The sequence below is a fragment of the Heterodontus francisci genome, chromosome 38, assembly GCF_036365525.1.
Source record: "Heterodontus francisci isolate sHetFra1 chromosome 38, sHetFra1.hap1, whole genome shotgun sequence".
In the NCBI taxonomy this organism is placed as follows: Eukaryota; Metazoa; Chordata; class Chondrichthyes; order Heterodontiformes; family Heterodontidae; genus Heterodontus; species Heterodontus francisci.
The window spans coordinates 4,796,577-4,918,502 of NC_090408.1; the positions used below are offsets into that span (position 1 = coordinate 4,796,577).

A 121,926-nucleotide genomic window follows, 5' to 3' on the forward strand; every position below is an offset into this window, starting at 1 on the left:
TTAATGCCAGGGTTGGGGCCGACCATGACTCATGGCCCTCCTGCCTTGGGTGCTATGGCATTGGAAGGATGAATGAGAATGGACAGAGACCGCTGGAGTTGTGTACCTATCATAACCTCGTTCTTTCATACTAAACCCTGTCACCAGGTTTCTTGGAAGCACCCAAGATCACGTCATTGGCACCAGCTGGACCTCATCGTCACAAGGCGAGTCTCTTTAAACAGCGTTCAAATCACACACAGCTTCCACAGTGCCAACTGCAACACTGACCACTCCCTGGTGTGCAGCAAGGTTAGACTCAAACCAAAGAAGCTGCAGCACTCCAAGCGCCCACGAATCAACATTAGCAGAATTTCTCATCAACAGCTGTTACATAAGTTTCTAAATTCACTTGAAAAAGTCCTTCAAAACACTCCTACATGGGATGCAGAGACCAAGCGGGCCCACATCAGAGATGCCATCTATGACTCAGTTATGACCACCTATGGCAAACGTGTGAAGCGGAACGCAGACTGGTTTCAATCTCACTTTGAAGAGCTGGAACCTGTCCCAGCTGCTAAGCGCATTGCACTGCTGAACTACAAGAAAGCCCCCAGTGAGTTAACATCCGTAGCAGCCAGAAGCGCTGCACAAAGAACAGCCAGGCGCTGCGCAAATGACTACTGGCAACACCTATTCAGTCATATTCAGCTGGCCTTGAGCAGCATTCTAGAAAGCACAATATTATGATAATAGTAATTTTATGAAGTATTTTTGAAAACATTCTGTAGAACCAAACATTGTGATTCTACTGAATATTGCATGAAATGTTCAGTAGAATATATGGAACACATTACCAAATGTTCTGTAGAATTTTCCATGGAATTGTATCTCATTTGGAACCCATTATATGGAACGTTGAATCGAGGGTTCCATGGAGTGCCCCTTGGTCCATTCTACAGAATATGCATGTTATGGATCATTATTCAGACAATTCTTTGGAACAGTATTTGCAATGTTCTATATATTCCGAAGGAAATTTTCCAGAACCTTCTGGAGTGCAGTCTATAGGGAACCATTCCATGGAACCTTCTCTGGAAATGTACTTGAACATACTATTGAGCATTCTTTGGGCCGTTGTATCATATATTACAGAAAGCTTTCTGTAGAATCTTGCAACAATTTCTGCAGATATGTCTATGAACCAACTCATATAGCGTAACATTTGTTGGAATCGGCTGCGGAATATTCAACAGAATATCCTGTGAATCATAGATTTTTGGAATATTTTATGATACATTGTGGAACTTTGAAAAGTTCCACAGGACAATTTGTAGAATATTCTATTGAATATTCTATGTGACTGTATACCACATTCTATAGGCCTTTCTATGAAATATTTCAGACAACATTCCATCACTAAACCACATAGGTCATTTTAACATGGCTGTTTTTGGAGTTTACTGCTGCATTTCCTACATAGCAACATTGACTACACTTAAAATATTTAATTGGCTTCAAAGCACTTTTGACATCTTGAGGTGAATGACATTACAGAAATGACAAGTTTTTCTTTAACAAATATTCCATAGTACTTTAAATGGAACATCCTGTGTAGCATTCTATATAACATTTCACCAAACACTTCTCTTGAACTCAGCTTGAAACATACCGTGGAGCATTTTATAGAATAATCTATGGGACAGTCTGTAGCATTCTATTTAATGTTCCACCACATATTCTGTAGAACATTCAAAGAAACATCTGATTACCCATGCAGTCAAACATTTTATAGCAGTTTATGGAACAATTTGAAGCATTAGCAACAATCTTCAGCCAGAAATGGCAAGTGGATGATCCATCTCAGCCTTGTCCTGAAGTCCCCAGCAACACAGAGGCAAGTCTTCAACAATTTAGATTCACGTGATATCAAGAAACGACTGAAGGCACTGGATACTGCAAAGGCTATGGGCCCTGACAATATTCCAGCAATAGTATGGAAGACCTGTGCTCCAGAACTTGCCGCACCCCTAGCCAAGCTGTTCCAGTATGGAAAATTGCCCAAGTATGCCCTATCCACAAAAGCCAGGGCAAATCCAACCCGGCTAATTACCGCCCCATCAGTCTAAACTTGATAGTACTGTCGATGACACCTTCCATCAAGCGGCACATGCTTAGGAATAACCTGCTCAGTGACGCTCAGTTTGGTGCCGCCAGGGCCACTCAGCTCCTGAGCTTTGGTTCAAACATGGACAAAAGAGCTGCACTCAAGAGGTGAGGTGAGAGTGACTGCCCGTGGCATCAAGGAGCCCGAGCAAAACTGAAGTCAATGGGAATCGGGGAAACTTTCCACTGGTTGGAGTCATACCTAGCACAAAGGAAGATGATTGTGGTTCTTGCTCCAGGACATCACTGCAGGAGTTCCTCAGGGCCAACAATCTTCAGCTGCTTCCTTCATTCCTTCAATCATAAGGTCAGAAGTGGGGATGTTTGGTGATGATTGCACAATGTTCAGCACCATGTTCAGCACCATTCGCGACTCCTCCGATACTGAAGTAGAAATACACAAATGCCAGGCAATGACCATCACCAACAAGAGAGAATCAAACCATTTCCCCATGACATTCAACGGCATTATGATTGCTGAATCCCCCACTATCAACATCCTGACTGTTACCATTGATCAGAAACTGAACTGGCGTAACCATAGAAATACCGTGGCTACAAGAGCAGGTCACAGAGTCATCGAATCGTACACCATAGAAACAGGCCTTTCGGCCCACCGCGTCCATGCCGACCAAAATGCCTATCTATACTAATCCCACCTGCCTGCATTAATTCCATATCCCTCTATGCCTTGCTCATTCAAGTACCTGTCCAGATGCCTCTTAAATGTCGCTACTGTTCCTGCCTCCACCACCTCCTCAGGCAGCTCATTCCAGATACCCACTATTCTTTGTGTGAAAAATTTACCCCTTTGATCCCCTTTAAACCTCCTCCTTCTCACCTTAAATCTATGCCCTCTACATACCTTTTATATATCTCTATCATGTCCCCTCTCAGCCTCCTTCGCTCCAGGGAAAACAGACCCAGCCTATCCAATCTCTCTTTATAACTCAAGCCCGCCAAACCAGGCAGCATCCTTGTGAATCTTTTCTGCACCCTCTCGAGCTTAATCACATCTTTGCTGTAGTGCGGCGACCAGAACTGCACACAGTACTCCAAATGCGGACGAACCAACGTTATGTACAACTGTAACATGACGTCCCAACTCTTGTACTCAATGTCTCGGCCGATGAAGGCAAGCATGCCATACGCCTTCATCACCACCCTGTCTACCTGTGCTGCTGCTTTCAGGGAACTATGTACTTGCAACCCAAGGTCTCTCTGCTCAAGAACACTCCCCAGGGCCCTGCCATTCACTGTATATATCCTGCCCTGGTTTAACTTCCCAAAATGCATCACTTCACATTTGTCTGCATTAAATTCCATTTGCCACTCCCTTGCCCACTTTCCCAGTTGATTTATATCCTGTTGTAACCTTAGACAACCTTCTTCACTGTCCACGATACCACCAATTTTGGTGTCATATTCAAACCTACTAATCATGCCCCTGACATTCACATCCAAGTCATTAATATATATGACAAACAACAGAGGGCCCAGCACCGATCCCTGCGGCACACCACTGGTCACCGGCCTCCAATCTGAAAAACAACCCTCCACTACCAACCTCTGCCTCCTATCGCCAAGCCAATTTTGCATCCAATTTGCTAGCTCACCCTGGATCCCATGTGTTCGAACCTTCTGGACCAGCCTACCATGCGGGACCTTGTCAAAGGCCTTGCTAAAGTCCATGTAGACAACGTCCACCGCCCTGCCCTCATCAATCCTCTTGGTCACCTCCTCAAAAAATTCAGTCCAATTCGTGAGACATGATTTCCCATGCACAAAGCCATGCTGACTATCCCTAATCAGACCTTGCCTTTCCAGATGCATATAAATCCTGTCTCTCAGAATCCCTTCCAGTAACTTTCCCACCACTGATGTAAGGCTCACCGGCCTGTAGTTCCCTGGCTTATCCCTGCTGCCCTTCGTAAATAAAGGCACAACATTAGCTATCCTCCAGTCTTCCAGTACCTCACCCGTGGCTAATGATGATACAAAAATCTCTGCCAGGGCCCCAGCAATCTCCTCCCTTGCTTCCCATAGTATCCTAGGAGACACCTGGTCAGGCCCTGGGGATTTATCCACCTTAAGCTGCTACAATACCTCCAACTCCTCGTCCTTTGTAATGTTGATATGCTCCAGGATATCGGTGTTCACTCCCTCGAACTCACTAGCTTCAATGACCTTCTCCACGGTAAATACGGACAAGAAGTATTCATTTAAAACCTCGCCCATTTCCCGTGGCTCCACACACAGATTGCCACACTGATCCTTAAGGGGGCCTACTCTCTCCCGAGCAACCCTTTTACTCTTAATATACTTATAGAATCTTTTAGGATTCTCCTTTATCTTATCTGCCAGGGAAATCTCATGGCCCCTTTTCGCCCTCCTAATTTCCTCAAGTGTACTCCTACATCCCCTATACTCCTCGAGGGACTCGCACGATCCTAGCTGCCTATACCTGACATATGCCTCCTTCTTTGTCCTGACCAGACCCTCAATCTCCCTCATCAACCAAGGTTCCCTAATCTTGCCAGCCTTGCCCTTCCATCTAACAGGAGCGTGCCGGCCCTGAACTCTTCCTATCTCACTTTTAAAAGCCTCCCTCTTATCAGACGTCCCTTTACCTGTAAACAGCCTCTCCCATTCAACATTTGAGAGTTCCTGTCTGATGCCATCGAAATTAGCCTTCCCCCAATTTAGGACTTCAAACTGAGGACCAGTCCTATCCTTTTCCATAACTATCTTGAAGCTAATAGAATTATGGTCACTGGTCCCAAAGTGCTCCCGCACTGACACATCAACCAGCTGCCCAGCCTCATTTCCTAAGAGGAGGTCGAGTGTATCCCTTTCTCTAGTAGGGCCATCCACATACTGCTTCAGAAAACTATCCTGGACACACTTAACAAATTCTTCCCCATCTGATCCCTTAGCACTAAGGCAGTCCCAGTCAATATTAGGGAAGTTAAAATCACCTACTATTACAATCCTATAATTCCTACACCGATCTGTGATTTCCCTACATATATGCTCCTCCACTTCCCTCTGACTATTGGGGGGCCTATAGTATAATCCCATCAAAGTGATCACCCCTTTCTTATTTCTAAGTTCTATCCATATGGCCTCGCTGGACATTTCCCCCGGGATATCCTCTCTAAGTACTGCCGTGATATTCTCCCTAATCAATAGTGCAACTCCCTCTCCTCTCTTACCTCTGCCTCTGTCACGCCGGAAAGATCGGTATCCCGGAACATTGAACTGCCAGTCCTGCCCATCCCTCAACCACGTTTCCGCAATAGCTATAATATCACAATCCCATGTACTGATCCATGCTCTGGGTTTATCTGTAAGGCTTCTTGCATTAAAGTAGATGCAGTTTAGCCTCCCAGACCTTCCATGCTCCCTGTCCTGCCCCTGCCCGGGCTGCCTAATGGACTTGCTCGCTTTAACCTCTACATTTGCCTCAACTATCTCATCTGAGAGACTACTACTTTGGGTCCCACCCCACTGCAAGACTAGTTTAAACCCTCCCAAGTAGTACTAGCAAGCCTCCCCGCAAGGATATTGATCCCCCTCAAGTTTAGATGCAACCCGTCCTTCTTGTACAGGTCACCTCTGCACCAGAAGAGATCCCAATGATCCAAGTAGCTGAAGCCCTCCCGCCTACACCAGCTCTTCAGCCACGCATTAGAACATAGAACATCGAACAGTACAGCACAGTACAGGCCCTTCGGCCCACGATGTTGTGCTGACCCCTTAACCTACTCTGAGATCAAACTACCTACATACCCTTCATACTACTGTCATCCATGTACCTATCCAAGAGTCGCTTAAATGTCCCTAATGTATCTGCTTCTACTACCACCGCTGGCAGTGCATTCCACGCACCCACCAATCTCTGTGTAAAGAACCTACCTCTGACATCTCCCCGAAACCTTCCTTCAATCACCTTAAAATTATGCCCCTTGGTGATAGCCCTTTCCACCCTGGGAAAAAGTCTCTGGCTATCCACTCTATCTATGCCTCTCATCATCTTGTACCCCTCTATCAAGTCACCTCTCATCCTTATTCGCTCCAATGAGAAAAGCCCTAGCTCCCTCAATCTTTCTTCGTAGGACATGCCCTCCAGTCCAGGCAGCATCCTGGTAAATCTCCTCTGCACCCTCTCTAAAGCTTCCACATCCTTCCTATAATGAGGCGACCAGAACTGAACACAATATTCCAAGTGTGGTCTAACCAGGGCTTTATAGAGATGCAGCAAAACCTCGCGGCTCTTAAACTCAATCCCCCTGTTAAGGAAAGCCAACACACCATACGCCTTCTTAACAACCCTATCAACTTGGGTGGCAACTTTGAGCGATCTATGGACATGGACCCCAAGATCCCTCTGTTCCTCCACACTACCAAGAATCCTGTCTTTAAGCCTGTATTCTACATTCAAATTCGACCTTCCAAAATGAATCACTTCACACTTTTCCAGGTTGAACTCCACCTGCCACTTCTCAGCCCAGCTCTGCATCCTGTCAATGTCCCGTTGCAACCGCCTTCCACACTATCCACAACTCCAGCAACCTTCGTGTCATCGGCAAACTTGCTAACCCAGCCTTCCACTTCCTCATCCAAGTCATTTATAAAAATCACAAAGAGCAGAGGTCCCAGAACAGATCCCTGCGGAACACCACTGGTCACCGAGCTCCATGCTGAATACTTTCCATCTACTACCACCCTCTGTCTTCTATGGGCCCGCTAATTCTGTATCCAGACAGCCAACTTTCCCTGAATCCCATGCCTCCTTACTTTCTGAATGAGCCTACCATGGGGAACCTTATCAAACGCCTTGCTAAAATCCATATACACCACATCCACTGCTCTTCCTTCATCAATGTGTTTTGTCACATCTTCAAAGAATTCAATAAGGCTTGTGAGGCATGATCTGCCCCTCACAAAGCCATGCTGACTGTCTCTAATCAAACTATGTTTTTCCAAATAATCATAAATCCTGTCTCTCAGAATCCTCTCCAATAATTTGCCCACGACCGACGCAAGAGTGACTGGTCTATAATTCCCAGGATTATCCCTATTCCCCTTCTTGAACAAGGGAATAACATTTGCCACCCTCCAATCATCTGGTACTACTCCAGTGGACAGTGAGGACGCAAATATCATCGCCAAAGGCGCGGCAATCTTTTCCCTCACTTCCCGTAATATCCTTGGGTATATCCCGTCTGGCCCCGGGGACTTATCTGTCCTCATATCATTCAAAATTTCCAGCACATCCTCCCTCTTAACATCAACCTGTTCGAGCATATCAGCCTGTTTCACGCTGTCCTCACAAACGACCAGGTCCCTCTCACTAGTGAATACTGAAGCAAAGTATTCATTTAGGACCTCCCCTACCTCCTCCGACTCCAGGCACAAGTTCCCTCCACTATCCCTGATCGGCCCCACCCTCAATCTGGCCATCCTCTTGTTCCTCTCGCCTTGGGATTTTCCTTAATCCTACCCGCCAAGACTTTTTCATGTCTCCTTCTAGCTCTCCTAAGTCCATTCTTCAGTTCCTTCCTGGCTATCTTGTAATCCTCTAGCGCCCTGTCTGATCCTTGCTTCCTCAACCTTAAGTAAGCTTCCTTCTTCCTCTTGACTAGCTGTTCCACATCTCTTGTCATCCAAGCTTCCTCATCGGGACATACCTATCCAGCAGTCGCAGCAAGTGCTCCCTAAACAACCTCCACATTTCTGTCGTGCATTTCCCTGAGAACATCTGTTCCCAATTTATGCTCCCCAGTTCCTGCCTAATAGCATTGTAATTCCCCCTCCCCCAATTAAATATTTTCCCATCCCGTCTGGTCCTGTCCCTCTCCATGACTATCGTAAAGGTCAGGGAGTTGTGATCACTATCACCGAAATGCGCTCCCACCGAGAGACCTGCCACCTGGCCTGGTTCGTTGCCAAGCACCAAATCCAACATAGCCTCCCCTCTAGTCGGCCTATCTACATATTGAGTCAGGAAACCTTCCTGGACACACCTGACAAAAACTGCTCCATCCAATCTCGGAGGGCTGAGTTCCGGAGCGGTGAGTATATAAAAAAAAACTTACCTCGGGGATTCTCGGAGCAGACTCGGAGGGCGGAGTTCCGGAGCGGTGAGTATATAAAAAAAACTTACCTCGGGGATTCTTGGAGCAGACTCGGAGGGCGGAGTTCCAGAGCGGTGAGTATATTAAAAAAAAACTTACCTCGGGGATTCTCGGAGGAGACTCGGAGGGCGAAGTTCCGGAGCGGTGAGTATATAAAAAAAAAACTTACCTCGGGGATTCTCGGAGCAGATGCGGAGGGCGGAGTTCCAGAGCGGTGAGTGTACGGAGTAAGTTACCTCGGGTGGGGAAAAAAAACTGAAAAAGTGATGTCATAGGAAAGCTGTGACCTGATTGGCTGGTAGGGAATCTGTACCGAATTTGAAAATAAAACTGATAAAAATTGATTAAAACACTAATTAACTAATTAATAAGTAGAGTAAGTAAACCAGAGGGAGGAGATTACTGTATTTAGACAGCATTTAATATTTATTGTAGAAATCTAGCACTAGGGACCACATCGTGAAGTGTATCATAATTTAGTAAGGATTTAATAAGTATTTATTTATTTTAGATCAATTAACTAATTAGTGATAGAAATGTTAGTTAGAGGGGTGAAGTGCTTCACCTGTGAGATGTGGGAAGTCCGTGACGCCTCCAGCGTTCCAGGCGACTACATCTGCAGGAAGTGTACCCAGTTGCAGCTCCTCACAGACCGCATGGATCAGTTGGAGCAGCAATTGGATGCACTTAGGAGCATGCAGGTGGCGGAAAGCGTCATAGACAGGAGTTTTAGAGAAGTGGTTACACCCAAGGTGCAGGCAGATAGATGGATGACCGCTAGAAGGGGCAGGCAGTCAGTGCAGGAATCCCCTGTGGCTATCCCCCTCTCTAACAAGTATACCGTTTTGGATACTGTTGGGGGGGATGGCCTATCAGGGGAAAACAGCAGCAGCCAGAGCAGTGGCACCACGGCTGGCACTGTTGTTCAGCAGGGAGGGACAAAGCGCAGAAGAGCAATAGTTATAGGGGGCTCTATAGTCAGGGGCACAGATGGGCGCTTCTGTGGACGTGAAAGAGACTCCAGGTAGGTATGTTGCCTCCCTGGTGCCAGGGTCAAGGATGTCTCTGAACAGAGGGCATTCTGAAGGGGGAGGGTGAACAGCCAGAGGTTGTGGTACACATCAGTACCAACGACATAGGCAGGAAGAGTGATGAGGTCCTGCAGAGGGAGTTTAGGGAGTTAGGTAGTAAGTTAAAAAACAGGACCTCTAGGGTTATAATCTCAGGATTACTCCCTGTGCCACGTGCCAGTGAGGCTAGAAATAGGAAGATAGTGCAGCTAAACATGGCTGAGCAGCTGGTATAGAAGGGAGAGTTTCAGATATCTGCACCATTGGGCTCTCTTCAGGGACAGATGGGAGCTGTACAAGAAGGACGGGTTGCATCTAAACTGGAGGGGCACTAATATCCTGGCTGCAAGGTTTGCGAGCGTCACTCGGGAGGGTTTAAACTAGTGTGGCAGGGGGGTGGGAACCAGAGCAGTAGGACAGCTAGTGAAGTAAATGAGGAGGACACCGTAAATAAGGCCAGTAGGACTAACAGGAAGAGCAGGCAGGGAGATGTTGCTGAGCACAGCGAGACTGGTGGTCTGAAGTGCATTTGTTTCAATGCGAGAAGAAAAACAGATGAACTTAGAGCTTGGATTAGTACTTGGAAATATGATGTTGCTATTACAGAGACTTGGTTGAGGGAAGGACAGGATTGGCAGCTAAATGTTCCAGGTTTTAGAAGCTTCAGGCGGGATAGAGGGGGATGTAAAAGAGGTGGGGGAGTTGCATTACTTGTTAAGGAGAATATCACAGCTGTCCTGCGGGAGGACACCTCAGAGAGGTCATGCAGCGAGGCAATATGGGTGGAGCTCAGGAATAGGAAGGGTGCAGTCACGATGTTGGGTGTTGACTACAGGCCTCCCAACAGCCAGCGGGAGGTAGAGGAGCAGATATGTAGACAGATTTTGGAAAGATGTAAAGGTAACAGGATTGTAGTGGTGGGTGATTTTAACTTCCCCAATATTGACTGGGACTCACTTAGTGCTGGGGGCTTGGATGGGGCAGAATTTGTGAGGAGCATCCAGGAGGGCTTTTTGAAACAGTATGTAGATAGTCCAACTAGGGATGGGGCCATTCTGGACCTGGTATTGGGGAATGAGCCCAGCCAGGTGGTCGAAGTTTCAGTGGGGGAGCATTTCGGGAGCAGTGACCATAATTCCATAAGTTTTAAGGTACTTGTGGATAAGGATAAGAGTAGTCCTCGGGTGAAGGTGCTAAATTGGGGGAAGGCTAATTAGAACAATATTAGGCAGGAACTGAAGAATTTAGATTGGGGGTGGCTGTTTGAGGGTAAATCAACATCTGACATGTGGGAGTCTTTCAAACGTCAGCTGATTAGAATCCAGGACCAGCATGTTCCTGTGAGGAAGAAAGACAAGTTTGGCAAGTTTCGGGAAGCTTGGCTAACATGGGATATTGTGAGCCTAGTCAAAAAGAAAAAGGAAGCATTTGTAAGGGCTGGAAGGCGAGGAACAGATGAAGCACTTGAGGAATATAAAGACAGTAGGAAGGAACTTAAGCAAAGAGTTAGGAGGGCTAAAAGGGGTCATGAAAAGTCATTGGCAAACAGGATTAAGGAAAATCCCAAGGCTTTTTATACATAAATAAAGAGCAAGAGGGTAACCAGGGAAAGGGTTGGCCCACTCAAGGACAGAGATGGGAATCTATGTGTGGAGCCAGAGGAAATGGGCGAGGTGCTAAATGAGTACTTTGCATCCGTATTCACCAAGGAGAAGGACTTGGTGGATGATGAGCCTAGGGAAGGGAGTGCAGATAGTCTCAGTTATCTCATTATCAAAAAGGAGGTGGTGTTGGGTGTCTTGCAAAGCATCAAGTCCCCAGGGCCTGATGGGACCTAGACCCTAGAATACTGAGGGAGGCAGGGGAAGAAATTGCTGGGGCCTTGACAGAAATCTTTGCATCCTCATTGGCTACAGGTGAGGTCCCAGAGGACTGGAGAATAGCCAATGTTGTTCCTTTGTTTAAGAAGGGTGGTAAGGATAATCCAGGAAATTATAGGCCGGTGAGCCTTACGTCAGTGGTAGGGAAATTATTAGAGAGGATTCTTCGGGACAGGATTTACTCCCATTTGGAAACAAACAAACTTATTAGTGAGAGGCAGCATGGTTTTGTGAAGGGGAGGTCATGTCTCACTAATTTGATTGAGTTTTTTGAGGAAGTGACAAAGATGATTGATGAAGGAAGGGCAGTGGATGTTATCTATATGGACTTCAGTAAAGCCTTTGGACAAGGTCCCTCATGGCAGACTGGTACAAAAGGTGAAGTCACATGGGATCAGAGGTGAGCTGGCAAGATGGATACAGAACTGGCTCAGTCACAGAAGACAGAGGGTAACAGTGGATGGGTGTTTTTCTGAATGGAGGGCTGTGACTAGTGGTGTTCCGCAGGGATCAGTGCTGGGACCTTTGCTGTTTGTAGTATATATAAATGATTTGGAGTAAAATGTAGCTGGTCTGATTAGTAAGTTTGCGGACGACACAAAGGTTGGTGGAATTGCGGATAATGATGAGGATTGTCAGAGGATACAGCAGGATATCGATCGGTTGGAGACTTGGGCGGAGAAATGGCAGATGGAGTTTAATCCGGACAAATGTGAGGTAATGCATTTTGGAAGGTCTAATACAGGTGGGAGGTATACAGTAAATGGCAGAACCCTTAGGAGTATTGACAGGCAAAGAGATCTGGGCGTACAGGTCCACAGGTCACTGAAAGTGGCAACGCAGGTAGTCAAGAAGGCATATGGCATGCTTGCCTTCATCGGTCAGGGCATAGAGTATAAAAATTGGCAAGTCATGTTGCAGCTGTACAGAACCTTAGTTAGGCCACACTTAGAATATTGCGTGCAATTCTGGTCGCCACACTACCAGAAGGACGTGGAGGCTTTGGAGAGGGTACAGAGGAGGTTTACCAGGATGTCAATAATGCCAATTTTGTATCGAGACAGCCAACTTTCCCTGAATCCCATGCCTCCTTACTTTCTGAATGAGCCTACCATGGGGAACCTTATCAAACGCCTTGCTAAAATCCATATACACCACATCCACTGCTCTTCCTTCATCAATGTGTTTTGTCACATCTTCCAAGAATTCAATAAGGCTTGCGAGGCATGACCTGCCCCTCTCAAAGCCATGCTGACTGTCTCTAATCAAACTATGCTTTTCCAAATAATTATAAATCCTGTTCCTCAGAATCCTCTCCAATAATTTGCCCACTACCGACGCAAGACTTCCCAGGGTTATCCCTATTCCCTTTCTTGAACAAGGGAACAACATTTGCCACCTCTGCACCTTTCCAATATCTGCCTCCCAATCTGTTCCTCCGTGTCTCTGTTGCTATTGGGGGGTCTATAGAAAACTCCCAATAAAGTGACTGCTCCTTTCCTGTTTCTGACTTCCACCCATAATGACTCAGTAGACAAACCCTCCTCGACGACCTCCCTTTCTGCAGCTGTGAAACTATCCCTGATTAACAATGCCACTCCCCCACCTCTTTTACCTCCCTCCCTATTCCTTTTGAAACATCTAAACCCCGGAACATCCAATATCCATTCCTGCCCCTGTGATATCCAAGTCTCCGTAATGGCCACAGCATCGTAGCTCCAAGTACTGATCCATGCTCTAAGTTCAGCACCCTTATTCCTTCCTGACACTTCTTGCATTAAAATAGACACACTTCAACCAATCATACTGGCTGCAACTTTGCCCTGTCAACTGTCTAACCTTCCTCACAGACTCTCTGCACTCTGTATCTGCCTGTTCAACAGCTACCCCATCCACTGATCCGTAGCTCCGGTTCCCATCCCCCGCCAAACTAGTTTAAACCCTCCCGAAGAGCTCTAGCAAACCTCCCGCCTAGGATATTGGTGCCCCTCCAGTTCAGATGCAACCCGTCCTTCTTGTACAGGTCCCACCTTCCCCAGAAGGTATCCCAATGATCCACATATCTGAATCCCTCCCTCCTACACCAGTTCTGTAGCCACTTGTTCAGCTGCACTCGCTCTCTGTTTCCAGCCTCACTAGCACGTGGCACCGGTAACAATCCTGAGATTACTGTCCTGCTCGTCCTGCCTTTTAGCTTCCAACCTAACTCCCTATATTCGCTTTTCAGGTCCTCATCCCTTTTCCTAGCTATGTCATTGGTACCACGACTTCTGGCTGCTCCCCCTCCCCCTTAAGAATCCTGTGGACTCGATCCGAGACATGCCTGACCCTGGCACCCGGGAGGCAACATACCATCCGGGAGTCTCGTTCGCAACCACAGAATCTCCTGTCTGTTCCTCTAACTATTAAATCTCCTATCACTATCGCTCTCCTATTCTCCCCCCTTCCCTTCTGAACCACAGAGCCAGGCTCAGTGCCAGAGACCTATCATTTGCCTTATCCTCCTATTCCGACCCTCACGAGCACGTGGCACAGGGAGTAATCCTGAGATTGCAACCCCAGAGGTCCTGCTTTTGAACCTTTTTCCGAACTCCCTATATTCACTTTGCAGGACCTCATCTCTCTTCCTGCCTATGTCGTTAGTACCAATATGGGCCACGACCTCTGGCTGCTCACCCTCCCCTTTCAGAATATCCTGCAGCCGCTCCGAGACATCCTTAACCCTAGCACCAGGGAGGCAACATACCATCCTGGAGTCTCGTTTGTGGCCACAGAAATGCCTATCTGCACCCCTTATGATAGGGGATTCTATCACTATAGCTCTTCCAACCCTTTTCCTCCCCTGCTGTGCAGCAGAGCTCTCCGTGGTGCTACGAACTTGGCTGTTGCTGCTTTCCCCTGGGAGGTCATCCCCCCCAACAGTATCCAAAGCGGTATATCTGTTTGAGAGGGGGATGGCCACAGGGGACTCCTGCAATACCTGCCTGCGCCTATTACTCCTTCTGGTGGTCACCCATCTCTTTTCTGCCTGTGCAGCCATTACCTGAGGTGTGACCACCTCACTAAACGTGCTATCCACAACTTCCTCAGCATCGCGGATGCTCCACAGTGAATCCACCCACAGCTCCAGCTCATTTGAACTGGAGTGCTGACTTGGGGCTGCATTAGAGTGCTGAAGTGGGAGTTTTGTGACTGAGGATAATTAAGTTTTATCTAAAGTCTAGTCTTGCTGTTATTTAGCAAATTAGCTTAACAGTTGCTGTTTGGGTTGGAGGTGGTGAGTTTTAGACCAGTTTTAAACAGAGTTCACTCAGGCTCTGATTGCAGCTGCACCTTGTGAATTAGAACAAAGAACAAAGAAAATTACAGCACAGGAACAGGCCCTTCGGCCCTCCAAGCCTGCGCCGATCCAGATCCTCTATCTAAACATGACGCCTATTTTCTAAGGGTCTGTATCTCTTTACTTCCTGCCCATTCATGTATCTGTCTAGATACATCTTAAAAGACGCTATCGTGCCCGCGTCTACCACCTCCGCTGGCAATGCGTTCTATGCACCCACCACCCTCTGCGTAAAGAACTTTCCACGCATATCCCCCCTAAACTTTTCCCCTTTCACTTTGAACTCGTGTCCCCTTGTAATTGAATCCCCCACTCTGGGAAAAAGCTTCTTGCTATCCACCCTGTCTATACCTCTCATGGTTTTGTACACCTCAATCAGGTCCCCCCTCAACCTCCGTCTTTCTAATGAAAATAATCCTAATCTACTCAACCTCTCTTCATAGCTAGCGTCCTCCATACCAGGCAACATCCTGGTGAACCTCCTCTGCACCCTCTCCAAAGCATCCACATCCTTTTGGTAATGTGGCGACCAGAACTGCACGCAGTATTCCAAATGTAGCCTAACCAAAGTCCTATACAACTGTAACATGACCTGCCAACTCTTGTACTCAATACCCCGTCCGATGAAGGAAAGCATGCCATATGCCTTCTTGACCACTCTATTGACCTGCGTTGCCACCTTCAGGGAACAATGGACCTGAACACCCAAATCTCTGTACATCAATTTTCCCCAGGACTTTTCCATTTACTGCATAGTTCATTCTTGAATTGGATCTTCCAAAATGCATCACCTCGCATTTGCCCTGATTGAACTCCATCTGCCATTTCTCTGCCCAATTCTCCAGTCTATATATATTCTGCTGTATTCTCTGACAGTCCCCTTCACTATCTGCTACTCCACCAATCTTAGTGTCGTCTGCAAACTTGCTAATCAGACCACCTATACTTTCCTCCAAATCATTTATGCATATCACAAACAACAGTGGTCCCAGCACGGATCCCTGTGGAACACCACTGGTCACACATCTCCATTTTGAGAAACTCCCTTCCACTGCTACTCTCCGTCTCCTGTTGCCCAGCCAGTTCTTTATCCATCTAGCTAGTACACCTTGGACCCCATGCGCCTTCACTTTCTCCATCAGCCTACCATGGGGAACCTTATCAAACGCCTTACTGAAGTCCATGTATATGACATCTACGGCCCTTGCCTCATCAATCAACTTTGTCACTTCCTCAAAGAATTCTATTAAGTTGGTAAGACATGACCTTCCCTGCACAAAACCATGTTGCCCATCACTGATAAGCCCATTTTCTTCCAGATGGGAATAGATCCTATCCCTCAGTATCTTCTCCAGCAGCTTCCCTACCACTGACGTCAGGCTCACTGGTCTATAATTACCTGGATTATCCCTGTTACCCTTCTTAAACAACGGGACAACATGAGCAATTCTCCAGTCCTCCGGGACCTCACCTGTGTTTAAGGATGTTGCAAAGATATCTGTTAAGGCCCCAACTATTTCCTCTCCCGCTTCCCACAGTAACCTGGGATAGATCCCATCCGGACCTGGGGACTTATCCACCTTAATGCCTTTTAGAATACCCAACACTTCCTCCCTCCTTATGCCGACTTGACCTAGAGTAATCAAACATCTGTCCCTAACCTCAACATCCGTCATGTCCCTCTCCTCGGTGAATACCGATGCAAAGTACTCGTTTGGAATCTCACCCATTTTCTCTGTTTGCTAAAGATATTTCATGACCCCTTTTAGCCCTCTTAATTCCTCGTTTCAGATTGCGCCTACAATCCCGATATTCTTTCAAAGCTTCATCTTTCTTCAGCCGCCTAGACCTTATGTATGCTTCCTTTTTCCTCTTGGCTCGTCTCACAATTTCACCTGTCATCCATGGTTCCCTAATCTTGCCATTTCTACCCCTCATTTTCACAGGAACATGTCTCTCCTGCACGCTAATCAACCTCTCTTTAAAAGCCTCCCACATATCACATGTGGATTTACCTTCAAACAGCTGCTCCCAATCTACATTCCCCAGCTCCTGCCGAATTTTGGTATAGTTGGCCTTCCCCCAATTTAGCACTCTTCCTTTAGGACCACTCTCGTCTTTGTCCATGAGTATTCTAAAACTTACGGAATTGTGATCACTATTCCCAAAGTAGTCTCCTACTGAAACGTCAACCACCTGGCCCGGCTCATTCCCGAACACCAGGTCCATTATGGCCCCTTCCCGAGTTGGACTATTTACATACTGCTCTAGAAAACCCTCCTGGATGCTCCTTACAAATTCTGCTCCATCTAGACCTCTAACACTAAGTGAATCCCAGTCAATGTTGGGAAAATTAAAATCTCCTATCACCACCACCCTGTTGCTCCTACAGCTTTCCATAATCTGTTTACATATTTGTACCTCTATCTCACGCTCGCTGTTGGGAGGCCTGTAGTACAGCCCCAACATTGTTACCGCACCCTTCCTATTTCGGAGTTCTGCCCATATTGCCACACTGCTCGAGTCCTCCATAGTGCCTTCCTTCAGCACAGCTGTGATATCCTCTTTGACCAGTAATGCAACTCCTCCACACCTTTTACCTCCCTCTCAATCCCACCTGAAGCATCGGTATCCTGGGATATTTAGTTGCCAATCATGCCCTTCCCTTAACCAAGTCTCAGTAATAGCAATAACATCACACTCCCAGGTACTAATCCAAGCCCTAAGTTCATCTGCCTTACCTACTACACTTCTTGCATTAAAACAAATACACCTCAGACCACCAGTCCCTTTGCTTTCATCATCTGCTCCCTGCCTACTCTTTCCCTTAGTCACGCTGACTTCATTATCTAGTTCCTTACAGGCTTTAGTTACTACCTCCTTACTGTCAACTGACCTCCTCATTTGGTTCTCATCCCCCTGCCACATTAGTTTAAACCCTCCCCAACAGTGTTAGCAAAAGCACCCCCAAGGACATTGGTTCCAGTCCGGCCCAGGTGTAGACCGTCCAATTTGTAATAGTCCCACCTCCCCCAGAACCGGTCCCAATGTCCCAAAAATCTGAACCCCTCCCTCCTGCACCATCTCTCAAGCCACGCATTCATCCTGACTATTCTTTCATTTCTACTCTGACTATCACGTGGCACTGGTAGCAATCCTGAGATTACTACCTCTGAGGTCCTACTTTTTAACTTGGCTCCTAACTCCCTAAATTCTGCTTGTAGGACCTCATCCCGTTTTTTACCTATATCATTGGTGCCTATGTGCACAATGACAACTGGCTGTTCACCCTCCCCCTTCAGAATGTTCTGCAGCCGATCTGAGACATCCCTGACCCGTGCATCTGGGAGGCAACATACCATTCGGGAGTCTCGTTTTCGACCACAGAACCGCCTATCTACTCCCCTTACAATCGAATCCCCTATGACTATAGCCCTTCCACTCTTTCTCCCGCCCTTCTGAACAGCAGAGCCAGCCACGGTGCCATGAACCTAGCTACTGCTGCCTTCCCCTGGTGAGCCATCTCCCTCAACAGTATCCAAAACGGTATACCTGTTGTGGGGGGAGATGACCGCAGGGGACACCTGCGCTGCCTTCCTGCTCTTTCTCTGCCTTTTGGTCACCCATTCCCTTTCTCCCTCAGCAATCCTAATCTGCGGTGTGACCAATTCACTAAACGTGCTATCCACAACCTCCTCAGCATCGCGGATGCTCCAAAGTGAGTCCATCCGCAGCTCCAGAGCCGTCATGCGGTCTAACAAGAGCTGTAGCTGGACACACTTCCTGCACGACATCAACCGTGTCCCTGAGCTCCCACATTGAGCAAGAGGAGCATGTCACGGGTCTGAGATCTCCTGCCATTTTTAATCTTAAGCTTAAACTTAGTTAAATGAAAAAGGAACGAAAAGTTTTTAAACAATCACACGATAAAATTTAAAAAAAAGAGAAACAGAAAAAGCCTTACCTTATCTACACACCACCGAGTCCTTTTTTTTTGGTTCGAGGAGGAGGGCGGGTGGGAGACACTACAGGTGTAGTGTCTCGGGTTCAGAAACGGCCCAAATATATAGGGTTTTACTTACCCAGCAGCCCCCTGGTCTCCGCCGAAAACAAAAGGAAATTAAGTTTACTTTAAACTGACCTTCCCAGCTGCTCACTCGCTCGCCCTCTCTGCTCCCGAAAAAGCTGCTGCAATGAAAAAAGGACAACTAGGTTAAACCAGTTTTCAGGGGCTGGAGTCAAACAGTATAAAAGTAAGCCATCTTACAGTGCTGACTTCATTTGCACTGGACTGCTGACTTGGGGCTGCGTTAGAGTGCTAAAGTGGGAGTTTTGTGACTGAGGGCGTTCGGTGAGGAGGGAGCGAGGAGCTCCTTTCATTTCCTACCTATCCTTAAAGAGTGTGAGGGGAGCCGAGAGTTTCCAAAGAGCACAGCTGACTGGTGAGCAAGTCCTGGTGAGTATTTTTCAAACTGGATTGAATTGTAAGTCACTGTTTTAGCAAGACTTAGTTGATTTATTTTTTTATTATAATAGTCTTCTCAAGTTTTAAATTTAAAAGGTTTAGTTAAGCAGGAGAGCTTAAAGCTGTGGTTTGCTCCTCTTGCTGCATGTGGGAATACGGGAACATTTCCAGTCCTCAGGACCAGAATGTGTGCAGGAAGTGTGTCAGCTGCAGCTCCTGGAAGCTCGGGTTTCAGAGCTGGAACGGCGGCTGGAAACACTGGAGCATCCGTGAGTCTGAGAGCATCGTGGATAGCACGTATAGAGAGGTGGTCACACCGCAGCTGAAGGGACTTGAGGAAGGAAGGGAATGGGTGACCACCAGGCAGTCCAAGAGAAACAGGGAGGTAGTTCAGCAGTCCCCTCAGGTCCCGTTTGCAAATCGGTATTCCATTTTGGAGGCTGATGAGGCTGGTTCCTCCAGGGAGTGCGGACAGAGCCAAGCTTCTGGCACCACAAACAGCCTGTCTGCACAGGAAGGGGGAAAGAGAGGAACAGAAATAGTAATTGGGGATTCTATAGTCAGGGGAACAGATAGGAGCTACTGTGGCCGTCAATGTGACTCCAAGATGGTGTGTTGCCTCCATGGTGCCAGGGTCCGGGATGTCACTGAACGGTTGCAGGGCATCCTGAAGGGGGAGGGTGATCAGGCAGAGGTCATGGTACATGTTGGTACCAATGACATAGGAAGAAAGAGGGATGAGGTCGTGCATCAAGAATTCAGGGACTTAGGCAGCAGCTAAAAAGCAGGACCTCTCGGGTTGTAATCTCTGGATTAGTCCCAGTGCCACATGCTAGCGAGTATAGAAATAGGAGAATAGCACAGATGAATGCGTGGCTTAAGAGTTGGTGCAGGAGGGAGGGTTTTAGATTCCTGGACCACTGAGACCGTTTCTGGGGAAGGTGGGACCTGGACAAGCGGGACTGTCTACATCTGAACCAGAGAGGGACTAACATCCTTGCTGGCGGGTTTGCTAGTGCTGTTGGGAGGAGTTTAAACTAATTTGGCAGGGGGAGGGGATGCAGACTCCTAGCAGAATAGGGACACAGCTAAGCACAGGAAAGCGAACAAGTCAGAGGGAATACAGCGGAAGTAAGTTTCAAGGGAGTAAGACCAGGATGGAAGGCCTCTACTTTAATGCCAGGAGTATTACAGGTAAAATGGATGAGTTAAGGGCAAGGATTGACACGTGGAATTGTGATATAGTAGCCATCATGGAGACATGGTTGAGGGAGAGGCAGGATTGGCAGCTCAATATCCCGGGATATAGAATCTTCAGGCGAGACAGAGGAGGGGGTAAAAGAGGAGGGGGCATTGCAATATTAGTTAAGGAGTCAGTTACTGCAGTGAGGAGAGATGATATCTTGGAGGGAGCATCAAATGAAGCTTTACAGGTAGAGTTTAGGAATAAAAAAGGGACAGCCACATTGCTAGGTGTTTATTATAGACCCCCAGATAGTCAGCGGGAAATTGAGGAGCAAATATGTGCGCAATTCACAGAGGTGTGTAAAAATAATAATAGGGTAATTATATTAGGTGATTTCAACTTTCCCAACATTAATTGGGATAGTCATCGTGTTCAGGACTTAGATGGAGTGGAGTTCTTAAAATGTATACAGGAGAGGATTTTTTTTTTCCAAAATATACTTTATTCATAAAAATCTGTAAAAATTACATTGCCAAACAGTTTCAAACAGCACCAAAAAAATACAAACATTGCAAGGGAGATCAGTTTCCTTCAATACTGTCATGAGTTTCTTCCCAACCCTTCCGTTTCACAATTGTCATGTCAATTACAGTTTTACATTTACAGCAATTGAGAATATTAACGATACAGTTCGAGGGGTTTCCCATGGATCCAGCCCCTCAGTTCAGCTTGGTGGGGGAACCTTACACTGTGGTCTTTCCCCATTGAGCCTTTGCTGCGGCTGCCCCAAGCTTTAGTGCGTCCCTCAGCACGTAGTCCTGGACCTTGGAATGTGCCAGTCTGCAACATTCGGTGGTGGACAACTCTTTGCGCTGGAAGACCAGCAGGTTTCGGGCAGACCAAAGAGCGTCTTTCACCGAATTGATAGTCCTCCAGCAGCAGTTGATGTTTGTCTCGGTGTGCGTCCCTGGGAACAGCCCATAGAGCACAGACTCCTGTGTTACAGAGCTGCTTGGGATGAACCTCGACAAAAACCACTGCATCCCTTTCCACACCTACTTTGCAAAGACACATTCCAGGAGGTGGGCAACCGTCTCTTCCCCACCACAGCCACCGCGGGGGCATTGCGCGGAGGGGGCGAGACTTTGGGCGTGCAGGAAGGATCTGACGGGGAGGGCCCTTCTCACCACCAGCCAAGTTACATCTTGGTGCTTGTTTGAAAGTTTTGGTGATGAGGCATTCCGCCAAATGACTTTGGCGGTCTGCTCAGAGAACCATCCGACAGAATCCACCGTCTCCTTTTCCCGTAGGGCCTTGAGGACATTCCGTGCAGACCACTGCCTGATGGATCGGTGGTCAAAGGTGTTTTCCCGCAGAAACTGCTCCACGAAGGATAGGTGGTACGGCACGGCCAAACTGCATGGAGCGTTCCATGGCAATGTGACCAGGCCCATCCTTCGCAACACCGGGGACAGATAGAACCTCAGCACGTAGTGACACTTGGAGTTTTCGTACTGGAGGTCTACACACAGCTTGATGCAACCGCACATGAAGGTGGTCATCAGGATGAGGGCCACGTTGGGTACATTTTTCCCGCCCTTATCCAGAGATTTGAACATCGTGTCCCTCCAGACCCGGTCCATTTTAGATCCCCAGATGAAGCGGAAAATGGCTTGGGTGACCGCCACGGCGCAGGAGTGGGGTATGGGCCAGACCTGCGCCACGTACAGCAACAAAGTGAGCGCCTCGCACCTGATGACCAGGTTCTTACCCACAATGGAGAGAGATTGCTGCCCCCACATGCTCAACTTTTGTTGTACCTTGGCTACTCGCTCCTCGCAGGTTTTGGTGCACGCCCCGGCCTTCCGAACCATATCCCCAGCACCTTCAGGTAATCTGACCTGACGGTGAAGGGGACAAAGGATCGGTCAGCCCAGTTCCCAAAGAACATGGCCTCGCTCTTGCCATGGTTAACTTTGGCTCCCGAGGCCAGTTCAAACTGGTCACAGATGCTCATCAGTCTGCGCACGGACAGCGGATCCGAGCAGAAGACGGCAACGTCATCCATATACAGGGAGGTTTTAACCTGAGTGCCTCCGCTGCCTGGGATTGTCACCCCTCTTATGCTCACATCCTTCCTAATAGACTCAGCAAAGGGTTCAATACAGCAAACAAACAAGACCAGGGAGAGAGGACAGCCCTGTCTGACTCCTGATTGGATCGGGAAACTTTCCGATTCCCACCCATTGATTGAGACTGCACTACTGATGTTTGCGTAGAGCAGTTTGATCCAATTGCAGATTTCCTCCCCAAACCCCATTTTGGAAAGCACGTCCATCATGTTCTTTTCTTTTGGGCCTCCTTATCTCGAGAGACAATGGATACGCGCCTGGAGGTGGTCAGTGGTTTGTGAAGCAGCGCCTGGAGTGGCTATAAAGGCCAATTCTGGAGTGACAGGCTCTTCCACAGGTGCTGCAGAGAAATTTGTTTGTTGGGGCTGTTGCACAGTTGGCTCTCCCCTTGCGCCTCTGTCTTTTTTCCTGCCAACGACTAAGTCTCTTCGACTCGCCACAATTTAGCCCCGTCTTTATGGCTGCCCGCCAGGGCATGTAGGTGTGCGATATCCTGTCAAAAGCCTTCTCCTGGTCCAGGCTGATGAGGCAGGTGTCCACCCTCCTGTCCCGCACATAGGTGATCGTATCCCTGAGTAGCGCAAGACTATCAGAGATCTTCCTGCCGGGTACAGTACAGTTCTGATCGGGGTGAATCACCAACTCCAGAGCAGACTTGACTCGACTGGCTATGACTTTGGACAGAATCTTGTAGTCAACATTAAGCAGTGAGATGGGCCGCCAATTTCTGATTTCTGCCCTCTCCCCCTTCCGCTTGTAAATGAGGGTGATGATGCCTTTCCTCATGGATTCTGACATGCTGCCGGCCAGCAGCATACTCTCGTATACTTCCAGCAGTTCCGGGCCGACCCAGTCCCACAGGGCCGAGTACAACTCAACCGGTAAACTGTCGCTTCGCGTCATACAGCCCAGCATAAAAAGATTTGCTGATCCTTAGTATGTCGGACTGCGAAGACGTTACTGAGCCATCCTCTTCCTTCAGGCTGCTGATAACAGAGCTCTCTCTGTGTACCTTTTGGAAGAAGTAACGCGAGCACGTCTCCTCCTGCTCGATGGAGCGGACTCTGGACCGGAAGATGATCTTGGAGGCCTCCTTGGCAAAGAGCGAGGCCTGCTGGCTCTTCACCTCTTGGAGGTCCTCCTTGACCTCGACCCCCATCAACTGCAGCCGGAGCAGATTTTGCATAATTTTCTGGAGTCGGGACATTTCCCTCTATCTCTCCCTCGCCCTCTGAACACCTTTGTGGATGAAGAACCTCTTGATGTTTTCCTTGATTGCTTTTCACCAGTGAACTGGAGACTCAAAGAGGGGTTTCACGGTCCTCCAACCTTTGTAATCCCTTTTGAGTTCCTCAACGTTCTCTGGGGTCAGCAGTGGAGCATTGAGCTTCCATGTGCCCCTGCCAACCCGCTGGTCGTCCTGTAAGTGACAGTTGGCCAGTAAGAGGCAGTGGTCGGAGAAGTTGCTTGACGTTGGTGGATCCGACCGTGACAGCACAGGACACAAACAGGAAGTCAATCCTGGAACGGGCAGACCGGACCATGTGTATCTGCGCTGTGCTCCATCTGCAGGTTTGCTCAAGACGTCGTGCAGTTTGGCATCTTTAACTGTTTCTATTAGGAATCTGGATGTAGCGTCATGTTTGCTGTTGTCTCTGCCGGATTGTCCATCCAACAAGGGAGGGTGCAGTGCTGGACCTAATGCTGGGGAATGAAGCCGGACAGGTGGTTGATCTGTTGGTGGGGGAACATTTTGGTGATAGCGACCACAAGATGGTACAATTTAAGCTTGTTATGGAGAAAGAAATAGACAAGTTGCAAAAAAAGGTTTTGGATTGGGGGAGAGCGAATTTTAGTAAAATAAGGCAGGATCTGGCCAAGGTAGACTGGAAAGAGTTACTTGTCGGGAAATCTACACAAGAGCAGTGGGGGCATTCAAAAAGGAAATGGGGAGGGTACAGACCCAACATGTTCCCTCCAGGGTAATAGGTAGGAGCAACAAGCCCAGAGAACTATGGATGACTAGAAACATTCAGGGTATGCTGAGAAGGAAAAGAGAGGCTTTTAGCAAATACAAGGAGAGCAAATCAATGGAAGCATTAGTGGAGTACAGAAAGTGTAGGATGGAGCTTAAGAAAGCAATTAGGAGAGCAAAGAGGGGATATGAGAAAGCTCTGGCTGGTAAAAGTAGGGAAAATCCCAAGATATTCTATAAGTATATCAATGGAAGAGGATAACCAGGGAAAAAGTAGGACCCATTAGGGACTAAGGGGGAAATCTGTGGGTGGAGCCAGAGGACATTGGTAGGGTGTTGAACGAATACTTCACATCTGTCTTCACCCAAGAGAAAGAGGATGTAGATATGGAACTCAGAGAGAGAGACAGTGAGGTTCTTGAGCAAATTGTCACAGGGAGTGACAAGGTATTGGAGGTTTTGGCAGGCTTAAAAGTGGACAAATCTCCAGGTCCGGACGATTTGTGTCCCAGGATGCTGTGGGAAGCGAGGGTGGAGATTGCAGGGGCTCTGGGCCAAATTTTTAATTCCTCTCTGGCCATGGGGGAGGTGCCAGAGGACTGGAGAACAGCTAATGTGGTCCCACTATTTAAGAAAGGTTGTAGAGATAAGCTAGGGAACTACAGACCAGTGAGTCTCATGTCAGTGGTGGGGAAACTATTGGAGAAAATTCTGAAGGAGTGAATCTATCTCCACTTGGAGAGGCAAAATTTGATCAGGAATAGTCAGCATGGCTTTGTCAGAGGGAGATCATGCCTAACAAACTTGATTGAATTTTTTGAGCATGTGACCAGGTGTGTAGATGAGGGTAGTGCAGTTGATGTAGTTTACATGGATTTCAGCAAAGCCTTTGACAAGTTCCCACATGGGAGACTTATTAAGAAAGCAAATGCACATGGGATACAGGGTAACTTGATAAGGTGGATTCAAAATTGGCTTAGCTGTAGGAGACAGAGAGTGATGACAGATGGCTGTTTTAGTGACTGGAAGCCAGTGTCCAGTGGCGTACCACAGGGATCTGTGCTGGGTCCCTATTGTTTGTCATTTATATAAACGACATAGATGACAATGTGGGGGGTAGGATCAGTAAGTTCGCGGATGACACAAAGATTGGCCGAGTGCTTAACAGTGAGGTTGAGTGTGTTGGGTTACAGGAAGATATAGACGGGATGGTCAAATGGGCAGAAAAGTGGCAGATGGAATTTAACCCTGTAAAGTGTGAGGTGATACACTTTGGAAGGAGTAATGTGACACGGAAGTATTCAATGAATGGCCTGACACTGGGATCTCTGAAGGCAGAAGGGCAGGTTAATAGGGTGGTGAAAAAGGCATATGGGACACTTGCCTTTATCAATCGAGGCATAGAGTACAAAAGCAGGGAGGTCATGTTGGACTTGTATAGAACTTTGGTAAGGCCACAGCTGGAGTACTGTGTGCAATTCTGGTCGCCACATTATAGGAAGGATGTGATTGCACTGGAGGGGGTGCAGAGGCGATTCACCAGGATGTTGCCTGAGATGGAACATTTAAGCTATGAAGAGAGGTTGGATAGGCTTGGGTTGTTTTCACTGGAGCAGAGAAGACTGAGGGGTGACCTGATCGAGGTGTACAAGATTATGAGGGGCATGGACAGGGTGGATAGGGAGCAGCTGTTCCCCTTAGTTGAAGGGTCAGTTATGAGGGGTCACAAGTTTAAGGTGAGGGGCAGGAGGTTTAAGGGGGATTTGAGGAAGAACTTTTTTACCCAGAGGGTGGTGACGGTCTGGAATGCACTGCTTGGGAAGGTGGTAGAGGCGGATTGCCTCACAACCTTTAAAAAGTACCTCGATGAGCACGTGGCACGTCATAACATTCAAGGCTATGGGCCAAGTGCTGGCAAATGGGATTAGGTAGACAGGTCAGGTGTCTTTAATGCATCGGTGCAGACTCGATAGGCCGAAGGGCCTCTTCTGCACTGTATTATTCTGTGATTTTGCGATTCTTTGAATGCGGGTAGCCAGTCACTGCAGCTGGATACACTTCCTGCACACATGGTCGTCAAGGACACTGGAAGCGTCCCTGATTTCCCACATAGCGCAGGAGGAGCATATCACGGGGCTGAGCTCCCCTGCCATGACTTACCCTTAGGTTAATTAGTTACTCCCTTAATTAAAAAATACTAATTATACTAGGGGCCTTGTTCTACCCACTTCAATCTAAAGTCCTTAAAAAAAAACACTTTAGTAGTACTCAGCTTATCACCAGAGATTTTTTTTTCCAACAAAAAAAAACTTTCCCCTTTTTTTTTAAGATATTCTGACAGCTGCTACTCACCGACCAATCAGCTTGCAGCTTTCCTCTGATGTCACTGTTTGCCTGTTTTTTTTCAACACTCCGGCACGCTGGAAGAGGTTCGACTGCTCTCCGCTCCGGGAAGGTGAGCGATTGGGGTCGATTTATAGACTCCGCACCCAACGTTCTCCCCACAGGTCCACTCCGGTCCTCTCCGCTCTGCTCCCGGAAGGTAAGAGACTGGGCCTCGATCCTCGGGGTCGATTTATAGGCTCCGTTCCCAGCGTTTTCCCCACAGGTCCGCTCCAGTCCTCTCCGCTCCCGGAAGGTAAGAGACTGGGCCTCGATCCTCGGGGTCAATTTAGAGGCTCCGTTCCCGGCGTTCTCCCCACAGGTCCGCTCCAGTCCTCTCCGCTCCACTCCTGGAGGTAAGAGGCTAGGAATCCTGAAGCGAGTAACTCACCTCCTGTCCACCATTTACAAGGCACAAGTCAGGAGTGTGATGGAATACTGTCCACTTGCCTGGATGGGTGCAGGTCCAACAACACCATCCAGGACAAAGCAGCCCGCTTGATGGCGCCTCATCCATAAACATTCCCTCCCTCCACCACCGACACACAGTGGCAGCAGTGTGTACCATCTACAAGATGCACTGCAGCAATGCACCAAGGCTCCTTAGACAGCACCTTCCAAACCCGTGACCTCTACCAACTAGAAGGACAAGGGCAGCAAATACATGGCAACATCACCACCTCCAAGCTCCTCTCCAAGTCACACACCATCCTGACTTGGAACTGTATCGACGTTCCTTCACTGTCGCTGGGTCAAAATTCTGGAACTCCCTTCCTCGCAGCACAGTGGGTATACCTACCCAACATGGACTACAGCGGTTCAAGAAGACAGCTCACCACCACCTTCTCAAGGGTAATTAGGGATGGGCAATAAATGCTGGCATAGCCAGCGACGCCCACATCCCCCAAACAAATAATAAAAAGATCTGCAGCACATGGTATGAAAAATGTCAGATGATTCTATGGATTATTACTTCAAACATTATTGCAAGTATTCTAGGGACATTAAACATCATATTCTTTATGATATTCAAGGGAACATTCTACGGAGTAATTATGGGATCTTCAATCAGGACATTCTATGGAATTTTACGAAATACTATATGTAACAATAATATTCTATGGAAAGTATGGAATGGGCTTTGGAACATACTTTGGAATATTTTAAGGAACATTCTACAAAATATTCTATGGATCATTTTCTAAAATATGATCTCTCTCTTGGCATTTGTTCGTGGATGAAGATTTTTAGGAAGGTTGTACTCATTGGTTGCAGTCCCACTGGTGGCTAGTCAGCTCCATCCGTGACCGCAGATTCTCCCACAGTGGGTGTAAGTGAAGGTGTAGTCTCTGCGGGATTTATCCTTTTCCTCCTTTTCTTTTTCATGCTGGTTCTTCGCTCAGTCTCGAAGGTGTCTGTATCCCTACTGATGTAGCATCTCCAGGCATCACGATCTATGGCATGCGCTTCCCACGGGTGATGGTCAATGTGGCACACAGAGAGTCCTTGAAACATTTGCGTGGGACCCCACTGTTTTATTTACCCGTAGTCAGCACTCTGTGCAACATGATCTTGGGCAGGTGACTATCGTCCATCTGGGCAACGTGACCCAACACAGTTGGCTTTGCAGAAGGATGGTCTCGGTGCTGGTGATTTTGGCTGTTTCCAGGACTTCAATGTTTGTGATGCAGTCCTGCCAACAGATCTTGAGGATGCTGCAAAGGCAGTGCTGATGGAAGCGCTCTACAATGCGTACATGATGGCGATATAGGTGCCATAGAGAAGGGTGGTGTGGATTTGTACACTTTGAGTTTGGTCTGTGCTCTGAGGCTATGGTCACTCCACAATCATTTGTAGGGTCTGCCAAATGTGCTGTTTCTTTTGAAAGCCTATTGTCCACTTCTTTGCCTATGGTGGCATCAAACAAGATGATGCTCCCCAAATCGGTAAATTGCTTGCGACATTCAGCTTGGTTCCCTCAATGACAATGCTTGGTGGTCTATATTAAAGGCCTGCCCAGGTCAGGAAAAAAAAAACCCAACCCAAACCCGATGAAACCACATCGGACCCGAGCCCAACCCGCCCGAGTCCTTCCAATTTTTCCTGCGCCCAACCCGACCACCGGAATGTTCACTTTACCTACCTTCCGATTTTGAATCCGTTTTTCAGTTTGAAATTCTTGCTGCAATTTTATCCAGTGAGCAACTGAGATGCAGAGACTAGGAAGGTCCGGAGTGATTAATTATTATAAAATATACAGTATTTATCTAAAAAATATAAAACGATCACTGTCAGGACTCTAGTCTACACACATACTGTATAGTACTGTGTGAGCCAGAAGCCCCCTGAGGTTGAAAAGGCCTCCATCAGTCTGGAAGCATACTTAAACTCCCTCTTAAAGGTCTTACATAGGTGATAAAATATGATATCCACGGCTGTAAAGGAATTTCACATTTTATGGAATATTTACCATGAATTCAGTAGAACATTCCAAGAAACATTTAAGGGGACATGCAGTAGAACATTCTACAAAATGTTTTCTTGTAGTATATGGTTCGTTCTACAGAACTTTAGAGTCACAGAGTCGTACAGCATAGAAACAGGCCCTTCGGCCCACCACGTCCATGCTGACCACAATGCCTATCTATACTAATCCCACCTGCCTACATTAATTCTATGCCTTGTTTATTCAAGTACCTGTCCAGATGCCTCTTAAATGTCACCACTGTTCCTGCCTCCACCACCTCCTCAGGCAGCTCATTCCAGATACCCACTGTTCTTTGTGTGAAAAATTTACCCCTTTGATCCCCTTCAAACCTCCTCCCTCTCACCTTAAATCTATGCCCTCTAGTTTTAGTCACCCTTACCATGGGAAACAGACTCTGGCTATCTACCCTATCTATGCCTCTCATAAATTTATATACCTCAATCATGTCCCCTCTCAGCCTCCTTCACTCCAGGGAAAACAGACCCAGCCTATCCAATCTCTCTTTATAACTCAAGCCCGCCAAACCAGGCGACATCCTTGTGAATCTTTTCTGCACCCTCTCTAGCTTAGTCACATCTTTCCTGTAGTGCGGCGACCAGAACTGCACACAGTACTCCAAATGCGGCCTAACCAACGTTATGTACAACTGTCCCGACTCTTGTACTCAGTGCCTCGGCTGATGAAGGCAAGCATGCCATATGCCTTCTTCACCACCCTGTCTACCTGTGTTGCCACTTTCAGGGAACTATGTACTTGCACCCCAAGGTCTCTCTGCTCAACAACACTCCCCAGGGCCCTGCCATTCACTGTATATGTCCTGCCCTGGTTTAACTTCCCAAAATGCATCATTTCACACTTGTCTGCGTTAAATTCCATTTGCCAATCCCTTGCCCACTTTCCTAGTTGATCTATATTCTGTTGTAACCTTAGACAACCTTCTTCACTGTCCACTAAACACCAATTTTGGTGTCATTTGCAAACTTACTAATCATGCCCCTTACATTCACATCCAAGTCATTAATATATGTGACAAACTTTCTATGGAGCATTCCATAAACTATAGAACAATCTTGAGGCACTCTGGACATTCTATCACATATTCAATATGACATTCAATGGACCATTCTGAAGATGATCTGCAGGATGTTCTAAAGAACATTCCATGGAACATACCATGAAATTCTGTGGAACCTTCTACAAGAGAGCATTCCCAGCTTTCAGTGATACATTCGACAAACTATTCAATGGAAATCTACAAAACACTTTTGTGCACCTATATAGAATGGCTTGGCCATGTGAGCCGCATGGAAGATGGCAGGATCCCCAAAGACACATTGTACAGCGAGCTCGCCACTGGTATCAGACCCACCGGCCGTCCATGTCTCCGTTATAAAGACGTCTGCAAACGCGACATGAAATCGTGTGACATTGATCACAAGTCGTGGGAGTCAGTTGCCAGCATTCGCCAGAGCTGGCGGGCAGCCATAAAGACAGGGCTAAATTGTGGCGAGTCGAAGAGACTTAGTAGTTGGCAGGAAAAAAGACAGAGGCGCAAGGGGAGAGCCAACTGTGCAACAGCCCCAACAAACAAATTTCTCTGCAGCACCTGTGGAAGAGCCTGTCACTCCAGAATTGGCCTTTATAGCCACTCCAGGCGCTGCTTCACAAACCACTGACCACCTCCAGGCGCGTATCCATTGTCTCTCGAGATAAGGAGGCCCAAAAGAATAGAATGTTCATTCAACTAATCTCTGGATGTTCAACAGAACATTCCATGGAATATCCTTGGGGTGATTCTAAAGAACATTCTGGAGGATCTGCAGTGAAACTTGCTGTGGAATAATAAATCTGACATTCCATCGATTCTGTAGAGCGTTCTACATTACATTCAATGGAACTGTCTATGATGCAATATTGTACAGAACATTCTAGTGAAAGTTCTATTGCTGTTTCTATGGCACATTCTCAGGAATATCTTACGGAAACTATTATTCTTTCACATATTTTGTGGTACACTTAATGAAACATTCTTTGGAAGATTACAGAGAACAATCTGAAGAAACATTCCATGGAACATTCTACAGAATATTATACTCCACCTGTGTAGAAATTTCTATTGAATTTTTTATTGATTTTTTTTTTTACAGAGCATTGTGAATGATGGGAACATATTTGTAATATTCTTGTGTTCATTCTATAGGAATATAGGATCAGGAATAGGGAATTTATCCCCTCAAGCTTGTTCCGCCAGTCAATGAGGTCATCGCTAATCTGAACCTAACTTCACATACCAGCCTTTGGTCCATATCATTTAATACCTTTGCTTAACAATAATCTATCAATCTCATTTAAGATTAACAATTGGTCTAGCATCAATTGTAATTTGTGGGAGAGAGTTCCAAACTTCTACCACCCTTTGTGTGTAGAAGTTTTCCTAATTTCACTTCTGAAAGGTCTAGCTCTAATTTTTAGGTTCTGACACCTAGTTCTAGTCTTCCCAAATAGTGGAAATAGTTTCTATCTACCTACCAGTTCTCTTTAATATCTTGAAAACATTGATAAAGTCCAAGGGATATAAACTTGAAAGGATATGGTGGAAGATAGGTTTAGCCATCCACTGTCACATCTCACTGGACCACATAAAGCACTATCGGGTCCTCCTCTCATCTGCTAAAACTGCTCACTATTCCAGGATCATCCTGGAATGCAAAGATAACCCCGATGACATTTCCCTGTTGCAAAATGGCTACTGAAACGGTTATCCCCTGTCTCCTCCACCTTCAATTCCAATAATAAGTGTGAGGAGCTCTTGGACTTCTTGTACGATCTGCCTTCCACGAGCCCATGGCCAATCTTTCTCTGAAGTTCCCCACCCCCATGCTGCTCTAGCCCTAAACTCGCATTTTCTCTAGTTACTCTCCTATCTTCCCTCATGCCCTATCCAAGCTCATGCTGTCCATGAGACCCACCTCCTGCTCCCTCGACCCTATTCCCAATAAACTGCTGACCACCCAACTTCCTCTCCTGGTCTCTACATTAGCCAATATTGTTAATTGTTCTCTCTCTTCAGGTGTTGTCCCTTTGTCATTTAAATCTGGCATCATCACCCCTCCTCAAAAAACCAACCCTTGACCCCATCGTACTTGCAAACTACCATCCCATCTCCAATCTCCCTTTCTTGTTCAAAGTCCTTGAATGTGTTGTCACCTCCCAAATCCATCTTTCTCGGAATTCCATTTTTGAATCCCAGCAATCAGGTTTCTGCCCCTAATATAGTCCCGAAACTGCTCTGCTGCCTTTGACATGGTTGACCACACCACCATCCTCCTTCAATGCTTCTCTTCTATCATCCAGCTGGGTGGGACTGCTCTCATCTGGTTCTTATTCTTATCTGTCTAATCATAGGCAGGGAATTGCTTGTAATGGCTTCTTTTCCCACTCCTGCACCATTACCTCTGGTGCCCCCAAAGATCTATCCTTGGGCCCCTCCTATTTCTCATCTACATAGAGTCATAGAGCTATACAGCACAGAACAGGCCCTTCAGCCCATCGTGTCTCTGGCGGCCATCAAGCACCTTACTATTCTAGTCCCATTTTCCAGCACTTGGCCCGTAGCCTTGTATGCTATGACATTTCAAGTGCTCATCTAAATATTTCTTAAATGTTGTGAGGGTTCCTGCCTCTGCCACCCCTTCAAGCAGCGTGTTCCAGATTCCAACCACCCTCTGGATGAAAAAGTTTTTCCTCAAATCCCCTCTAAACTTCCTTCCCCTTACTTTAAGTCTATAGCCCCTGGTTATTGACCCCTCCGCTGAAGGAAAAAGTTTCTTCCTATCTAACCTATCAATGCCCCTCATAATTTTGTATACCTCAATCATGTCCCACCTCAGCTTTCTCTGCTCTAAGGAAAACAACCCTAGCCTTTTCAGTCTCTCTTCATAGCTGAAATGCTTCAGCCCAGGCAACATCCTGGTGAATCTCCTCTGCTCCCTCTCCAGTGCAATCACATCCTTCCTATAGTGTGGTGCCCAGAACTGTACACAGTACTCCAGCTGTGGCCTAACTAGCATTTTATACAGCTCACTCATAACCTCCCTGCTCTTATAATTCTATGCCTTGGCTAAAAAAGGCAAGTATCCCAAATGCCTTTCTAACCACCCTATCTACCTGTGCTGCTGCCTTCAGTGATCTATGGACAAGTACACCAAGGTCCCTATGACCTTCTGTACTTCCTAGGGTCCTACCATCCATTGTATATTCCCTTGCCTTGTTAGTCCTCCCAAAATGCATCACCTCACACTTCTCAGGATTAAATTCCATTTGCCACTCTTCGCCCATCTTACCAGCCCATCAATATCGTCCTGTAATCTAAGGCTTTCCTTGGTGACATCATCCAAAAGCACAGCATTAGTTTTCATATGTATGTTGACAACACTCAGCTCTACCTCACTATCACCTCTTTCAACTGTGTTCCCCTCTAATTCCCAAACCCTTTGCTAATGAAGCAGTCTATGCCTACAGTGGACCTGGATAACATTCCAGCTTGGGTTGACAATGGCAGGTAACATTCACACCCCTGAATTGCCAGGTAATGACCAAAGATGAACCCAAAGATGTTTTATCAATACATTGAGTAAGAGGATAACTAATGAGAGAGTACAGCACATAAAAGACCAAAAAGGTAACCTATGTGTAGGGGTGGAAGATGTTGGTATGGTTCTTTATGAATACTTTATGCTGTCTTCACAAAAGAGGGGGACGATGCAGATATTGTAGTTAAGGAGGAGGAGTGTGAAGTTTTGGATGTGATAAACATAGGGAGAGAGGAAGTATTAATGGGATTAGCATCCTTGAAAGTTGTTAAATCACCAGGGCCAGATGAAATGTACACTAGGCTGTTAAAAGAAGCGAGAGAGGAAATCGTAGAAGGTCTGACCATCATTTTCCAGTCCTCACTGGATACAGGTGTGGTGCCGGAGGATTGGAGAACTGCTAACGTTGTACCTCTGTTTAAAAAGGGAGCGAAGGATAGACCGAATAATTACAGGCCAGTCAATCTAATCTCAGTAGTGGGCAAATTATTGGAATCTATTCTGAGTGACAGGATAAACCGTCACTTAGAAAGGCACACATTAATCAAGGATAGTCAACATGAATTTGTTAAGGGAAGATCTTGTTTGACCAACTTGATCAAATGTTTTAAAGAAGTAACAAGGAAAATAGATGCAGTTGATGTGGTCTACATGGATTTTAGCAAGGCTTTTGACAAGGTCCCACATGGCAGACCGGTTAAAAAAATTAAATTCCATGGGATCCAGGGAAATGCAGCAAGGTGGATACAAAATTGGCTCAGTGGCAGGAAACAATAGGTTTTAGCAACTGGAGGGCTGTTTCCAGTGGCATTCTGCAGGGCTCAGTACTGGGCCTCCTGCTTTTTGTGGTACATATTAACAATTTGGATGTAAATGTAGGGGGCATGATCAAGAAGTTTGCAGACGACACAAAGATTGGCAGATAGCGAGGAGGATAGCTGTAGGTTGCAGGAAGATATTGATGGTCTGGTCAGATGGGCAGAAAAGTGGCAAATGAAATTCAACTTGGAGAAGTGTAAGGTGATGCATTTGGGGAGGTCAAACAAGGCAAAGGAATACACGATTAATGGGAAAATCCTGAGAGCTGTAGAGGAAGTAAGGGACCTTGGAGTGAATGTCCACAGATCCCAGAAGGTAGCAGGACAGGTCAATAAGGTCACCTCATTACAGAAAGGATGTAATTGCTCTAGAGAAGGTACAGAGGAGATTTACGAGGATGTTGCCAGGACTGGAAAAATGCAGCTGTGAGGAAAGATTGGATAGACTGGGGTTGTTCTCCTTGGAACAGAGAAGGCTGAGGGGAGATCTGATTGAAATGTACAAAATTGTCAGGGGCCTGGGTAGAGTGGAGGTGGAGGATCTATGCACCTTCTATTCACACTTAGCACAGTGACGAGGGTGCATAGATTTAAAGCGATTGGTAGAAAAATTAGAGGGGAGATGAGGAAAAACTTTTTCACCCAGAGGGTGGTGATGGTCTGGAACTCACTGCCTGAAAGGGTAGTTATGGCAGAAACCCTCAGCTCATTCAAAAGGAGTCTGGATATGCACCTCAAGTGCCATAAGCTGCAGGGCTACGGACCAAATGCTGGAGGGTGGGATTGAGAATAGGTGGATCGTTTTTTGGCCAGCACAGACACGATGGGACAAGTGGCCTCTTTCTGTGCCTTAAACTTTCTATGATTCTATGGGGACCAAGAGGAAAGTGTTGAGGGAGCAGGAAGTGAGTATCATGTATAAGATGAGCTGGGAGATCAGAAAGGGAGATCAGAAACTAGAGAAAAATGAGGTCAGGGATAGGGAAAGGGAGTGGGGGGGGGGGGGGGTGGTGGAACAATGGCTTGGTGGGACTGGGAAGGAAAGTAAGTGACAGAAGCTGCTTAACAGATGATCTAAATTACTCCCAAAGCCATGCACTAGTGAAAGTAGAAATAGGAAGATAGGGAGGAACATTGCATGGCATGATGCAGGAAGGGAGGGAGGACTGACTTCAGATTCTTGGGCATTGGGACGAGTTCTCGGGCAGGAGGCACCTATTCAAAAGGGACAGTTTGCATTGCAACAGGACTGGGACCAATGCCCTCACAGGAGGTTCACTAATGTGGTTGGGGTGGGTTTAAACTAAATTAGCAGCATATGCACCAGCATATACAAGTCGAAAAGAGGAATAAGTTGCATAAATTGTGTGTTGTGTAGTTCTAGTGAAGCAAGTAATGCCATATTAGCTAAGAACCAACCAAGAAGGACTACGTGGAAAACACAGACAGGTTTAGAATGCATTATGTAAATCCACAAAGTGTGTGTTTCTTTATTTTTCATGGGATGTGTGGGTTACTGACAAGGCCTTGAGAAGCTGACGGTGAGCTGCCTTCTTTCCCCACCGCAGTCCATCGAGTGCAGTTACACCCAAGTTCTGTTAGGGAGGGAGTTACAGGATTTTGATCCAGTGAGAGTGAAAGAACGGCGATATATTTCCTAGTCAGGATGGTGTGCAACTTGGAGGGGAACTTGCAGATGGAGGTGTTCCATTTGTCTGCTATTCTTGTTCTTCTTGGTGGAAGGTTTACAAAGTACTGTCAAAGGAGGCGTGGTGTGTTGCTGCAGTGCATCTTGTAGATGGTAGACACGGTTGCCACTGTGCATCGGTGATGGATGGATGCCAATCAAGCAGGCTGCTTTGTTCTGGATGGTTTCAAGCTTTCTGAGAGCTGTTGGAGCCACACTCCTGCAGGCAAGTGGAGACTATTCCATGACTTGTGGCTTGTAGATGCTGAGAAGTGTGAGGTGATGCATTTTGGGAGGACTAACAAGGCAAGGGAATATACAATGGATGGTAGGACCCTAGGAAGTACAGAAGGTCAGAGGGACCTTGGTGTACTTATCCATGGATCACTGAAGGCAGCAGCACAGGTAGATAGGGTGGTGAGGAAGGCATATGGGATACTTGCCTTGATCAGCCAAGGCATAGAATCTAAGAGCAGGGAGGTTATGAGTGAGCTGTATAAAATGCTAGTTAGGCCACAGCTGGAGTACTGTGTACAGTTCTGGTCGCCACAGCATAGGAAGGATGTGATTGCATTGGAGAGGGTGCAGAGGAGATTCACCAGGATGTTGCCTGGGCTGGAGCATTTCAGCTATGAAGAGAGACTGAAAAGGCTAGCGTTGTTTTCCTTCGAGCAGAGAAAGCTGAGGGGGGATGTGATTGATGTACAGTGGCGCAGTGGTTAGCACCGCAGCCTCACAGCTCCAGCGACCCAGGTTCAATTCTGGGTACTGCCTGTGTGGAGTTTGCAAGTTCTCCCTGTGTCTGTGTGGGTTTCCTCCGGGTGCTCCGGTTTCCTCCCACATGCCAAAGACTTGCAGGTTGATAGGTTAATTGGCCTTTATAAATTGCCCCTAGTATAGGTAGGTGGTAGGGAAATATAGGGACAGGTGGGGATGTGGTAGGAATATGGGATTAGTGTAGGATTAGTATAAATGGGTGGTTGATGGTCGGCACAGACTCGGTGGGCCGAAGGGCCTGTTTCAGTGCTGTATCTCTAAACTAAACTAAACAAAATTATGAGGGGCATTGATAGGTTAGATAGGAAGAAACTTTTTTCCCTTAGTGGAGGGGTCAATAACCATGGGGCACAGATTTAAGGTAAGGGATAGGAGGTTTAGACGGGATTTGAGGAAAAACTTTTCTCCCCCGGAGGGTGGTTAGAATCTGGAGCGCACTGCGTGAAGAGGTGGCAGAGGCAGGAACCCTCACAACATTTAAGAAGTATTTAGATGAGCACTTGAAATGCCATAGCATACAAGGTCATGGGCCAAGTGCTGGAAAATGGGATTAGAATACTTAGGTGCTTGATGGCCAGCAAAGACACGATGGGCCAAAGGGCCTGTTTCTGTGCTGTATAACTCTGAATTTATGACAGGCTTTGGGGAGGCAGGAGGTGGGTTAATCGCTGCAGAATTCCCAGCCTCTGACCTGCTCTTGTAACCGAAGTATTTATGGAGCTGCTACAGTACAGATTCTGGTCAATGGCAACTGCCAGCAACTCCCCCCCACTCCCTCAGGATGTTGATAGTGGGGGATTCAGCAATGGCAATGCCACTGAATGTCAAGGGGAGATGGTTAGATTCTCGTATTGGAGGTTGGCATTGCCTGGCACATGTGTGGTGCAAATATTACTTGCCACTTACCAGCCCAAGCCTGAACATTGTCAAGTCTTGCTGCACACAGACTGCTTCAGTACCTGAGGAGTTACAAATGATACTGAACATCGTACAATCATCAGCGAACATCCCCACTTCTGACCTTATGGAGGGAAGGTTATCAATGAAGCAGCTGAAAATGGTTCAGCCTAGGACACGACCCTGAAGAACTCCAGCAGTGATGCCCTGGGGCTGACTTGATGGGTATCCAACAACCACCTTCCTTTGTGCTAGGTATGACTCCAACCAGTGGAGAGTTCTCCCCTTGTTTGACTTCAGTTTGGCTAGGGCTCCTTCATGCCACACTCAGTCAAATACTGCCTTGATATCCAGGGCAGTCACTCTCACCTCACCGAGTTCAGCTCTTCTGTCCATGTTTGGACCAAGTCTATGAGGCGAGGAGCCGAGTGGCCCGAGCAGAACCCAAACCGAGCATTGAACAGGTTATTGCTGTTAAAGTGGCACTAGGGAGCACTGTTGACGACACCTTCCATCACTTTGCAGATGATCGAGAGTAGACTGATGACGCAGTAATTGGCTAGATTTTTGAAGAAGGGTCACTGACCTGAAACGTTAACTCTGCTTCTCTCTCCACAGATGCTGCCAGACCCGCTGAGTATTTCCAGCATTTCTTGTTTTTATTTCAGATTTCCAGCATCTGCAGTATTTTGCTTTTAATAGAGTGGTGATAATGGGGGACAAATATCAATCGGAATTCTTCTTCTTTGGCCTCCTTATCTCGAGAGACAATGGGTAAGCCCCTGGAGGTGGTCAGTGGTTTGTGAAGCAGCGCCTGGAGTGGCTAGAAAGGTCAATTCTAGAGTGACAGGCTCTTCCACAGGTGCTGCAGAGAAATTGGTTTGTCGGGGCTGTTGCACAGTTGGCTCTCCCCTTGCGCTTTTGTCTTTTTTCCTGCCAACTGCTAAGTCTCTTCGACTCGCCACACTTTAGCCCCGCCTTTATGGCTGCTCGTCAGCTCTGGCGAACGCTGGCAACTGACTCCCACGACTTGTGATCAATGTCATAGGATTTCATGTCGCGTTTGCAGACGTCTTTGAAGCGGAGACATGGACGGCCGGTGGGTCTGATACCAGTGGCGAGCTCGCTGTACAATGTGTCTTTGGGGATCCTGCCATCTTCTATGCGGCTCACATGGCCAAGCCATCTCAAGCGCCGCTGACTCAGTAGTGTGTATAAGCTGGGGATGTTGGCCACCTCGAGGACTTCTGTGTTGGAGATACGGTCCTGCCACCTGATGCTAAGTATTCTCCGGAGGCAGCGAAGATGGAATGAATTGAGACGTCGCTCTTGGCTGACATACATTGTCCAGGCCTCGCTGCCATAGAGCAAAGTACTGAGGACACAGGCTTGATACACTCAGACTTTTGTGTTCTGTGTCAGTGCGCCATTTTCCCACACTCTCTTGGCCAGTCTGGACATAGCAGTGGAAGCCTTTCCCATGCGCTTGTTGATTTCTGCATCTAGAGACAGGTTACTGGTGATAGTTGAGCCTAGGTAGGTGAACTCTTGAACCACTTCCAGAGCATGGTCGCCAATATTGATGGATGGAGCATTTCTGACGTCCTGCCCCATGATGTTCGTTTTCTTGAGGCTGATGGTTAGGCCAAATTCATTGCAGGCAGCCGCAAACCTGTCGATGAGACTCTGCAGGCACTCTTCAGTGTGAGATGTTAAAGCAGCATCGTCAGCAAAGAGGAGTTCCCTGATGAGGACTTTCCGTACTTTGGACTTCGCTCTTAGACGGGCAAGGTTGAACAACCTGCCACCTGATCTTGTGTGGAGGAAAATTCCTTCTTCAGAAGACTTGAACGCATGTGAAAGCAGCAGGGAGAAGAAAATCCCAAACAGTGTGGGTGCGAGAACACAGCCCTGTTTCACACCACTCAGGATAGGAAAGGGGTCTGATGAGGGGCCACCATGTTGAATTGTGCCTTTCATATTGTCATGGAATGAGGTGATGATACTTAGTAGCTTTGGTGGACAACCAATCTTTTCTAATAGTCTGAAGAGACCACGTCTGCTGACGAGGTCAAAGGCTTTGGTGAGATCAATGAAAGCAATGTAGAGGAGCATCTGTTGTTCGCGGCATTTCTCCTGTATCTGACGAAGGGATAATGTTAGAATAAAGGGTAAGAAGAGGCAGGAATTTCTGAAACGTGTTCAGGAGAACTTCCTTGGCCAGTATGCTAGTTGGACCAAGAGCAAGAAGGCATTGCTAGATCTGGTGCTGGGGAATGAGGTGGGCAAGTATGTGTAAAAATGATTATATCATAAGGTTTAGATTAGTAATGGAGAAGAGCTAAATTGGAAGAGGACTAACTTCAATGGGATGAGAGGGGATCTAGCCAAGGTAAAATGGAACCAAAGACTGATAGGAAAAACTATAACACAACAATAGGTGATCTTTAAGGAGATGTTTCAGGTACTGGCTAACTGCATTCCAACAAGAGGGAAAGGCAGGGGAACCAAAGCCAGGGCGCCAAACCAGAGTCGAAGAGAGGGAGGGAGGAGCACAGCTCGAGGAGCAGGAGCCGAGCTGGGAAATTTTTTTTTAAATCAAAAAGTGACATCAGAGTGATGTCACATTGAACAGTGAGAGCAGGGAAACAGAGCAGCTGGGGTCAGTATTCAGGTAAGTTTTTAATTTAATTTAATTGAAATCAAATATAGAGTAAGACTTGATTGATTTATTAGTATATAAACTAAAAACTAAAGTGGATTAAAAAACTAAAGACCAGTTGGAAATTTAAATAACAAATTAAAATATAATTAAATAAAATAGAGATGCAGGGCCAGGCGATGTGTTGTATCTGCATGATGTGGGAGCTGGTGGACCCCATTGTGGTTCCTAGTGACCACATCTGTAGCAAGTGTTGGCTGTTCAAGGAACTCTGGCTCAGAGTTGATGAGCTGGAGTCTGAGCTTCGGACACTGCGACACATCAAGTAGGGGGAGTGTTACCTGGACGCTGTGTTTCAGGAGACAGTCACACCCCTTAGATTAACTACCTTGAATTCGGCCGGTGGTCAGGGACAGGAGGGTGTGACTATGAGTCAGGCAGGTAGAGGAATCTAGGAGGTAGTGTTGCAGGAGCCTCAGCCATTGTCCTTGTCCAACAGGTTCGAGATTCTTGCTCCCTGTGTGGACGAGAGAAGGGATTGTAGGGAGGATGAGCAAACTGACCGTCGCACCATGGTACAGGGTGCCATTCAAGTGGGGGGAGAAAAGAGAAATGTAGTCGTAATCGTGGATAGTATAGTTAGGGGCATAGAGACTGTTCTCTGTGACCAGGATCGAGAGTCCCGAAGGCTCTGTTGCCTACCTGGTGCCAGGATTCAGGATATCTCATCTGGGCTGCAGAGGAACTTGGAGTGGTAGGGAAAAGATCCAGTTGTCGTGATCCACGTAGCTACAGACGATATAGGTAGAACGAGGTTAGAGGTTCTGCTGAGGGAATGTGAGCAGCTAGGGGCTAAATTAAAAAGCAGAACCAAAAAGGTAATTATCTCCGGATTATTACCTGAGCCACGAGCTAATTGGCACAGGGTCAATAAGATTAAAGAGGTAAATGCGTGGCTCAAAGTTTGGTGCGGGAGAAATGGATTCGAAATCATGAGACATTGGCACCAGTACTGGGGAAGGAGGGAGCTGTTCCGATGGGACAGGCTCCACTTGAATCATGCTGGGACCAGAATCCTGGTGAATCGCATAACGAGGGCTGTAGATAGGGCTTTAAACTAAATAGTGGGCCGCGGGGGGGGGGGGGGGGGGAAGAGGGTTCAGTTGCATGGAAAATTAGTAAGTCAAAGTTAAAGGAGAAGGCAGGAGTGCAAGTTAGTGATGAGGCTGATTGTTACCAGAAAATAAACGGGACAGAACATGTCAATGTCATATTGCACCAAGGAATCATACAAGAGTAGGGAAATTTGATAATAGAACAAACTTAAAGGCGCTGCATCTGAATGCACAAAGCATTCGGAATAAAATAAATGTGTTAACAGCGCAAATAGAGACGAATGGATATGATTTACTGGCGATTACGGAGACATGGCTGCAGGGAAGTCACGTTTGGGAATTGAATATCCAAGGGTACTCAGTATTTCAGAAAGAGAGTCAGGACGGAAAAGGAGGAGGTGTAGCTTTGTCAGTAAAGGAAGAGATCAGTGCTGTAGTGAGAAATGATATAGGCACTGGAGATCAAGATGTAGAATCAGTCTGTGTAGAAATAAGAAATAGCAAGGGAAAGAAGTCCCTGGTGGGAGTAATCTATAGGTCCCCAGACAGTAGTTCCGCAGTGGGGCACAGTATAAACCAGGAAATACTGAGGGCTTCTAAGAAAGGTATGGCAATAATCATGGGTGATTTTAATATGCATATAGACTGGATTAGTCAAATTGGCAAGGGTAGCCTTGAGGGAGTGTTCATTGAATGTATTAGCGATTATTTTTTGAAGCAATATGTTGTGGAATAAACCAGGGTGCAGGCTATTCTAGATTTGGTTTTGTGTAATGGCGTAGGTTTAATTAATGATCTCATAGTTAACGATCATCTAGGGAAGAGTGATCATAGCATGCTAGAATTTCAAATTCAGTTTGAGGGCGAGAAACTGGAGTCGCACACTAGCATTCTGGAGTTAAAGGTAATTACATAGGCATAAGAACACAAGAACATAAGAACTAGGAGCAGGAGTAGGCAATTCAGCCCCTCAAGCCTGCTCCGCCATTCAATACGATCATGGCTTATCTCATCTTGGCCTCAACTCCACTTTCCTGCCCGTTCTCCATAACCCTTCAACCCATTTCTAATTAAAAATCTGTCTATCTCCTCTTCAAATTTACCCAATGTCCCAACTTCCACCGTACTCTGGGGTAGTGAATTCCACAGATTCACGACCCTTTGAGAGAAGTAATTTCTCCTCATCTCTGTTTTAAATCTGCAGCCCCTGATCCTATGACCTTTGTTCTAGATTGCCCCATAAGAGGAAACATCCTCTCTATGTCTACTTTGTCAATCCCCTTAATCATCTTATATACCTCAATTAGATCTCCTCTCATTCTTCTAAACTCCAGAGAGTAAAGACCTAAACTGCTCAATCTCTCTTCACAAAACAATCCCCCCATCTCTGGATTCAATCTAGTGAACCTCTGAACTGCCTCCAATGCAACTACATCCTTTCTCAAGTAAGGGGACCAAAACTGTACACAATACTCCAGGTGCGGTCTCACCAATGCCTTGTACAGTTGTAGCAACACTTTCTTACTTTTATACTCTATTCCTTTAGTAATAAATGCCAAAATTCCATTTGCCTTCCTTATCACCAGCTGTACCTGCAAACATGTTTCTGCGATTTGAGGTCCCTCATGGCAGACTGGTACAAAAGGTGAAGTCACACAGGATCAGAGATGAGCTGGCAAGATGGATACAGAACTGGCTCAATCATAGAAGACAGAGGGTAGCAGTGGAAGGGTGCTTTTCTGAATGGAGGGCTGTGACTAGTGGTGTTCCGCAGGGATCAGTGCTGGGACCTTCGCTGTTTGTACTATATATAAATGATTTGGAGGAAGATGTAGCTGGTCTGATTAGTAAGTTTGCGGACGACACAAAGGTTGGTGGAGTTGCAGATAGTGATGAGGATTGTCAGAGGATACAGCAGGATATAGATCGGTTGGAAACTTGGGCGGAGAAATGGCAGATGGAGTTTAATCCGGACAGATGCGAGGTAATGCATTTTGGAAGGTCTAATACAGGTGGGAAGAGTACAGTACATGGCAGAACCCTCAGGAGTATTGACAGGCAGAGAGATCTGGGCATACAGATCCACAGATCACTGAAAGTGGCAACGCAGGTGGATAAGGTAGTCAAGAAGGCATACGGCATGGCATGCTTGCCTTCATCGGTCGGGGCATAGAGTATAAAAATTGGCAAGTCATGCTGCAGCTGTACAGAACCTTAGTTAGGCCACACTTGGAATATTGCATGCAGTTCTGGTCGCCACACTACCAGAAGGATGTGGCGTCTTTGGAGAGAGTACAGAAGAGGTTTACCAGGATGTTGCCTGGTCTGGAGAGTATTAGCTATGAGGAGAGGTTGGATAAACTCGGATTGTTTTCAATCGAACGACGGAGCTGGAGGGGCGACATGATAGAGGTTTACAAAGTTATGACGGCATGGACAGAGTGGATAGTCAGAAGCTTTTTCCCAGGGTGGAAGGGTCAGTTACTAGGGGGCATAGGTTTAAGGTGCGAGGGGCAGTTTAGAGGGGATGTGCGAGGCAAGTTTCTTTACACAGAGGGTGGTGAGTGCCTGGAACTTGCTGCCGGGGGAGGTGGTGGAAGCAGTTACGATAGCGACGTTTAAGAGGCATCTTGACAAATACATGAATAGGATGGGAATAGAGGGATACGGACCCTGGAGGTGCAGAAGGTTTTAGTTTAGACAGGCAAGATCGGCGCAGGCTTGGAGGGCCAAATGGCCTGATCCTGTGCTGTACTGTTATTTGTTCTTTGATTCATGCACGAGGACACCCAGATCCCTCTGCACCGAAGCACTCTGAAGTTTCTCTCCATTTGGATAATAATTTGCCTTTCTATTCTTCCCACCAAAATTGATAACCTCACACTTATCCACATTATAATTCATCTGCCAAATTTTGGCCCATTTATCTAATCTATCCATATCAATTCGTAGATTTATTTCTTTATTGCAACTTAGTGTCCCACCTATTTTCGTGTCATCTGCAAATTTAGCTATAGTACCTTCTATCCCTGCATCCAAGTCATTTATATAGATTGTAAATAGTTGGGGCCTGAGGATTGAACCCTGTGGCACCACACAAAAAGAACATTGAACAGTACAGCACAGGAACAGGCCCTTCGGCCCTCCAAGCCTGCGCCGATCCAGATCCTCTATCTAAACATGTCGCCTATTTTCTAAGGGTCTGTATCTCTTTTCTTCCTGCCCATTCATGTATCTGTCTAGATACATCTTAAAAGACGCTATCGTGCCCGAGTCTACCACCTCCGCTGGCAACGCGTTCCAGGCACCCACCACCCTCTGCGTAAAGAACTTTCCACGCATATCCCCCCTAAACGTTTCCCCTTTCACTTTGAACTCGTGTCCTCTAGTAATTGAATCCCCCACTCTGGGAAAAAGCCTCTTGCTATCCACCCTGTCTATACCTCTCATGATTTTGTACACCTCAATCAGGTCCCCCCTCAACCTCCGTCTTTCTAATGAAAATAATCCTAATCTACTCAACCTCTCTTCATAGCTAGCGCCCTCCATACCAGGCAACATCCTGGTGAACCTCCTCTGCACCCTCTCCAAAGCATCCACATCCTTTTGGTAATGTGGCGACCAGAACTGCACGCAGTATTCCAAATGTGGCCGAACCAAAGTCCTATACAACTGTAACATGACCTGCCAACTCTTGTACTCAATACCCCCTCCGATGAAGGAAAGCATGCCGTATGCCTTCTTGACCACTTTATTGACCTGCGTTGCCACCTTCAGGGAACAGTGGACCTGAACACCCAAATCTCTCTGGACATCAATTTTCCCCAGGACTTTTCCATTTACTGTATCGTTCACTCTTGAATTGGATCTTCCAAAATGCATCACCTCGCATTTGCCCCGATTGAACTCCATCTGCCATTTCTCTGCCCAACTCTCCAATCTATCTATATTCTGCTGTATTCTCTGACAGTCCCCTTCACTATCTGCTACTCCACCAATCTTAGTGTCGTCTGCAAACTTGCTAATCAGTCCATCTATACTTTCCTCCAAATCATTAATGTATATCACAAACAACAGTGGCCCCAGCACGGATCCCTGTGGAACACCACTGGTCACACGTCTCCATTTTGAGAAACTCCCTTCTACTGCTACTCTCCGTCTCCTGTTGCCCAGCCAGTTCTTTATCCATCTAGCTAGTACACCTTGGACCCCATGCGCCTTCACTTTCTCCATCAGCCTGCCATGGGGAACCTTATCAAACGCCTTACTGAAGTCCATGTATATGACATCGACAGCCCTTCCCTCATCAATCAACTTTGTCACTTTCTCAAAGAATTCTATTAAGTTGGTAAGACATGACCTTCCCTGCACAAAACCATGTTGCCTATCACTGATAAGCCCATTTTCTTCCAAATGGGAATAGATCCTATCCCTCAGTATCTTCTCCAGCAGCTTCCCTACCACTGACGTCAGGCTCACCGGTCTATAATTACCTGGATTATCCCTGCTACCCTTCTTAAACAAGGGGACAACATTAGCAATTCTCCAGTCCTCCGGGAACTCACCCGTGTTTAAGGATGCTGCAAAGATATCTGCGCCGATCATTATACCTGTCTAAACTAAAACCTTCTGCACAGCCGGGGTCCGTATCCCTCTTTTCCCATCCTATTCATGTATTTGTCAAGATGCCTCTTAAACGTCGTTATCTTAACTGCTTCCACCACCTTCCCCAGAAGCAAGTTCCAGGCACTCACCACCCTCTGTGTAAAGAACTTGCCTCGCACATCCCCTCTAAACTTTTCCCCTCGCACCTTAAATCTATGCCCCCTAGTAACTGACCCTTCCACCCTGGGAAAAAGCTTCTGACTATCCACTCTGTCCATGCCACTTTTAACTTTGTAAACCTCTATCATAGTTACATCTTGCCAACCAGAAAAAGACCCATTTGTCCCGACTCTCTGTTTTCTGTTGGTTAGCCAATCTTCTGTCCAAGCCAATAAATTGCCCCTAACCCCATGTGATCTTACCTTGTGTATTAACTTTTTGTGCGGCACCTTAACAAATGCCTTCTGGAAATCCAGCTATACTACATTTACAGGATCCCCACTATCCGCTTTGCTTGTTACAGCTTCGAAGAACTCTAGCAAGTTAGTCAAACACAATTTACCCTTCATAAACGCATGCTGACTCTGATGGATTGCATTTTGACTTTCTAAATGTTTCGTCATTATTTCCTTAATAATGGAATATAACAATTTCCCAACGACAGATATTAAACTAACTGGTCTGTAGTTTCCTACTTTCTGCCTCCCTCCCTTTTTGAATAAGGGCTTTATATTAGCTTTTTTCCAATCCACTGGAATCTTTCCCGTATCCAGAGAATTTTGGAATATTATAACCAATGGATCCACTATCTCTGCTGCCACTTCCTTTAGCACCCTAGGATGTCGGCCATCAGGTCCTGGGGACTTGTCTGCCTTCAACCCCAATAGTTTGCTCAGTAATTGTTTCCTAGTGATAATGATTGTTCGAAGTTCCTTCCTTTCTATAACCTCTGCATTACGTGTTACTATTGGGATGGTACTAGTGTCCTCCACCGTGAAAACTGAAGCAAAATACTGATTTAGTGTCTCTGCCATTTCTGTGTTCCCTTCTATTAACTCCCCAGTCTCATCGTCCAACGGACCAACATTCACTTTAGCTGCTCTCTTCCCTTTTACATACTTATAGAAGCTTTTGCTATCTGTTTTTATAGTTTGCGCTAGTTTTCTTTCATAATTTACCTTTGCTCTTTTTATTATTTTTTTAGTAACCCTTTGTTGACCTTAGTTTCCCAATCTTCCAGCCTGCCACTGGCCTTTACAATATGGTATGCCTTAGTTTTTGTCTTTATGTTATCCTTAACTTCCTTGCTTAGCCATGGATGTTTTTTTCCGTTTCCTAGAATCTTTCTTCCTCCCTGGAATATATTTTAGTTGGGATAAATTGAATATCTCCTTAAACATCTGCCACTGCTCGTCAACTGTCCTACCTTGTAGTCTTCCTGCCCAGTCCACTAGGGCCAAATCTATCCTCATGCCTATATAATTACCTTTGTTTAACTCCAGAACGCTCGTGTGGGACTCCAGCCTCTCGCCCTCAAACTGAATTTGAAATTCTAGCATGCTATGATCACTTTTCCCTCGAGGATCCTTAACAATGAGATCATTTATTAATCCCACCTCATTACACAACACCAAACCTAGAACAGCATGCTCCCTGGTTGGTTCCACAACATATTGCTCCAAAAACCAATCTCTGATACATTCAATGAATTCTCCCTTGCCAATTTGACTAATCCAATCTATATGCATATTAAAATCACCCATGATTATTGCCATACCTTTCTTACAAGCCCCCAGTATTTCCTGGTTTATACTGTGCCCCACTGTGGAACTACTGTTTGGGGACCGATAGATTACTCCCACCAGGGACTTCTTTCCCTGGCTATTTCTTATTTCTATACAGACTGATTCTACATCTTGATCTCCAGTGCCTATATCGTTTCTCACTACAGCACTGATCTCTTCCTTCACTAACAAAGCTACACCACCTCCTTTTCCTTCCTGTCTATCCTTCCAAAATACTGAGTACCCCTGGATATTCAATTCCCAAATGTGGTTTCCCTGCAACCACATCTCGGAATCGCCACTAAATCATACCCATTTGTCTCTATTTGCACTGTTAACTCATTTATTTTATTCCGAATGCTTCGTGCATTCAGATACAAAGCCTTTAAGTTTGTTCTATTACTAAATTTCACTGCTCTTGCACAATTCCTTGGTGCAATATGATGTTCACACGTTCTGTCCCTTCCTTTTATTTTCTGGTAACAATCGGCCTCACCACTAACCTGCACTCCTACCTTCTCCTTTAACCCGGGCGGCACAGTGGCGCAGTGGTTAGCACCTCAGCCTCACAGCTCCAGAGACCAGGGTTCAATTCTGGGTACTGCCTGTGCGGAGTTTGCAAGTTCTCCCTGTGACCGCATGGGTTTTCGCTGGGTGCTCCGGTTTCCTACCACCGCCAAAGACTTGCAGGTGATAGGTAAATTGGCCATTGTAAATTGCCCCTAGTGTAGGTAGGTGGTAGGGAATATGGGATTACTGTAGAGTTAGTATAAATGGGTGGTTGTTGGTCGGCACAGACTCGGTGGGCTGAAGGGCCTGTTTCAGTGCTGTATCTCTAAATAAATAAAATAAACTTCCTGTTTTTCCATGCAACTGAAACATCCCCCCACTATTTAGTTTAAAGCCCTATCTACAGCCCTAGTTATGCGATTCGCCAGGACTCTGGTCCCAGCATGATTCAGGTGGAGTCCGTCCCATCGGAACAGCTCCCTCCTTCCCCAGTATTGGTGCCATTGTCCCATGAATTCGGACCCATTTCTCCCACACCAATCTTTGCACCACACATTTACTTCTTTAATTTTATTGACCCTTTGCCAATATGCCCGTGGCTCAGCAGAACCTCTAACCTCGTTCTACCTATATCGTTGGTACCTACATGGACCACAACTGGATCTTTTCCCTCCCACTCCAAGTTCCTCTGCAGCCCAGATGAGATATCCCGAACCCTGGCATCAGGTAGGGAACAGAGAACAGTGTCTATGCCCCTAACTATACTTCCCCGATTACGACTACATTTCTCTTTTCTCCCCCCACTTGAATGGCTCCCTGTACCACGGTGCTGTGCTCAGTTTGAACAAAGAACAGTACAGCACAGGAACAGGCCATTCGGCCCTCCAAGCCTGCGCCGATCTTGATGCCTGCCGAAACTAACATCTTCTGCACTTCCGGGGCCCATATCCCTCTATTCCCTTCCTATTCATAGATTTGTCAAGATGTCTCTTGAACGTCGCTATCGTATCTGCTTCCACCACCTCCCCTGGCAGCATGTTCCAGCACTCACCACCCTCTGTGTAAAAAACTTGCCTCGCACATCCCCTCTAAACTTTTCCCCTCGCACCTTAAACATATGTCCCCTAGTAACTGACTCTTCCACCCTGGGAAAAAACTTCTGACTATCCACTCTGTCCATGCCGCTCATAACTTTGTAAACCTCGATCATGTCGCCCCTCCACCTCTGTCATTCCAGTGAAAACAAGTTTTTCCAACCTCTCCTCATAGCTAATGCCCTCCAGACCAGGCAACATCCTGGTGAACCTCCTCTGTACCCTCTCCAAAGCCTTCACGTCCTTCTGGTAGTGTGGCGACCAGAATTGCACGCAATATTCTAAGTGTGGCCTAACTAAGGTTCTGTACAGCTGCAACATGACTTGCCAATTTTTATACTCTATGCCCCGACCGATGAAGGCAAGCATGCCATATGCCTTCTTGACTACCTTATCCACCTGCGTTGCCACTTTCAGTGACCTGTGGACCTGTACGCCCAGATCTCTTTGCCTGTCAATACTCCTAAGGGTTCTGCCATTTACTGTATACCTCCCATCTGCATTAGACCTTCCAAAATGCATTACCTCACATTTGTCCGGATTAAACTCCATCTGCCATTTCTCCGCCCAAGTCTCCAACCGATCGATAGCCTGCTGTATCCTCTGACAATCCTCATCATTATCCGCAACTCCACCAACCTTTGTGTCGTCCACAAACTTACTAATCAGACCAGCTACATTTTCCTCCAAATCATTTATATATACTACAAACAGCAAAGGTCCCAGCACTGATCCCTGCAGAACACCACTAGTCACATCCCTCCATTCAGAAAAACACCCATCCACTGTTACCCTCTGTCTTCTGTGACTGAACCAGTTCTGTATCCATCTTGCCAGCTCACCTCTGATCCCGTGTGACTTCACCTTTTGCACCAGTCTGCCATGCGGGACCTTGTCAAAGGCTTTACTAAAGTCCGTATAGACAACATCCACCACCCTTCCCTCATCAATCATCTTCGTCACTTCCTCAAAAAACTCAATCAAATTAGTAAGACACGACCTTCCCTTCACAAAACCATATTGTCTCTCGCTAATAAGTTTGTTTGTTTCCAAATGGGAGTAAATCCTGTCCCGAAGAATCCTCTCTAATAGTTTCCCTACCACTGACGTAAGGCTCACCGGCCTATAATTTCCTGGATTATCCTTACCACCCTTCTTAAACAAAGGAACAACATTGGCTATTCTCCAGTCCTCTGGGACCTCACCTGTAGCCAATGAGGATACCAAGATTTCTGTCAAAGCCCCAGCAATTTCTTCCCTTGCCTCCCTCAGTATTCTAGGGTAGATCCCATCAGGCCCTGGGGACTTATCTACCTTAATGCTTTGCATGACACCCAACACCTCTTCCTTTTTGATAATGAGATGACTGAGATTATCTGCACTCCCTTCCCTAGGCTCATCGTCCACCAAGTCCTTCTCCTTGGTCAATACTGATGCAAAGTACTCATTTAGCACCTCACCCATTTCCTCTGGCTCCACCCATAGATTCCCATCTCTGTCCTCGAGTGGGCCAACCCTTTCCCTGGTTACCCTCTTGCTCTTTATATATGTATAAAAAACCTTGGGATTTTCCTTAATCCTGTTTGCCAATGACTTTTCATGACCCCTTTTAGCCCTCCTGACTCCTTGCTTAAATTCCTTCCTACTGTCTTTATATTCCTCAAGTGCTTCATCTGTTCCTAGCCTTCCAGCCCTTACAAATGCTTCCTTTTTCTTTTTGACGAGGCTCACAATATCCCGTGTTATCCAAGCTTCCCGAAACTTGCCAAACTTGTCTTTCTTCCTCACAGGAACATGCTGGTCCTGGATTCTAATCAGCTGACGTTTGAAAGACTCCCACGTCAGATATTGAGTTACCCTCAAACAGCCGCCCCAATCTAAATTCTTCAGTTCCTGCCTAATATTGTTATAATTAGCCTTCCCCCAATTTAGCACCTTCACCCGAGGACTACTCTTATCCTTATCCACAAGTACCTTAAAACTTACGAAATTATGGTCACTGCTCCCGAAATGCTCCCCCACTGAAACTTCGACCACCTGGCAGGGTTCATTCCCCAATACCAGGTCCAGAATGGCCCCATCCCTCGTTGGACTATCTACATACTGTTTCAAGAAGCCCTCCTGGATCCTCCTCACAAATTCTGCCCCATCCAAGCCCCTAGCACTAAGTGAGTCCCAGTCAATATTGGGGAAGTTAAAATCACCCACCACTACAACCGTTACCTTTACATCTTTTCAAAATCTGTCTACATATCTGCTCCTCTACCTCCCGTTGGCTGTTGGGAGGCCTGTAGTAAACCCCCAACATCGTGACTGCACCCTTCCTATTCCTGAGCTCCACCCATATTGCCTCGCTGCATGACCTCTCCGAGGTGTCCTCCCGCAGTACAGCTGTGATATTCTCCTTAACCAGTAATACAACTCCTCCACCCCTTTTTACATCCCCCTCTATCCCGCCTGAAGCTTCTAAAGCCTGGAACATTTAGCTGCCACTCCTGCCCTTCCCTCGACCAAGTCTCTGTATTAGCAACAACATCATATGTCCAAGTACTAATCCAAGCTCTAAGTTCATCTGCCTTACCTGTTATACTTCTTGCGTTGAAACAAATGCACTTCAGACTACCGGTCCCGCTGTGCTCAGCAACATCTCCTTGCCTGCTCTTCCTCTTAGTCCTCCTCATTTACTTCACTAGCTGTCCGACTGCTCTGGTTCCCACCCCGTTGCCACACTAGTTTAAACCCTCCTGAGTGACGCTAGCCAACCTTGCTCATCCTCCCTACAGTCCCTGCTCTTGTCCACACAGGGAACAAGAATCTCGAACCTGTTGGACAAGGACAATGGCTGAGGCTCCTGCAGCACTACCTCCTGGATCCCTCTACCTGCCTCACTCATAGTCACACCCCCCTGTCCCTGACCACTGGCCGAATTCAAGGTAGTTAATCTAAGGGGTTTGACTGCCTCCTGAAACACAGCGTCCAGGTAACTCTCCCCCTACCTGATGTGTCGCAGTGTCTGAAGCTCAGACTCCAGCTCATCAACTCTGAGCTAGAGTTCCTCGAGCAGCCAACACTTGCTACAGATGAGTTCATCAGGAACCACAATGGAGTCCACTAGCTCCCACATCAAGCAGATACAACACATCACCTGGTCCTGCATCTCTATTTTATTTAGATTTTAATTTGTTATTTAAATTTCCGACTGGTCTTTAGTTTTTTTTTATATCCCCTTTAGTCTTTAATTTATATATTTATAAATCAATCAAGTCTTACTCTATGTTGATGCAATTCAATTAAATTAAAAGCTTACCTGAATGCTCACCCCAGCTGCTCTGTTTCCCTGCTCTCACTGTTAAATGTGAGATCACCCAGATGTTACTTTTCGATTTTTTTTTCCTGCTCCTCGGATTACGCTCCTCTCTGCCTCTCTCCCACACAAACCTCCGGTCCTGCTGCACCTTGGGCTCTGCTCCTCTCTTTTGGCCCTAGCAGACTGGGCAGGAAGACTAAAAGGTAGGACAGTTGATGAGCAGTGGGAGATGTTTAAGGAGACATTCAATTCCTCCCAACTAAAATATATTCCAGAGAGGAAGAAAGATTCTCAGACGGGGAAAAAATATCTATGGCTAAGCAAGGAAGTTAAGGATAACATAAAGACAAAAACTAAGGCATACCATATTGCAAAGGCCAGTGGCAGGCTGGAACAAAAAGAACAAAGAACAGTACAGCACAGGAACAGGCCATTCGGCCCTCCAAGCCTGCGCCGATCTTGATGCCTGTCTAAACTAAAACCTTCTGCACTTCTGGGGACCGTATCCCTTGATTCCCATCCTATTTATGTATTTGTCAAGATGCCTCTTAAACGTCGCTATCGTACCTGCTTCCACCACCTCCCCCGGCAGCAAGTTCCAGGCACTCACCACCTTCTTTAGATTTAGATTTTAGAATATTACAGCGCAGTACAGGCCCTTCGGTCCTCGATGTTGCGCCGATCATCTGACCTACACTATTCCATTTACATCCATATGTCTATCCAATGACCACTTAAATGCCCTTAAAGTTGGCGAGTCTACTACTGTTGCAGGCAGGGCGTTCCATGCCCCTACTACTCTCTGCGTAAAGAAACTACCTCGGACATCTGTCCTATATCTTTCACCCCTCAACTTAAAGCTATGTCCCCTCGTGTTTGCCATCCTCATCCGAGGAAAAAGACTCTCACTATCCACCCTATCTAACCCTCTGATTATCTTGTATGTCTCTATTAAGTCACCTCTCCTCCTCCTTCTCTCTAACGAAAACAACCCCAAGTCCCTCAGCCTTTCCTCGTAAGACCTTCCTTCCATACCAGGCAACATCCTAGTAAATCTCCTCTGCACCCTTTCCAAAGCTTCCACGTCCTTCCTATAATGCGGTGACCAGAACTGCACGCAATACTCAAGGTGCGGCCTCACCAGAGTTTTGTACAGCTGCATCATGACCTCGTGGCTCCGAAACTCGATCCCCCTACTAATAAAAGCTAACACACCATATGCCTTCTTAACAGCCCTATTAACCTGGGTAGCAACTTTCAGGGATTTATGTACCTGGATACCAAGATCTCTCTGCTCATCTACACTACCAAGAATCTTCCCATTAGCCCAGTACTCTGCATTGCTGTTACTCCTTCCAAAGTGAATCACCTCACACTTCTCCGCATTAAACTCCATTTGCCATCTCTCAGCCCAGCTCTGCAGCCTATCTATGTCCCTCTGTACCCTACAACACCCTTCGACACTATCCACAACTCCACCGACCTTCGTGTCATCCGCAAATTTACTAACCCACCCTTCTACACCCTCATCCAGGTCGTTTATAAAAATGACAAACAGCAGTGGCCCCAAAACAGAACCTTGCGGTACACCACTGTGGAGAAGAACTTGCCTCGCAAATCCCCTTTAAACTTTTCCCCTCGCACCTTAAACATATGTCCCCTAGTAACTGACTCTTCCACCCTGGGAAAAAGCTTCTGACTATCCACTCTGTCCATGCCACTCATAACTTTGTAAACCCCTATCGGGTCGCCCTTCCACCTCCGTCGTTCCAATGAAAACAATCCGAGTTTATCCAACCTCTCCTCATAGCTAATGCCCTCCAGACCAGGCAACATCCTGGTAAACCTCTTCTGTACCCCCTCCAAAGCCACATCCTTCTGGTAGTGTGGTGACCAGAAAAGATCAACAAAGGGTTACTAAAAAAAGTAATAAAAAGAGCAAAGGTAAATTATGAAAGAAAACTAGTGCAAAATATAAAAACGGATAGCAAAAGCTTCTATAAGTATATAAGAGGGAAGAGAGTAGCTAAAGTGAATGTTGGTCCGTTGGAGGATGAGACTGGGGAATAATAGAGGGAACACAGAAATGGCGGAGACACTAAATCAGTATTTTGCCTCAGTTTTCACGGTGGAGGACATAAGTACCATCCCAATAGTAACAGGTAATGCAGAGGTTATAGAAACTTAGAACAATCACCACCACTAGGGAAAAATTACTGAGTAAACTATTGGGATTGAAGGTAGACAAGTCCCCAGGGCCTGATGGACTACATCTTATGGTCTTAAAGGAAGTGGCAGCGGAGATAGTGGATCCATTGGTTATAATATTCCAAAATTCCCTGGATGCGGGAAAGGTTCAGGTGGATTGGGAAAAAAAGTTAATATAATGCCCTTGTTCAAAAAGGGAGAGAGGCAGAAAGTAGGAAACTATAGACCAGTTAGTTTAACATCTATTGTTGGGAAATTGTTAGAATCCATTATTAAGGAAGTAATAACATTTAGAAAGTCAAAATGCAATCCATCAGAGTCAGCATGGTTTTATGAAGGGTAAATTGTGTTTGACTGACTTGCTAGAGTTCTTCGAAGCTGTAACAAGCAAAGTGGATAATGGGGATCCTGTAGATGTAGTATATCTGGACTTCCAGAAGGCATTTGACAAGGTGCCGCACAAAAGGTTAATACACAAGGTAAGATCACATGGGGTTAGGGGCAATTTATTAGCTTGGATAGAGGATTGGCTAACCAACAGAAAACAGAGTTGGGATAAATGGGTCTTTTTCTGGTTGGCAAGATGTGGGGTGCCACAGGGTTTGGTTCTAAGGCCCTATTTACAATCTATATTAAAGACTTGGATGCAGGGATAGAAGGTACTATAGGCAAATTTGCAGTTGACACTAAAGTAGGTGGGATCGTAAGTTGCAATAAAGAAATAAGAAATTTACAAGTGGATATGGATAGGTTAGGTGGGAATGGGCCAACATTTGGCAGATAAAGTTTAATGTGAATAAGTGTGAGGTTATCCATTTTGGTTGGAAGATTAGAAAGGCAAATTATCTTAATGGAGAGAAACTTCAAAGTGCTTCGGTGCAGAGGGATCCGGGTGTCTTCATACATGAATCGCAGAAAACTAGTATGCAGGTACAGCAGGTAATAAGGAAGGCAAATTGAATTTTGGCATTTATTGCTGAAGGAATAGAATATAAATGTAGGAAGTATTGCTGCAACTGTACAAGGCATTAGTGAGACCGCACCTGGAGTATTGTGTACAGTTTTGGTCCCCTTACTTGAGGAGGGATGTAGTTGCGTTGGAGGCAGCTCAGAGGAGGCTCACTAGATTGATTCCAGAGATGAGGGGTTTGTCTTATGAAGAGAGATTGAGCACTTTAGGCCTTTACTCTCTGGAGTTTAGAAGAATGAGAGGAGATCTAATTGAGGTATATAAGATGATTAAGGGGATTGACAAGGTGGACGTAGAGAGGATGTTTCCTCTTGTGGGGCAATCTAGAACGAGAGGTCATAGTTTTAGGATAAGGGGTAGCAGATTTAAAACAGAGATGAGGAGAAATTACTTCTCTCAAAGGGTCGTGAGTCTGTGGAATTCACTACCCCAGAGTGCAGTGGATGCAGAGACATTTGAGTAAATTTAAGGAGGAGATAGACAGATTATTAATTAGTAATGGACTGAAGGGTTATGGAGAACAGGCAGGAAAGTAGAGTTGAGGCAGAGATGAGATCAGCCATGATCATATTGAATGGCGGAGCAGGCACGAGGGGCTGAATTGCCTACTCCTGCTCCTAGTTCTTATGTTCCTTGGATGACGAGGAAGATACAGAATATGATGAAACAGAAGAGAGTTTATGATGTATATCAGTCGAATTTTTCAAGCGAGAACCAGGCCAAATATAATAAGCTGCGAGGGGAAGTGAAGAAGAAAAAAATGACTGGCAAGAAAGCCGGAAAATCAGACTGACTAGAGTGCTTACAGAGAGATGGCCTCCTTAATGGCTCTATGACGCTGCCATGATCTAATTGAACGGAACAGACTTGAGGGGTTGAATGGCCTACTCCTGTTCTTACTGTTGCAATCATTTTGATCCATCATTGACTTATTCCATCTCACAGTCTATTACATTCCACCAATTCATCAAATCAGTTTCTATTCCATTCCACCACACAAATTAAACCATAAAATATGAGTCAAAGGAAGGTACGATGAGACTGTACAGTTTGGTCACTGAGATACAAGGTTGACCCAAGTGCTGGACATTGTAAAGAAGCTTGTGGCTGAGACTAGCCCTGGCGTTGAGTTATTGGGAAACTTTGTAGACTGGAGACATTTGAAAGGCAATCTTATGGAATTGTATAAAGATAGGGAACAGAATGGGAAAGAAAATATGGATTACTACTTCAAATTACAGGAGTAAAACAAATGGACATGGTCTACACTAACAAAATGTAATTATAGACCAACAGTAAAAAAAACTCTCATGGGTATAGGCAGCAAATACCTTAGAACCATTTAATAGTTAACAGAAGGTGGGTAAGATATAGTAGTGTCATTCTCGGTGAATAAATTATGAGCTGAATAGCTTTCCGCATCTATAATTATCTGGTGATCCTCTGAAAACAAGTTGTGAGAAACAAATAATTGCATGCAAAGAGCATCAGCAATGAGGTCAATTCATAGCTGCCATAGCATTCAACCAGCTGCTTCCTATTCACTGTGGGTTCGCTGGTGCACCCGTAGCCCATTGGAGGTGCAGAAACGCTTTGTGCAGAAGGTGCATTCAAATGGTTTCTCTCCGGTATGAACACGCAGGTGTGTATCCAGGAGGCTGGGCCAGCGGAACCTCTTCCCACACACTGTACAACGGAACCCATTCCCCTCTTTGACACCGGATACACGCTGGCTGGGAGCAGGCACTGCTGCCTCAGAGGATTCACTTTCTTTCACTTTTTCCTTCCTGGCTCTTCTCTTCATCTTGTTTGCACATGTACCATCCAGCAGACCTGAACAAACAAAACCAATAAATTAGCATGTAGGCTTCAGATTCTCCTCTGCAGCAAAGCTGGAAACACATAGCAAGACAGTCAGAACCTATGGAAAGAAAAGACAGGCAAAGTTCTGGGCTCATTTTCTTAAGGGTTTAAAAGTAACAGACAGGCAATCCTCAGTGGAGTGGACAGGTCACCTGTCAAGTGGACAGAGTTGACAGAGCGCAGACCTGAGCAGAGGCAGGAGTATAAACAGCAGTAGAAAAGGTCCAAGACAGAGTGCAGACTTCAGCAAGATATATTCAGCAAATCCAAAAACAAAAAAAAAATCACTCCAAATCAAGGAGTGACGTCACAGGACAGCAAATAGGTGAAAAGTTGGTGAATATTTTTAAAAACTCAAGGCAGTAAGTTAAATTAAGAAATTTAATAGTTTAATAAATAGAGTCCAGTCGAATGCACATCCTGTGCTATGTGGGAACTCCAGAACAAACACATGTACAGAAGTGTCACCAACTGGAGCAGCTCGAACTTTGGGTTTTGGAGCTTGAACGGCAGCTAATGTCTCTGTGGAGCATGCGCAAGGCTGAGAGATACATAGATAGCATGTTTCAGGAGGTAGTCACCCTGCTGCTGAAGATTGTGCAGGCAGAGGGGTGACTGTCAGGCAGAAACAGGACTAGGCAGAGTGCAGGAGTTGCCAGAGTGCATCGTGGTCTCAAAAGAGCATTAAGATCTGAATATAGTGAGGGCAATGGTTGCTCTGGAGAGTGGAGCCAGAGTCAAGTCCACTGCACTATCAGATATACTGGGTGGGCAGGGAGAAGAGGAGGAATGTTAGGAAAGCATTAGTGATTGCCTACCTATTGAATTGGCTAATAGACAGGCATTTCTGCAGCCACAGATGTGACTCCATGACGGTATACTGCTTCCCTGATGCCAGGGTCAAGGATGTCATTTAGTGCTGCAAGGTCTTCTGAAAGGGGAGGGTGAGGAGTGGTAGGAGGAGGGATGATGTCTTGCAGGGACACTTTAGGAAGCTGGAAAAGTAGGATTTCAAAAAGGTAGTAATCCTTGGATTACTCCCACTGCGACGTGCTAGTGAGTACGTAACTGGAGATGAATGTATGGCTGAAGGGATGGTGCAAGGAGGGAGGCTTTAGATTCCTGGGGCACTGGGACCAGTTCTGAGGGAGATGCAACCTGTACAAGCCAGACAGGGTGCACCTCAACAGGACCAGGGCCAACATTGTGGCGTGGAGGTTTGCTAGTGCCATTGGGGAGGGTTTAAGCGAATTTGGCAGGGGAATTGGTACTTCAGTAGTGGCAAAACTGGAAATGGAAGGCAGAAAATTAGTAAGTATGGAAAGTAGAGAAAACAAAGGCCAAAAATAGACAGCAAAGGAGTTATTCATTGCTCAATATATATTTCAATGCAAGGAGTCTAGAAAATAAGGCAGATGAGCACTAATAGATGGGGACGGCGGTGGCGCAGTGGTAATGTCATTAGACTAGTAACCCAGAGCCCCAGGCTTATGCTCTGGGGACACGGGTTCGAATCCCAGCACAGTAGATAGTGGAATTTGAATTCAATTAATAAATTTGGAATTAAACGCTAGTCTAGTGGTGACCATGAAACCAGTCAATAGTTGTCAAAATCCATCTGGTTCACTAATGTCCTTTAGGAAAGGAAATCTGCTGTCCTTACCTGATCTGGTCCACATGACATGATAGAGGTTTACAAAGTTATGAGCGGCATGGACAGAGTGGATAGTCAGAAGCTTTTTCCCAGGGTGGAAGAGTCAGTTACTAGGGGACATAGGTTTAAGGTGCGAGCGGCAAAGTATAGAGGGGATGTGCGAGGCATGTTTTCTACACAGAGGGTGGTGAGTGCCTGGAACTTGCTGCCGGGGGAGGTGGTGGAGGCAGGTAAGATAGCGACGTTTAAGAGGCATCTTGACAAATACATGAATAGGTTGGGAATAGAGGGATACGGACCACGGAAGTGCAGAAGGTTTTAGTTTAGACAGGCATCAAGATCGGCGCAGGCTTGGAGGGCCGAATGGCCTGTTCCTATGCTGTACTGTTCTTTGTTCTTCTTTTCTTTGTAGCAGTTTGATACAACTGAGTGGCTTGCTAGGTATTTAAGAGTCCACCACATGAAACAAAGAACAAAGAACAGTACAGCTTTTATCCTCGTCAGTTGATTAATTGTCTGCTGCCATTTGCAACCGGGTGTGGCAGGACTGCAGAGCTTAAATCTGATCTGTTGGTTGTGGGATCGCTTTGCTCTGTCTATCGCATGCTGCTTCTGCTGTTTGGCATGCAAGTAGTGCTGTGTTGTAGCTTCACCAAGTTGACACCTAATTTTGAGGTATGCCTGGTGCTGCTCCTGGCATGCCCTCCTGCACTCTTTGAACCAGGGTTGGTCCTTCGTCTTGACGGTAATGATCGAGTGGGGAATATGTCAGGCCATGAGGTTACAGATTGTGGCTGAATACAATTCTGCTGCTGCTGATGGCCCACAGTGCCTCATGGATGCCCAGTTTGGGTTGCAGGATCTGTTTGAAATCTATCCCATTTAGCACAGTGGTAGTGCCACACAACACAATGGTGGGTACCGTCAATGTGAAGACATTGTGGGTCTTTGTCTCCACCAGGACTGTCCGGTGGTCACTCCTACCAATACTGTCATAGACAGTTGCATGTGCGACAGGTAGATTGGCGAAGATGAGGTCAGGTAGGTTTTTCCCTCTTGTTGGTTCCCTCACCACCTGCCGCAGACCCAGCCTAGCAGATATGTCCTTTAGGTCAGTAGTGTTGCTACCAAGCCACTCTTGGTGATGGATATTGAAGTCCCCCACCCAGAGTACATTTTGTGCCCTTGCCATCCTTAGTTCCTCTTCCAGCTTTCGCCCCATATCCTTCGATGCCTTTCGCCCCAAGAGCTATATCTAACTCCTTCTTGAAAACATACAATGTTTTGGCCTCAACTGCTTTCCGTGGTAGCGAATTCTTCTCATTTCAGTCCTGAAAGGTTTACCCTGTATCCTTAGACCATGACCCCTGGTTCTGGACTCCCCCACCTTCAGGAACATCCTTCCTGCATCTACCCTGTTAAGTCCTGTTGGAATTTTATAGGTTTCTTTGAAATCCCCCCTCACTCTTCTGAACTCCAGCGAATATAATCCTAACTGATTCAATCTCACCTCATACGTCAGTCCCGCCATCCCAGAAATCAGTCTGGTAAACATTCGCTGCACTCCCTCTATAGCAAGAACATCCCTCCTCAGATAAGGAGACCAAAACTGCACACAATATTCAAGGTGTGGCCTCACCAAGGCCCTGTATAATTGTAGCAAGACATCCCTGCTCCTGTACTCGAATCCTCTCGCTATGAAGGCCAACATATCATTTGCCTTTTTTAACCACCTGTTGCACCTACATGCTTACCTTCAGCGACTTGTGCACGAGAACACCCAGGTCTCGTTGCATATTCCACTCTCTCAGTTTATAGCCGTTCAGATAATAATCTGCCTTCCTGTTTTTGCTACCAACGTGGATAACCTCATATTTATCCACATTATACTGCATCTGCCATGCATTTGCCCACTCACTCTACTTGTCCAAATCACCCTGAAGCCTCTCTGCATCCTCCTCACAACTCACCCTCCCACCCAGTTTTGTGTCATCTGCAAATTTGGAGATATTACATTTAGTTCCATCATCTAAATCATTAATATATATCGTGAACAGCTGGGGTCCGAGCACTGATCCCTGCGATAACCCACATGTCACTGCCTGCCATTCCGAAAAAGACCCATTTATTCCTACTCTTTGTTTCCTGGCTGCCAACCAATTTTCTATCCATCGCAATACACTACCCCCAATCCCATGCACTTTAATTTTACACGCTAATCTCTTATGTGGGCCTTTGTCGAAAGCCTTCTGAAAGTCCAAATAAACCACATCCACTGGCTATCCCTCATCAACTATACTAGTTACATCCTCGAAGAATTCTAATAGATTTTTCAAGCACGATTTCCCCTTCATAAATCCATGCTGACCCTGTCCAATTCTACCACTGTTCTCCAAGTGCTCTGCTAGAAAATCTTTGATAATGTTATCTAGAATTTTCCCCACTACCGACATCAGGCTGACTGGTCTATAATTCCCTGTCAAGGAGCCCTAGCAAAACTAGAATCAATGGGAATCAGGGGGAAAACTCTCCGCTAGTTGAAGTCATAACTAGCACAAAGGATGATGGTTGTGGTTATTGGAGGTCCCAGGACATCACTGCAGGAGTTCCTCACAGCAGTGTCCTAGTCCCAACCATCTTCAGCTGCTTCATCAATGACCTTTCCTCCATCATAAGGTCAGAAGTGGGGATGTTCGCTGATCAACAATTTAGATTTAAATGTAGGGGGCATGATTAAGAAATATACAGATGATAGAGATTGGTCATGTGGTTGGTTGTGAGGAGGAAAGCTGTAGACTGCACCATTAACATTCTGGGGGTTACCATAGACCAGAAACATAACTGGACCAGTCATATAAATACTGTAGCTACAAAGCAGGTCAGAAGCTGGGAATTCTGTGGTGATTAACAGTTCCTGACTCCCCAAAGCCTGTCCACCATCTACAAGGCCATCTACAAGGTACAAGTCAAGAGTGTGATGAAGTACACTCTACACTTTTGCCTGGATGACTGCAGTTCCAACACCACTCAGGAAGCTCAACATTATCCAAGACACTTGATTGGCGCCCCATTCAGCACCTTCAGCATTCACTCCCTCCACCACCAACACACAGTGGCAGCAGTGTGTACAATTTACAAGATGCACTGCAGCAACTTGCCAAGCCTCCTTCCACAGCACCTTCCAAACCTGCAACCTCCACCACCTGGAAGGACAAGAAGCAGCAGAAACATGGGAAAATCACAACCTACAAGTTCCCCTCCAAGCCACACATCATCCTGACTTGGAACTATATCACCGTTCCTTCACTGTCGTTGGGTCAAAAAACCTGGAACTCCCTTCCTAACAGATCTGTGGATGTACCTGCACCACATGGACTTCAGCTGTTCAGAGGCCCTTCTCAAGGGCAATTAGGGATGGGCAAACAAATACTAGCGTTGCCAGCGATACTCACATCCCCATGAAAGAATTTTTTTAAAAATCAATGGACTGGGCAAGTGGCAAATGGAATTAACATACGAACGAGGAGCAGGAGTAGGCCATTCAGCCCCACAAGCCTGCCCTGCCATTCTATAAGATCATGACTGATCTGTCTGTGGACTCAACTCCACTTTTCTGCTTACCCCCAGTATCCTTTGATTCTCTTGTTGGTCAAGAATCTGTCTATCTCTGCCTTAAAAACATTCAATAACCCTGCTCCACTGCTCTCCAGGCAAGAGAATTCAACAGACTGACGACCTTCAGAGAAAAAATTTCTCCTGATCTCAGTCTTAAATGGGAGACCCTTTATTTTGAAACTGTGTCCCCTAGTTTTAGTCTCTCCCACAAGGGGAAAACATGCTTTCAACATCCACCCTATCCAAGTCCCCTCAGGATCTTCTATGTTTCAATAAGATCACCTCTCATCCTTCTAAACCCCAATGAATACAGACCCAACCTGTCCAACCTTTCCTCATAAAATAACCCTCTCATCCCAGGGACCAGTCGAGTGAACCTTCTCTGAACTGTTTCCAATGCAATTATATCCGTTCTTAAGTAAGGAGACCAAAACTGGACACAATACTCTAGGATGTTGCCTCACCAATACCCTATACAACTGAAGCAAAACATCTCTACTTCCGAGTTCCGAAGAAGGGTCACTGACCCGAAACGTTAACTCTGCTTCTCTTTCCACAGATGCTGGCAGACCTGCTGAGTGGTTCCAGCATTTCTTGTTTTTATTTCAGATTTCCAGCATCCGCAGTATTTTGCTTTTATCTCTACTTCTATATTCCTTTCCCCTTGCAAAAAACAACATTGCATTTCCCTTATTAATCACTTGCTGTACCTGCATACTAACTTTGTGTTTTGTGCATGAGGACACCCAGATCCCTCTGTAACTCAGGAGTTCTTCAATCTCTCTCCATTTCAATAATGTTGCTTTTCTATTCTTCTAGCCAAAGTGGACAAGTTTAGTTTTGGTGGCAGCAGCTTTGACAGTAGCTGAGGTGCGGAATGAACTTACAGCTGGGAAGTCAATTTCAGAGTAAGTTAAAAGTTAATTCCCTTTTGTTTTCGGAGGACCAGGGGACTGCTGGGTAAGTGAAAACTATATATTTGGGTGGTGGCTGTACCCAAGACACTACACATGTAGTGTATCCCACCCACCCTCCTCCTCTAATAAAAAAAAAAAGGACTCTGGTGTGTTGATAAGGTAAGCTTTTTATTTAAGAAGTTCTGTCCGTTGGATTGCTAACCTAACAAGTTTTGACTTTTTTTTTGGTTTTTCAGTAGATTTGTTGGGAATTTTCTTTTCTTTTGGGCCTCCTTATCTCGAGAGACAATGGATACGCGCCTGGAGGTGGTCAGTGGTTTGTGAAGCAGCGCCTGGAGTGGCTATAAAGGCCAATTCTGGAGTGACAGGCTCTTCCACAGGTGCTGCAGAGAAATTTGTTTGTTGGGGCTGTTGCACAGTTGGCTCTCCCCTTGCGCCTCTGTCTTTTTTCCTGCCAACTACTAAGTCTCTTCGACTCGCCACAATTTAGCCCTGTCTTTATGGCTGCCCGCCAGCTCTGGCGAATGCTGGCAACTGACTCCCACGACTTGTGATCAATGTCACACGATTTCATGTCGCGTTTGCAGACGTCTTTATAACGGAGACATGGACGGCCGGTGGGTCTGATACCAGTGGCGAGCTCGCTGTACAATGTGTCTTTGGGGATCCTGCCATCTTCCATGCGGCTCACATGGCCAAGCCATCTCAAGCGCCGCTGACTCAGTAGTGTGTATAAGCTGGGGGTGTTGGCCGCTTCAAGGACTTCTGTGTTGGAGATATAGTCCTGCCACCTGATGCCAAGTATTCTCCGAAGGCAGCGAAGATGGAATGAATTGAGACGTCGCTCTTGGCTGGCATACGTTGTCCAGGCCTCGCTGCCGTAGAGCAAGGTACTGAGGACACAGGCCTGATACACTCGGACTTTTGTGTTCCGTGTCAGTGCGCCATTTTCCCACACTCTCTTGGCCAGTCTGGACATAGCAGTGGAAGCCTTACCCATGCGCTTGTTGATTTCTGCATCTAGAGACAGGTTACTGGTGATAGTTGAGCCTAGGTAGGTGAACTCTTGAACCACTTCCAGAGCGTGGTCGCCAATATTGATGGATGGAGCATTTCTGACATCCTGCCCCATGATGTTCGTTTTCTTGAGGCTGATGGTTAGGCCAAATTCATTGCAGGCAGACGCAAACCTGTCGATGAGACTCTGCAGGCATTCTTCAGTGTGAGATGTTAAAGCAGCATCGTCAGCAAAGAGGAGTTCTCTGATGAGGACTTTCCGTACTTTGGACTTCGCTCTTAGACGGGCAAGGTTGAACAACCTGCCCCCTGGTCTTGTGTGGAGGAAAATTCCTTCTTCAGAGGATTTGAACGCATGTGAAAGCAGCAGGGAGAAGAAAATCCCAAAAAGTGTGGGTGCAAGAACACAGCCCTGTTTCACACCACTCAGGATAGGAAAGGGCTCTGATGAGGAGCCACCATGTTGAATTGTGCCTTTCATATTGTCATGGAATGAGGTGATGATACTTAGTAGCTTTGGTGGACATCCGATCTTTTCTAGTAGTCTGAAGAGACCACGTCTGCTGACGAGGTCAAAGGCTTTGGTGAGATCAATGAAAGCAATGTAGAGGGGCATCTGTTGTTCACGGCATTTCTCCTGTATCTGACGAAGGGAGAACAGCATGTCAATAGTCGATCTCTCTGCACGAAAGCCACACTGTGCCTCAGGGTAGACGCGCTCGGCCAGCTTCTGGAGCCTTTATTTAGAATAAAGGAATTTAGAATTTAGAATAGTGGAAATGGAAGTTAAGGCAGTTGTATGTTCCTCCTGCAGAACGTGGGAGGTAAGGGTCGCCAAGAGTGTCCCTGCTGACTGCATCTGCGGGAAGTGCACCCAACTCCAGCTCCTCGAGAACCGCGTTAGGGAACTGGAGCTGGATGAACTTCGGATCATTCGGGAGGCGGAGGGGGTTATTGAGAGGAGTTATGGGGAGGTAGTCACACCTCAGGTAAAAGAAGTAGGTAGATGGGTTACCGTCAGGGGAAGGAGAGGGAAGCAGCAGGCAGTGCAGGGATCCCCTGTGGCCGTTTCCCTCAACAACAGGTATACCGGTTTGGATACTGTTGCGGGGGATGACTTACCAGGGGTAAGCAATGGGGTACAGGTATCTGGCACAGAGTCTGTCCCTGTTGCTCAGAAGGGAAGGGGGAAGAGGAGCAGAGCATTAGTCATTGGGGACTCCATAGTTAGGGGAACAGATAGGAGGTTCTGTGGGAACGAGAGAGAGTCACGGTTGGCGTGTTGCCTCCCAGGTGCCAGGGTTCGTGATGTCTCGGATCGTGTTTTTGGGATCCTTAAGGGGGAGGGGGAGCAGCCCCAAGTCGTGGTCCACATAGGCACCAACGACATAGGTAGGAAGAGAGATGGGGATTTAAGACAGAAATTCAGAGAGCTAGGGTGGAAGCTCAGAGCGAGAACAAACAGAGTTGTTATCTCTGGGTTGTTGCCTGTGCCACGTGATAGCGAAGCGAGGAATAGGGAGAGAGAGGAGTTGAACACGTGGCTGCAGGGATGGTGTAGGAGGGAGGGTTTTGGTTTCCTGGATAATTGGGGCTCTTTCTGGGGTAGGTGGGACCTCTACAAACAGGATAGTCTTCACCTGAACCGGAAGGGTACCAATATCCTGGGGGGGAGATTTGCTAGTGCTCTTCGGGGGGGGGGGTTTAAACTAATTCAGCAGGGGAATGGGAACCTAAATTGTAGTGCCAGTGTACAGGATGTTGAGAGTAGTGAGGTCAGGGATAAGGTTACAAGGACGCAAGAGGGCACTGGCAAGCAAGAACCTGGTTTAAAGTGTGTCTACTTCAACGCCAGGAGCATCCGGAATAAGGTGGGTGAGCTTGCAGCATGGGTTGGTACCTGGGATCTCGATGTAGTGGCCAATTCGGAGACATGGGTAGAGCAGGGGCAGGAATGGATGTTGCAGGTTCCGGGATTTAGATGTTTCAGTAAGAACAGAGAAGATGGTAAAAGAGGGGGGGGGGGTGTGGCATTGTTAATCAAGGAGAGTATTACAGCGACAGAAAGGACGTTTGAGGATTCGTCTACTGAGGTAGTATGGGCCGAGGTTAGAAACAGGAGAGGAGAGGTCACCCTGTTGGGAGTTTTCTATAGACCTCCGAATAGTTCCAGAGATGTAGAGGAAAGGATAGCGAAGATGATTCTCGACAGGGGCGAGAGTAACAGGGTAGTTGTTATGGGGAACTTTAACTTTCCAAATATTGACTGGAAATACAATAGTTCGAGTACTTTAGATGGGTCAGTTTTTGTCCAATGTGTGCAGGAGGGTTTTCTGACACAGTATGTAGACAGGCCAACCAGGGGCGATGCCACATTGGATTTGGTACTGGGTAATGAACCCGGCCAGGTGTTAGATTTAGATGTAGGTGAGCACTTTGGTGATAGTGATCACAATTCGGTTAGGTTTACCTTAGCGATGGGCAGGGACAGGTATATACCGCAGGGCAAGAATTATAGCTGGGGGAAAGGAAATTATGATGCGATTAGGCAAGATTTAGAATGCGTAGGATGGGGAAGGAAACTGCAGGGGATGGGAACAATCGAAATGTGGAACTTATTCAAGGAGCAGCTACTGCGTGTCCTTGATAAGTATGTACCTGTCAGGCAGGGAGGAAGTTGTCGAGCGAGGGAGCCGTGGTTTACTAAAGAAGTTGATGAGCTTGTCAAGAGGAAGAAGAAGGCTTATGTTAGGATGAGATGTGAAGGCTCAGTTAGGGCGCTTGAGAGTTACAAGCTAGCCAGGAAGGATCTAAAGGGAGAGCTAAGAAGAGCAAGGAGAGGACACGAGAAGTCATTGGCGGATAGGATCAGGGAAAACCCTAAGGCTTTCTATAGGTATATCAGGAATAAAAGAATGACTAGAGTTAGATTAGGGCCAATCAAGGATAGTAGTGGGAAGTTGTGTGTGGAATCAGAGGAGATAGGGGAAGCGTTAAATGAATATTTTGCGTCAGTATTTACAGTAGAGAAAGAAAATGTTGTCGAGGAGAATACTGAGATTCAGGCTACTAGGCTAGATGGGATTGAGGTTCACAAGGAGAAGGTGTTAGCAATTTTGGAAAGTGTGAAAATAGATATGTCCCCTGGGCCAGATGGGATTTATCCTAGGATTCTCTGGGAAGCTAGGGAGGAGATTGCAGAGCCTCTGTCCTTGATCTTTATGTCGTCATTGTCGTCAGGAATAGTACCGGAAGACTGGAGGATAGCAAATGTTGTCCCCTTGTTCAAGAAGGGGAGTAGAGACAGCCCTGGTAATTATAGACCTGTGAGCCTTACTTCGGTTGTGGGTAAAATGTTGGAAAAGGTTATAAGAGACAGGATTTATAATCATCTAGAGAAGAATAAGTTCATTAGCGATAGTCAGCACGGTTTTGTGGTGGGTAGGTCGTGCCTCACAAACCTTATTGAGTTTTTCGAGAAGGTGACCAAACAGGTGGATGAGGGTAAAGCAGTGGATGTGGTGCATATGGATTTCAGTAAGGCGTTTGATAAGGTTCCCCACGGTAGGCTATTGCAGAAAATACGTAAGTATGGGGTTGAAGGTGATTTAGAGCTTTGGATCAGAAATTGGCTAGCTGAAAGAAGACAGAGGGTGGTGATTGATGGCAAATGTTCATCCTGGAGTTTAGTTACTAGTGGTGTACCGCAAGGATCTGTTTTGGGGCCACTGCTGTTTGTCATTTTTATAAATGACCTGGAAGAGGGTGTAGAAGGGTGGGTTAGTAAATTTGCGGATGACACTAAGGTCGGTGGAGTTGTGGATAGTGCCGAAGGATGTTGTAGGGTACAGAGGGACATAGATAGGCTGCAGAGCTGGGCTGAGAGATGGCAAATGGAGTTTAATGCGGAAAAGTGTGAGGTGATTCACTTTGGAAGGAGTAACAGGAATGCAGAGTACTGGGCTAATGGGAAGATTCTTGGTAGTGTCGATGAACAGAGAGATCTTGGTGTCCAGGTACATAAATCCCTGAAGGTTGCTACCCAGGTTAATAGGGCTGTTAAGAAGGCATATGGTGTGTTAGCTTTTATTAGTAGGGGGATCGAGTTTCAGAGCCACGAGGTCATGCTGCAGCTGTACAAAACTCTGGTGAGACCGCACCTGGAGTATTGCGTGCAGTTCTGGTCACCGCATTATAGGAAAGATAGAACATTACAGCGCAGTACAGGCCCTTCAGCCCTCGATGTTGCGCCGACCTGTGAAACCATCTGACCTACACTATACCATTTTCATCCATATGTCTATCCAATGACCACTTAAATGCCCTTAAAGTTGGCGAGTCTACTACTGTTGCAGGCAGGGCGTTCCACGCCCCTACTACTCTCTGTGTAAAGAAACTACCTCTGACATCTGTCCTATATCTATCACCCCTCAACTTAAAGCTATGTCCCCTCGTGTTTGCCATCACCATCCGAGGAAAAAGGCTCTCACTATCCACCCTGTCCAACCCTCTGATTATCTTATATGTCTCAATTAAGTCACCTCTTCTCCTCCTTCTCTCTAATGAAAACAACCTCAAGTCCCTCAGCCTTTCCTCGTAAGACCTTCCCTCCATACCAGGCAACATCCTAGTAAATCTCCTCTGCACCTTTTCCAAAGCTTCCACATCCTTCCTATAATGCGGTGACCAGAACTGCACGCAAGACTCCAGGTGCGGCCGCACCAGAGTTCTGTACAGCTGCAGCATGACCTCGTGGCTCCTAAACTCGATCCCCCTACTAATAAAAGCTAACACACCATATGCCTTCTTAACAGCTCTATTAACCTGGGTGGCAACTTTCAGGGATTTATGTACCTGGACACCAAGATCTCTCTGCTCATCTACACTACCAAGAATCTTCCCATTAGCCCAGTATTCTGCAATCCTGTTACTCCTTCCGAAGTGAATCACCTCACACTTCTCAACATTAAACTCCATTTGCCATCTCTCAGCCCAGCTCTGCAGCCTATCTATGTCCCTCTGTAACCTGCAACATCCTTCGGCACGATCCACAACTCCACCGACCTTCGTGTCACCCGCAAATTTACTAACCCACCCTTCTACACCCTCATCCAGGTCATTTATAAATTGACAAACAGCAGTGGCCCCAAAACAGATCCTTGCGGTACACCACTAGAAACTATACTCCAGGATGAACATTTACCATCAACCACCACCCTCTGTCTTCTTTCAGCTAGCCAATCTCTGATCCAAAGCACTAATTCACCTTCAATCCCATACTTCTGTATTTTCTGCAATAGCCTACCGTGGGGAACCTTATCAAACGCCTTACTGAAATCCATATGGACCACATCCACGGCTTTACCCTCATCCACCTGTTTGGTCACCTTGTCAAAAAACTCAATAAGGTTTGTGAGGCACGACCTACCCTTCACAAAACCGTGCTGACTATCTCTAATGAATTTATTCTTTTCAAGATGATTATAAATCCTATCTCTTATAACTTTTTCCAACATTTTACCCACAACCGAAGTAAGGCTCACAGGTCTATAATTACCAGGGTTGTCTCTACTCCCCTTCTTGAACAAGGGAACAACATTTGCTATCCTCCAGTCTTCCGGCACTATTCCTGTCGACAATGACGACATAAAAATCAAGGACAAAGGCTCTGCAATCTCCTCCCTGGCTTCCCAGAGAATCCTAGGATAAATCCCATCTGGCCCAGGGGACTTAGCTATTTTCACACTTTCCAAAATTGCTAACACCTCTTCCTTGTGAACCTCAATCGTTGGAGAGAAGGAGGAGGAGAGGTGATTTAATAGAGACATATAAGATAATCAGAGGGTTAGATAGGGTGGATAGTGAGAGTCTTTTTCCTCGGATGGTGATGGCAAACACGAGGGGTCATAGCTTTAAGTTGAGAGGTGATAGATATAGGACAGATGTCAGAGGTAGTTTCTTTACTCAGAGAGCAGACTCGCCAACTTTAAGGGCATTTAAGTGGTCATTGGATAGACATATGGATGAAAATGGAATAGTGTTGGTCTGATGGTTTCACAGGTCGGCGCAACATCGAGGGCCGAAGGGCCTGTACTGCGCTGTAATATTCTAATTCTAATAAGAAAGTTTACACTTTCCCACATTATACTCCATCTGCCAAATTATTGCCTACTCACAACCTATTTATATCCCTTTGCAGACTCCTGATGTCCTCTTCACAACTTACTCTCCCGCCTATCTTTGTCTCATCAGCAAATTTAGCAACCATACATTCTGCCCCTTCATCCAAGTCATTGATGTAGATTGTAAAGTTGACGCCCCAGGACTGACCCCTGTGGCACTCCACAGCTTGCTAATCTGAAAGCGACCCATTTATGCCTACTGCTTCCTGCTAGCTAACCAATCATCTATCCATGCTAATATGTTATCCCATATACCATGGGCTCTTCGTTTTTCCTCAACCGAGGATTCCACCCCCACTGTGGTTGACAGAGCCCTCGACCGGTCTGGCCCATTTCCCACACCTCTACCTTCACCCCTTCCCCTCCCTCCCAGACCTCGACAGGGTTCCCCTTGTCCTCACTTTCCACCCGACCAGCCTCCACATCCAAAGGATCATCCTCCGCCATTTCCGCCAGATCCAAAGTGATGCCACTACCAAATGTATCTTCTCTTCCCCTCCCCTGTCAGCATTCCGAAGAGATCCTTCCCTCCACAACACCCTGGTCCACTCCTCCATTACCCCCAACACCTCGTCCCCTTCCCATGCAATCGCAGGAGGTGCAACACCTGCCCTTTGACCTCCTCTCTCCTCACTATCTAAGGCCCCAAACACTCCTTTCAGGTGAAGCAGCGATTTACTTGTACTTCTTTGAATTTAGTATACTGTATTCTCTGCTCACAATGTGGTCTCCCCTACATTAGGGAGACCAAACGCAGACTGGGTGACCACCTCACGGAACACCTCTGCTCAGTCTGAAAGCATGACCGCGAGCTTCCGGTTGCTTGCCGTTTTAACGCAACCCACTGCATGCCCACATCTGCACTGGGATTGCTGCAGTGTTCCAGTGAACATCAACGCAAGCTCGAGGAACAACATCTCATTTGCCGATTCGGCACACTACAGCTTGCTGGACTGAACACTGAGTTCAATAATTTCAGACCATGACGGGCCCCCCTTTTCATTTTAGTTGTTTTTTCTTTCTTATTACTTATTATTTTTATTTATTTATTTTATTTTAGTTAGTTTCATCATTTTTTTTTTAACCACGTGCTTACCCACTTTTGTTTTCATGTTTGTGCTTTGGGCCAGGGCTGTTCATTTTTCTGTCAATTAACACCCTCTCTGCTCTAACACTTTGTCTTTCAACACACTATTAACATACCGTTTGCCTTTGCTCAATGACTTTCAATTCAGTTATTCGCTGTGACTCTCTGTCCTATCAACACCTTGCCCTTTGTTATCTCTCGTCTCACCCCCACTTTATCTGCTTAAAGCCTATTACATTTCTATCATTTGCCAGTTCTGATGAAAGGTCACTGACCTGAAACGTTAACTCTGCTTCTCTCTCCACAGATGCTGTCAGACCTGATGAGTATTTCCTGCATTTCTTTTTTTTATTTCAGATTTCCAGCATCTGCAGTATTTTGTTTTTATTATATTACATGGGCTGTTATTTTGTTTAGTAACCTTTGATGTAGCACCTTGTCAAATGCCTTCTGGAAATCCAAGTATACCACACAGGTTCTCCTTTATTCACGTTGCTTGTTACTTTCTCAAAGAACTCTAATTAATTAGTCATGCACGATTTCCCTTTCACAAATCCATGCTGACTCTGTCTGATTGCATTGAGATTTTCTAAATGACCTACTATAGACTCCTTAATAATAGATTCCAGCATTTTCCCTGTGACAGATGTTAAGCTAACTGGCCTGTAGTTTCCTGCTTTCTGTCTTCCTCCTTTCTTGAATTGCGGAGTTGCATTTTAGAGTCATAGAGTCAGAGAGATACAGCACTGAAACAGGCCCTTCGGCCCACCAAGTCTGTGCCGACCATCAACCACCCATTTATACTAATACTACATTAATCCCAGGTTCCAGCTCTTCATTATGAGATTGAAACCAGTCTGCATTTCTCTTCGCACTTCTGCCGTAGGTGGTCAAAGCTGACTCATAGATGGCGTCTGTGATGTGGGCCCACTTGGTCTCAACATCCCCTGTGGGAGTGTTTTGAAGGGCTGTTACTAGTGAATTTAGAAATTTTTGTAACAGCTGTGGGTGAGAAATTCTGCTCGTGTTGATGCGCGGGTGGCCCTTCTGCTTGGAATGATGCAACTTCTTTGGTCTGAGTCTAACCTTGCTGCACACCAGGGAGTGGTCGGTGTCGCAGTCTGCACTGTGGAAGCTGCGTGTGATTTGAACACTGTTTAAGGCGGCTCGCCTTGTGACAATGAGGTCTAGCTGGTGCCAACGACGCGATCTTGGATGCCTCCATGAAACCTGGTGACAGGGTTTAGTGTGAAAGAACGAGTTGGTGATGCAGAGGTTATGATAGGTACACAACTCAAGCAGTCTCTGCCCGTTCTCATTCATCCTTCCAACGCCATAGCGCCCAAGGCAGGAGGGCCATGAGTCATGGTCGGCCCCAACCCTGGCATTAAAGTCCCCCAGCAGGAATAGGTGTTCGGTGTTGGGGATGCTGCTAATGTTATGGAGTTGTTCATAGAACTGGTCTTTAGCTTCAGGTGGGGAGCAGAGTGTTGGAGCATAGATGCTGAGTAGGTGTACTGGACCAGAGGTGGTGAGCAGTCGGATGGACAGTATGCGTTCCGAGCCATTTGAGGGAGGCTCTATCATGCTGAGCAAGGAGTTTCTGATGGTGAAGCCCACTCCATGCTGTCTTGGTTCTTCAGGATCCCTGCCCTGCCAGAAGAAGGTGTAGTCTTGCTCTGCTAGAGAGCCACTCGCGGGGAGGCGAGTCTCCTGAAGTGCTGCAATGTCCACATTGAATCTACTGAGCTCGTTGTTAATGATGGCGGTCTTCCGAGAATCGTTGATTTGTGTAAGGTCTTCCGACAGGCCAGGACACATAGTTCTGACGTTCCAGCTTGCAAAGCGAAGGGCTGGTACCTTCTTTCCTTTTTTCATGTTGTTTGGTGCGGTGTATCAGTCCACCTTTCGGGCAATGACCCTGAGCTCCAAGCACCCATTGAAGCAGGCAGACTGTGGCGGGACAGAACCTTATTGACCGGGGGCTGCCCGGTTTGAGGCGGGCGGTAGCTGTCCAGTGAGGTGCAATGACCTCTCCCACCGACAAAGGCAACCCGTGGCGCCCAGTTTCTACGTCAATTTATCTGGACTTATAACCCGTAACTGCTGCCTTCCGTGTTGTTTTAGTCGCTGTGAGGCAACTATGGAGTGACCTCTCCATGGCGCATAGAGCTGGAACCTGTCATAGCCGCTAAGCGCATTGCACTGTTGAACTACAAGAAAGCCCCCAGCGATTTAACATCCGCAGCACTTAAAGCAGCCAGAAGTACTGCACAAAGAACAGCTAGGCGTTGCGCAAACGACTACTGGCAACACCTATGCAGTCATATTCAGCTGGCTTCAGACACCGGAAACATCAGAGGAATGTATGATGGCATGAAGAGAGCTCTTGGGCCAACCATCAAGAAGATCGCCCCCCTCAAATCTAAATCGGGGGACATAATCACTGATCAATGCAAACAGATGGACCGCTGGGTTGAGCACTACCTCGAACTGTACTCCAGGGAGAATGCTGTCACTGAGACTGCCCTCAATGCAGCCCAGCCTCTACCAGTCATGGATGAGCTGGACGTACAGCCAACAAAATCGGAACTCAGTGATGCCATTGATTCTCTAGCCAGTGGAAAAGCCCCTGGGAAGGACAGCATTACCCCTGAAATAATCAAGAGTGCCAAGCCTGCTATACTCTCAGCACTACATGAACTGCTATGCCTGTGCTGGGACGAGGGAGCAGTACCCCAGGACATGCGCGATGCCAATATCATCACCCTCTATAAAAACAAAGGTGACCGCGGTGACTGCAACAACTACCGTGGAATCTCCCTGCTCAGCATAGTGGGGAAAGTCTTTGCTCGAGTCGCTCTGAACAGGCTCCAGAAGCTGGCCGAGCGCGTCTACCCTGAGGCACAGTGTGGCTTTTGTGCAGAGAGATCGACCATTGACATGCTGTTCTCCCTTCGTCAGATACAGGAGAAATGCCGTGAACAACAGATGCCCCTCTACATTGCTTTCATTGATCTCACCAAAGCCTTTGACCTCGTCAGCAGACGTGGTCTCTTCAGACTACTAGAAAAGATCAGATGTCCACCAAAGCTACTAAGTATCATCACCTCATTCCATGACAATGTGAAAGGCACAATTCAACATGGTGGCTCCTCATCAGAGCCCTTTCCTATCCTGAGTGGTGTGAAACAGGGCTGTGTTCTCGCACCCACACTTTTTGGGATTTTCTTCTCCCTGCTGCTTTCACATGCGTTCAAATCCTCTGAAGAAGGAATTTTCCTCCACACAAGATCAGGGGGCAGGTTGTTCAACCTTGCCCGTCTAAGAGCGAAGTCCAAAGTACGGAAAGTCCTCATCAGAGAACTCCTCTTTGCTGACGATGCTGCTTTAACATCTCACACTGAAGAGTGCCTGCAGAGTCTCATCGACAGGTTTGCGGCTGCCTGCAATGAATTTGGCCTAACCATCAGCCTCAAGAAAACGAACATCATGGGGCAGGACGTCAGAAATGCTCCATCCATCAATATTGGCGACCACGCTCTGGAAGTGGTTCAAGAGTTCACCTACCTAGGCTCAACTATCACCAGTAACCTGTCTCTAGATGCAGCAATCAACAAGCGCATGGGTAAGGCTTCCACTGCTATGTCCAGACTGGCCAAGAGAGTGTGGGAAAATGGCGCACTGACACAGAACACAAAAATCCGAGTGTATCAGGCCTGTGTCCTCAGTACCTTGCTCTACGGCAGCGAGGCCTGGACAACGTATGCCAGCCAAGAGCGATGTCTCAATTCACTCCATCTTCGCTGCCTTCGGAGAATACTTGGCATCAGGTGGCAGGACTATATCTCCAACACAGAAGTCCTTGAAGCGGCCAACACCCCCAGCTTATACACACTACTGAGTCAGCGGCGCTTGAGATGGCTTGGCCATGTGAGCCGCATGGAAGATGGCAGGATCCCCAAAGACACATTGTACAGCGAGCTCGCCACTGGTATCAGACCCACCGGCCGTCCATGTCTCCGCTATAAAGACGTCTGCAAATGCGACATGAAATCGTGTGACATTGATCACAAGTCGTGGGAGTCAGTTGCCAGCATTCGCCAGAGCTGGCGGGCAGCCATAAAGACAGGGCTAAATTGTGGCGAGTCGAAGAGACTTAGTAATTGGCAGGAAAAAAGACAGAGGCGCAAGGGGAGAGCCAACTGTGCAACAGCCCCGACAAACAAATTTCTCTGCAGCACCTGTGGAAGAGCCTGTCACTCCAGAATTGGCCTTTATAGCCACTCCAGGCGCTGCTTCACAAACCACTGACCACCTCCAGGCGCGTATCCATTGTCTCTCGAGATAAGGAGGCCCAAAAGAAAGAAGAACATTAATCCCATATTCCCTACCACATCCGCATAATTCTCCTACCTACACTAGGGGCAATTTACAATGGCCAATTTGCCTATCAACCTGCAAGTCTTTGGCAGTGGGAGGAAACCGGAACGCCCGGTAGAAACTCAAGCGGTCACAGGGAGAACTTGCAAACTCCATACAGGCAGTACCCAGAACCGAACCCGGGTCGCTGGAGCTGTAAGGCTGCGGTGCTAACCATTGCAGCCCTAATTTTCTACCTTCCAATTTGATTGGACCTTTCCAGAATCTAGGCGGCCACTTCTTTTAAGACCCTAGGATGAAGTCCATCAGGACCTGGGGACTTGTCAGCTTTTGGCTCTAATAAATTTCTCAGCATCCTTTCCCTGGTGATAATAATTGTTTTACGTTCCTCTCTACCTTTCAACTTTTGATTCACAAGTACTTCTGGGATGTACAAATGCAAATATCTGTTCAGTTCATCCACCATTATTTTACATTATTAACTCCCCAGATTCGCCCTCTGGAGGACCACTCACTTTACTTACTCTTTTCCTTTCTAAATAGCTGTAGAAACTCTTAGTATCCGTTTTTATATTTCTAGCTAGTTTTCTCTCGTACTCCAATTTCTCTCTCTTTTCGCCATTCTTTGCTTTCTTTTAATATTCGGTCCAATTTTCTGACCTGCCACCACTCTTTGCTGAATTGTATCCTTTTTCTTTCAGTTTGATACTATCTTTAACTTCCTTCGTTAGCCACGCATGGTGCATGCTTCTCCTAGAATCTTTATTTCTCACTGATATGCATCTTTGCTGAGTGTTATGAAATATCTCCTTAAATGTCTGCCACTGCATCTCTAATGATCTATCTCAACTTAATCTCCCAGTTTACTTTAGCCAGCTGTGTCCTCAGCCCCTCATAATTACCCTTCTTTAAGTTTAAAACACTAGTCTTAGATCCTCAAACTGAATGCGAATTTCAATCATGCTGTGATTGCTGCCACCTAGGGGTGCCTTTACTATAAGGTCATTAATTAATCCTTTCTCGTGACACATTATCAGATCTAGAGTAGCCTGCTCTCTGACTGGCTCCAGAACACGCTGCTGTAGGAAACTGTCGCGAAAACACTCCATGAACTCATCTTCCAGGCTACCTTCGACAATTTGATTCATTCAATCTATCTATAGATTAAAATCACCCATGATTATCGTTGTACCTTTTTCACAAGCCTCCATTTTTTCTTCCAGTGTACCCTGTCTTACAGTGTGGTTACTGTTAGGGGGACTATAAACAACTCCCACAAGTGACTTCCTACCTTTACTATTTCTTATCTCTACCAAAACTGATTCTACATCTTGGTTTTTAGAACTAAGGTCACCTCTCTCTATTGTATTGTCATCTTTAATTAACAGACCCATCCCTCCATCTTTTCCTAGTTTCCTGTCATTTCAAAATGTCATGTACCCTTGAATATTCAGGTCCCAGCCTGCCATCTTGCAGCCATATCTCTGTAATGGCCATCAGATCATACACATTTATTTCTAACCGAGGTTTCAATTCATTTGTTTTGTTACGAATGCCACACAGAAATACAGAGCCTTTAGTTCGGTCTTTTTACTATTTACGCAACCACTAGCCGTAACTGCTTGCACACTCAACTTTGTACATTCTGTCCCTTCCAGCCAAACTGATTATTTCCCTTTTGCTACTTTGTTCTCTTGCCTTGTTCTCTCTCTTTAATTTATCATACCTTCTTTCACTTGATCCCTCACCCCATTATTTAGTTTAAAACCCACTCTACTGCCCTAGTTATACCACTCGCCAGAACACTGGTCCCAGCACGGGCTCAGGTGAAGACCATCCCAACGGTACAGCTCCCACTTTCCCCAGTACTGGTGCCAGTGCCCCATGAATCGAAACCCATTTCTCCCACACATTTAACTGTCCAATCTTATTTGCCTTACGTCAATTTGTTCGCTCAGTTCATAATCCAGAGATTATTATCTTCGAGGTTCTGCTTTTTTATTTAGCCCCTAGCTGCTTATACACTCTGTGCTGAACCTCTTTCCTAGTCCTACCTACGTTGTTGTGGTTCACAACAACTGGATCCTCCCCCTCCCATTGCAAGTTCCTCTCCATCTCTGAGCAGATCTCCCGAACCCTGGCAACAGGCAGGCAACACAGCCTTCTGGACTCTCACTCTTGCCTGCAGAGAACCCCCTGACTATACTGTCCCCTACTACCACTACATTCTTATTTACTCCCCCTTCCGAAATGGCTTTCTGCACCATGGTGGCATGGTCAGTTTTCTCAACAACCCTGCAGTTTCCACTCTCATTCCTCAAGCTGAAAGAACCTCAAACCTGTTGGACAACTGCAAGGGCTGAGTCTCCTCCATTTTGCCTTCTCGATCCTGTTACCAGCCTCAGTTGCAGTCACATCCTCCTGTCCCAAATGACTGACCAAAATCAAAAGACCCTATCCTTTGGGGTCTGACTGCCTTCTGGAACAAAGTGTCCAGGTAACTTCCCCCTCCCTGATGCATCGCAGTGTCTGTAGCTCAGCCTCCAGTTCACTGACTCTGAGCCAAAGCTTCTTGAGCCACAGCCACTTACTGCAGATGTGGCTACTGTGAATCACACTGGTGTCCATGAGCTCCCACATACTGCAGCTGCAACACATCATCTACCCAGTCATCCGTATTGTGTTTTAAGTAACTAATTGTTTAATTAACTTTGGAATTAAGCCTCTCCTCACCAGCACTTACTGCTCTAATTTAAACCTTGGTAATACAATAAACCTTACCAATTAAAAATAAAACAGAACAGATACACCAGTTTACTTCACTTCTGCTTGCCTCTCAATTAACTATAATTAATTAGGTAGGTACATAAATTTTTATTTAATATTTAATTAATTTCCAGCTATTAACATACGTACCCTAACAGCAGTTAGATTTTTACAGATATTGTTACAAGTGATTCCTTTTTTTTGGTAAATTTTGAACATTGTGGTTTAAAACTGAAGAGGAGTCCATGGGAGTTTTTTTTTTAAACACGGGTCACTAAGAGGTCTGGCTTTGAAAACAAACAATTACTGGAAGGATCAAGGAGTGCTAAAAACAGTTACTGGAAGGTACCGATCTTCAAATAATTACCCAGCAGGAGTTGTTTTTGAGTTGGGGAAGATATGTACAGTGAAGTGACAGGTCAAGATTTATAGAGGTCAGGAGGCTTGTCTCTTGTGACACTGTTTATGGTTTTGCTTTGGACAGTGAGTTGGGATATGGACAATGGTTTGAATAGACATTTGGAAAACTTGCCAAGAAGAACAAACTACCCCAACTCAGTCTGTTCCAGCAGTTTGGAAAAGCCTGCCAGTTTTCCATCTCTTGAGAAGCTGAAAAGCAAGTGTAAGAAGCAGACTGAAACTGTGGCTGCTTTCCTCCTGTAAGGACTGTGTCTGAAACCTCTGTTAATGCATTTCCTGGAAGCCTACCCAAACTGATCTTCAGCGTCGCCTAAAAAGAACTATGCTAGGAAGACTCCAGTGACAGCCATCTATACGCATTTGGGATGCCAAACCAAAACAAAAGGACATCTTTCCATATCTTCTCTTCCTTCTTCAAGGATTAGCAAGTATTTAACCCAAGTGCTTTTTCTGTCTGCTTTTTTTGTAATAGAGCTCTAAAACACGAATCCCTTTATTTTTCTGGTTAACTGGTGTATGTGTGTGCGAGAGTGAGGGGCTAAAATAAAAAGGGAACTTTAATATTTCAACCTGTGTGTTTATGTTTTGCTTTATTACTGGTTGAGACTTGTTTCATAATAAACTATTTTGTTATTTATTAAAGAAACCTGGTTGGTGTGTTTTATTCTACGATAAAAATAAAGTCTATGATTGACTGTATCTGTAAGTGGGAAAAAAAATTAAATATATGTTGTGACCTGTGGAGTACTGGAACTAGAACAAAAAGTGCACTCCTTCCACCTCGGTCGTAATAATATTCCCTAACTGGAGTTACTCACCAACCAATCACCTTACAGCTTTCCTGTGATATCAACGCTCGAATATTTTTTTCCAAGCCCAGTCAGCGCGTGGTGCTCCCTCGCAGGTCTGACTGCTCTCAGATGCCGAAGGTCAGTGAAGACCCAAAGCCTGGCACTGTATTTATTCTCTCTTGGTTCTCGGTGCTCCCTCCCAGGTCTGACTGCTTTCAGCTCCCGAATTCAATCTAGAGAAGTGAAGTAATGCATTTGGGGAGAGCAAACAAGGCAAGAGAATACACAATAAATGGTAGGGTATTGGAAGACCGTAGAGGAACAGAAGAACCTTGAAGAGAATGAAGACAAATTATTGCACAGACTAGGAAATTGGCTGAGCAGAAGGAGACAGAAAGAGTAGGAATAATGGGCAGGTACTCCAATTGGCAGGGAGTGACTAGTGGTGTCTCACAAGGATCAATGTTGGCCCCTCAACTATTCACCGTATTTATTGCCGACTTAGATGATGGGATAGAGAGCCACATATCCAAGTGTAGACATGTTCCCACAAATCTGGTATGGCCAAATCTAGAGACCCCTGGTTAACGAGAAGCATACAGGGTAAGATAAAGCAGAAAAACAAAGCTTATAACGGTCACAACAAACTTAATACTTCAGAAAGCCTAGAGAATAACAGAAAGTGCAGGGATGAAGTAAAAAAGGTAATTAGGAAAGCAAAGAGAGGAAATGAAAAATTATTGGCAGGTAAAATCAAGGAAAACCTTGTTTTATCAGTATATTAAGAGCAAAGAGGATAACTAAGGGTAGGGCCCATCAGAGAAAGAACATAGAACAGTACAACACAGTACAGGCCCTTCAGCCCACGATGTTGTGCCGAACCTTTAACCTACTCTAAGATCTAAGTAACTACCTACCCTTCATTCTACTATCATCCATGTACCTATCCAAGAGTCGCTTAAATGCCCCTAATGTATCTGCTTCTACTACCACCGCTGGCAGCGCATTCCAAGCACCCACCACTCTCTGTGTAAAGAACCTACCTCTGCCATCTCCCCGAAACCTTCCTCCAATCACCCTAAAATTATGCCCCCTGGTGATAGCCCTTTCCACCCTGGGAAAAAGTCTCTGGCTATCGACTCTATCTATGCCTCTCATCATCTTGTACCGCTCTATCAAGTCACCTCTCATCCTTTTTCGCTCCAATGAGAAAAGCCCTAGCTCCCTCAATCTTTCTTCAGAGGACATGCCCTCCAGTCCAGGCAGCATCCTGGTAAATCTCCTCTGCACCCTCTCTAAAGCTTCCACATCCTTCCTATAATGAGGCGACCAGAACTGAACACAATATTCCAAGTGTGGTCGAACCAGGGCCTTATAGAGCTGCAGCATAACCTCGCGGCTCTTAAACTCAATCCCCTTGTTAAGGAAAGCCAACACACCATACGCCTTCTTAACAACCCTATCAACTTTGGTGGCAACTTTGAGCGATCTATGGACATGGACCCCAAGATCCCTCTGTTCCTCCACGCTACCAAGAATCCTGTCTTTAAGCCTGTATTCCGCATTCAAATTCGACCTTCCAAAATGAATCACTTCACACTTTTCCAGGTTGAACTCCACCTGCCACTTCTCAGCCCAGCTCTGCATCTCGTCAATGTCCCGTTGCAATCTACAACAGCCTTCCACACTATCCACAACTCCAGCAACCTTCGTGTCATCGGCAAACTTGCTAACCCAGCCTGCCACTTCCTCATCCAAGTCATTTATAAAAATCACAAAGAGCAGAGGTCCCAGAACAGATCCTTGTGGAACACCACTGGTCACCGAGCTCCATGCTGAATACTTTCCATCTACTACCACCCTCTGACTTCTATGGGCCAGCCAATTTTGTATCCAGACAGCCAACTTTCCCTGTAGCCCATGCCTCCTTACTTTCTGAATGAGCTTACCATGGGGAACCTTATCAAATGCCTTGCTAAAATCCATATACACCACATCCACTGCTCTTCCTTCATCAATGCATTTTGTCACATCTTCAAAGAATTCAATAAGGCTTGTGAGGCATGACCTGCCCCTCACAAAGCCATGCTGACTGTCTCTAATCAAACCATGCTTTTCCAAGTAATCATAAATCCTGTCTCTCAGAATCCTCTCCAATAATTTGCCCACTACCGACGTAAGACTGACTGGTCTATAATTCCCAGGGTTATCCCTATTCCCTTTCTTGAACAAGGGAACAACATTTGCCACCCTCCAATCATCTGGTACTACTCCAGTGGACAGTGAGGACGCAAAGATCATCGCCAAAGGCGCGGCAATCTCTTCCCTCGCTTCCCGTAATATCCTTGGGTATATCCCGTCTGGGCCCGGGGACTTATCTGTCCTCATATCATTCAAAATTTCCAGCACATCCTCCCTCTTAACATCAACCTGTTCAAGCATATCAGCCTGTTCCACGCTGTCCTCACAAACGACCAGGTTTCTCTGACTAGTGAATACTGAAGCAAAGTATTCATTTAGGACCTCCCCTACCTCCTCCGACTCCAGGCACAAGTTCCCTCCACTATCCGTGATCGGCCCCACCCTCAATCTGGCCATCCTCTTGTTCCTCACATAAGTGTAGAACGCCTTGGGATTTTCCTTAATCCTACCCGCCAAGACTTTTTCATGTCCCCTTCTAGCTCTCCTAAGTCCATTCTTCAGTTCCTTCCTGGCTACCTTGCAACCCTCGAGAGCCCTGTCTGATCCTTGCTTCCTCAACCTTAAGTAAGCTTCTTTCTTCCTCTTGACTAGCTGTTCCACATCTCTTGTCATCCAAGGTTCCTTCACCCTACCATCCCTTCCCTGCCTCATTGAGACAAACCTATCCAGCAGTCGCAAGTGCTCCCGAAACAACCTCCACATTTCTGTCGTGCATTTCCCTGAGAACATCTGTTCCCAATTTATGCTCCCCAGTTCCTGCCTAATAGCATTGTAATTCCCCCTCCCCCAATTAAATATTTTCCCATCCCGTCTGGTCCTGTCTCTCTCCATGACTATAGTAAAGGTCAGGGAGTTGTGATCACTATCACCGAAATGCTCTCCCACCGAGAGATCTGCCACCTGGCCTGGTTCGTTGTCAAGCACCAAGTCCAACATAGTCTCCCCTCTAGTCGGCCTATCTACATATTGAGTCAGAAAACCTTCCTGGACACACCTGACAAAAACTGCTCTCTCCAAACTATTTGCACTAAGGAGGTTCCAATCAATAGTAGGGAAGTTGAAGTTACCCATGACAACAACCCTGTTACTTCTGCACCTTTCCAAAATCTGCCTCCCAATCTGTTCCTCCATGTCTCTGCTGCTATTGGGGGGTCTATAAAAAACTCCCAACAAAGAGACTGCTCCTTTCCTGTTTCTGACTTCCACCCATAATGACTCAGTAGACAAACCCTCCTCGACGACCTCCCTTTCTGCAGCTGTGAAACTATCCCTGATTAACAATGCCACTCCCCCACCTCTTTTACCTTCCTCCCTATTCCTTTTGAAACATCTAAACCCTGGAACATCCAACATCCATTCCTGCCCTTGTGATATCCACGTCTCCGTAATGGCCACAACATCGTAGCTCCAAGTACTGATCCATGCTCTAAGTTCATCACCCTTATTCCTGACACTTCTTGCGTTAAAATAGACACACTTCAACCCATCATACTGGCTGCAACTTTGCCCTGTCAACTGTCTAACCTTCCTCACAGACTCTCTGCATTCTGTATCTGCCTGTTCAACAGCTACCCCATCCACTGATCCGTGCCTCCGGTTCCCATCCTCCTGCCAAACTAGTTTAAACCCTCCCGAAGAGCTCTAGCAAACCTCCCGCCCAGGATATTGGTGCCCCTCCAGTTCAGATGCAACCCGTCCTTCTTGTACAGGTCCCACCTTCCCCAGAAGGTATTCCAATGATCCACATATCTGAATCCCTCCCTCCTACACCAGTTCTGTAGCCACGTGTTCAGCTGCACTCACTCCCTGTTTCCAGCCTCACTAGCACGTGGCACCGGTAACAATCCTGAGATTACTACTCTGCTCGTCCTGCCTTTCAGCTTCCAACCTAACTCCCTATATTCGCTTTTCAGGTCCTCATCCCTTTTCCTAGCTATGTCATTGGTACCGATATGTACAAGGTAACACAGAAACATCGAAAATAGGAGCAGGAGTACATCATTCGGCCCTTCGAGCCTGCTCCGCTATTCATTATGATTATGGCTGATCATCCAACTCAGTAACCTGTTCCAGCTTTCGCCTCATACCCTTTGATCCCTTTAGACCCAAGAGCTATATCTAACTCCTTCGTGAAAACATACAATCTTTTGGCCTCAACTGCTTTCTGTGGTGGCGAATTCCACAGGCTCACCACTCTCTGGGTGAAGAAATGTCTCCTCATCTCAGTCCTGAAAGGTTTATCCCGTATCCTTAGACTATGACCCCTGGTTCTGGACTCCCCCACCATCGGGAACATCCTTCCTGCATCTACCCTGTCAAGTCCTGTTAGAATTTTATAGGTTTCTATGAGATCCCCCCTCACTCTGCTGAACTCCAGCAAATATAATCCTAACCGACTCAATCTCTCCTCATACGTCAGTCCCACCACCCCAGGAATCAGTCTGGTAAACCTTCGCTGCACTCCCTCTACAGCAAGAACAACCTTCCTCAGATAAGGAGACCAAAACAGCACACAATATTCCAGGTGTAGCCTCACCAAGGCCCTGTATAATTGCAGCAAGACATCCCTGCTCCTGTACTCGAATCCTCTCGCTATGAAGGCCAACATACTATTTGCCTTTTTTACCGCCTGTTGCACCTGCATGCTTACCTTCAGCAACTGGTGTTCAAGAACACCCAGGTCTCGCTGCATATTCCCCTCTCTCAGTTTATAGCCGTTCAGATAATAATCTGCCTTACTGTTTTCGCTACCAACGTGGATAACCTCATATTTATCCACATTATACTGCATCTGCCATGCATTTGCCCACTCACTCTACTTGTCCAAATCACCCTGAAGCCTCTCTGCATCCTCCTCACAACTCATCCTCCCACCCAGTTTTGTCTCATCTGCAAATTTGGAGATATTACATTTACTTCACTCATCAAAATCATTAATGTATATTGTGAATAGTGGGGGTCATAGCACCGATCCCTGCGGAACCCCACTATTCACTGCTGTCATTCGGAAAAAGATCCATTTATCCCTACTCTTTGTTTCCTGTCCGCCAAACAATTTTCTATCCATCACAACACACTACCCCCAATCCCATGCGCTTTAATTATGTACGCTAATCTCTTATGTGGGCCTTTGTCGAAAGCCTTCTGAAATTCCAAATAAACCACATCCACTGGCTCCCCCTCATTAACTCTACTAGTTACATCCTCGAAGAATTCGAGTAGATTTGTCAAGCATGATTTCCCCTTCGTAAATCCATGCTGATTCTGCCTGATTCTACCCCTGTTCTTCAAGTGCTCTGCTATAAACTCTTCGATAATGGACTCTACAATTTCCCCCACTACCGACGTCAGGCTGACTGGTCTATAATTACCTGCTTTCTCTATACCTCCCTTTTTAAATAGTGGGGTTACATTAGCTACCTTCCAATCTGTAGGAACTGTTCCAGAGTCTATAGAATCTTGGAAGATGACCACCAATGCATCCACTATTTCTGGGCCCACTTCCTTAAGTACTCTGGGATGCAGACCATCAGGCCCTGGGGATTTTAGCAGCCTTCAATCCCATCAATTTCCCCAACACCATTTCTCTACCAATAGAACAAAGAACAAAGAAAATTACAGCACAGGAACAGGCCCTTCGGCCCTCCAAGCCTACACCGATCCAAATCCCCCATCTAAGCCTGTCGCCTATTTTCTAAGGGTCTGTATCTCTTTACTTCCTGCCCATTCATGTGACTGTCCAGATACATCTTAAAAGACGCTATCATGCCCGCGTCTACCACCTCCGCTGGCAATGCGTTCCGGGCACCCACCACCCTCTGCGGAAAGAACTTTCCACGCATATCCCCCCTAAACTTTTCCCCTTTCACTTTGAACTCGTGTCCCCTTGTAATTGAATCCCCCACTCTGGGAAAAAGCTTCTTGCTATCCACCCTGTCTATACCTCTCATGATTTTGTACACCTCAATCAGGTCCCCCCTCAACCTCCGTCTTTCTAATGAAAATAATCCTAATCTACTCAACCTCTCTTCGTAGCCAGCGCCCTCCATACCAGGCAACATCCTGGTGAACCTCCTCTGCACCCTCTCCAAAGCATCCACATCCTTTTGGTAATGTGGCGATCAGAACTGCACGCAGTATTCCAAATGTGGCCGAACCAAAGTCCTATACAACTGTAACATGACCTGCCAACTCTTGTACTCAATACCCCGTCCGATGAAGGAAAGCATGCCGTATGCCTTCTTGACCACTCTATTGACCTGCGAAGCCACCTTCAGGGAACAATGGACCTGAACACCCAAATCTCTCTGTACATCAATTTTCCCCAGGACTTTTCCATTTACTGTATCGTTCACTCTTGAATTGGATCTTCCAAAATGCATCACCTCGCATTTGCCCTGATTGAACTCCATCTGCCATTTCTCTGCCCAACTCTCCAGTCCATCTATATTCTGCTGTATTCTCTGACAGTCCCCTTCACTATCTGCTACTCCACCAATCTTAGTGTCGTCTGCAAACTTGCTAATCAGACCACCTATACTTTCCTCCAAATCATTTATGTATATCACAAACAACAGTGGTCCCAGCACGGATCCCTGTGGAACACCTCTGGTCACACGTCTCCATTTTGAGAAACTCCCTTCCACTGCTACTCTGTGTCTCCTGTTGCCCAGCCAGTTCTTTATCCATCTAGCTAGTACACCTTGGACCCCATGCGCCTTCACTTTCTCCATCAGCCTACCATGGGGAACCTTATCAAACGCCTTACTGAAGTCCATGTATACGACATCTACAGCCCTTCCCTCATCAATCAACTTTGTCACTTCCTCAAAGAATTCTATTAAGTTGGTAAGACATGACCTTCCCTGCACAAAACCATGTTGCCTATCACTGATAAGCCCATTTTCTTCCAAATGGGAATAGATCCTATCCCTCAGTATCTTCTCCAGCAGCTTCCCTACCACTGACGTCAGGCTCACCGGTCTATAATTACCTGGATTATCCCTGCTACCCTTCTTAAACAAGGGGACAACATTAGCAATTCTCCAATCCTCCGGGACCTCACCCGTGTTTAAGGATGTTGCAAAGATATCTGTTAAGGTCCCAGCTATTTCCTCTCTCGCTTCCCACAGTCGCCTGGGATAGATCCCATCCGGACCTGGGGACTTGTCCACCTTAATGCCTTTTAGAATACCCAACACTTCCTCCCTCCTTATGCCGACTTGACCTCGAGTAATCAAACATCTGTCCCTAACCTCAACATCCGTCATGTCCCTCTCCTCGGTGAATACCGATGCAAAGTACTCGTTTAGAATCTCACCCATTTTCTCTGACTCCACGCATAACTTTCCTCCTTTGTCCTTGAGTGGGCCAATCCTTTCTCTAGTTACCCTCTTGCTCCTTATATATGAATAAAAGGCTTTGGGATTTTCCTTAACCCTGTTTGCTAAAGATATTTCATGACCCCTTTTAGCCCTCTTAATTCCTCGTTTCAGATTGCGCCTACAATCCCGACATTCTTTCAAAGCTTCGTCTTTCTTCAGCCGCCTAGACCTTATGTATGCTTCCTTTTTCCTCTTAGCTAGTCTCACAATTTCACCTGTCATCCATGGTTCCCTAATCTTGCCATTTCTACCCCTCATTTTCACAGGAACATGTCTCTCCTGCACACTAATCAACCTCTCTTTAAAAGCCTCCCACATATCAAATGTGGATTTACCTTCAAACAGCTGCTCCCAATCTACATTCCCCAGCTCCTGCCGAATTTTGGTATAGTTGGCCTTCCCCCAATTTAGCACTCTTCCTTTAGGACCACTCTCGTCTTTGTCCATGAGTATTCTAAAACTTCCCGAATTGTGATCACTATTCCCAAAGTAGTCCCCTACTGAAACGTCAACCACCTGGCCCGGCTCATTCCCCAACACCAGGTCCAGTATGGCCCCTTCCCGAGTTGGACTATTTACATACTGATCTAGAAAACCCTCCTGGATGCTCCTTACAAATTCTGCTCCATCTAGACCTCTAACACTAAGTGAATCCCAGTCAATGTTGGGAAAATTAAAATCTCCTATCACCACCACCCTGTTGCTCCTACAGCTTTCCATAATCTGTTTACATATTTGTACCTCTATCTCACGCTCGCTGTTGGGAGGCCTGTAGTACAGCCCCAACATTGTTACCGCACCCTTCCTATTTCGGAGTTCTGCCCATATTGCCTCACAGCTCGAGTCCTCCATAGTGCCTTCCTTCAGCACAGCTGTGATATCCTCTTTGACCAGTAATGAAACTCCTCCACCCCTTTTACCTCCCTCTCTATCCCGCCTGAAGCATCGGTATCCTGGGATATTTAGTTTCCAATCATGCCCTTCCCTTAACCAAGTCTCAGTAATAGCAATAACATCATACTCCCAGGTACTAATCCAAGCCCTAAGTTCATCTGCTTTACCTACTACACTTCTTGCATTAAAACAAATACACCTCAGACCACCAGTCCCTTTGCTTTCATCATCTGCTCCCTGCCTACTCTTCCCCTTAGTCACGTTGACTTCATTATCTAGTTCCTTGCAGGCTTTAGTTACTACCTCCTTACTCTCCACTGACCTCATTTGGTTCCCATCCCCCTGCCACATTAGTTTAAACCCTCCCCAACAGCGTTAGCAAAAGCACCCCCAAGGACATTGGTTCCAGTCCGGCCCAGGTGTAGACCGTCCAATTTGTAATAGTCCCACCTCCCCCAGAGCCGGTCCCAATGTCCCAAAAATCTGAACCCTTCCCTCCTGCACCATCTCTCAAGCCACGCATTTATCCTGACTATTCTTTCATTTCTACTCTGACTATCACGTGGCACTGGTAGCAATCCTGAGATTACTACCTCTGAGGTCCTACTTTTTAACTTGGCTCCTAACTCCCTAAATTCTGCTTGTAGGACCTCATCCCGTTTTTTACCTATATCATTGGTGCCTATGTGCATAACAACAACTGGCTGTTCACCCTCCCCCTTCAGAATGTTCTGCAGCCGATCTGAGACATCCCTGACCCGTGCACCTGGGAGGCAACATACCATTCGGGAGTCTCATTTTCAACCACAGAACCGCCTATCTACTCCCCTTACAATCGAATCCCCTATGACTATAGCCCTTCCACTCTTTTTCCCACTGATTTATTTCAGTTCCTCTCTCTCACTCAGCCCTTTGTTCCCCAACATTTCTGGTATGGCATTTGTGTCCTCCTTTGTGAAGACAGAACCAAAGTATGCATTTAGTTGGTCAGCCATTTCTTTATTCCCCATAATAAATTCCTCTGTTTCTGACTGTGAGGGACCTATATTTGTCTTCACCAATCTCGTACTCTATTTTCCCCTTCTTAATCAATCCCTTGGTCCTCCTTTGCTGAATTCTAAACTGCTCCCAATCCTCAGGTCTGTTGTTTTTCCTGGCAAATTTATATGCCTTTTCCTTGGAACAAATGCCGTCTCTAATTTCCCTTGTAAGTCTTGGTTTGGCACCCTTTCCCGTTTTACTTTTGCGCCAGACAGGGATAAACAATTATCGCAATTCATCCATGCGCTCTTTAAATGTTTGCCATTGCCTATCCACCGTCATCCCTTTAAGTAACGTTTCCCAATACGTCATGGCCAACTCGCGCCTCATACATTCATAGTTTCCTTTACTAAGATTCAGGACCCTTGTCTCAGAATCAACTACATCACTCTCCATCTTGATGAAGCATTCGATCATATTATGGTCGCTCGTCCCCAAGGGGTCTCGTACCACTGGATTGTCAATTATTCCTCTCTCATTACACAATACTCAGTCTTGGATGGCCTGTTCTCTAGTTGGTTCCTCAACGTATTGGTCCAGAAAACCATCCCGTATACACTCCAAGAATTCCTCCTCTATGGTATCGTGACTAATTTGACTGGTAACTGATGTGTGGATGCAGATGATGTAGGCAGGGTTCTTAATGAGTTTTTGTCTCCGTCTTCACAAAGGAGAGGAATGATACAGACATTGTAGTTAAAGAGGAGTGTGAAATATTAGATGCAATAAGCAAAATGAGAAAGGAAGTACAGACAGTCTGGCATCCTTGAAAGTGACAAATCACCGGATGGATTGTATCCCAGGTTGGTAAAAGAAGCCAGGGAGGAAATGGTGGATACTCTGAGGATCATGTTCAAATCCTCACTAGATACAGGCGAGGTATACCAGAGGATTGTAGGTTTGAAAATGTTGTACATTGTTTAAACAAAGTGACTCCTGACAATACAGCCAATCAGTGCATTCCCAGCTGCACAGAATGGTTTCTTCCTGCCAGTATGGTGCTGTGCATGTGCAGCCTACGTCGGAACCCAGCTTGCCAGGACTAATTTGCGCATGCGCTCTAAAATGTCATCACATGCTGGAATGGGGCCACTTGCTTTCCACCTCGCCACCGCCTTCCCTCAGCCAATCGCTCTCGCCGCTACCTTCCATCAGCCACTCGCACCCGCCCTCACTGCTTCCCCCTGCCCCCTTCCCGGGTCGTTGCATCTCCCCTCAGCCACTCGTTCCCGCCCTTGCTGCTTCCTCCCCAACCCCCCCGGCTGCTTGCTGCAGGCCTCACCGCTTCCCCCCCTCAGCCACTCGCTCCTGCCTCTGCCCTTCCACCACCCTCCCCCCGCCCCCCACCTTGGGTCCATCACTCCCCCACCTTCTGCCCGAAGAAGCAATATGGGGGTGGGGGCAGGGAACGAGTTGCTGAAGCGGCAAGGTGGGGAGCGAGTGGCGGAGGGGTGATGTGGGATCCTGCGGCCAAGAAGAGGGAAGCGGCGAGGCCTGGAGCAAGCGACCATGGGTGGGGGGGGGGAGGGGGAGCGGGGAACGAGCAGCCAAGTTAGGGAAGTGGCGAGGGCGGGAGCAAGTGGCTGAGGGAAGGCAGCAGCAAGCAGACAGGCGCGAGAGGGATCGGTGAAGAGAGGCGCAATTGCTTCTATCTGAATTGTAGCCCAGAACCCATTTGCACTGCTGTAATTGTGCAAGAGGCTAAAGCACATGAATCTAGTTCCAAAACCAATATGTTAGAATATTAAGCATCGTACAAAGAGCAGATTGAAAGATGCCTTACAATGAGATTATTTGCTTCTGTACTAACACCGGTACTGTTGGGGGTGGGATGGATCCACCGTGGGGATTTGGGTTTGAGGCTACATTTATTTTTTGTGACAAATTGAGCAGAGCCATTTTTATTACTGGCAGCAGACAACAATGTTTGTGGATGATGCTGCATTTGCACATGTGCCAGTACTGTGCCACCTAGCGGTTCCGTTTTCAGCAAACGTAGAGGGATAGGATAGGACAGGATAATTATAGGCCAGTCAGTCTGATCTCGGTGGTGGGCAAATTATTAGAATCAATTCTGAGAGATAGTTTATCCTGTCACTTAGAAAGGCACGGATTAATCAGGGATAGTCAGCATGGATTTGTTAAGGGAAGGTCATATCTTACTGACTTAATTGAATTTTTGAGGAAGTAACAAGGAGGATTGATGAGGGTAATGCACTGCATGTTGTCTACATGGATTTTAGTAAGGCATTTGACAAGGTCCCACATGGCAAACTGGTCAGAAAAGTAAATGCCCATGGGATACAGGGGAATGTGGCGAGTTGGATCCAAAATTGTCTCAGTGACAGGAAACAAAGGGTAATGGTCGACGATGTTTTGCGAATGAAAAACAGTTTCCAGTGGCATTCCACAGAGCTCAGTGTCGAGTCCCTTGCTGTTTGTGGTATATATTAACGAGTTGGACTTGAATGTGGAAGGCATCATTGGGAAATTTATAGATGACACAAAAACTGGCCGTGTAGTTGATAGTGAAGAGGATAGCTGTAGACTCCAGGGTGATATCAATGGTTTGCATGAGTGGACGGAAAAGGGGCAAATGGAATTCAATCTGGAGAAGTGTGAGGTAATGCTTTTGGGGAGGGCAAACAAAGCAAGGGAATACGCAATAAATGGGATGATATTGAGAGGGATAGAGGAAGTAACATTCGTTCCACTCAAGTACTAGACAATGACCATTTCAAACAAGAGAGAATCTAACCATCTCCCGTTGACGTTCAATGGCATTACCATCGCTGAATCCCCCACATTCAACATCCTGGGGATCACCATTGACTAAGAACTGAACTGGACCAGCCACATAAATGCTGTGGCTACAATAGCAGGTCAGGGGCTGGGAATTTTGCAGTGAGTAACTCACTTCCTGTCTCCCCAAAGCCTGTCCACCACCTACAAGGCACAAATTGACTGGCACCCCACACACCACCTTCAACAGTCACTTTCTTCACCACCGACGCACAGTGACAGAGGTGTGCACCATGTACAAGATGCACTGCAGCAACGCACCAAGGCTCCTTTGACAGCACCTTCAAACCCAAAACCTTTCCCACCTAGAAGGACAAGGGCAGCAAATGCATTGGAACACCACCACCTGCAAGCTCCCCTCCAAGCCACACACCATCCTGACTTGGAACTATAGCACTGTTCCATCACTGTTGTTGGGTCAAAATCCTGGAACTCCCTTCCTAACAGCCCAAGGACTGCAGCATTTCAAGGCGGCAGCTCACCACCACCTTTTCAAGGGCAATTAGGGATGGGCAATAAATGCTAGCCCAGCCAGCAACACCCACGAACAAAGAAGAAAAAAAGTGAGACTTTGGAGTGCATGTCCACAGGTCCCTGAAGGTGGCAGGACAGGTAGATAAAAATGGTGAAGAAGGTATATGGAATGCTTTCCTTTATTGGCCAAAGTATAGAATACAAAAGCAGGATGTGACACTGGAACCGTATAAAATGCTGGTTAGGCCACAGCTGGGAGTACTGTGTACAGTTCTGGTCACCACATTCCAGGAAGGACATAATTGCCCTGAAAAGAGTACAGAGGAGATTTACAAGAATGCTGCTAGGGTTTGAAAATTGCAGCTCTGAGGAAAGACTGAATAGGCGAGAATTGTTTTCCTTAGAACAGAGGTGGCTGAGGGGTGACATAATTGAGGTGTACAAAATTATGAGGGACCTACACAGAGTAGACAGGAAGGACCCGTTTCCCCTAGCGGAGAGGTCAATTACTAGGGGGCACAGATTTAACGTGATTGGTAGAGGGATTAGAGGGGAAAGAGGAAGAACTTTTTCCATCCAGAGTGTGGTGGGTGTCTGAATTCACTGCGTGGATTGGTGGTGGATGCAGAAACCCTCAACTCATTTAAAAAGGTACCTGCACCTGCAACTGAATTGCTGCATAGTGCAAGGCTACAGACAAGGTGTTGGAAGGTGGATTAGATTGTGCGGCCAGTTTTTTCAGCCAGCGCAAACATGATGTGCTAATGGCCTCTTTCAGTGCAGTAAGTTTTCTATGGTTCGATAGTTTGACAATGACACAAAGATAGGAGACATTTGTAAGCAGTGTAGATGGATGTATAAAATTACAGAGGTGCTGGTAGTTTAATTGTATGGGATAAACTGCGACAAATGAATTGCAATATAAGCAAATGTGAGGGCATCCACTTTGGACCTAAAAAGGGCAGAACCGGGTACTTTGCAAATGTTGAAATGGAGATCCGAAGAAACTTGGGGGTCCAGGTACATAGATCAAAAAGTCATGAACAGGCACAGAAAATAATCAAAAAGGCTAATGGAATGCTGGCCTCAATATCTACAACACCAGAATACCTTCAGCTATACAAAGCCCTAGACAGACCACAATTGGAGTGCTGTGAGCAGTTCCGAGCACCACAATTTTGGAAGGGTATATTGGCCTTGGAGGGAGTGCAGCATAGATTTACTAGAATGATACCTGGATTCCAAGGATTAAATTAGGAGAGATTACACAAATTAGGGTTGCAGTTCCTGGAATTTTAAAAGTTGGGGATGATTTGACCGAAGTTTTCAAGATATTAAGGGAAACAGATAAGACAGATTGAGAGAAATTATTTCCACGAGTTGGGAAGTATAGGCAGAGTCAAAAATTTAGTCAGACATTTCAGGAGTGAAATTAGGAAACACTTCTTCAAGCAAAGGGTGGTAAAAGTTTGGAACTCTCTTCCCCAAATGGCAACTAATGCGAGATCAATTGCTAATTTTAAAGCTAAGATTGATAGATTGCTAGCCAAAGGTATCAAAGGATATGTGGCAAATGGGTATATGAAGTTAGATCGCAGTTCTGACATGATGTCAATGAATGGCGAAACAGGGGCTAAATGGCCGACTCCTATTTCCAGGTCCATAGATCTCTGAAGATAACAGGGCAGATTAAGAAAGCATATGAATACTTTCGTTTATTAGTGAGGCACAGAATAGAAAAGCAGGGAAGTAATGCTAAAACTGTATAAAACACTGGTTAAGTCACAGCTATAGTACTGTGTACAGTTCTGGTCACTGCATTTCAGGAAGATGTGAATGCACTGGAGATGGTACAGAGGAGCTTTATGAGGATATTGCCAGGAATGGAGAATTTTAGCTTTTGGGAAAGATTGGATAGACTGTGATTGTTTTCTTGGGAACAAAGCAGGCTGAGGGATTATTTAAATAAGGTGTATAAAATTATGAGGGTCCTAGACAGAGTGGATAGGAAGGAACTACTTCCTTCAGCAGAGGCATCTGAACTGGAGGGGCATCAATATCCTGGGCGGGAAGTTTGCTAGAGCTCTTCGGGAGGATTTAAACTAGTTTGGGAGGGGGATGGGAACCGGAGCTACGGATCAGTGGATGGGGTAGCTGTTGAACAGGCAGATACAGAGTGCAGAGAGTCTGTGAGGAAGGTTAGACAGTTGACAGGGCAAAGTTGCAGCCAGTATGATGGGTTAGAATTAGAATTTTTTTTTTTAAAGAATATTACAGCGCAGTACAGGCCCTTCGGCCCTCGATGTTGCGCCGACCTGTGAAACCATCTGACCTACACTATTCCTTTTTCATCCATATGTCTATCCAATGACCACTTAAATGCCCTTAAAGTTGGCGAGTCTACTAGTGCTGCAGGAAGGGCGTTCCACGCCCCTACTACTCTGAGTAATGAAACTACCTCTGACATCTGTCCTATATCTATCACCCCTCAACTTAAAGCTATGTCCCCTCGTGTTTGCCATCACCATCCGAGGAAAAAGACTCTCACTATCCACCCTATCTAACCCTCTGATTATCTTATATGTCTCTATTAAGTCACCTCTCCTCCTCCTTCTCTCCAACGAAAACAACCTCAAGTCCCTCAGCCTTTCCTCGTAAGACCTTCCCTCCATACCAGGCAACATCCTAGTAAATCTCCTCTGCACCCTTTCCAAAGCTTCCACATCCTTCCTATAATGTGGTGACCAGAACTGCACGCAATACTCCAGGTGCGGTCTCACCAGAGTTTTGTACAGCTGCAGCATGACCTCGTGGCTCCGAAACTCGATCCCCCTACTAATAAAAGCTAACACACCATATGCCTTCTTAACAGCCCTATTAACCTGGGTAGCAACCTTCAGGGATTTATGTACCTGGACACCAAGATCTCTCTGTTCATCTACACTACCAAGAATCTTCCCATTAGCCCAGTACTCTGCATTCCTGTTACTCCTTCCAAAGTGAATCACCTCACACTTTTCCGCATTAAACTCCATTTGCCATCTCTCAGCCCAGCTCTGCAGCCTATCTATGTCCCTCTGTACCCTACAACATCCTTCGGCACTATCCACAACTCCACCGACCTTAGTGTCATCCGCAAATTTACTAACCCACCCTTCTACACCCTCTTCCAGGTCATTTATAAAAATGACAAACAGCAGTGGCCCCAAAACAGATCCTTGCGGTACACCACTAGTAACTAAACTCCAGGATGAACATTTGCCATCAACCACCACCCTCTGTCTTCTTTCAGCTAGCCAATTTCTGACCCAAAGCTCTAAATCACCTTCAACCCCATACTTCCGTATTTTCTGCAATAGCCTACCGTGGGGAACCTTATCAAACGCCTTACTGAAATCCATATACACCACATCCACTGCTTTACCCTCATCCACCTGTTTGGTCACCTTCTTGAAAAACTCAATAAGGTTTGTGAGGCACGACCTACCCTTCACAAAACCGTGCTGACTATCGCTAATGAACTTATTCTTCTCTAGATGATTATAAATCCTGTCTCTTATAACCTTTTCCAACATTTTACCCACAACCGAAGTAAGGCTCACAGGTCTATAATTACCAGGGCTGTCTCTACTCCCCTTCTTGAACAAGGGGACAACATTTGCTATCCTCCAGACTTCCGGCACTATTCTTGTCGACAATGACGACATAAAGATCAAGGACAGAGGCTCTGCAATCTCCTCCCTGGCTTCCCAGAGAATCCTAGGATAAATCCCATCTGGCCCAGGGGACTTATCTATTTTCACACTTTCCAAAATTGCTAACACCTCCTCCTTGTGAACCTCAATCCCATCTAGCCTAGTAGCCTGAATCTCAGTATTCTCCTCGACAACATTTTCTTTCTCTACTGTAAATACTGACGAAAAATATTCATTTAACGCTTCCCCTATCTCCTCTGATTCCACACACAACTTCCCACTACTATCCTTGATTGGCCCTAATCTAACTCTAGTCATTCTTTTATTCCTGATATACCTATAGAAAGCCTTAGGGTTTTCCCTGATCCTATCCGCCAATGACTTCTCGTGTTCTCTCCTTGCTCTTCTTAGCTCTCCCTTTAGATCCTTCCTGGCTAGCTTGTAACTCTCAAGCGCCCTAACTAAGCCTTCACGTCTCATCCTAACATAAGCCTTCTTCTTCCTCTTGACAAGCACTTCAACTTCTTTAGTAAACCACGGCTCCCTCGCTCGACAACTTCCTCCCTGCCTGACAGGTACATACTTATCAAGGACACGCAGTAGCTGCTCCTTGAATAAGCTCCACATTTCAATTGTTCCCATCCCCTGCAGTTTCCTTCCCCATCCTAAATCTTGACTAATCGCATCATAATTTCCTTTCCCCCAGCTATAATTCTTGCCCTGCGGTATATACCTGTCCCTGCCCCATCGCTAAGGTAAACCTAACCGAATTGTGATCACTGTCACCAAAGTGCTCACCTACATCTAAATCTAACACCTGGCCGGGTTCATTACCCAGTACCAAATCCAATGTGGCATCGCCCCTGGTTGGCCTGTCTACATACTGAGTCAGAAAACCCTCCTGGCACACACTGGACAAAAACTGACCCATCTAAAGCACTCGAACTATAGTATTTCCAGTCAATATTTGGAAAGTTAAAGTCCCCCATAACAACTACCCTGTTACTCTCGCCCCTGTCGAGAATCATCTTCGCTATCCTTTCCTCTACATCTCTGGAACTATTCGGAGGTCTATAAAAGACTCCCAACAGGGTGACCTCTCCTCTCCTGTTTCTAACCTCGGCCCATACTACCTCAGTAGACGAGTCCTCAAATGTCCTTTCTGTCGCTGTAATACTCTCCTTGATTAACAATGCCACACGCCCCCCTCTTTTACCATCTTCTCTGTTCTTACTGAAACATCTAAATCCCGGAACCTGCAACATCCATTCCTGCCCCTGCTCTACCCATGTCTCCGAAATGGCCACTACATCGAGATCCCAGGTACCAACCCATGCTGCAAGCTCACGCACCTTATTCCGGATGCTCCTGGCGTTGAAGTAGACACACTTTAAACCAGGTTCTTGCTTGCCAGTGCCCTCTTGCGTCCTTGCAACCTTATCCCTGACCTCACTACTCTCAACATCCTGTACACTGGCACTACAATTTAGGTTCCCATTCCCCTGCTGAATTAGTTTAAACCCCCCCGAAGAGCACTAGCAAATCTCCCCCCCCAGGATATTGGTACCCCTCCGGTTCAGGTGAAGACCATCCTGTTTGTCGAGATCCCACCTACCCCAGAAAGAGCCCCAATTATCCAGGAAACCAAAACCCTCCCTCCTACACCATCCCTGCAGTCACGTGTTCAACTCCTCTCTCTCCCTATTCCTCGCTTCGCTATCACGTGGCACAGGCAACAACCCAGAGATAACAACTCTGCTTGCTCTCGCTCTAAGCTTCCACCCTAGCTCCCTGAATTTCAGTCTTAAATCCTCATCTCTCTTCCTACCTATGTCATTGGTGCCTATGTGGACCGCAACTTGGGGCTGCTCCCCCTCCCCCCTAAGGATCCCAAAAACACGATCCGAGTGTGTCTATTTTAACGCAAGAAGTGTCAGGAATAAGGGTGATGAACTTAGAGCATGGATCAGTACTTGGAGCTACGATGTTGTGGCCATTACGGAGACGTGGATATCACAAAGGCAGGAATGGATGTTGGATGTTCCAGGGTTTAGATGTTTGAAAAGGAATAGGAAGGGAGGTAAAAGAGGTGGGGGAGTGGCATTGTTAATCAGGGATAGTATCACAGCTGCAGAAAGGGAGGTCGTCGAGGTGGGTTTGTCTACTGAGTCATTATGGGTGGAAGCCAGAAACAGGAAAGGAGCAGTCACTTTATTGGGAGTTTTCTATAGACCCCCCAATAGCAACAGAGACACGGAGGAACAGATTGGGAGGCAGATTTTGGAAAGGTGCAGAAGTAACAGGGTTGTTATCATGGGTGACTTCAACTTCCCTAATATTGATTGGAACCTCCTTAGTGCAAATAGTTTGGATGGTGCAGTTTTTGTCAGGTGTGTCCAGGAAGGTTTCCTGACTCAATATGTAGATAGGCCGACTAGAGGGGAGGCTATGTTGGATTTGGTGCTTGGCAACGACCCAGGCCAGGTGGCAGATCTCTCGGTGGGAGAGCATTTCGGTGATAGTGATCACAACTCCCTGACCTTTACTATAGTCATGGAGAGGGATAGGAACAGACCGGAAGAGAAAATATTTAATTGGGGGAGGGGGAATTACAATGCTATTAGGCAGGAACTGGGGAGCATTAATTGGGAACAGATGTTCTCAGGGAAATGCACAGCAGAAATGTGGAGGTTGTTTAGGAAGCACTTGCTGCGACTGCTGGATAGGTTTGTTCCGATGAGGCAAGGAAGGGATGGTAGGGTGAAGGAACCTTGGATGACGAAAGATGTGGAACAGCTAGTCAAGAGGAAGAAGGAAGCTTACTTAAGGTTGAGGAAGCAAGGATCAGACAGAGCTCTAGAGGGTTACAAGGTAGCCAGGAAGGAACTGAAGAATGGACTTAGGAGAGCTAGAAGGGGACATGAAAATGTCTTGCCGGTAGGATTAAGGAAAATCCCAAGGCGTTCTACACTTATGTGAGGAACAAGAGGATGGCCAGAGTGAGGGTGGGGCCAATCACGGATAGTGGAGGGAACTTGTGCCTGGAGTCGGAGGAGGTAGGGGAGGTCCTAAATGAATACTTTGCTTCAGTATTCACTAGTCAGAGAAACTTGGTCGTTTGTGAGGACAGCGTGGAACAGGCTGATATGCTTGAACAGGTTGATGTTAAGAGGGAGGATGTGCTGGAAATTTTGAATGATATGAGGACAGATAAGTCCCCGGGCCCAGACGGGATATACCCAAGGATATTACGGGAAGCGAGGGAAGAGATTGCCGCGCCTTTGGCGATGATCTTTGCGTCCTCACTGTCCACTGGAGTAGTACCGGATGATTGGAGGGTGGCAAATGTTATTCCCTTGTTCAAGAAAGGGAATAGGGATAACCCTGCGAATTATAGACCAGTCAGTCTTACGTCGGTAGTGGGCAAATTACTGGAGAGGATTCTGAGAGACAGGATTCATGATTATTTGGAAAAGCATGGTTTGATTAGAGCCAGTCAGCATGGCTTTGTGAGGGGCAGATCATGCCTCACAAGCCTTATTGAATTCTTGGAAGATGTGACCAAACACTTTGATGAAGGAAGAGCAGTGGATGTGGTGTATATGGATTTTAGCAAGGCGTTTGATAAGGTTCCCCATGGTAGGCTCATTCAGAAAGTAAGGAGGCATGGGATACAGGGAAAGTTGGCTGTCTGGATACAAAATTGGCTGGCCCATAGAAGACAGAGGGTGGTAGTAGATGGAAAGTATACAGCCTGGAGCTCGGTGAGCAGTGGTGTTCTACAAGGATCTGTTCTGGGACCTCTGCTCTTTGTGATTTTTATAAATGACTTGGATGAGGAAGTGGAAGGCTGGGTTAGCAAGTTTGCCGATGACACGAAGGTTGCTGGAGTTGTGGATAGTGTGGAAGGCCGTTGTAGGTTGCGACGGGACATTGACAAGATGCAGAGCTGGGCTGAGAAGTGGCAGGTGGAGTTCAACCTGGAAAAGTGTGAAGTGATTCATTTTGGAAGGTCGAATTTGAATGCGGAATACAGGCTTAAAGACAGGATTCTTGGTAGCGTGGAGGAACAGAGGGATCTTGGGGTCCATGGCCACCCAAGTTGATAGGGTTGTTAAGAAGGCATATGGTGTGTTGGCTTTCATTAACAGGGGGATTGAGTTTAAGAGCCGCGAGGTTATGCTGCAGCTCTATAAGGCCCTGGTTCGACCACACTTGGAATATTGTGTTCAGTTCTACACCTGGGCCGGACTGGAACCAATGTCCTTGGGGGTGCTTTTGCTAACGCTGTTGGGGAGGGTTTAAACTAATGTGGCAGGGGGATGGGAACCAAATGAGGTCAGTGGAGAGTAAGGATGTAATAACTCAAGCCTGTAAGGAACTAGATAATGAAGTCAGCGTGACTAAGGGAAAGAGTAGGGAGGGAGCAGATGATGAAAGCAAAGGGACTGGTGGTCTGAGGTGTATTTGTTTTAATGCAAGAAGTGTAGTCGGTAAGGCAGATCAACTTAGGGCTTGGATTAGTACCTGGGAGTATGATGTTATTGCTATTACTGAGACTTGGTTAAGGGAAGGGCATGATTGGCAACTAAATATCCCAGGATACCGATGTTTCAGGCGGGATAGAGAGGGAGGTAAAAGGGGTGGAGGAGTTGCATTACTGGTCAAAGAGGATATCTCAGCTGTGCTGAAGGAAGGCACTATGGAGGACACGAGCTGTGAAGCAATATGGGCAGAACTCCGAAATAGGAAGGGTGCGGTAACAAGGTTGGGGCTGTACTACAGGCCTCCCAACAGCGAGCGTGAGATAGAGGTACAAATATGTAAACAGATTATGGAAAGCTGTCGGAGCAACAGGGTGGTGGTGATAGGAGATTTTAATTTTCCCAACATTGACTGGGATTCACTTAATGTTAGAGGTCTAGATGGAGCAGAATTTGTAAGGAGCATCCAGGAGGGTTTTCTAGAGCAGTATGTAAATAGTCCAACTCGGGAAGGGGCCATACTGGACCTGGTGTTGGGAAATGAGCCGGGCCAGGTGGTTGACGTTTCAGTAGGGGACTACTTTGGGAATAGTGATCACAATTCCGTAAGTTTTAGAATACTCATGGACAAAGACAAGAGTGGTCCTAAAGGAAGAGTGCTAAATTGGGGGAAGGCCAACTATACCAAAATTTGGCAGGAGCTGGGGAATGTAGATTGGGAGCAGCTGTTTGAAGGGAAATCCACATTTGATATGTGGGAGGCTTTTAAAGAGAGGTTGATTAGCGTGCAGGAGAAACATGTTCCTGTGAAAATGAGGGGTAGAAATGGCAAGATTAGGGAACCATGGATGACAGGTGAAATTGTGAGACTAGCTAAGAGGAAAAAGGAAGCATACATGAGGTCTAGGCGGTTGAAGAAAGACGAAGCATTGAAAGAATATCGGGATTGTAGGCACAATCTGAAACGAGGAATTAAGAGGGCTAAAAGAGGTCATGAAATATCTTTAGCAAACAGGGTTAAGGAAAATCCCAAAGCCTTTTATTCATATATAAGGAGCAAGAGGGTAACTAGAGAAAGGATTGGCCCACTCAAGGACAAAGGAGGAAAGTTATGCGTGGAGTCAGAGAAAATGGGTGAGATTCTAAACGAGAACTTTGCATTGGTATTCACCGAGGCGAGGGACATGACGGATGTTGAGGTTAGGGACAGATGTTTGATTACTCGAGGTCAAGTCGGCATAAGGAGGGAGGAAGTGTTGGGTATTCTAAAAGGCATTAAGGTGGACAAGTCCCCAGGTCCGGATGGAATCTATCACAGGTTACTGAGGGAAGCGAGAGAGGAAATAGTTGGGGCCTTAACAGATATCTTTGCAACATCCTTAAACACGGGTGAGGTCCCGGAGGACTGGAGAATTGCTAATGTTGTCCCGTTGTTTTAGAAGGGTAGCAGGGATAATCCAGGTAATTATGGACCGGTGAGCCTGACGTCAGTGGTAGGGAAGCTGCTGGAGAAGATACTGAGGGATAGGATCTATTCCCATCTGGAAGAAAATGGGCTTATCAGTGATAGGCAACATGGTTTTGTGCAGGGAAGGTCATGTCTTACCAACTTAATAGAATTCTTTGAGGAAGTGACAAAGTTGATTGATGCGGGAAGGGCTGTAGATGTCATATACATGGACTTCAGTAAGGCGTTTGATAAGGTTCCCCATGGTAGGCTGATGGAGAAAGTGAAGGCGCATGGGGTCCAAGGTGTACTAGCTAGATGGATAAAGAACTGGCTGGGTAACAGGAGACAGAGAGTAGCAGTGGAAGGGAGTTTCTCAAAATGGAGACATGTGACCAGTGGTGTTCCACAGGGATCCGTGCTGGGACCACTGTTGTTTGTGATATACATAAATGATTTGGAGGAAAGTATAGGTGGTCTGATTAGCAAGTTTGCAGACGACACTAAGATTGGTGGAGTAGCAGATACTGAAGGGGACTGTCAGAGAATACAGCAGAATATAGATAGATTGGAGAGTTGGGCAGAGAAATGGCAGATGGAGTTCAATCCGGGCAAATGCGAGGTGATGCATTTTGGAAGATCCAATTCAAGAGTGAACTATACAGTAAATGGAAAAGTCCTGGGGAAAATTGATGTACAGAGAGATATGGGTGTTCAGGTCCATTGTTCCCTGAAGGTGGCAACGCAGGTCAATAGAGTGGTCAAGAAGACATACGGCATGCTTTCCTTCATCGGACGGGGTATTGAGTACAAGAGTTGGCAGGTCATGTTACAGTTGTATAGGACTTTGGTTCGGCCACATTTGGAATACTGCGTGCAGTTCTGGTCGCCACATTACCAAAAGGACGTGGATGCTTTGGAAAGGGTGCAGAGGAGATTCACCAGGATGTTGCCTGGTATGGAGGGCGCTAGCTATGAAGAGAGGTTGAGTAGATTAGGATTATTTTCATTAGAAAGACGGAGGTTGAGGGGGGACCTGATTGAGGTGTACAAAATCATGAGAGGTATAGACAGAGTGGATAGCAAGAAGCTTTTTCCCCAGAGTGGGGGATTCAATTACAAGGGGACACGAGTTCAAAGTGAAAGGGGAAAAGTTTAGGGGGGGGATATGCGTGGAAATTTCTTTACGCAGAGGGTGGTGGGTGCATGGAACGCTTTGCCAGCGGAGGTGGTAGACGCGGGCACGATAGCGTCTTTTAAGATGTATCTAGACAGATACATGAATGGGCAGGAAGTAAAGAGATACAGTCCCTTAGAAAATAGGCGACAGGTTTAGATAGAGGATTTGGATCGGCGTAGGCTTGGAGGGCCGAAGGGCCTGTTACTGTGCTGTAATTTTCTTTGTTCTTTGTTCTGGTCGCCTCATTATAGGAAGGATGTGGAATTTTTTTTAGAGAGGGTGCAGAGGAGATTTACCAGGAAGCTGCCTGGACTGGAGGGCATGTCCTACAAAGAAAGACTGAGGGAGCTAGGGCTTTTCTCATTGGAGCGAAGAAGGATGAGAGGTGACTTGATAGAGGGGTACAAGATGATGAGAGGCATAGATAGAGTGGATAGCCAGAGACTTTTTCCCAGAGCGGAAAGGGGGCATAATTTTAAGGTGATTGAAGGAAGGTTTCGGGGAGATGTCAGAGGTAGGTTCTTTACACAGAGTGTGGTGGGTGTGTGGAATGCGCTGCCAGCGGTGGTAGTAGAAGCAGATACATTAGGGACATTTAAGCGACTCTTGGATAGGTACATGGATGATAGTTAAATGAAGGTAGGTAGGTAGTTTGATCTTCGAGTAGGTTAAAGGTTCGGCACAACATCGTGGGCCAAAGGGCCTGTACTGTGCTGTACTGTTCTATGTTCTATGTTGAGTAATTGGTCGGAGGATGAGAGGGACTTGAGAATTCTTTTCACCCAGTGGGTGGTGGGAGGTCTGGAACACTCTGCCTGACAGGGCTGGTAGTGGCAGAAACCTTCATTGCATTTAAAAAATATTTGGATATGCAATCAAAGTGCCGTAACCTACAGGGCTATGGACCAAGAACTGGGAAGTGGGATTAGGCTGGATAACACTTTTTGGCCAACACATTGGCTGAATCTCCTGCTTCTGTGCTGTTAATTTTCTATGTTCTATGTAGTTCAGTCTCATACCCCCATTTTTTTGTCTATTACCTTGTAAGCTCATTTAGAATTAGAATTAGAACATTACAGCGCAGTGCAGGCTCTTCGGCCCTCGATGTTGCGCCAACCTGTGAAACCATCTGACCTACACTATTCCATTTTCATCCATATGTCTATCCAATGACCACTTAAATGCCCTTAAAGTTGGCGAGTCTACTACTGTTGCAGGCAGGGCGTTCCACGCCCCTACTACTCTGAGTAAAGAAACAACCTCTGACATCTGTCCTATATCTATCACCCCTCAACTTAAAGCTATGTCCCCTCGTGTTTGCCATCACCATCCGAGGAAAAAGACTCTCACTATCCACCCTATCTAACCCTCTGATTATCTTATATGTCTCTATTAAGTCACCTCTCCTCCTCCTTCTCTCCAACGAAAACAACCTCAAGTCCCTCAGCCTTTCCTCGTAAGACCTTCCCTCCATACCAGGCAACATCCTAGTAAATCTCCTCTGCACCCTTTCCATAGCTTCCACATCCTTCCTATAATGCAGTGACCAGAACTGCACGCAATACTCCAGGTGCGGTCTCACCAGAGTTTTGTACAGCTGCAGCATGACCTCGTGGCTCCGAAACTCGATCCCCCTACTAATAAAAGCTAACACACCATATGCCTTCTTAACAGCCCTATTAACCTGGGTAGCAACCTTCAGGGATTTATGCACCTGGACACCAAGAGCTCTCTGTTCATCTACACTACCAAGAATCTTCCCATTAGCCCAGTACTCTGCATTCCTGTTACTCCTTCCAAAGTGAATCACCTCGCACTTTTCCGCATTAAACTCCATTTGCCATCTCTCAGCCCAGTTCTGCAGCCTATCTATGTCCCTCTGTACCCTACAACAACCTTCGGCACTATCCACAACTCCACCGACCTTAGTGTCATCCGCAAATTTACTAACCCACCCTTCTACACCCTCTTCCAGGTCATTTATAAAAATGACAAACAGCAGTAGCCCCAAAACAGATCCTTGCGGTACACCACTAGTAACTAAACTCCAGGATGAACATTTGCCATCAACCACCACCCTCTGTCTTCTTTCAGCTAGCCAATTTCTGATCCAAAGCTCTAAATCACCTTCAACCCCATACTTCCGTATTTTCTGCAATAGCCTACCATGAGGAACCTTATCAAACGCCTTACTGAAATCCATATACACCACATCCACTGCTTTACCCTCATCCACCTGTTTGGTCACCTTCTCGAAAAACTCAATAAGGTTTGTGAGGCACGACCTACCCTTCACAAAACCATGCTGACTATCGCTAATGAACTTATTCTTTTCTAGATGATTATAAATCCTGTCTCTTATAACCTTTTCCAACATTTTACCCACAACCGAAGTAAGGCTCACAGGTCTATAATTACCAGGGCTGTCTCTACTCCCCTTCTTGAACAAGGAGACAACATTTGCTATCCTCCAGTCTTCCGGCACTATTCCTGTCGACATTGACGACATAAAGATCAAGGACAAAGGCTCTGCAATCTCCTCCCTAGCTTCCCAGAGAATCCTTGGATAAATCCCATCTGGCCCAGGGGACTTATCTATTTTCACACTTTCCAAAATTGATAACACCTCCTCCTTGTGAACCTCAATCCCATCTAGCCTAGTAGCCTGAATCTCAGTATTCTCCTCGACAACATTTTCTTTCTCTACTGTAAATACTGACGCAAAATATTCATTTAACACTTCCCCTACCTCCTCTGATTCCACACACAACTTCCCACTACTATCCTATCCTCAAGTACCTGCCCAACTCCCTTTTAAATTTATTTATGGAATCAGCTTCCACCATTTTTTCAGGTATAGCTTTCCAGATCCTGACAGCTCTGACTGAAAAAATGTTTCCTCTTCTCTCATCTCGATCTTTTGTCAAATTTATGAACTCTGGTTAATGACCCACTTGCCTAAGAGTATAGTTTTCCACCTATTCTATTAAAACCTATATTAGTTCACCTCAACTTGCTCTGTTCCAGGTAAACAGTCCAAACTTTTCCAACCTCTCCTCATAACTGAAGTCCCTCATCCCTGGTAACATCATTTGTTCCCTTTCTCAAGGCATTTATGTCTTTCCTGAAGTGCTGCACCCAGAACTATCCACAATACTCCAGCTGAGGCCAAGCCAGTGATTTATAAAGTTCTAGCAGGATCTCTTTGCTTTTATATTCTATTTATAAACTAAGTAATTCATTTTTTAACCATCAGCGTATTCTGACACCTTTAAAGATTTGCATATGTGGACACATCTGCTCTGACAGTTTTCAATATCGTACCATTTATAGTATTGTCTTTCCAAATTAGTCCTCCCAAAGTGCATCACTTCACAGTTCTCTGCCTTGAACTCCATCTCAGTCATAGTCATTTACGGCATTGAAGGAAGCCAATCGGCCCATCAAGGCCATGCCAGCTCTCCATGGAGCAATCCAGTCAGTCCCACACTCCCATTCGATCCCCATAGCCCTGCAAATTTATTTCCTTCAAATGTCCATCCAATTTCCTTTCGAAATCATTAATTGTCTCAGCTTCTACCATCCTTGTGGGCAGCGTGTTCTAGGTCATTACCATTCACTGCGTAAAAAGGTTCTTCCTCACATCTGCATCTCTTGCCCAAAACCTTCAATCTCCTCACCCTTGTCGCAGTTAATTGCCTTGTTTTCCTTGTTTAACTTGTCTAAGCCAGTCATAATCTTGTATACCTCTATCAAATCTCCCCTCAATCTCCTTTCCTCCAGGGAAAACCACCCCAGCTTTTCCACCTAAAATCCCCCATCCCTGAAACATTCTCGTAAATCTCCTCTGCATCCTCTCAAGGACACTGATACCTTTCCTAAAGTGTGGTGACCAGAATTGGATGCAATACTCTAGTTGGGGTCTAACCAGAGCTTTATAAAGGTTCAGCATAACTTCCCTACTTTTGTACTCAATACCTCTATTTATGAAGTCCAAGATCCCATATGCTTTGCTAACCACTCTCTCAATATGTCCTGCCACCTTCAAAGATCGATACACATGAACCCCCAGGTCCCTCTGTTCCTTCACACTCTTTAGAACTGTGTCATTAAGTCTACATTGCCTCACCCTATTCCTTCTGGCAAAATGCATCACCTCATACTTATCTGTATTCAATTTCATCTGCCACTTGTCTGCCCATTCTGCTAGCCTATCTGGGTCCTGGTGCAGGCCATTCATATCATCCTCACTGTTTGCCACTCCTGCAAATTTGGGATCATAGGCAAATTTTGAAATTCTATTCTGTATTCCAAGATCCAAGTCACTTATATATAGCAAAAAAATCAGTGGTCCTAGCACTGACCCTTGGGGAACACCACTGACTACCATCCTCCAGTCTGAAAACAATCATGTAGCACGACTTGCTGTTTTCTGCCCTTATGCCAATTTTTTTATCCAATTAGACACTGACCCTCCTATTCCATGAGCCTCAATTTTGTTAACAAGCTTTTTATGTGGTACTTTATAAAACGCTATCTTGAAATCCATATGAACATTTACCACATTCCCTTCATCAACATATCAGGGCGGCACAGTGGCGCAGTGGTTAGCACCGCAGCCTCACAGCTCCAGCAACCCGGGTTCAATTCTGGGTACTGCCTGTGTGGAGTTTGCAAGTTTTCGCCAGGTGCTCCGTTTTCCTCCCACAGCCAAAGACTTGCAGGTTGATAGGTAAATTGGCCATTATAAATTGCCCCTAGTATGGGAAGGTGGGGATGGGGTAGGAATATGGGATTAATGTAGGATTAGTACAAATGGGTGGTTGATGGTCGGTACAGACTCGGTGGGCCGAAGGGCCTGTTTCAGTGCTGCATCTCTAAATAAATAAATAAGCCTAGTTTCTTCATCAAAAAATTCAATGAGATGTCAAATCCATGCTAGCTATCCTTAATTAGCTCAAACCTCTCCAAGTCTCTTTAGATTTTTTCCCCTGATAATTGTTTCTAAACTATTACCCACCACAGATGTTAAACTGGTCTGGAGTTGCTACAACTGTCCTTACACCCTTTCTCTCTCCAATCCTCTGGCACCTCCCCCGTATCCAGGGAAGATTGGAAGATTGCGGCAAGTACTTCCGCTTTCTCCATACCCACTTCCTTGGGATGCAACCTGGGATGCAAGCCTTTCGGACCAGGTGACCCTGAGCATAGCCAGCCTTTCCAGTACCACTACCTACTCAATTTTTACCCTACCCATTGCCTCTACTCTCTCCGCTTCTACTGATACTTGACAGATTCCTCCAAAGTAAACATCAATACAAAGTACTCATTTAGTACTCAAGCTTTACCCTGTGCCTCTAAGCACAGATTCCCTTCTTTGTCCCTAATAGACCCCACTCCGCCCCTTTACTACCCACTTACTATTTACATGCTGGTAGAAGATATTTGGGTCCGTTTTATACTTACTGCCATTCTGTCCTCATATTCTCTCTTTGCCAGTCATATTTCCCTCTTCACCTCCCCTCTCAAATTATATTTGGCTTAGTTCTTGAAGAATTCACCTGATATGCATCATACACTTTTTTTGTTTCATCATCTCTATCACCCTTGTCATTCAAGCAGCCCTGTTTTTGGTTCCACTGCCTTTCGTCCTTGTCTGTCATGCTTTTGCCCATTTCACCATCCTATTCAGGATGACAAAGTTTACAACTATTCTCATCACTCATAATATATTGCCCAATTTAAAATCAACCACAAACTGTATAATTAAAGCTGCTCCCTCCACCAGAGTCTAGGTCATTTGTAAAATTGTAAAAGTATTCGTTCCAAAACTGACCCTTGAGGTACATCATTACAAACCCCCACCACCCTACCCTACCCTGGTTAGAAAAACATCCCTCCACCACTGTCTGCTTCCTGCCACTTTCCCCTCAATTCCATGGTCTTAACAGATCTTTGGCACTTTGTCAAATCCCTTCCCAAAGTCCATGTACACATCTACCCAGATCAACCTTTTGTGTCATGACAAAGAATTCAATCAAATTAGTCAGACATGAGTTATCTTTAATAAATTCAGGCTGGCTCGCCTTGATTAACCTCCATCTTTCCAAATAAAAGTTTATTTCATCTCTGATAAAGGGGTCCAATAATTTTCCCAACAGCATTAGGCTGACTGGCCTGTAGTTTCCAGGTTTATCCTTCTCCCTTAAATAGTATAACAGAGGTTGGCAACCTTTTTAGCCGAAGAGCCATTTAAAAAAAATTTGATTACTAACGTTTGGGAGCTGCAAGACGAAAAAAATTAAAGAACGGAGTAAAGGCATAAGCGTACTTTAAGAGGAAAAACATTGTTTATCGAGAATCTATGGAACATTATGCACTTATCTGATGCTGTAAAAATTCATTTGCTTTAACTTCTCTGACGCTTATAAGAATGACTGTGTGGTTACGACTGAATTTCTTGTAATTTCAATCTTGTACATGGGTCACACAAAAATCTAGTTTCTACATCCCAGAAAAAGGCAAAAACCATTATTTTTGTTTTCAAAGTTGATTCTTAATGCTACACAAATTTTAAATTTGCCTTTGGCTTTATCAATTTTTTCTAGAGAATAACGGCACGTTTTCTTTCACTGTGGTGAATATTTTTCAGCAAAGGTTTTGAGCTTTGCCAACAGCAGCCAGGCCGAATTCAATTTTTTGTTAACATGAAATATTTCATTCCATATCAGATACATGAGAGTCCTATTTGCAAAACAAAATCTAGTCATCTCAGCAAATGAGACTAATCCCATGTGTGATGTTATTTATAATATTTATACAAACTAGCAAATTCTAGCATTAAATAGTGAATGCTAAATTATTTAACACCCGTGAACTGAGCTATGAGGTAAACTGCCAACAGCTAGGAGACTTCACTGTTAAGAGTTGGGTGAACTTTTAATTTATCTTTTTAAGACCACAAGTACCATACATTTTCCAAAATAATCCCTAAAAATGCTATTTTGAAGCTCGATAGCATAGAAGCTACATTTTTGATTAAACAAATGAATAACTCAATGAAGGAAAATTTTGTTGCCATTTAGTTCTTTGGTTTGTCATTTTCTTGACTTAATTTTTTTAGGCTTCCTTCATGATAATGCGATCGATCCAACTGGAAAAGGCTGGGAGCCGCAAATGAGAAGTTAAAGAGCTGCAAGTTGCTCACCTCTATTAGAACATTAGCAACCCTCCAGTCCTCCCAAACTACACTGGTAACCAAAGAGGGTTGAAAGACTGTGGCCAATGCCTCTGCTTCTTTCAACAACCTAGGACGCATTCTATCCGGACCAATTTTCAATTTTTTTTTAAGCATGCTTCTCTATTTTTTCCCTACGTGTCCATAATTTCCCTCTCCTGTTTTTGAGAAACCTTCATATCGTCTGCTTCCTTTGTGAAGGCAGACACAAAGCAGCACTGATTTAATACTTTAGCTATGTCCGCTGCCTCCGCAGAGGACAAGTAACATTGGCAAGTACAAAAGCATAGAAACAACAACTGAAAGACAAAGAAACAGAGGATGCATGAATAGCTGAGGCAGTGAGGTTCAGCAAATACAATAGAACATTAAAAACCTGGGCAGCCGGTAAAAGATGTGGGGAGGCAATCAGCTCTGGAGAAAAAAAAAAGAGCAGGCAAATAGCGAGAAGCAACAGCTTTGAAACCAGCACTGTACTCTTGACAAGGACCCTTGATCAGCCATGACCTGGTTGACTGAGATTCCCAATCTTACCCAACTTAGGGTCCAACATTCCCGCTAATTTTGTTTTGGAGAGCGTGGGCAATTTGGTTAAGTGCAGAGCCCTTTCAAATTTTCTTGTGCGGCCAGGCAGTAATTTAAAGGGACCGACTTGTGTGTAGCCTGCATGAGAACTTTCAGGTTGTTAGGCAAGCACACAGCATAGAGGGAATATTGTAGTTTAGAATGGTCACGACCAAACATTTTCACCAGCTCCAGATTTAAATCTCCAAAACTCCCATACCATCTATTGCGTCTGATAAATTCTTGGGTAAAAAGAAATTTAGGACTGATGCACAGGTTAAACTCAGCCTATAAAACACAATTATTAAAAATTTATCAGTGCATGCTTCCTTTTGTCTCACATTCTCCCAGCTGTGGTGTGCAAACACTGATCTTTCATCTCTGTTCCCCGGAGATCAAATCCAGCCCCGGTAGGAGGAACTCAGTATCAGCGTTGTCAGACACCATACTGTCACCTCCGGAACCTGGGTTAAAATCCGTGCCACATAGGACAAAGGTTTTTCTGTGTGCTGTCAGTAATTCAGGCAGTCGCACTGAAACTTCTCAGGGGTCTGGGTATACACAGAAAACCATCCTTGCAATGGAAAACCTCACAGTAGGCCAGAATGGAGTGAGTGCAAGACTGAGATGCATTGTTGGGGTAGACTGGAGACACATCTGGCTCTGTTAAATCTGACCTGGAAATGCTTGATACCAATATTGAATGGCTGGCACTGAGTATCAGTCTGGACGACATGCAAAGCCTTAATGTTTTAAAAAAAAGTCTGACTAACCAATTTATGTAATACAATACTGAACTAGCAAACCAGAGATTTCAAGCTCAAATCCCATTCTGGCAAGTTGTCAAGTGAATTCAATAAACCTGCTAATTTATGGACTACCATGAGATAAAATGAACCTGGTTCACAAATGTCCTTCAGGGCAGAGAACCTATCACTCTCACCCAGTCTGACTATGTGGTTCTGAAATGGTCTGACAAGTTCCTCACAATAGAAGGCCCATCCTTATTTTCACAGGGCAGGGCGGGGAACAATAAATGTAGCCAGCATTTCCCACATCCTACAAAACAATAAAATAAGCTGTCATAATAAAACTGTGGAGACAAAACTGCAACCTTTGAATTATATTGGTGTGCTTACCTTTCTCATCATGTCCTTCTCCTCGCTGGTGCCTAGTCAGGTTACTGGATCTGTAGAAACGCTTCTTGCATAGAGGACATTCAAAGGGCTTCTCGCCAGTGTGGATTCCCTGATGCTGAATCAAGTGACTAGACGTGTAAAAGCGTTTCTTACACACAGCACACTCAAAGGGCTTCTCCCCGGTATGAACCCGCTGGTGGACAACCAACTCACTGGGACGACTAAACTGCTTCTTGCACTCAGGGCACTCCAGCCGCTTCTCGCCAGTGTGAATCCGCCGGTGCACTGTCAGATCACCGGGTCGGTTGAAACGTTTCTTGCAGTCTATACACTCGTATGGCTTCTCACCAGTGTGAACCCGCTGGTGCACAATCAAGTCACTGGGGCTGTTGAACCGCTTGCCACACTCAGGGCACTCGAAAGGCTTTTCACCAGTGTGGATGCGCTGGTGCCGCGTCAGGTGGCTGGAGGTGAAAAAGCGCTTTGTGCAGACTTGGCACTCGAACTTCTTTTCCCCAGTGTGGAACTGTTGGTGCCTGTTCAGGTGGCTGGAACGGTAAAAGCGTTTCTTGCACACAATGCATTCAAAGGGCTTCTCACCAGTGTGGATGCGCTGGTGAACCCGGAGCTCGTTGGATTTGCTGAAGCGCTTCATGCACAGGAGGCACTCGAAGGGTTTCTCCCCTGTGTGGACCCGCAGGTGGGCATCCAGAAGACAACGCCACCTGAACCCCTTCCCACAGGTCATGCACCAAAAGGCATGGCCCCCTGGGATTCCCAAGGGAAGCTGGCTGGGTGCAGGCATGTCAGACGATGTCGGCTGTTCATCAGTTAATTTCTCAGGTTCTTTTAGTACTTCCATGTTGGTGGGTATGTGTCCTGCTGTCTTCCAAACCTAAAAGAACAGAACAAATTTTATGTAGTTAATTGTGGATTGAATAGAATAAAAGAGACCATACTATGAAAGCTGGCAGTACTTAAAAGCAGATAAGTCACCTGCTGAAAATGGGATGCATCCTAGGATGCTGAAGGAAAAGGTGGAAATTGCAGAGGGGCTGACCACAATCTTCTAAGCGTCCTTGGATAAAGGGGTGGTGCCAGAGGCCTGGAGGATTGCAAGCACTACACCCTTGTTCAAAAAAAAGGAAGAGATAAATTACAGACCAGTCAGTTTAATGTCAGTGGTGGGACAGCTTTTAGAAACAATAATTCAAGAAAAAATCAACAGCCACTTGGATAAGCATGGACTAATAAAGGACAGTCAGCATAGATCTATCAAGGGAAATCATATTTGATGATCTTGATGTGAGTTTTTCGATGAGCTAACAGTGAGGGTGGATGGGGGCAATGCAGTTGAAAATGCATAAATGGATTTTCAAAAGATGTTTGATGAAGTACCACGCAATAGACCTGTTAGCAAAATTGAAGTCCATGTGATAAAAGGATAGTCGCAGCAAGGACACAAAATTGACCAACTGATAGAAAACAGAGCTGCGGTCAATGGCTGTTTTTTGTGTTGGAGGCAGTACAGCACTCGGAACACTGCTGTTTTTGATATACACTGAGTTCCAAAATTTGCAGATGATACCAATCGACTGCAACAGGACATAAGCAAGCTAGCAGAATAGCCAGACAAGTGGCAGATGGAATTTAATACAGAGAAATGTGAGGTAATGCATTTTGCCAGAAGGGATACGGTGAGGCACTGTAAACTAAGTGACACAGTTCTAAAGAGTGTGCAGGGACAGAGGGACCCGAGTGTTCATGTGCATAGATCTTTGAAGGCGAGGGGACATATTGACGGTAATTTGCAAAACATATGGGATCTTGGGCTTCAAAAATAGAGTACAAAATCAGAGAAGTTATGCTGAACTTTTATAAAGCTCCATTTAGGCCACAACTAGAGTACTGTGTCCATCTCTGGTCACCACATTTTAAAAAGGATGCGAGTGTGTTTGAGAGTGCAGATTAAATTCAGCAAAATGCTTCCAGGGATGAGGGAATTTAGCTACACGGTTAGTTTGGAGAAGCTGAGGCTCCCTTTGAATGAATTGAGGGTCGCTGCCTCAACTACCCTTTCAGGCAGCGAGTTCCAGATCATCACCACCGTCTGGGTGAAAGTTTTTTTTCATTTTTTTTTATTCATTCATGGGATGTGGGTGTCACTGGCTATACCAGCATTTATTGCCCATCCTTAATTGCCCTCGAGAAGATGGTGGTGAGCTGCCTTCTTGAACCGCTGCAGTCCATGTGAGGTAGGTATACCCACAGTGCTGTTAGGAAGGGAGTTCCAGAATTTTGACCCAGCGACAGTGAAGGAACGGCAATATAGTTCCAAGTCAGGATGGTGCGTGACTTGGATGGGAACATGCAGGTAGTGATGTTCCCATGCATCTGCTGCTCTTGTCCTTCGAGATGGTAGAGGTCGCGGGTTTGGAAGGTGCTGTCTAAGGAGCCTTGGTGTGTTGCTGCAGTGCATCTTGTAGATGGTACACACTACTGCCACTGTGCGTCGGTGGGGAGGGCGTGCATGTGTGTAGATGGGGTGACAATCAAGTGTCCTGGATGTTGTCGAGCTTCTTGAGTGTTGTTGGAGCTGCACCCATACGGGCAAGTGGAGAGTATTCCATCACACTCCTGACTTGTGCCTTGTAGATGGTGGACAGGCTTTGGGGAGTCAGGAAGTGAGTTACTCGCCTCAGGATTCCTAGCCTCTGACCTGCTCTTGTAGCCACGTTATTTATATGGCTACTCCAGTTCAGTTTCTGGTCAATGGTAGCCCCCAGGATGTTGATAGTGGGGGATTCAGCGATGGTAATGCCTTTGAATGTCAAGGGGAGCTGTTTGATTCTCTCTCATTGGAGATGGTCATTGCCTGGCACTTGTGTGGTGCGAATCTTACTTGCCACTTGTCAGCCCAAGCCTGGATACTGTCCAAGTCTTGCTGCATTTCTACACGGACTGCTTCAGTATGAGGAGTCGCAAATGGTGCTGAACATTGTGCAATCATCAGCGAACATCCCCACTTCTGACCTTATGATTGAAGGTCATTGATGAAGCAGAAGATGGTTGGGCCAAGGCCACTATCCTGAGGAACTCCTGCTGTGATGTCCTGGAGCTCAGATGATTGACCTCCAAAAACCACAGCCATCTTCCTTTGTGCTAGGTATGACTCCAACCAGCAGAGAGTTTTCCCCCTGATTCCCATTGACTCCAATTTTGCTAGGGCTCCTTGATGCCATACCCGGTCAAATGCTGCCTTGATGTCAAGGGCAGTCACTCTCATCTCACCTCTTGAGTTCAGCTCTTTTATCCATGTTTGAACCAAGGCTGTAATGAGGTCAGGTGCTGAGTGGCCATGTCGAAACCCAAACTGGGCGTCACTGAGCAGGTTATTGCTAAGCAAGTGCTGCTTGATGGCACCGTTGATGACACCTTCTATCATTTTGCTGATGATTGAGAGTAGACTGATAGGGCGGTAATTGGCCAGGTTGGACTTGTCCTGCTTTTTGTGTACAGGACATACCTGGGCAATTTTCCACATTGCTGGGTAGATGCCAGTGTTGTAGCTGTACTGGAACAGCTTGGCTTGGGGTGCGGCAAGTTCTGGAGCACAGGTCTTCAGTATTATTGCCGGAATATCGTCAGGGTCCTTAGCCTTTGCAGTATCCAGTGCCTTCAGTCCTTTCTGTATATCACACGGAGTGAAGCGAATTGACTGAAGACTGGCATCTGTGATGCTGGGGACTTCAGGAGGAGGCCGCGATGGATCATCAACTTGGCACTTCTGGCTGAAGATTGTTGCAAATGCTTCAGCCTTATCTTTCGCACTGATGTGCTGGGCTCCACCATCATTGAGGATGGAGATATTTGTGGAGCCACCTCCACAAATATTAGTTGTTTAATTGTCCACCACCATTCACAGCTGGATGTGGCAGGACTGCAGAGCTTCGATCTGATCCGTTGGTTATGGGATCGCTTAGCTCTATCTATTGCATGCTGCTTACGCAGTTTGGCAAGCAAGTAGTCCTGGGTTGTAGCTTCACCAGGTTGACACCTCATTTTGAGGTATGCCTGGTGCTGCTCCTGGCATGCCCTCCTGCACTCTTCATTGAACCAGGGTTGGTCTCCTGGCTTGATGGTAATGGTGGAGTGGGAGATATGCCAGGCCATGAGGTTACAGATTGTGGTTGAGTACAATTCTGCTGCTGCTGATGGCCCACAGCGCCTCATGGATGCCCAGTTTTGCATTGTTAGATCTGTTCGAAATCTATCCCATTTAGCACGGTGATAGTGCCACACAACACGATGGACGATATCCTCAATGTGAAGGCAGGACTTTGTCTCTACAAGGACTGTGCGGTGGTCACTCCTACCAATACAGTTATGGAGCATCTGCGGCAGGCAGATTGGTGAGGACAAGGTCACATATGTTTTTCCCTTGTGTTGGTTCCCCCACCACCTGCCACAAGCTCATCAGCTGAGGGAGGCCAGTAGGTGGTAAACAGTAGGAGATTACCTTGCCCACGTTTGACCTGATGCCATGAGACTTCGTGGGGTCCAGAGTCGATGTTGAGGACTACCAGGGCAACTCCCTCCCTACTGTAGACCACTGTTCCGCCAACTCTGCTGGGTCTGTCCTGCCGGTGGGACAAGACATAGCCAGGGATAGTGATTGCAGTGTCTGGGACATTGTCTGTAAGGTATGATTCTGTGAGTATGACTATGTCAGGCTGTTGCTTGACTAGTCTTTGGGACAGCTCTCCCAACTTTGGCACAAGCCCCCAGATGTTAGTAAGGAGGACTTTGCAGGGTCGACAGGGCTGGGTTTGCCATTTCCGGTGCCTCGGTCGATGCTGGGTGGTCCATCCGGTTTCATTCCTTTTTATTGGCTTCGTAGCGTTATTTATTTATTTAGCGATACAACACTGAAACAGGCCCTTCGGCCCACCGAGTCTGTGCCGACCAAGAACCACCCATTTATACTAACCCTACAGTAATCCCATATTCCCTACCACCTACCTACACTAGGGGCAATTTACAATGGCCAATTTACCGATCACCTGCAAGTGGAAGGAAACCGGAGCACCCGGCAAAAACCCACACGGTCACAGGGAGAACTTGCAAACTCCGCACAGGCCGTACTCAGAATTGAACCCAGGTCCCTGGAGCTGTGAGGCTGCAGTGCTAACCACTGCGCCACTGTGGATACCCACTATTCTTTGTGTGAAATATTTACCCCTTTGATCCCCTTTAAACCTCCTCCCCCTCACCTTAAATCTTTGCCCTCTAGTTTTAGTCACCCCAACCATGGGAAACAGACTCTGGCTATCAACCCTATCTATGCCTCTCATAATTTTATATACCTCTATCATGTCCCCTCTCAGCCTCCTTGGCACCAGGGAAAACAGACCCAGCCTATCCAATCTCTCTTTAAAACTCAAGCCCTCCAAACCAGGCAGCATCCTTGTGAATCTTTTCTGCATCCTCTCTAGCTTAATCACATCTTTCCTGTAGTGCGGCGACCACAACTGCACACAGTACTCCAAATGCAGCCTAACCAACGTTATGTACAACTGTAACATGACGTCCCAACTCTTGTACTCAATGCCTCAGCCGATGAAGACAAGCATGCCATATACCTTCTTCACCACCCTACCTGTGTTACCACTTTCAGCGAACTATGTACTTGCACCCCAAGGTCTCTCTGCTCAAAAACACTCCCCAGGGCCCTGCCATTCACTGTATATGTCCTGCACTGGTTTAACTTCCCAAAATGCATCACTTCACACTTGTCTGCATTTAAATTCCATTTGCCACTCCCTTGCCCACTTTCCCAGTTGATCTATATCCTGTTGTAACCTTAGACAACCTTCTTCACAGTCCACTATACCAATCTTGGTATCATCTGCAAACTTACTAATCATGCCCCTTACATTCACATCCAAGTCATTAATATATATAACAAACAACAGAGGGCCCAGCACTGATCCCTGTGGCACACCAATGGTCACCGGCCTCCAATCTGAAAAACAATCCTCCACTACCACCCCTTAGCCTTCTCTGTTCCAAGGAGGACAACCCCAGTCTATCCAATCTTTCCTCATAGCTGCAATTTTCCAGCCCTGGCAACATCCTCGTAAATCTCCTCTGTACTCTCTCCAGTACAATTACATCCTTTCTGTAATGAGGTGACCAGAACTGCACACAGAACTCCAATTGTGGCCTAACCAATGAGTTACACAGTTCCAGCATAACCTCCCTGCTCTTATATTCTATACCTCGGCTAATAAAGGAAAGGATTCCATATGTCTTCTTAACCACCTCATCGACCTGTCCTGCTAACTCCAAGGGTCTGTGGACATTCACTCCAAGGTCCCTCACTTCCTCCACACTTCTCAGGATTTTCCCATTAATCGTGTAAGCACCAGGGTGCACCAATTTAAGGTTTTGGGTGATATACAACAGGGATTTGAGGAAGAATTACTGCACAGCGAGCGGGAATGATCTGGAACTCGCCACCTTTGAAGATGATGGAAGCAGAGTCAATGATTTCAAAAGGAAACTGAATGGGCAATTGAGGGAAATAAACTTGCAGGGCTATGGGGCTCGAGTGGGGGGAATGGGACTGACCTGATTGCTGTAGAGAGCTGGCATAGACTCACTGTACCGAACGGCCTCTTTCTGTGCTGTAATGACTCTAGGACTCAAGATACAAGGGGCAATTTCAAAATTTGCAGATAACACAGAACCTGGATGTGCAGCAAACAGAGAGCAAGACAGTAATGGACATCTGGAGGAAGTCAACAGGGTGGCAGAATGGGCAGACACATTCTTCCACCACAAACCTGTGCAAGGCTCCACCCCTCCAACATTCCCCAATGTGTAATGGGGGCACCTGCTTTACTACACACCGCCACGGGCTACTGCAGACCATGTCTTGCTCTCCGCCTCCCCTCGACCTCCTCCTCTCTCACCCACTCCCGCACACCACCCGACCTCCTTCCCCCACCCCCTCCCGCAAACCACCCCCCCTTCCTCCTTCCCTCCCTCAAGCACGCACTCCCCCACCCACCCTCCCCACCCCCTCTCACTCACGCCCAACCTATCCCCAATTCCCTCTCACTCTTCCGATCTCTCTTCCTCCCACCATCTCCCTCCCTTTCCCCCCCATCTCTCTAACCCCCTCCCCATAACCACCCCTCTCAACCGAACTCGCCGCCCCTCACTCCCCACTTCCCCCTCCCGCCTCTCTCTCCCCCTCCCCCGCTCACCCCACTCTCACTCCGTCACTCTCCACCCTCACCCTCCCTCGTGCACCCAGTCTCCGCCTCCCTCGTTCGCCCCCTTCCCTCTCCCTCCTCCCTCTCCCCCCTCTCTCTCTACCCCTCATCTCTCTCTCTCCCCCCCACCCCTTCTCTCTCTCTCCCTCACACTTCCCCCCCTCTCCATCCCTCCAAACTCCCCCTTCCTCTCACTTTCCCTCGCTTTCTCCCCTTCCCTCTCACCCTTCCTCGCCCCCTCCTCCTCTCTACCTCCTCCCCCTCTTTCCCCACCATCCCCACCCCAACCTCGACCATTCCCTCACTCGCCTCTCCCTCCCTCGCCCCTTCGCCTCTCACTCTTCCTTCCTCCCACCCTCCCCGTCACCCTTCCTCCCTCCTTCTCGCACCCTTCCTCCCTCCTTCTCGCACCTTCCCTCCAGCTTCCTCCCTCCCTCGCCCCCCTCCACTGTCTGCCTTCCTTGCCTCTGCCCTTGCTCGTTCTCTCACTCTCCCCCCTCCTTGCTCATGCTCTCTCTCTCTCTCCCTCCCCCCCTTCCTCACTCTTCTCTGCCCCACCCCTTCCTCGCTCTTTCTCTGCCCCACCCTTCCTCGCTATCACGCTCCCTCCCCCCTTCCTCGCTCTCACTCTCTCTCTCCCCCTCCCCCCACCGCGCTCTCACTCTCCCCCTCCCCCCCCACTTCCTCGCTCTCTCTCCCTCCCCCCCTCCTCTCTCTCTCTCCCTGCTCCCGCTTCCTCGCTCGCTCTCTCCCTCCCGCCCTTCCTCACTCTCTCCCTCCCCCCCTTCTCGCTCTCTCCCTTCCCCCCCTTCCTCGCTCTCGCTCTCTCCCTCCCCCCCTTCCTCGCTCTCGCTCTCTCCCCTCCCCCCCTTCCTCGCTCTCGCTCTCTCCCTCCCCCCCTTCCTCGCTCTCGCTCTCTCCCTCCCCTCCCCCCTTCCTCGCTCTCGCCCTCTCCCTCCCCCTCCCCTCTTCCTCTCTCTACCTCCCTCCCTCCCCCCCATTCCTCGCTCTCGCTCTCTCCCTCCCCCCCCCTTCCTCGCTCTCTCCCTCCCCCCCCTTCCTCGCTCTCTCCCTCCCCCCCCTTCCTCGCTCTCTCCCTCCCCCCCCTTCCTCGCTCTCTCCCTCCCCCCCCTTCCTCGCTCTCTCCCTCCCCCCCCTTCCTCGCTCTCGCTCTCT

General features: G+C 46.4%; 1 protein-coding gene across 4 annotated transcripts; it reads right to left on the reverse strand.

Annotated features, from left to right (window-relative positions):
* Positions 1–57,569: 57,569 nt before the first annotated feature.
* LOC137352293 (zinc finger protein 583-like) lies at positions 57,570–120,181 on the reverse strand. Of its 4 annotated transcripts, none has more exons than XM_068017578.1 (4): positions 120,101–120,181; positions 114,464–114,596; positions 113,468–114,362; positions 57,570–58,062 (listed from the first exon to the last, which is right to left on the reverse strand). In XM_068017578.1, the coding sequence occupies exons 3-4, from the start codon at positions 114,327–114,329 to the stop codon at positions 57,767–57,769; spliced, it is 1,158 nt and encodes a 385-aa protein (XP_067873679.1). In that variant the 5' UTR covers positions 114,330–114,362; positions 114,464–114,596; positions 120,101–120,181; the 3' UTR covers positions 57,570–57,766. The 4 variants fall into 4 exon arrangements, 3 of the variants coding, with proteins under 3 accessions (XP_067873679.1, XP_067873678.1, XP_067873680.1); XR_010969670.1 differs by lacking the exon at positions 114,464–114,596 and adding an exon at positions 80,952–81,157 and having other exon boundaries at positions 57,980–58,062; positions 120,101–120,175; XM_068017577.1 differs by lacking the exon at positions 114,464–114,596 and having other exon boundaries at positions 120,101–120,175.
* Positions 120,182–121,926: the final 1,745 nt, after the last annotated feature.

Excerpts from the sequence above, each read along its gene's own strand:
- LOC137352293 (XM_068017577.1), bottom strand. The coding sequence starts at position 120,124 with ATGCCAGCTCTCTACAGCAATCAG. Across the intron at positions 114,363-120,100 it reads CAGCTCTCTACAGCAATCAG|GTTTGGAAGACAGCAGGACA; the intron begins GTCAGTCCCATT and ends CTGTTCTTTTAG. Across the intron at positions 58,063-113,467 it reads AGAAGGACATGATGAGAAAG|GTCTGCTGGATGGTACATGT; the intron begins GTAAGCACACCA and ends TTGTTTGTTCAG.